Genomic DNA, 142,182 nt, shown 5'->3' with positions numbered 1-142,182 from the left:
CCTGGGGAAGATGAGAGCACAGAGAAGGGACTTTCCTCAGGTCACACAAAAGTCAGCCCTTGTATTAGGAATTGAACCCAGGAGTCCTGGCTGCCCAACACAGAGGGTAGTTGCAGGGGTCTCACCTCATTTCAGAAGGAAAGTCAGCAGCTGCTTTTCCTTTCTTGAGTACCAGTGCTGAAGAGCTCAAGCTGGGAGCCTTACATGCCTTACACGGACCCTCGGGATCAGGGCTGGTGCTGAGACCTCCCCTTGCCTCTCACCTCAGTCAGAGAGCATGATGAGGCTCAGCTGAAATCCTGGTTCTGTTTTCACCAAACCATACCTGGGGAAAATGACATCAGTCCCGGGACACCCGTTGGGGGGTGGAAGAGCCTGAAGGCCATGCGATGAGGCAGACAGGTCGGCGCCGCACTGGTGAAGGGACTGCACAGGGCCATCCCTCCAGCTCATCAGCACCAGCCAGGGACTGAAGAAGCTAAATACCCATCAGACCCATGACACATGGGGGTTTGGGTCATGTGGACCATGCAGATTGAACTGTGCAGAATCTGGATTCAGCCACTGCCCCTGGGCCCAGCGCTACAGATCCCCATGGAGTTTCAAATCATAGAGTCTCCTAATGGTCCCAGATCACCCCCAATGCACCCTCTCAACTCCCTCAGAGACACGCACATGCGTGCACATGCACAAAAACACACACACACACACACACAAACATACATGTTGTCCTCCCCACTCCCTCATGGTATGATCCTTGCACCTTCTCTGGACTTTCCTTCCCCTCAAACCATTGCCTTGTCCATTCCCACAGTGCAGGATTGTTTCCCATAGTGTATTATCCAGGATATTTTGTGATTCAATTTTAAATGTCTCAGGTAATGGGGTGTCCATGCTTTCCCATGGGAGACTATTGCACATCCAGACAGGCCTCACTGTCGGGAAACATTACCTGATGTCCAGCTGACATTTCCCTTTGCTGGAAATCCATCCTTTACCCCCTACATACAATCCTCCTCCCATCTTATTGTTTGTGCTTTTCCAATAATTGCTAATGGCCATTACCCTGCAATTGTTTTTTGGCTAAGGAAAGCCTGATTTTATCCTGCCCTAACATCAAACCTCAGGTAACTGCTTGGAAGGTTGTTTTACAACCACTATCCCTCTAGCACACCTGAAGTATCAGCAGGCAGGTGTGTGGGTCACAGATGACTAATACGGGATCCCAGGCTGGTGTTTCATAGTCTCTCTTTCTCTGCTAAGAAGTCGGGATCTGTACACCCCAATTCGTTACACTCAAGTGCCCAGACCCTCAGCTTCCAGACAGCTGCAATGCACACAGAGTTGCTGCCTCTGTGGAAGCCATGCTCCCAGGGCCGGCTCCAGCTTTTTTGCCACCCCAAGTGGCGAAGAGAAAAAAAAAAAAGATAAAGCCGCGATCAATGGCACTTCGGCAGCTGCTCTATCGTGCAGCTTCCTTCTTCGACAGCAATTCGGCTGCCAGTCCTTCCCTCCAAGAGGTACTGAGGGACCTGCCGCTGAATTGCCGCTGAAGACCCGGACGTGCCGCCCCTTTCCATTGGCAGCCCCAAGCACTTGCTTCCTGCGCTGGTGGCTGGAGCTAGCCCTGCATGCTCCCCAGTTCACTAGTGTTCCCTCAGGCCAACACTTTCCTCAGCACACAGCACTTAGTCATGTCTGTGGTAAAACCAAACAGATATTTAATTGACAAAGCTTAAGATAAGGATTCAGACAGAAGCAAGTATAAGGATTAGAAACATACAGTTACAGCCAAAATAAAAATGTAGAACACAACGTAGAGCCTATACTTATTAACAAGTTCCTTTCCTGTCTGCCAAGGTATTTCTCACCCAATGGTCAGCCTGTAAAGCACTTGTCCAGGCCAGAGAGCTGGGATCCATTTTTCATGATACAGTCATGCTGGCCTTCATAACAGACAAAATCTGGTGCCTTCTTTCTCCTTTTATACAGCTCCAGACCTTTTGTCTCTTCCCATAACCAAAATCTTTCATTAACTTAACTTTGGCCCTGATGGTCCCCCTATTCAAGGTCTTCTTCTTGGCCTCTTTTGGGCTTTATGCAGGCCCAAGCCCACACCTTGTCTAGACTGTGAACACTTGGCTGGGCTCGGCCAAGCTGAAAGATATTAGTTCTTCTCACTCTTGATTGAGTTAGGTCTGAGAACCACCTCACTCCAGGTAGTTCGTTTTACCTCCAGCAGCCTTGGAACACAGTATTCTACATAGTATTAACTCTCAAGGCATTGCCCATACATGCATCCTGAACTAACCATGACGGCCAGCGAGTTCTTAGCTTCTGGCAGGGACTGTACCTGGTCCCCTTCAGTGAAATAGCATGAAGATGGCAATCGCAGGGGAAACATGCCCATATGGGCAGGGCTAGGCAAGTCTCTAAGAATGGACTCATAACTCTGTACCCTCCCCCATCTGTTCCCAACATGGGATGCCTGGATCACAGTTTGATATTCAGGTCTCAACTTTGTGGCTCACGTCTATCTCTGATATAAAGTCATATTGCCCCCTTTCATTCCTGGGATAATGCTGTTACTATGGGGCCCTTTCATTCCACTCATATAGAAGAACAATTATTTTTATAAACAGTTCCCCACAGTCTCTCCCACACTCTTCCTTTTACTGAAAACCATTTTTCTGTCCATCATAAAGTCTGTGTACTCCAGGGCAAGCTGGACTTAAATCTGTAGCAATGTTACCCTCACAATCTAGGGCACCCTTCCTATACCCTACCAAGGGCTCAAGGCATGACCCAGTTAATTTAGGCAACCCCACCCTTTGTCTTCTGAGGCCTCTGGGCATAAGGCACCTACCCTTACCCACAGGGCTCAGGGAGAAACCTGGTCAATTTAAGTACCCAACCTTACCCCGTTTCCCTTGGGGCTCAGGGCTCTATGGGTCCCTGGGACCTTTTCCCAGTGAAAAAACCTTACACAGCTCTGCTCTGAACATCTATTTTTTAGTAACACACACAGAATATATATGCCAGGCTAATCTATTATGCTCACCACGCTCAATATAGACAAATTTCACCTGATGGCCAGCCAGGATGCACTCATCTGGAGGTTCTTGGTACCCTGACATGTCATGGTCATGGAGGGGGAACGATGTCTCGTAGCTTGTTGTTGCACTGCAGTCCAGAGCTGATTTCCAAAGAGCATTGTTTTTCATTTACATTATATAGGTAAAACTAGCTAGCTCCTTTAACTCTACAAAACCTACCACATTGTCCAACATCCCCAGGTAACAAAATTTAGCCAATCACACACTGGTACCTATGTTTCCTTCTCCCTGTCCAAGTGTTTTCCTTTGTAATTCTCATGCCCAAATTGTAACTTATTTATGACCTCTGTTTGTGCAGATGCTCAACATAAATTCACTGGTCAGAACTTATCTTGCAGGGAGGGATAAGTCAGTGGTTTGAGCAGTAGCCTACTAAACCCAGTGTTGTGAGTTCAGTCCTTAAGGGAGCAATATAGGGAGCTGTGGCAAAAAAAGTAGTTGTGGATTGGTTCTGCTTTGAGCAGGGGGTTGGGCTAGATGATCTCCTGAGGTCCTGTCCAACCGTGACATTCTATGATTTTATTACTCTTTGTTGGGTTTCTGTATTCTCCCTAAATCTTTCCAACTACTTTACAACCCTTGGTGGTTATAACTCTTGTTAGGGAGATTCCTGGGATGGGAGTGCTTTATCAGCGGCAGAGCATTCTTTTTTTCAATTTTAGTGGTGAACTCCCTGAGTTTCACCCAAGGCTGGTCAAGGCTAATTTAATACAGGGGTGAGTTAGGGCCCTGACCTACAATTGCCCTTCTTGATAACTCTTTCACCAAAGCAGTCACCACTACCATGAGATACCCACGGTACATTACTTGGATACATTTCCCAGGGATGGTCAGTAACAGTATTAGACGATCTTGCATGTTGGGCATTTGTATCTTCTGGATGGTTCTTCTTACCCACACTGTCAATATCACCATGCTAAAAGCAAAGCCAATTGGATTCCAATTATCACCAAAATGGGGTGAATCATTATATTAAAAGCTCCAGTCACTCTAGGCGACCAGCCCAGTAATGTTTCCCACCAAGAGTGATATCTGGGTTCAGCAATGTTTTTTTCAAACCATTGTCACTTTGTTGATTGTTGTGCTATACTTCAACGTTAAGCTAGTCTTCATGCATTTTATATATCGTAAATGGTCTTGCAGCATATGGTGAATTAACACTTATCTAACCACACTTATGTTCATACCTGCATTAACTAATCTTATATCATTAACCACATGGGCATTATACTGCAATTGTTCTACAATCCAAAGGGGTACATAATATTCAAAATCACAACCCTTAACTTTATTAACAGTACAAAAACATATATCATTTGAAAATTCATAATTTGCTGAACACCATTGTCCTGTTAAGATATGTATAACAACACTGTGAGTAAAGCTATGAGATTTTACTGCATGATTTTTACTGAAACATGTTGTAGTTCTGGGTAATGCCCACAAACCAGAGACAGAGACACCCTAGCATGTCAGCAAAGAGCTAAAGAGCCATTACCGGCTTAATCAGATATTCTCCAGTGCGGGGGAGTGTTTCCAAAACAAGAAATGTACAGTTCATCTGAAGGATAGTTGGAGCTCACATACACAATGGAATTGCCTGCCTGCATGATCCAGCAAGGATTTTTCCAACATAAAGCATTAGGGTGGGGGGGATGTCCCTAGCCACCTCTCTTCTCATTCCACCTCTCTGCTCATGACAACAATGACACTCAAAGAACTTAACAAAGGGCGGGGAAAGGGTCCCATGCTGGAAAGGGACATAGCCTGTGAAATGTATTTCAGCTCATGTTTAGACAAACCTTTTGCTTTTAAGCCTATTATAGGAATTAGTTTGCATGTTTATCCTTTTATTTATTTTGTAACCAATCCAGACTTATATGAATCCATATTTCTACTCACTTATAATCTATCTTTCTTTACGTAATAACTTTGTTTTTATCTAAACCTGTATGTTTTGGTTAAAGTGCTTAGGTCATCAAGCATGGTGCATATTCATTACCCACTGTTGGAATGATTGACTATCTATGAGCTTATACTGTCCAGGAGGGTCCTGAATAGTATAAGACACACTTTTCTGGAGTGTGCAAGGCTGGCCCTGAGGGATATGCAGGTGTCACCCTGTATGCAATTCATGGATGGCTGGGCATATCATTCATGTATTTATCTGGGAGTGACTTTACATGCTGGTGGCTGTGAGTGAGCAGAACCTGGAGGGATTTCTTGTGCACCAGCAAAACAATGTAAAAAGCATCCCAGGCTGGAGAGCTAAGGGGACACAACGGTTCAGATTGCACCCTGGGGAATGTCACAACCACTTTACTTTCTTCTGATGTGGACAAATTAGAGAGAGTTCAACAAAGGGCAACAAAAATGATTAGGGGGCTGGGGCACATGACTTATGAGGAGAGGCTGAGAGAAGTGGCGTTATTTAGTCGGCAGAAGAAAAGAGTGAGGGGGATTTGATAGCAGCCTTCAACTACCTGAAGTGGGGTTCCAAAGAGGATGGAGCTCGGCTGTTCTCAGTGGTGGCAGATAACAGAACAAGGAGCAATGGTCTCAAGTTGCAGTAGGGGAGGTCTAGGTTGGATATTAGGGAACACTGTTTCACTAGGAGGGTGGTGAAGCACTGGAATGGGTTACCTAGGGAGATGGTAGAATCTCCATCCTTAGAGGTTTTTAAAGCCCGGCTTGAGAAAGTCCTGGCTGGGATGATTTAGTTGGTGTTGGTCCTGCTTTGAGCAGGGGGTTGGACTAGATGACCTCCAGAGGTCTCTTCCTAATCTCCTATGATTCTATGATTCTATGATCATCACAGGGACTAATGGAGTGCCAGTCATGGACCAAGCCCCCATTGTGCTAAATCCTACAGACACATAGAACTGTTCACATTTTCAAATTTCTTCACCACCATCAGTGACAGAACTAGCTTTTTTTTTTTCTCCTCAATGTAATCTTAGATTCCAGAGTATAATGAGGTGGGCACAGAATACACAACACCTTGAATACTTCCTTCATGGTTTCTGTTCTTTTGCTTTATGTAGTTTTATTTCTCTTCATCATTCTGGGCCTAATTTTCAAATGGCCATGTACCTATAGGCAAAAAGAAAAGTATTGGCAATTGCACCCCTAATTTGCACACACCAAGAAATACTTTAGTGTCTGCCTAGTTATTTGCATGGACAAATGTCCAATTTTCACATACCACGGGAGTTACCACACATGCAAAGTGAATCAGGAAGTCTATCTGGAATTTTGCACACAGCCCTAAGCACCTGACTGTTGGAGAACTAGGGCCTTGGTCCTAAGAAAAGCTTAAAGTCTTAGCAGGTTAAAACCCCTACCTCCTAGGCAATAGGGATTGGGCTAATAAATCCAGAACCAACGTTAATATTCATAGGATAAGTTTTATTAACAATAAAGTCTAGACATAACCATTTCTTTTTAACAGGAACAGAAGGTTGTGTGCATATCTGGGCATAGCCACAGTGGCAGGAGGGAAAACATCATGAATGAGGAGTTCCTGACACTCAGATTCAGTGGAGTTATTCAAGTACAACTCTTTAATAGAAATAATGGATGGGTTTTGTTCACCAATCCTTTCCTTTAAGAAGGTCATTTCTCACTGCCAGACTCTGGCCTGCCATTGTTTTCATTTGTCTGTTTGTTTTGTCAGTATGAAGTAACACTGTCTCCTTTGGTCAGCTTCAGGAATTGCAAGGGAAATATTCCCGCTGGGTCCCCTATAGTTTTTCTGTGCTGTTTGCGGTATTCTAGAGCTGGTTGGGTCAGGTGCCTCTTCTCCTTTTGCAGAATGTCTGACTGACTGGCAAAGCCCAGAAGCAGAAGGGGAGGCCAACTAGGGGAGGGAATGGATAACTGCTCTGCAAAGTGACCTGCTTTACAAATAGTGTGTGTATGTTTGTGTGTGCGTGTGTGTGTGTATGTGCGCATGCGTGTGTTGCATGTAGGATCTACCTGTATGTGTCTCAACACTGCCCTTCAGGGGCCTGTAGGACAAATGGGAGGGTTTAATCATCAGCGTCAGCTGAGGTGGTCCATAAGGGATCAATCAAAGCCAAATGTCAAGTCTGAGAGGAACTGGCCAGAGATGACAAAAAATGAGTCTCCCAGAAATCCCTTTGGAAAATCTTGGCCAAGGTCAATAATGGCATCTGATGTGAAAAGACTCATATGTCATCCCAATATCCTTGATCTACCTTGTCCTCCAATTTCTATGCAGATCTTACCAGTTGAAAAGCTCTACTTCCATGTGTAGTGGGGCGGCTGCCCCACTCTCGCAAAAAGGGGGTTAAAAGCAGCCCTAGAGAGGGCTGCAGTAGGGAAAGGGATTAAGAACAGCTGGGGAAAGCTGACTGGGTAGCTGACCACAGCTGTGGCTAGCTTAATCAGGGCCCAGCTGGCCCTTATAAGAGGGCTGTGGGCCAGAGGCAGAAGAAACTCTCTCTCTGTCTTTAGGAGAGAGAAGGACCTGGCTGCCTGGGAGCAGAGAAGGGTACCTAGGGTGGAGCGGTGCTGGGGAAGAGCAGAGAGAGCTGGAGAGCTCCAGCCTAGTAAAACCCCAGGCTGCAGACCTTGTTAAAGGCCTGTAAAAGGTACTGGGGCTGCAGAGGCGCAGCCCAGCCCAGGCCAGGCAAAGGCAGTAGGTCCTAAGGCCCCTTGCTGATGATAAATGGCTTACAGACTGCAGTCTGTCCCAGTGAGCAGGGGCTGGATAGTGACTGGGTGTAGCCACTGAGGCAAAGTGGGGATAGAGAGTTGGGGGTTCCCTTGGGTGGGGAGACCCAGATTGGGGGTTACTGCTGGGGGCAGAACCCTGATCTAGAAGGGCACCGGGGTCCAGGAGGGACATGGGGGCAAGAGGCAGGTGAGACACTGGCCTGAAGAGGATGCTCTGGGCTGGAGAACTAATTCCCTGGATGACCAGCAGGAGGCACCGTGCCGGTGAGTCATCGCCTCACCACACCATGTTACAATTTCTAATCATAGGTCCATGCTATACAGTTCAGGGGACCTGTTCCTTAAAGAGTCAAATGGTCTGAGTTTTCGCTGCCACTAAACTGAACCTTAGTTTGGGTCATTTAATTTCTCCAGAGCAATTCTTTCCCTGTATGCCTCATTGTATATGGCTTTGAAGCCAGTCCTGTTAGCTTACCTTTCTTCCTTATTATATTACAGCAGATGTTCAAGGTACAGCAGATGTCCCCAGCAAAGGAGAAACATTATTTTTATTTTTATGGAGACTAATTGGGCATTTTACAAGGATATAAACAAGACAAAAGTCAAGTGGAACCAGGCTGGAAAACAAAGAACAATAAACATTAAAAGAGCGGGAAACTGTGGCAAGCAGCAAGACGAGTTTGCTTTCTACATTAATTTTTCTCACTAGAGATCCTTCTTGGGGCATAGTTGGATACTGGGCACCAGGGGCTGAGATCCCAGACAAAACAGTTCGACCACGTGCCATTTATGACCACCCCTGTCCAGAAACTTGTGTACCAAGTGTAAATAATAAGAAGTTACATGAAGAATATTCTCAGACACCACATCACTGATCTCTCCACCAACAGGAGGCTAACCCGTTGGGCCCCCACTATCTGCTACTGCTTGCCAGAGGTGTGACAATATTGTTCAATGATAACCACTTATTCAACAATACAATACCACTCCCCTGTGCCATGTCGTCCACTCGATCCGCAGGCCCACTGGAACCAGTTATCTGTAAGTATAGTGCTCTATCCCTGTCCCAGTCAACCTAAATTATCTACATTCTGTCTCTGGAGGGGGTGTCATTTACTGATTGATGGCCCAAAGCTGTCACTATCCCTGGGACAGCATTTTCCTTCCCAGCCCTCTGCTCAGGGAATCTTTTAGCTCCTTGTTCCTCATGCTGTAGATCAGTATAGGGGTCACAAAGGTGTAGACTACAGACACCACCCAGCCTTGCTCCAGGGAGTAGCTGGAGCTGGTCTGTAGGTATATGAAGCTGCAGCAGCTGTACTGCAGGAGGACGACTGTCAGGTGGGAGGAGCAGGTGGAGAAGGTGCGGCGCCGGCCTGCTGCAGAGCGGATTTGCAGGATGACAGCCACAATGAAGACATAGGAGAGGCAGATCAGCAGGAAGGGGATGGTCAGGACTGTGACCCACTTACAATGGGAAGGGCAGCCTGGTGGACATGTGTGTTGGTGCAGGCCAGCCTCAGGACAGCAGGGATGTCACAGAAGAAGTGATTGATTTCCTTGGTGCTGCAGAACGGCAGGCGGAAGATCAAGATGGTCAGTTGCAGGGATAATAGGAAGCCCAGCACCAGTGAGCCAGCTACGAGATAGGCACAGACTTTCCAGTTCATAATGAGGGTATAGCGCAGTGGGTGGCAGATAGCCACATATCGGTTGTAGGCCATGACGGCCAGCAGAATGCAATCAGAACCTCCCACAAAGACAAAGAAGAACATCTGGGTGCCACAGCCAGTGAGGGAGATAGTGGCCTTTCTCCTCTACACAAGGTTGACCAGGGCCAATGGGGCAAAGACAGAGGAGTAGCAGATCTCCAGCACTGCCAGATTGGCCAGAAAGACTTACATGGGGGTGTGGAGGGAGCGGTCGGTGCAGACAGTGAGCGCAACGGCCGTGTTCCCACAGAGGCTGAGCAGGTACATGAGCAGGAAAGCCAGGAAAATCAGCAGCTGAATCTCAGGGAGGGTCGAGAGAAGATGGAAGTGAAATTGTATCAGTCCCGTTCGGTTTTCATCCCTCCTGGAACCAAGACACAGGACCTGCAAGAGAAGACAAGAGAAGAGCAGACCCTGTCAGCAGTCATCAAGGGCAGAACAGGAGGAGACAGGATCATACTGCAATCAGGACATTCAGATGCAATATCAGGAAACACTTTCTAACCCTAAGAGAAGCTCTGGGAACAGGACATTTTGCCGAAGTGACTGAAGGAATCATCTTCCCTCTGGACGTTCAAGGCTGATGCTAAGCACCCATCTATCCAGGATAGTAATGGATGCCACGCTCTGGCAGAATGCATTGGAATTTCTGGTAGGAGAGACAGCAGTGAGCCCTGTTCCCTTCTTACCCTCATGGTGATTGATCTGTCTTGATTTTCAAACCAAACTACAGTTTTGATGCTGTGTGGATAACACTGGATCAATTAATAGTATTTTCTTGTGATGCTTCCTCTGACTCTGACCTGAAGGTGCCATAAAAAACCATTGCAGTAGCCACAGGGTGATGAGAGTCTCAGAAAGGATATCTACCTCCAAACCAAAAAAGCAGCAGGAAGGAAAGAAGAAAGCAATATAGTTAAATGGCAAGGCACAAGAGACCCAAGCCCCAAAACAATTCTCTATCTACCCTCTGGCCTTCCATGTTTTTATACTTCCCCCATCACCCTGCTATCTGAGCAACTAAAAATTGAATCCAGCCTAAGTGAAGGCAATTAACTGTTCGGTGTAAAGATAAAACTTCTGTCATGGATCCACAGTTACACCCCAGCTACTAAACAGTTCCTTGGAGGACCCCCTTCACTTGTCTGACCCCCAATGGGGCTCACTTTTCCTCAAGGGCTGGCCACGCAGCCTCAGGACCTCCAAGATGGAGCCTCTGGTCTCCAGCCCTCCTGCTTCATGCTGTGAACTTTGCCCAGTGAGCCCAACTGAACCAAACACCTGGTCAGAGACATGCACTCTGTCCAGGACCATAGTTTTCCCAGACAGTGTCTGCAGTGACACCAGGCAGCCTTTTCCAACCAGAGCAGGGTTCATTAGCCCACTGGCACACAGCATGGGAAAGTCCTTAGGGTAGCTCAGAGAACTAGAGGCCAGTGCACCCAGCGAGCCAAGCTGCTGTGGATCCGCATGTGGCTCAGGCTCCCTGTCTCCGTCAGTCCAAGATGAGAGCTCCATGTCTCTGCAAAGTGCAGCTCGAGCCGGTTTTGCATTGTATTATTGAAATGGAACCCCTAGATACTGAATCTGGCCCTTTTTGCTGCCAACTCAGACCAGCAGAAGGGTTACACTCTAGCCACCTGACACCTGCTCCTTTTGTTCTTGAACTGGGGCAGGGGTAGTGGGGGAGACAGTGCTTCCCTGATGAGAGGCAGGGGGAACCACCTCCCTCTTGGTTGCTGGTGGCTAGGTGTGAATGTCCTGGCCATTGGGGTTCCCAATGTCTTTTTGAATTCTCCACCGATGTGGGTTGGTTTCAGCCAGTTCCTTAACAGCCCATTCCTTCCACTGTAGACAGCTACTTGACACCAACACCTCCTGCCTCTTGCTCTGCTCCAAGAGCAGCTTTAACCCTTTTGCACCCAGTGGGTCATGATGCAAAGTACAGAGGAAACTGAGGCATGCTTGAGATACTTAAAATATTACAAAAAATTCCCACTTTGTCACAATTTCTCTGAATGGCAAATTATTCCATAACTGCCTGCTGCATGGCACCTATACCTTCCTCTAAAGCATCTGATGTCAGCATTCTTGACTAGATGGACCTTGGCTCTGATGAAATCTGGAAATTCTCTATTTTCTGATATAAATGAATATTCACTATGGTAGACAAAATATAAGAAGGAAATTAGGGGAACCGGAAAGGAATTTGAAGAGCAAATAGCCAAAGACAAACCCCAAGAAATTCTTTAAGAATCTCAGAAACAGGAAGCCTATGGCCTTTCTGACAGACCCAGACCAGTGGGGTACAGCAGTCTGGTAGAGGGCAAATATACTGGTCACTAGATGAGTAGTTTTCTGTTCCCTGAGTGACCAGAGCAGGGGCTGCACTAGAGTAATCAGGAACCTGCTAGAACCAGTTAAGGCAGACAGGCTGATCAGATCACCTGCAGCCAATCAAGGCAGGCTAATCAGGGCACCTGGGTTTAAAAAAGAGCTCACTCCAGTCAGGTGGGGAGGAGCCAGAGGAGAGGAAGTGCATGTGAGGAGCTGGGAGCAAGAGGCACAAGGAGCTGAGAGTGAGAGGGTGTGCTGCTGGAGGACTATGGAGTACAAGCGTTGTCAGACACCAGGAGGAAGGTCCTGTGGTGAGGAGAAAGAAGGTGTTTGGAGGAGGCCATGGGGAAGTAGCCCAGGGATTTGTAGCTGTCATGCAGCTGTTAAAAGAGGCACTATAGACAGCTGCAATCCACAGGGCCCTGGGCTGGAACCCAGAGTAAAGGGCGGGCCTGGGTTCCCCCCAAACCTCCCAACTCCTGATCAGACACAGGAGGAGTTGATCCAAACTGTGGGGAAGATCACTGAGGTGAGAAAATCTGCCAATAAGCGCAGGACCCACCAAGGTAGAGGAGGAACTTTGTCACAACTTGTTTACATGGGGAAATTTACCGGCGTAGCTATGCCAGTACAATTATACTTGCATAGCTAAGCTGGTATAATTTCCCATGCAGACACTCTTATCCCAGAATCATTATGCTTGTTTCTGGTTTAGCATCTGTCACTTTGAACTGGTACAAACTAAACCAGAAAACGGCACTCTTATTCTAGGATAAGAGGATTCACATTTGCAGTTATACCTGCATAGCAATGCTGGTAAATTTCCCCATGTAGGCGAGGTATGAAAGAGAATTGGTGGGTCTGCTGGAGGGGTGAAAGGGGGCCATGATGATTAAGACATTACTGTAAAGCTCTCTGGTTGCTTTTCAACAGTGTTTACCACACAGAATTTAGGGAAGACACCTACCCACCCTTTCACAGAAATAAAGATGAGGATCTGTCAGAGATTAAGGTGTCAAGATTGAGGTACCCACAGAAATTAATACATAAAATAGCAACAGATAACTGGGACTGAATTGTCAAAACCCAGGAGTTTGAAGGACCTTAAAAATGAAGTGGATGAGCTGTTAACTGTATATGCAATCTCTCATTACAATCAGCTACTCTACTGGAGAAATGGAAGGCAGTACATATTGTGCCCATCTTTAAAAATAGTCAGTAGGAGTGATCCTGAGAACTACAGATCAGTCAGCTTTACATCTGTGCTAGGAAAACTGGAGGAAACAACGATTAAAGAGAATTATAAAGCATACAGATAAACAAACCAGTTCAGCTTCTCTAAAGACAACCTCGACCTCTTCAAGCTGCTACACTTATACATGCTGGGTGACCATGGACAAGTCGTTTTCCATTTCTGTGCTTCAGTTTCCTCATCTGTAAAATGGGAATAATGACATTGACCTCCTTTGTAAAGTGCTTTGAGATCTACAAGTGAAAAGTGCTATATAAAAACTAAGTATTGTTATTATCGGAGGACGTCAGTCAAATAGCAGATAAAGGAGAACCAGCTGATCTTATTAAAAGCTTTGATAAAGAGGCTACTAAGGAAACTGAGGCTATGTCTACACTGGCAACTGAATGACAAAACTTTTGTCTTTCAGAAGTGTTAAAAAAACACACACACCTGAAAGACAAAAGTTTTGCTGACAACAAGCACCAGTGTGAACAGTGCTTTATTGGCAGGAGCACTCTTCTGCCTACAACGCTAGCGCCGCTCATTGCGAGTGGAAGTTTTTTGTTGTCAGGAGATCCGACAGACAGCAGCTACCCTGTGTACCCTTTAGCGGAATAGCTGTAGCGATACAGCTATGTTGCTAACAACTGTGTAGTGTAGACATTGCCTAAGTAGTTGTGGACCAAGAGGTGAAATTCTCTCACGGCTCAGAAAGCTGCTAACAAGAAAACAAAGTGTAGGAATGAACAGTTTTCATCATGGCAAAAGGTTAACAGTGAGTGCCACAAGGTTCAACACTAGGGCTGCTGTTATTCAATATATTTATTATTGATTTGCAAAAGGAGGTGAGCAGTGAGGAGGCAATGGATTTAGGTGACGTAGAATTAGTTAATTAAGATCAGAGGAGGCTGTGAAAAACTCCAGAAAGGCTGGTCAAAGCTAAGCAATTAGCAACGGTATGTCAGGCGAAATCGGTATGTTAGGCGAAATTCAATGTAAAAAAGCACAGTGTGATACCCATTGGAAGGAACTTACTCATGGACATTGATGTGTCCTAAATTAACTGTACCACTACTGAGAAAAAATCTAAGTGCCACTGTGGATAGCTCAATGAAAATATCTGCTCAATGCACAGAGGTAGTTAAAAGGGCAAACAACTTGTTAGGGTGTATTAAGAAACAGATAGAGAATAATATGGAAAACATTATAATGCTGCTGTACAAAAGAATGGTCCACAGTCATCTTGAGGACCATGTTCAGTTCTGTTCAAATGCTTTCTAAAGGGATAATGCAGAAATAGAAAGGGTTAAATGAAAAGCAATGAAAATCATCAAAGACATGAGAAGACTCCAGATGAGAAGGATTTTAAAATGAAATACTAGAGAGTTTAGAATAAGATGGGACATAAGAGGTGGAAATAATGTAATGAATAGTGCAGAGAAGGTCATTCAAGCACTGCTTTTTAGCCTCTCGTAATTAGGCTTGGCTGAATTTGATTTTTATTTTTTATCATGTCAGGTGATAATAGCTATGTTTACTTTTAAGCATCTGTTTTATTGTTATAGATTTAAACATCCACAAAATCATGGATTTTAAACACTTTTTATTTGATCAATTTAATTGTTCACGGTTATGGGAAACTAAGAGAAAAGCAGTTGTGGGAAACCATATAATGACCGTAGACGTGAGATGCAAAAAGCTATAGTTTTATAACCATTAAAAAACAAATTGGCAACATCACATATCAAAATTTACCAAGCGAATATCCTTAAATCAACAAATCATACCTGTTTTTACTGTTCATTCACCAGTCATTTGTAACAATCCCAGTTCAAAAGGCTAAACCAATGGATTTTTACTCTAACAAGTTCTCAAGCAGCATTTTTCTTATTTTGCCGGTCTGTAAATTTTGATTATTATCGATGGAAGCATTTTTAATCAGTTTGTATATGCACAGTGAAATAGACTTTTACCAATATTTACTGATAAAAATCTAATCCTTCCAAGTCTACTCATAATACTAGAATAGAGGGACAGGACAAGTAATGAAATGAAAAGGCAGTAAATTTAAAACTAATCAAAGGAGCTACTTTTTCCATGCAGTGAGCAACTAAACTGTGAAACTGATGGACACTAGATTAATGGCAAGAGCTTATCTATATTTAAAAAAAGGATTAGATATTTGTATAGATAATAAGGACATCTATGCTCACATCGCTGGGATATAAAAAATTATACAACATTCTCTCATATTTTGTATAGCATTAGCCGACTTTTGGGTGACCAGATGTCCTGATTTTATAGGCACAGTCCCGATTTTTGGGTCTTTTTCTTGTATAGGCTCCTTTTATCCCCCACCCGCATCCTAATTTTTCACACTTGCTGTCTGGTCACCCTAGCCAACTTCTAGGTGAATGAGCTGGAAAGACACTTCCTCTTTTAGGCCTGTTTTTGCATAATTGTTCACTTCCTCCAAGCCACCTGGCACTGGCCTGTGTTTGGCTTAGCCAATAAAGCCACAAATGCCTGAGAAATCTTGTGTCACCAAGGGAAAGGAACACAATATTCACAGAGCACAGCATGTATAATTAGAGTGGCCCTTTCTTCTCATTCTAGGGCTTGATCTTACCTCCATTGCTATCAGTGGTACAGCTCCCAATGAGGCAGGATCAACATCCAAAATAATTTGCTGCTGGCTCAACAAGTATAGGGCAAACTTTACTATCCTCAAAAAGGCATATAACGATCACATATGGATAGAAAATGGGAGATCATCAGATGGGAATATTGTCTGAAATTCCCCCAGTTCAGCCAAGAATTATGCTTTCTGATTGGCGAGAATTCACCTGCGGTGAATAACAACACACTAATGTCTGTTGAATAAGTGACGGCTATAAGGAGAAGAGTGAGAGACAGTACAAGAGAAGCACAACTGAAACAGGAGGAGAAAGAAGCTCCAGAGCAGATTATGTGGCCCTGAGAGAAACCTAAAGAGAGATTTTGGGCTCAGAGTGCTGGCTGGAAAAGCAGGCTTGGGACAGTGAGCAAAGAAATTGTCTGCTGCTGTTTGATTCTCACTGTGTAGGGATTCCACCTGGCTCCCTTCCCTTCAGTATTTTATATATATATATTGTAAATGAACAGGATTGTATCAAAGGTAATACCTGAATCTATCATCAATTTCTCCACTACAATGTGTAACTGGAACTACCTACAAGACTTCAAGATCTTTGGCTAGCCGCTCAGCTCAAATGAGGTAACAATATGACAAGAGATTGAAAAGACTGTGACTATTTTACCATGGGGAGAAAGCTAATAACAGGGCACCTGATAAAGTATAAAGAATAATGCTTGGTGTAGGGAAGACAGATCGGAAAATTGGGTTCTCACTTTCTCATAACACAAGAACAAGGGGCCAGTCAATGAACCTGAAAGGTGGCAAATTCAAAAGGAATTACTTTTTCTACTCAATGCACAATTATCCAGCAGAAATCATTGCCACAAGATTACATTGAAGCTAAGAGCCTATCCAGGCTCAGGAAAGGACTGAGGGTTATATAGAGTCATAATAGTACCTATGGAGGCTGAGATTTTCAAAGGAGTCTAAGAAAGTTAGGCACTGGATTCCAGTGAAATTCAGTGGACATTGGGTTCCTCATGCCAGCCTAAAAAACAAGAGTTTTAAAAGGGATATAAACCCTCCCTCTCGAAATATTGGGGGTGACGATTTAACTTTCCCTTGGGGCAGGATGTTCCATAACTGCTGATTGTGAGGAGTTTAGATATAGTGGAGATGGGGGCCAGATAAGTATCATAGACAAGCTAGATGGAGTCTGTGTGGCAGTCCCTGGGTTCCTATATTGTTAGAACCTCTGCCTAGCTGCTGTTGGAATGTAGCACCAGTTGCTGTATAATTGAGACACCCTCAGGAGTTAACCTCATCCCAAACACAGAGAGAACAAAGGTCTCGAGGAAAAGGTTATGGAGAGACGAAAGGAAATGAGGGAGCACCCACCACAATGACTTCTCACCTGGCTAGCCCCAATTCGTGGCCCCTGGACTCACAACCACAACGCGAAGGCTGCCTTTCCCATCATTCTTTGGCCCCAAAAGCCAGCGGAGATGGTGGCCAGGTGGCTCTCAGCCTTCTGAACCCCGAGGCAGAAGAGCTGGCTGGACTCTCCCTTCCTGCAGCCAGGTTCTGAACATCCCCTTCAAGCCCAGGAGTCTTTACATACCATGCAGAGTCCTTAGGGGACAGAGGTGATGGAGCAGCCCTGGCCTCATAGGAGCACTAGGCTGGTAAATTATCTTGCAGCCTCCAGTCCTATTCCCATGCTGCCCTCCAGTGGTGCTCTTCTTTCTATTCATTTTAAAAGTCCAAGACTGATTTATGAAGCCATCGTCCACTCAGTAATTGCCCTGTTCTGTTCATTCCCTCTGAATCACCTATCACCAGCCACTGTCAGCAGATAAGACACTGGACTAGATGGACAATAGGTCTGACCCAGCATGGTTGTTCATGTGCTCTTAAGTGTTGTCGTTACAAACACCTGTGCATATTGAAAGCTGAAAATGGAGGGATCTGGTCAATTAAAATGAATTTAACATCAGAGTGGATAACACAAATCTCCTTTTTATTTTAAATGGCCTGCCTATGGATTTCAGCCTGCTGCACTGGGAAGTCCCAGAAAGAAGGAGGCCTTGCCACAGATATAAGTCCAGCTTCTGCACAAGAACTTGCCCTTATCTAATAGACAGCAAAACAAGACAGCGGGTGAGACTATGGGGAACAATTTATAAAAATCATTGCTGTTCCAGCTGGGTGGAGATGAAAGGGCCCCCTAACAGCAGCCTTATCCCAGGGATGAGAAGGGGAAATATGATTTTATATCAGAGACATAGATGAGTCAGAAAGTTCAGACGTGGATCTCAAACTGTTACTCAGGCATTCCACGTAGGCAACAGACAGGGAGTACGCAGTTACAAGTCCATACCCAGGGTCTGGGACTTGCCTAACCCTGCTCAGCTGGGCATGTTTCCCTGGTGATCGCCATCTTCGTGCTATTTCCCCAAAGGGGGCTGGGTGAAGTCCCTGCCAAAAGCTAAGAACTCACTGGCCCTCATGGATTAGTGCAGGATGTGTGTGTGATGCTGACAGAACAGCTCAGTCTGGAGCCAAAGGCCATTTCACCTGTGTGTAAATTTCAAAGAAATGTTAAATGTATTAGTATGCACGAACCAATTCACTTGTTAGAATAGCACATACAGGGATGTTATCATATTGCATTTACATAGCATATGCCCTGGTAATTACACTTGCTTTACATTCAGGAAAACTAGGGAATGTTAATGGCATTCTCTTCACCTATCGGTATTCTGTTGTCCACTATCACATTACATGTAGTTACATTATGTATACCCTGTAATTAGATAATCCTAGATCAAAGCTGCATTAGTATTAGGATGAGAATTTACTTAATGTGTAAAACGTCATGAAAATTAATGAGAGATTGTCTGGATTGCTGTAACTAAGTGCATTGTGTATGTATCTGTAATTGGATTGCCCAGTAAACAGAATTGGAGCCTTGGAACTGTGAATGAAGAAGCATGCTAACTTCAAAGCATGGGTAATTATGTTCAGCAATGGAGAATCCACAAATTTGGTCTGCATAGGAAAAGCCTATGCTGTGATGAAGATGCTTGTCACCTTGTCTTCTGTGAATAGGATCTAAAAATACTGAACCCAGAAGCAATCCAGCGTCTCTGGAGTGATGGATTCTGACAGAGAATCCTGAGCGACTGGACAGAGGTCCCCAAACTCATTTTGGGTAACCCTGAGAGACTGATGGAAAACTAGCAGATACTACGTCTCTACTATTATTTGGACTATTTAGACTCACCTGTAATGTATTTTATCTGTTTTAACCTCTCAATAACTATTTCTTTTTCTTAGCTAAAAAGTATTTAGTTAGTTTACTAGAGAAATTGGCTACAGTGTTGTCTTTGATGTAAGATCAAGAGCATCCATTGAACTGGGGTAAGTGACTGGCCCTTTTGATTTTTGGTTTTAAAGACCTTTCCTCACTTAATCCAGCCTGTCTGGGTGGCAAGTTGCACTGGAGAGCCTAACATCACAGTAAAACTAATATGGTAAGCCAGGAGTGCACTGTTGTTACTGGCTTGGTGAAATTTAATTGTAAAATATACAAGCTTGGGGTGTCTTCCCTGTTTTCTGAAAGTCTGACCTGAGATTGGCATTCTCCATTGTCAGCTACTCTGGACAGCATGACAGTATGTATGGGAAACATTTTAAGAGCTGGTAACATGTAGAATATTGTGTTCCAAAGTGGCTGGAGGTGAAACTGGCCACCTGGGGTGAGGTGATTCTCAAAGTTAACTCAATCAAGAATGAGAACAAACAATTCACATCTTGTGGCCCAGCCCAGCCAAGTGTTTACTCTCTAGACAAGGTGTGGGCTTGTACAAAGCACCAAAGAGCCGAAGAACAAAACCTTGAAGACGGGGACCATTGAGGTGAACTGAAGTTATCGAAACTTCCTGGTTATGGGAAGAGAGAAGGTCTGGAGCTGTATAAAAGGAGAAAGAAGAGACAGAAAGAATTTAATCCATTACAGAGACCAGTGTGACTGTCTCAGAAAAGTGGATCCCAGCTCTCTGGACTGGACAAGCACTGTGTAGTCTGACCATTGGGTGAGAAATACCTTGGCCAACTGGAAGGGAACTTATCAATAAGTATAGGCTCTACTTTGTGTTTTATAGTTTTCTTTTCGCTGTGACCATATGTTTCCATTACTTATACTTGCATCTGTTTGAATTCTTATCTTAAGCTTTGTCAAATAAATATCTGTTCGGTTTTACAACAGACATGACTAAGTGCTGTGTGCTGAGGAGAGTGTTGGCCTGAGGGGACACTAGTGAACTGGTGAGCATGGCTTCCACAGAGGCAGCAAACCTGTGTGCATTGCAACTGTCCAGAAGTTGAGAGACTGGGCACTCAAGTGTAATAAACTGGGGTGTACAGACAGGGTGGAAGAGCAGAATCCTGGGTGCCAGCTATTTCCATAGGTTTAGCTACAGGTTATCTCAGCTCAGTGTCCGGTGTACTAAGGACCCACTAAGGCCTGGGATGTGCAAATTGCTGGCCTGCAGGGTTCACAGAGCCCAGAGTGGGGAGCTTGTGTCATAGCCGGTAGTTTGGGATGAGTTTCCCCCACTGGGCACAGACAAGGCTCCCTGGTGCTATCAGCAGATGGTATCGATTCATGTTGTAGTCCTTGGATCACCCTAAAAGTGTCACACAAGCCCCTAATGCTCAGGGACGGATTGGCTGTGGTGCAACCAAATAGTAACCTCATATGGTGATCTAGTGTTGTGGAGCCATAGGGAACCTGAGAATGGGAGCTGCTGTGTACTTAGCACCTTTGAAAATCGGCCCAGTCAAGTGCCTACATATGAATTTAGGAGCCTAACTCTAGGCTCCTATTTTTGAAAGCCTTAGCATAGAGAGATAATTATTTCTCCAGAGAGATTGTTCTGAGGTCAATTGAACGTTCTCTTGAGTGAAACTTCTGAATTCCCTACCCCCATCCCCAGTGTCTCAGCTGTCATGTCCTAGTATGTCACTTGTAGCCAGTTGGGAATAGTGGCTTCATTTGTGTGTGTGTTCTGTGTCCCTTAGGCCACCTGACAATTTTAACAAGGCCCAAAGGCAACTAATCATTAGACTGGGTAATTGCCTACCTGAAAAATTTCAAGCTTCCTGGCAAACCCTCTGGTCTAGAAGAGCCAAAAGTTTTATCACCAGATTGTTTCAGGAAGCTATTGAAATTACTGACCCAGCAGGAAGCTGTCAAGAGGTGGCTAGATAGTGATGCAACAGAAGCACACGGAGATGCTGCCCAAGACACTGACTTCTTAGCAGAGAGAGGGAGAGACTATGAAAAACCAGCATGGACCCTGTGTCAGCCATCTGTGACCCAGACACCTGCCTGCTGATTCTTCAGGTGTGCTGGAGGATTAGTGGTTATATAACAACCTTCCAAGCAGTTACATGAGGTTTGATGCCAGTCAAGGGTCAAATCAGGCTTTCCTTAGCCAAATAACAATTGCCGCGTGATGGCCATTAACAAGTATTGGAAAAGCACAAACATCAAGGTGGGAAGAGAACTGTATGTTGATGGAACAGGATGGACTTCCAGCAAATGGAAATGTCAGCAGGACATCAGATAATGTTTCCTGACAGTGAGTAAGGGTGTGGAATGGGGCATCCATGCTTTCCCATGGGAGGCTATTACCTGAGACATTTAAAACTGGATCACACAAAATCCTGGATAATACACTGTGATGGTCTATACCATTATGTTCACCACTTTTACAACACTATGATAAATTTTGTACAAAGTATGCCTTGTGAGTTATCATTTGAAATGTCATAATCGCTGAACATTATTGTCCTGGTAAAATATGCATATCAACATTATATGTGAAGTTATAAGATTCTACTATGTATCATTGCTATAACAGGCTCCAAGTTTAAGAAAAGCAGGTCCAAACTAGTTTTTCAGGAACAAAAGACAAACCATCACCCAGCCAGGTGTTAATAGACTATCACAGCCTTATCACCTTTCTCTGGTATGGGGAAGGCATGAATAAGAAATGTACATTCCATCACAGGGACAGTTCAGACGGCACATCCACAAGATACTATTTGTCACTTGCACCCCAGCTTGGGGTAATCCTCAAAGAGGAGAGAGTATTATAAGAATGAGGAACAGTGGTCTCCAAATCACCTCTTTCTCCCCCAATCTCTACTGACAGCGTCTACAATGCTTGAAAGACAAAGAGAGCATCATTGAACTGGGGAAGAGGTGGTCCTACCTGGAAAGCTAAGACTGCTATAAACATATATTGAGACAGAAGCTTTTTGCTTTTAAGTTCACTTAGCTTGTTAAGTTCGGTACAGTAACTTCTCACTTAATGTTGTAGTTATGTTCCTGAAAAATGCGACTTTAAATGAAACGATGTTAAGTGAATCCAATTTCCCCATAAGAATTAATGTAAATGAGGGGGTTAGGTTCCAAGGAATTTTTTTTCACCAGTCAAAAGACTATATTATTAGTTTTAAACAAACAATGTAATACTGGTACACAGTGATGATGATTGTGAAGCTTGGTTGAGGTGGGGGAGTCAGAGGGTGGGATATTTACCAGGGAATGCCTTACTGCTAAATGATGAACTAGCAATTGGCTGAGCCCTCAAGGGTTAACTCTCACACTCTACAAGGCAACAGGAATGGAGGGAGGAGAGAGAGAGAGAGATGCGCATTTCCCCTTTAAGTACGCTGCCTTGTTAATTAGATCAGCTTACTGAGACCACAGCTGCTGCCAGCAAAGCCCTGTTGTGTGTCCCCCGTTCTATGGAAGATGGAGTAAGTGGGGTGCAGAAGCAGGGGGAGGGGGACACCCTGACATTAGCCCCTCCTCCTTCTCCCCCCCATCCCCCTGCAGAGCAAGCAGGAGTCTCAGGGAGCAGTTTCAAGGTAGAAGGCAGGAGCAACACATGGCAGTGGGGGGAGGGACAGCTGCAGTTGCTAGCCTGCTGGGCAACTGCTGCACAGGGAACTTAGGGGAGTGGGGAGCTGATAGGGAGGCTGCCGGTCCGCCCTGGTTCCAAGCCCCCACCAGCTAGCTGCAAGGGGCAGCTCTTCCTGCAAGCAGTGGACAAAGCAGGTGGCTGCCAAACAATGTTAGAAGGGAGCATTGCACAACTTTAAACAAGCATGTTCCCTAACTGAGCAGTAACGTAACAATGAAACAATGTTAACCAGGATGACCTTGAGTGAGGAGTTACTGTATTAGCTTGCATTTTACTCTTTTATTTCTTTTGTAACCAGTCCTGACTTTTATGCATCATTACTTGTAATCACTTAATCAATCTTTCTGTAGTTAATAAACTTATCTTGTTGTTTTATCTTAACCACTATGTGTTTGGATTAAAGTGTTGGGAGACTCCATCTGGGATAACAAGGCTGGTGCATATCATTTTCCTTTGATGAATGAAATACTTTATATGGGCTTGCATTGTTCAGTAGTGTACTGGGCAGTACAAGACACACATTTCTGGGGGAAAGTCTGGGACTGGGTGTTTGCTTGTGTTGCTCTACAGTTTAATTCATGAGTGGCTAACTAGTAGCCCTCAATACTATATAGCTAGGTGTGATTTACATGCTAAAGGCTGCGTGTGAACAGGCCAGGACTGGATGTTCTTACAGCAAAGCCCTGTAAGAGGCATCCCAGGTTGGAGAACTGACGGGACACAGCTGTTCCCCAGTCCACATTGTACCCTGCATAATGCCACATACACCATAGGAAACAACCTTGCATGGCTGTGGGAATAGAACAGACCATGGATTAGCAGGGCAGCGTGAGGCGGGAAGGGATGTCCAGAGGAGATGCAAGAAGGTGGTCAGACAGTGAGGAGGATGAGAAGAGCAGGAGGGTATGCTATGATGGATGGGGGGGGTGATTTGGGGCTGTCATGGTATAATCCCCACTCTGAATCTTAGCGTCCAAAAGATGGGGTACCAGCATGAATTCCTCTAAGCTTAACTACCAGCTTAGAACCTGTAGTGCTGTCACCAACCAGGAATTCCAGTGCCTGGTACACTCTGGTCCCCCCAAAACCTTGCCCGGGGACCCCCAAGACCCAGTCCCTCTGGATCTTAACACAAGGGAAGTAAACCCTTTCCCTCACCGTTGCCTCTCCCAGGCTTCCCCTCCCTGGGTTATCCTGGAAGATAACTGTGATTCAAACTCCTTGAATCTTAAAACAGAGAGGAAAATTCACCTTCCCCCCCTCCTTGTCTCTCCCCCTCCCAGACTCTCCCTGAGAGAGATAGTAATCCTAACACAGAGAGAAAATTAACCTTTCTCTCTCCCGTCCCTCCTTTCTCCCCACCAATTCCCTGGTGAATCCAGACCCAGTCCCCTGGGGTCTCACACCAGAAATAAAAAACAATCAGGTTCTTAAAGAAGAAAAGCTTTTAATTAAAGAAAGAAAAACAGTAAAAATTATCTTTGTAAATTTTAAATGGAATAGGTACAGTGTCTTTCAGCTATAGACACTTGGAATACCCTCCCACCCTAAATATTCAAGTACAAATTAAAATCCTTTCAGCAAAATACAAATTTGAACTCCTTCCAGCCAAATACACATTTGCAAATAAAGAAAACAACCATAAGCCTAACTTGCTTTATCCACCTAGTACTTACTATTCTGAACTTATAAGAGTTTGTATCGGAGAGATTGGAGAGAAACCTGGTTGCACGTCTGGTCCCTCTGAGACCCCAGAGTGAACAACAACCAAAAACTAACAGCACACACACAAACTTCCCTCCCTCCGCCGAATTGCCGCCGAATACCTGGACCTGCCGCCCCTCTCCGGAGTGGCCACCCCAAGCACTTGCTTGCTAAGCTGGTGCCTGGAGCCGGCCCTGGTTGCCAGGGGTGGGAAAAATCAGTTGGATCCAGTTATGACTGGGCCATGATAACAGTAAACAACAAGATGGCAGTTCAAACTCCATCTTGGATTGCTGCTATATATTTACAAACTACATATTGGATTTAATATATACATATTTTAACAGACTATAACACTATAACAAAACAAACCCAACATATCCCCTCCTTGGGGCCTTTTTACTTAACCAAGGATAAAAGGTCCCAAACAACCTTGATATAATGTACAACGATAATAACAGTAAGTATGAACAGAACAATGCATATATATAAGACTCACAAGTAATATAATAGGCAAGCATCTACAGGGTATTCAAAACAAGGGATATCAAAGGGAACCTATTTAGATCTCCTTTTAGCTTTTCTGAGCTTACATAAGAAAACATTCAATATAACCACATATATAATTAAAAGAAACTGTATAATCAAGAGCACCATAATTGAGTGAAACATAATAATCCAGGCTGCATGAGCTTCACTGCATTAGTGGTGAAGATACCTTCCCACCAATGTAAAGGAATAGTTTCATCCTTCACCTTCTTAAGGATTCTTTTTATTTTATTCACAGAATGATGGACTGTGAACAAAGTTTTTAAACCTTCCATTTTCAAATGGTTAGTGTAGTAGGTGAGCTATTTGTGATGCAATAGTTTCTTAATAGCTTCCAAATTGGCTCCAATTTGTATGGGCTCTATATGCTGATATAATCGGTATTCTGATTGGTGACTTCTGATTCTATGTCATGCAGTGTTAGGTTTATATCACATCCTGTTAATCTGAATACTTGACATAAACACATATTTGCCATGAAATTACTGGTTATATTATAAAACTTATTTACAATAAACATTGAACATAAACTTGTTATACAAATACCTTTGTCCACCTGTTGTCCAATGAATGGTGGTGTAATTCATAATTACATGTCCCCGATAAACAATTTAAATACATATGGACTTCCTCCCATAAACCCGAGTTTAAACAAGTATACCCAAATCCTTTTTGTTCCATGCACGCTTGTAGATTAATAGGTTTATACTTTTTCTTTTTGTCCTAAAGGTGCTCCCATTTACTTTCCTCTATAGATATTAGCAAAGATCAATTGGCAAAGATTCCTAGAGGAATTAGAGGATGGATATTTTCCTCTACAGAGGACTTTAAGGTAAGCACAAGGGCTATAATGGTTTCATTATGGGGCTAGTAGGCAAAATTAACAAGTTTCCACCATTCAGAATGCCTATTTTCGAAATCATTAGAGTTACTTTCAATTATTCTTTTTAATTCCAGGGGCATATTTCCGTTTAAACTATCTCTTATGATGGATTTTGCCACATTCAATAACCATTGTTGAGCCTCTACACAGGTAAGTGCCTCAGACAGATTTGATTGTAAAATGCTGTGTGCCCCCAATGTTTGTAGGTGGTCTTATTCTTGGATGTTTAGCCAATAAAGTAGGCTATCCACAATATCAAATTCGGTAGTTCCTAACTTCATCAATGCTGATGACAATGGCTCTGATAATATTGATGCATCGTAACCTAGGTCCCCTATTCTTTTAGCGAGAAGGTTCTGATCAATAACATTAATCACTCCAAGTCCAGCTCCTATGCCTCCAAGCACCTTGGCTACTATATCTCTTTTCTTTCTTTGTTGCAGAGGGTGGTAAAATACCCTTTAACCATGCTTTCCATCCCATCAATAAAGGTGTTACAAAGGATGCACATGGAAGATGTAGTGGAATGATAGATATCCAGGAGCAGCTCTAGGTATTTTGCCACCCCAAGCATGGCAGGCAGGCTACCTTTGGCGGCTTGCCTGCGGGAGGCCCCTGGTCTCGCGGATTTGGTGGCACACCTGCAAGAGGTCCGCCGAAGGCAACCTGCCTGCCGCCCTCGCGGCAACTGGCAGAGCACCCTCCGCAGTTTGCTGCCCCAAGCACACGCTTGGTGTGCTGGTGCCTGGAGCCGTCCCTGTGGATATCTGTATTGGCATTATAATTTTCTTTAAAACAAACTGAGACTCTATCATTACAGTTCTCGATACATCCTTTTTAATGACAAAAGGTCCTACATAGCTAATTCTTGGTGGTGGCACAATTCAAATGGGCCCTTGAAAACTCCTAATCCGGAGTGCAAAATATTGGTGTTAATCATGAGAGTTCCAGTACAAGTGGCATTATGCTGTTTTTCTGAATTATCTAATCTACAAAACTTGGATGAAACATAACCACTTGGAGGAAGAGAACATTGATCCTTACACGCTTGACAAGATAGATTCATGATTAGATATTCATTATGATGAGGAGGATGCACATATAATTTGATTGAGGTAGACTGAAGATTATGATACATTTGAATTAATATATTCATTTTTCCAGGCATTACCATAGAGAGAAATGAGACTTTCAATGAAATCCATTTAGTAAAGTCCCTAAAACAGTTTTAAAAAGTTTTTGTGGGGACCTGCCATACACATTCAGGGGGAGTTTTACGGATTGGGCCAAAAACTTGGGTTGAGTTCTGCAGTTGTTTAGTAACAGCTAGATAACAGAATGCTTTCGATTTATATGCAGATAGCATGGCCTATTCTCCTTCCTCATTTCTGATCTCCCTTCCAAACCACATTCCCCTTCTTAGCCCTAGATCCTCTATTTTCCTTGGTCTTGCTGCCCTAAAGAGTGTGGTAGTAAGAGGGAAGTTCATTGTTATTTTTGTAATAGGCTTTGAAGATGCTTCTTTCCTTGGTCTTTCTAGGATTTGGAATTTAACTTTATCATCATTAGTTTGGCATACCCAATCTTCGTTTTCCCTAACTGGAAAGTGCATCTGTTGAAGGCCTATAGTAGAATTGAGAGGAAGCTGAATTGGTGGTAGATTTTGTCTTCCCGGATGCTCAAATCCAAAGGTGCAAACCTTGACCGGTCCTTTAGGTGATGGCTCTGTTCTACTATCCTCCGGGAAAGGCTTTGTAGGGGCAACAAGTGGTACCATTCCCATCATTTGGATTCTGGCTCCTTTGTCATCATATTCCTCATCCTCACTATCTTCTTCATCCTCAAAGCTCTTTGTTATATATTACCTCCTTTTTCTTCAAATCTTCCTCTTGATTATACTCGAAAGGTAGCCTTTCATTTACCTTACAGAATGAATGTTCATTTTCCTTAGCTATTAAACTTTTACAAGTCCATAGGCATAACCATACCATAACTATATACATTAGAGACTTTCCTGAATCGTACGTGCTTTTCCTTTCCAGCATCCTATAAAAGAAAACAAAAACAATTAATTTTATCTATGGTGGTTTCTGATCACTTTTCTTATTCTTTTCCTTAACAGAATTGTCAGGACCAGTGTTCCCTTTCCATGCCTTAAGTGGTGAACTATGTAACTCTTTGGTTATTTGTTTCTTTCCAGATTTCAATTCTAATTGGTAGATAGTGCAACTGGCTTTATTCACAATAGTTACAAGACCAACCCACCTGGGACTAAGGCCTGGTCTACACTATGAGTTTATGTCGAATTTAGTAGCATTAAATCAAATTAACCGTGCACCCATCCACACAACAAAGCCACTTACTTCGACATAAAGGGCTCTTAAAATCTATTTCGGTACTCCTCCCCGCTGAGGGGATTAGCGCTGAAATTGATATCACCAGTTCGAATTAGGGTTAGTGTGGATGCAATTCAACAGTATTGGCCTCCGGGAGCTATCCCACACCATTGTGACCACTCTGGACAGCACTTTCAACTCAGATGCACTGGCCAGGTGTACAGGAAAAGCCCTGTGAAATTTTGAATCTCAGTTCCTGTTTGGCCAGTCGAGCTCATCAGCACAGGTAACCATGCAGTCTGAGAATCAAAAAAGAGCTCCAGCATGGACCATACGGGAGGTACTTGATCTGATCACTGTATGGGGATATGATTCCATGCTAGCAGAACTACGTTCCAAAAGATGAAATGACAATACATTTGAAAAAATCTCCAAGGGCATGATGGAGAGAGGCCACAACAGGGACTCAACATGGTGCCACATGAAACTTAAGGAGCTCAGACAAGCATACCAGAAAACGAAAGAATCAAATGGATGCTCTGGGGCAGAGCCACAGACATGCCACTTCTATGCCGAGCTGTATAAAATTCTAGGGGGAGCCACCAACACTACCCCACCGCTGACTGTGGATTCCGAGGAATGGGTACTCTCAGCCATGCCTGAGGATTTTGCAGATGAGGAGGAAGAGGACGACGAGCTTGAGGAGAGCACACAGCACACCATTCTCTCTGACAGCCAGGATTTTTTTCTCACCCTCCCAAGGTGGTATCCTGGACCATGAAGCGACCTCTGGTGAGTGTACCTTTGTATATATAATACATGGTTTAAAAGCAAGCATTTTTTAATGATTAATTTGGCCTGAGGACTTGGGGTGCATTCATGGCCAGTACAGCTACTGGAAAAGTCTGTTAACGTCTCTGGGGATGGAGCAGAAATCCTCCAGGGATGTCTCCATGAAGCTCTCCTGGAGGTACTCTACAAACCTTTGAAGAAGATTCCTGGGGAGAGCAGCCTTATTCTGTCCTCCATGGTAGGATACTTTACCACGCCATGCTAGTAGCAAGTAATCTGTTATCATTGCATGACAAAGCCTGGCAGCATACGGTCCCAGTGTTTGCTGCCATTCAAACAACATCCATTCTTCATCTCTCTGTGGTATCCTCAGGAGAGTGACATCATTTATGGTAACCTGGTTGAAATACGGGAATTTAATTAAGGGGACATTTAGAGGTGGCTGTTCCTACTGGGCTGTTTAACTGTGGCTGAAAAGAAATCCTCCCTACAGTTAGCCAAGTGGTGGTGGGGGGGGTGCATTAGCTGTTCGTGTTTGGCTAGTAGGGATCTTCCATGATACCAGCCATGCAGTGGGGGGTGGAGTAAAGTGATCATCCCAGAGAATTGGATGGGAGGGGGGTTAGTTTGGTTTCTGCTGCTGCACATTAACATGAAAAGCACAGCACTCAATGGACTTTGCTTGGTATGGGAAAGGAGGGCGCTGCTTTTATGAAGGTTGCAGAAGCTGAAAGACTATGACTTACCATGGCCGCATGCAAGTTGAATTCTGTTGCCCAACCCTGAGTCTGTGATCTCTAACACCAAAGCTGCAGGCACTCGATATAAGATACAAAATGTGACCTTGTGCCAAAATCACTTGTGCTATGTAATGTGAATAGCGTTCACCATACAGAGTATACCCATTGTTCTGTAATATGTATCTTTTTATATACTTCTCTCCCGTTTTTCCCTCCCTCCCACAGCTGCAAATTTTTCAAGCCTCCCTCCTCCGTCCCGAAAGCTATCGCAAATAAGGCGGTGAAAAAAATGCATGCTCGATGAAATGTTCTCTGAGATCATGCAGTCAACCCGCAATGAAAGAGCTCATCTGAATGTGTGGAAGGATACAGTATCACAATACAGGAAAGCGGCCAATGAACTTGAGGACATGACGGACGAACGTGAGGACAGGAGGGACAATCGAGATGAGAGGTGGCAGCAGGAAGATCAGAGGAGGCAGGATGCAACGCTGGGGCTCCTGCGGGATCAAACGGACATGCTCCAGTGTCTGGTGGAGCTTCAGGAACGGCAACAGGATCACAGAGATATGGGTTCCATCTATCGCCCCACCACAGTTAGGGAATCCCATTGCAGCAAAGCCATCTACTATGACCTGCACATTTCCCAGAGTCACTACTTTTGGTAGCAGTAGCTCAGTAATTGCTTTGGCTACTTGCATCACAGCAGCCCCCACAGTAGATTTGCCCCCTCCAAATTGATTCCTAACTGACCGGTAGCTGTCTGACATTGCAAGCTTCCACAGGGCTATCACCACTCGCTTCTCAATTGTGAGGGCTGCTCTCATCTTGGTATTCTGGTGCTTCAGGGCAGGGGAAAGCAAGTCACAAAGTTCCATGAAAGTGCCCTTACACATGCGAAGGTTTTGCAGCCACTGGGAATCATCCCAAAGCTGCAACACTGTGTGGTCCCACCAGTCTGTGCTTGTTTCCCAGGACCAGAATCGGCGTTCCACTGCATGAACCTGCCCCATTAACACCATGATCTCCAAAACGCCGGGGCCCGTGCTTTGAGAGAATTGTGTGTCCACATCCTTATCACTCTTGTCGCCATGCTGCCGTAGCCACCTCCTCGCCTGGTTTTTCAGGTTCTGGTTCTGCATAAACTGCACGATAATGCACGAGGTGTTTACAATGTTCTTGACTGCTGTGTTGAGCTGAGCAGGCTCCATGCTTGCCATGGTATGGCATCTGCACTGAAAAAAGGCGTGAAACGATTGTCTGCCATTGCTCTGATGGAGGGAGGGGCAACTGACGACATGGCTTATAGGGAATTAAAATCAACAAAAGGGATGGCTTTGCATCAGGGAGAAACACAAACGACTGTCACACAGAATGGCCCCCTCAAGGATTGAACTCAAAACCCTGGGTTTAGCAGGCCGTTGATTTCATAGAGGGAGAGGGGAGCAAATGAATACAAAACAATCTGCTCTATTTCTTGTTTTGATCCATTCCATCTATCTTATACATCTTAGGCTGGCAGCAGATGGTGCAGCAGGACTGGTAGCCATCGTCATCTTCTGGCTGCTCGCCAGAAGATGTGAATGACTTGGCTGAGTCACTCCCATGTCTGCCCAGGTGCCCCTGACCGACCTCACCAAGGTCGGCTAAAAGAGCACCCAGGAGTATGATGACAATGGCTACCAGGCGTAATGCACTGTCTGCTGCCAAAAGGCAATGAGCTGCTGCTGTGTAGCAATGCAGTCCCATGTCTGCCAGCACCCAGGGGACATATGATGACGGTCAGCTGAGCAGGCTCCATACTTGCCGTGGTACGGCATCTGCACAGGTAACCCAGGAAAAAAGGCGCGAAACGATTGTCTGCCATTGCTTTCACAGAGGGAGGGAGGGAGAGGAGGGCCTGATGACATGTACACAGAACCATCCGTGACAATGTTTTTTGCCCCATCAGGCACTGGGATCTCAACCCAGAATTCCAATGGGCAAGGGTGACTGCGAGATCTATGGGATACCTACCCACAGTTCAACGCTCCAGAAGTCAATGCTAGTCTGGGTACTATGGACGCACACCGCTGAATTAATGTGCTTAGTGTGAACGCATACACTTTACTTTATACAATCTGTTGCCAAAAATCAAATTCTGTAAAATCGGAGTAATTTCGTAGTGTAGACATAGCCTAAGAGGACAATTCTTTGCAGAATAATACTGAAACAGGACTCGATCACCCACATTCCATTCAACAAACTTCAGATTGTTATTCAACCTTTGATCCATTTTTTCACTGTTGGCCTTCAAGGTGATGGCTACATTAGTGATGAATCCAGTAGAGATTTTATGTACTGATCAGTTACTGCTCACGGCCAATATTCATCAGGGGGTACCTCTCCTGGCATCCACCATAGTTCTGGAGTCACCATTGGTCTTCCAAATAATACCTCATGAGGTGTAAAACCATGAGATCCTAGTGTGGATCTTATTGCCATGAGGGTTAAAGGGAGATGTTTATCCCAGTTTTTGCCCAATGAGTCGATAACCTTTCAGAGTGCCGTTTTTAAAGATCTGTTTGACCTTTCTACGAGGCCCGAAGCCTGAGGGTGACTTGCCACATAATACCTTTGCCTCACCCTTAGGACTATGCAGAGCTCTTTTGTCACTTCTCCTGTGAAGTGAGGACCTTGGTCCCAAATGAGGCTGATACAATGTGTGCCTTGTCGCTGGGTCACTGGTGCTGGGGTTCTTATTTGCTCTTCAATTTGCTGTTCCACCTGCTGTTCTGTGGCACCAATGAAATCAACCACTTCTATTGTGATGTGCTGCCCACCTTGCAGCTGACGTGTGGCAACATGAAGAGCCTTGAAGCCAACATTTTTGCTGTGACTATGGTAACCCTGACCATCCCCTTCCTTCTGATTTGCATCTCTTATGTCTTTATTGTGGCTGCCATCCTGCGGATCCACTCTGTGGCCGGATGGCACCTCGCCTTCTCCACTTGCTCCTCCCACCTGACAGTTGTCCTTCTGCAATATGGCTGCTGCATCTTCATTTACTCCCACAACAGCCCCAGCTACTCCCCGGAGCAAGACCAGGTGGTGTCTATGGTCTACACCTTTGTGACCCCTGTACTGAGCCCCCTAATCTACAGCATGAGGAACAAGGAGCTAAAGGATGCTCTGAGCAGAGTGCTGAGAAGGAAAGTGCTGTCCCAAGAAAGTGATACCTTTGGGCCCTAAATCAGAGAAACAGTGTAGAATTGGATGGCTCAAGGTGCTTGGGAATGGGCCATACAGGATTCCTGATCTAGGGAACCAGTTACGTTCTGGACCCAGGTTGTAGTGGTACAAGGAGCCCACGGTGTTGGAAAGTGAAATTATGAAGGTGCCTTGAACCGTCATGTGGGTTGCATGCTAAATTCTGATTAGACAAATATCATACTGATTGCTAACTTGACAGCAATGGCTGCAATCTCAGACTAGGGTAGATTTGTCAGTATTAAATGTTTCTACATTTTTTCAACAGTTCTAGTTGCTTAGGGGTTTGGACTAGAAACTTCAAATTTGGCAGGCAGATATTTATGCTTTTTCCACAAAATTTTATTCAGATTTGACCGAATTATAAGCAGCGGCATGCTCAGTAGAACTTGCTAGATTCTTGATCCTACTTTTCTGAACCTTCCAATTGGTCATTGAGCTTGCTCCCAGACATCTACAGTGTTTCCACACCAGCACATAGAGTGGCAGAAAGGACACAGATAAAACTGATGCTGCAGGCAATCTTAATGCTAAAATATCCTAGTTTTCAAGTAACTGCTATGTAACCTGAAAAGGAGTCTTTTAACATCATTTTTCTGCATGGAGTTTCTCTATATAGATTCAGAATGTAGTAAGTAGTTACCCTCTCAAAACACACAAGAGATGGAATGTTGGGGGAGCCCAACCAATTGTCACTGAGCTGCTCTGTAATAATTTATGAACACTGTATGTTGACTTGGTTATTGGGATGTTTGCTCTATGAATACATTGGTTTAGTTTAATAAGGGGGATGTAAGGAAAGGCAAGCAGAAGGGAAACAGGATTGTTCAATATAAGCCCTTTCTCTGCAAACACATGTGAGTCATTAAGAGACAATGCCATGATAGAAACGGATTGTGTACACCAGAGAGCAAAAGAACTACAGCAATTTAAAAAGGAACTGTCTTTGAAGAGGTGGAGGGAGCTATTTGGTGAGGAATCACACCTTGGAAATATCTATACTACAAAATTAAATTGACCTAACTTATGTCAGCATACAGCCGCTGCAGTAATTACATTGCTTATGCCTGTCTACATTTTGCTTCTTGTGTCGGTGGTGTGCATCCTGACTAGGACCACTTGTATTGATTGCACTGTTAGTGTGCAGCAGTGTGGGATGGCTTCTGAAAGCCAGTAACAGTCGACATAAGCAACACAGTGTCTGCAGTGACACTGTATCGACCTAACTACATCGACTTTGACTCTACACCATTTGTGGTGGTGCAATTATTAAGTTGGCATAGCAGGGCAGTTACATCAGCCAGAGCAAAATTTAAGTGTAGATACTTCCACAATAAGGTCAATATAAGCTGCCTTGTGTAACTCTGTAGCGTAGACCAGATCCAAGATGCAAAGTGGGAAGGAGCCAGCCCAAGCCCGGAAATCTAGACAGCAATGAAGGAGGCCTGTAGCCTGAGCCCCATGAGCCTGGGCTGACTGGCATGAGCCAGCCGTGGGTTTTTCTTTGCTGTGCAGACATACCCTAGGCTTGACTTCTCGAGCCCTAGTGGTAACACTGAGAATATTGTCTCCTGGTTATTAACTTTTACTCTTAAGTCCATAAAGCAAACTTTCAATGTAAATACATTATTCCTTAAATATTACCTGTGCACACATCTTGCAATGACTATGAATCTTGACAAGTTAAGAGCTCTCTATAGTTACCTTATATACTACACTTTGTTGATAAATACCCTGCAAGACATTGTTTGGCTTAGTAAGTTTGTCAAGTCCGCGACAAGAGTTGTTTGCAAAGAACAAGGAACTCTTTGCCAAGGGGCCTCTGTGTCACAGTCAGTTCTGATGAATGTCCCAACTGGAAAAAACAAACATCGGAAGAAAAGTTTTGTGATGTTTTAACATTTTCAAAATGAAAAGCTTTAGTGTTTCAGTTCAAAAAGATTTTTTATGTAGAAATGTAACTTAATATGTACCCCAAAAAAGTGAAGAAGGAAAAAAAGGGTCAAAATCTAAAACAAAACATTTCCAAGTTATCAAAATGTTTTGATTGACCCAAACCAAGAGGTGCTTGTTTTTTTGTTGGTGGTGGGTTGTTTTGGGGGTTTTTTTGGGGGGACGGAGGGGGACTGCTGTCGGATCACAAAATTTTTCAATATTTTCACTTTTTTGGCCCCAATTCCAAGGGGAAAAAATGTTCAAAATCTCAAAAATTCTTGTAGGATGGAACAAATATTTTCTGCCCAGCCATAGCTTTTAGTCAATTTAGCTGGTGAGAGAGAGGTGCTGAAGTGACTGCTCTGGTGCCTGAACTCCTCTGTTCCCAGAAGAGATGCAGCAGCAATTCAAAGTTCTGTACACTTTTGGCCCTCATCTCCCTGCTAATGTGCCTCATACTGGTCCATCTACAGCAGTGATTCTTAACCTTTACTGCAGCCTGCATCCCTTTGGTTCTCAAAATACGTTCTCGCAGCCCTTATCAAAAATCATTGAAGTAGGTCAGTTCTTTAAACCTAGATATATTTATTTGTTTGTATATTAGAGTAATCATTAAAAATGTATAATGTTAATAAATACATAGGTTTAATGAAACAAAGTAATTGTACTTACGTGCCTGTGCTTAATTTGTGTTTTCGATGATTTACCTTCTAAAAAAATCTGGCATGTCTCACACCCCCAGAAAGGGCATCTCACACCCCCAGGGGGTGTGTGCACCCAGATTAAGAACCACTAGTCTACAGAGTCTGCTAGCAAGGGAGTCACTTAATGCCAGCTATACTGGGCATTTGGGTGACACGAGAACTGGTCTGGGTCCCTCTAGAGACTGAGCTGAGTCCCCAAAGAACCATCAAAACTATTTCTGTGTCAATGAGAGCCAATGTGGCTAGAACACTGAACTGGGTTCTCTAGTCACTGCTGTAATTGTAACAATAGCATCAGTCCTGATTAGCCTAAGCATCAGAACAGAACCAGTGATGTAGAGACTACAGTCTCTATGTTCCACAAGTCTCTGAGTCAGCCATCCCCTTACTGTCTGGAATAAGGGCTCACAGCTAGTAGGACCACCAGCTAGCTTAACTCTAGGCAGTCTAGGCCCCAACTGAGCCTGCCGATTGGCCCAACTGCCCATTGGCTGAGGGAATCGACAGACCTGCTAAGGCAGGGACTGCCAATTATTTTTTGTCAAAGTCCACATTTCTTGATCAAGGTTTAGTCAAGGTCCAGGCTACAGAGAAATATTGTTCACACTACAAGTGCCCCTGTACAAGAAACACATACAATGCTATGCATTATTACTCCTAGGGGGATTCTGCACCACTGTGCATGCACAGAATTCATGTCCCCCTCAGATTTTTTTAATGCAAAAAATACATTCTGCCCAAGAGGTGCTGCAATTATGCCTTTTGTCCACTAGGGGCTGTTATGGCACCAGAACAGAGGGCAGCCAGCAAAATGGCAATAGCAGCAAGCAGCCAATAGGAAGGAGGAGAGGCTGCCCACAAGACCAAATGAGGAGGCATGGGATATAGGGAGGGACAGAGAATGGGTCAGATGGAACTGCTGCAGGGTTACACAAACTAGCAAGAGTTAGTGGGGTGGACAGACTGGAGTGGGGGCTGAATTGGAGTAGGGGTACAGGGACACATGGGACAGGGGAGGGGTGCATGGGGATGAGGGAGGAAGTGCATAGGGACAGGAGGGAGGGGGTGCAGGGATATCTGGGAATGGGAGAGGAGGGGTAGCTGAGTGGGGGTGCAGGGACACATGGGGACAGGGGCAGATGTGTCTGACTGAATGGGAGAGGCTGGGGGTCAGCCAGGGTCTGCATGGAGGAAGAACCCCCACTCCCTAACAACCCCCCCCCAAAACCCCTGTTCCATACTTCTCCCACTCACACCAAACAACCCTCCAGATTCATGCCTAGGCTCCTTCCCTGCAATTACTTCCCTCTCCCTCATCTCCCCTGTTACTTCTGACTCCCCCAAGCTTTTGCACTGCTTCTGAGGGATGTGGTAAATACATTTCTGTATTGAAGTTTAAATGAATTATTACTCAAAGTTATGTATTAATATGCCTAGTAAGGAATCTATTTGTCAAAAAACATTTCCTTAATCTTTGTTGTTTGTATTGTTACAGACATACTTGTTAACACGTATTTTGAAATAAATTACCAAAATAATTTAAACTGATTAAAATGATTATATTGTCTTATTTTGACAAATAAAATATGCAGAATTTTAAAATATTGCATGAAGAGTTTTTAATTTTTTGGTGCAGAGGAGATCCCATTGTTTATATTTTAGTGCATTAAATGAAAAATAAAATCAAACAACTATATAATCTAAAAATAACCTCCAAGAAAGATGTAATAAATTACATCTGAGATTTTGAGAAAGCACATAGATATAATGTCAAATAAATGCAAATATTAGCATTAAAACACTTTCAGACAACTGTTTTAAGTTTTGAATTCATTTTAATTTTACAAAGAGTATTAACTTTCGTTTTGTCAAATAAAATTATTGTAGGCATTATTGTAGGCATATATGTGTATAGATAGAAAAACATTCAAAACTTTCAAGACTTTTGTGATTTAATATTAATATTAGAGTTTGAAAGAAAATACTTATAAACATGAACTCTTTACCTTAGCTTTATGATTCAAGTCTTTCCAATAACAAATACACACACACACACACTGCTAAAACTGTAGTATCACAATTGAAAATGTAATTCTATATGGCAATACAAATTTAAAATAAAATATATGTGAATAATATATAATTATAATACTCACCATCAGTGGGAAAAGTGACAGGTCCTCTGCTGGACAAGGGCCTTCAAATTTGGAGTGAGTTCAATCAAGGCTAGACTGAGGCAATTGCACAGATGATGATCATAAGTCAAAACGGTGCAATTATGCAACTGAATGTTGTTCAATGTTGAGAACGCTGAGTCCCACATATACCTTGAGCCAAACGTAGTCAAGATGTTATATGTTACCTTCTCAAGTGTGGATACTTGAGTCTAGCAGAAGTTTCAGACGTAGTTTCAGTGTGCCACACCTTAAGCATTTCAGCCAGTTGTAAATCAGTACTCCAGTTATAGTTTTGCTTTTTCAACATTTGGAAAGGATACTTTTTCTTGATCACACCAAGTCCCATTTGTTTGTACCATGAATGGGTTCCTTACAAACAGGAACATGTCTTTAACACTTATAAATTCTTGGAACCTCTACTGGAAGTTTTGATGAAGCCTGTCCAGAGAGAACACCATCTGATCAAGGTCTCCGGTGTCCCGGAAGCTTAGCAGAGTCAGGAAATGCAGCATCTCCCCAGTTTCCAAATCACTTTTGAAAAGACTCAGTTTGTTTTGAAATAAAGCAACACTGCTGTGAAGATCTACTACATTGTGATTTCACCGCTGCAGCTTTACACTGAAATCATTTAAGTGGCCTGTCAAATCAACAACAAAGGCCAGGATGTTCATGCTTGCGGCATCCTTCAAAAATGCGTGTAGCTCTTCTGACTTTTTCTCTGGAATTTTATGTAGATATTCTTCCTCATGAACTCTGATTTCCCACAGCCTTCTTAGTACTTGACCTTTGCTCAGCCAGCAGATGTCATTATGAACCAACAAGTCATTGTAATCAGCAGATATTTCTGAAAGAAAGCTTTTGAACTGTCTGTGTGGCAGTACTGACCTAGACTGAAGAATGATGACAAGTTTGATCACCATTGATATTACATTAGCAAACTCAGTGCTAAGGTTTGCACTAAGTGCAGTTTGGTGGATTACACACAGTGATAGGAAATCAAATTGGGGTTCAGATTTTGCAGACATTTCACAAGGTCTTGGGGACTAACAATCATGGCAGGACTACCATCTGTTGTAATTGACACAATCTCAGTCACGTCTAAACCTTTATTAGACACAAAACGTTTGAACAGACAAACAAATCCTCACCAGTTGTATGATTATTATATGGTATAAGGGACAACAAAGCCTCAACAAATTTCTCTCCATCAAAAAAACGGATATACAGTGCTAGCTGAGCTGTGTCCCTGACACCACAGGATTCATCCACTGCCACAGAAAATTTTTCAATTTTCAGTTTCTCACACAACTGCTTGAAAACATCTTGTGCATGTGACAGAGTGCGACTCACCACACTAGCACCTCCTGCTGGCTGTCCCGCGGATTAGCTCTGCTAGCCGGTATGCTTTCTTCTTGTGATGTCTCGTTGCTGTCACTTCTGCTCCTGGACCTGTGTCATTCCAAGGACCATGGCGTCCTCTTCAGGACACAACCTTCCAACTGCCACACTCTATGCTTTTCCTCAGGCCTCTCCAGGGTAATGTACCACAGTTCGACGGTTCAGCCACTTCCTCAGTGGTGAGTGGAGGTGCGGGGGGTCCCAGGCCAGCTCACTACTCCACGTCCCAGCCCAGGGAGGGAATATATGGCAGCCACATGCTGCGTCCCCTCCAACCTCTCAGTCTATTTTCCTGGGCCACATCCCTGCAGCCTCAGCACCTTCTTCACCCTTATCTCAGGGTCTTTGCATGCCAGTCTCAGCAGTCAGCCAGGAGCTTGCTGTCACTTCCCTGAGCCTGCCCAGCATTGTTCTGTCCAAGGTGCAAGGCAGACAGTTGTCCCACCTCGAGCTCCAGAGAGCAACTAAATCTGCTCTGCCCTGCAGCTCTTCTTATATGGGCCTGCCCGGCACTGATTGGCCCTCTCCTATTGGCTGCTTTTTGCACAGCCTCCCCAGGGCTCCATTAACCCCTTACCAGCCAGTGTGGAGTGGATGCCCCATCACACTGCCTAATAGCTGTGTATCTGAGAGCAGCAGTTGTCAAAGGCACCAACGTCTTTCTTCTCTGCAAAAAGGATTTCAGCTGTAGTAATCATACACTGCTTAATAATGTCCATGTAATGAGGGGATGTGGCCTCCCTCTGAGACTGACAGGGAGGAACCCCCACCCAACCCCGGGTGGTCAAAGCAAGGACACGCACCCCGCCAGAAGCAGAGGCACAGGACAGGAAGTATAAAAGGTGGGCTTTGCAGCTCAGTTGAGCTGGAGCTGCCGGAGGAGAGAACTGCCTCCTGCCTATTGCTTGGGCTTGAGTCTGAAGAGGACCCCTGCTGTGGCAAGAACTGATCAGAGCTGCCAGATCCACCAGCCAACCAGGGCGCCGAGGAACTGCTGGGGCTCCCGCTAGCCAGTGTACCCTGGGGAGATGGAGAATGACCTCAAGCCAAAGGTACACCATGAGAGGAGTGCTGGAAGTAGCCCAGAGACACCAAACTGTAGTTTGGTTGTGTTGTTGCCTGAACCCCAGGAACATTCCACCGCTGTTAGGGCCCTGGGCTGGGACTTATTGGAGTAGGTGGGCCTGTGTGCCCCTACACCCTGCTGCCAACCCCACTCCTGGGGTGGCAGCCTCCCCACCTTAGGCCAAGAGGACTGCGTTTGTCTGCCCTATGCCAGAACCAGGATGTAAGACTGTCTTTAGTGCTCTGCCCTGCCTGAGGGCCTGAGCCCCTAGACCGGGGGTGGGCAAACTTTTTGGCCTGAGGGCCACATATGGGTGGGGAAATTGTATGCAGGGCCATGAATGTAGGGCTGGGGCAGGGGGTTGGGGTGCAGGAGGGAGTGCAGGGTGTGGGAGGGGGTGCGGTATGCAGGAAGGGTCTCAGGGCAAGGGGGTTGGAGTCCAGAAGGGGAGTAGGGTGCAGGAGGGGGCTCAGGGTAGGGGGGCTCAGGGTAGGGGGCTGGGGTGCAGGAAGGTTGGGGGTGTGGCAGGGGGCTCAGAGCAGGGGGTTGGGGTGCAGGATGCAAGAGGGGTTCAGGGTGCGGTCTCCAACCCGGCGCCGCTTACCTTAAGTGGCTCCAGGGTGGCAAAGGCACGCAGTGGGGCTAAGGCAGGCTCCCTGCCTGCCCTGGCCCTGCGCCACTCCCTGAAGTGACCAGCATGTCCGTCAATGGCTCCTGGAGGTGGAGTGGGGCAGGCAGCTCTGCCACCTGCTGCCCTTGCCTGTGGGTTCCATCCTTGAAGCTCCCATTGGCCACAGTTCCCTGTTCTCGGCCAATGGGAACCTTGGGGGGATGGTGCCTGCAGGCAAGGGCAGCACACACAGCCCTCTGCCCCGCCTCTCCCCCAAGAGCCACAGAGACATGGTGCTGGCTGCTTCCAGGAGTGGCATGGGGCCAGGGCAGGCAGGGAGCCTGCCTTAACCCTGCTGTGCCACGAGGCTGGCAATCCCATGGACTGGATCAAAAGCTCTGATGGGCCAGATCTGGCCCATAGGCAGTCGTTTGCCCTCCCCTGCCCTAGACAATATGGTGCTCCAGCATGCCTGAGGGTCTGAGCCCCTAGACTGTATGGTACTCCACCCTGCCTGAGGTCCTGAGCTCCTGTTCACTGCTCCACCCTGTCGGAGGGCCCGAGCTTGCTGGACTGTTTGTTGCTCTGCCCTGCTGGGGGCCAGAGCCCTGGACTCGGGGTGAAAGTAAGCCGGTATGGGCCGGTACAGCATACTGGTAAGAAGCTGGAACCAGCCCGTACGCAGCCCACATTAAAGCAGGGCCACCGACGGGGAAGGCAAAAGGAGCTGTGACCAGGCCAGTACCAGTTTCTTACCAGTACACTGTACCAGCCCATACTGGCTCACTTTCACCCGAGTCCAGGGATCCATCCACTGAGCATCCATGCAATGAGTGTTCACAGGGACAGGGGAACGCCCCTGCATTCACAGGGTCTGGGGAATGCCCTTTCACTGTGGCGCGGTTACAAAGCCAGCAGCATATCTCCATACTCCTCCAGTGGCTGCAGGGCGGCTGCAGGAGCAGCCCATGAGAAGTTTGATGTCTTCCTGCTAGCATGTAAGACTCAGGAAAGGAAACTGGCTGTGAACACAAAAGTGAAACTGACAGAGCACAGAGTATCTCTTTTGTCTTTACTAGCTTTCTGCCACAGTCTCCTGGAGCACTGCTAGGAATCAGGGCCGGCTCCAGGCACCAGCTTATCAAGCAGGTGCTTGGGGCAGCAACTCCAGAGAGGGGCAGCACTTTTATGTATTCAGCGGCGGGTCCCTCACTCCTGCTCGGAGCGAAGGACCTCCCGCTGAATTATCACGATCGCGGCTTTTTTTTTTTTTTTTTTGATCTGCTTGAGGCAGCCAACCGCCTGGAGCCGGCCCTGCAAGGAATTCTGCAAGCCAAAGAACATCAGACAGCAGCGAGTCTTTGAGGCGCCTAGCCCAATGGGACTCTAATCTCAGCTGAAGCCTGTAGTCCCTTCTGTAATACAAATGCAACCCAGCCTCATCCATTCTGCCTAGTGCTCTGTCCCTGCTAGTGGTGGTTGGGCCACAGTTAGAGGTTGATAAGAATGCTCCATCCTTGGCTAACAGAGTTGGCCCTTTTAGCTCAGACAGGAGCATCTCATGCTTTAAGATCCAGAGGTCCCAGGGTCAATCACTGCTGCTGACAACACACCCCAAGCGATGCAGCATTCCACAGACGATGAACCATAATTATAATGACAACATCCACCTCAAAGGTGTTGCACTTATATTGCTGTTTCCCTAGCTATCCCGGTACCCTTCCTAAAATAGAGTGTCCTAGTGGTTGTTGGACTAGGGCACTGGACCTTGGAGCCTCTATTTTCAGCTGTGCCTCAGGAAATCCTTAATATTAATGCCTCAGTTTCCCCAAATGAAACATGGAGATAATAATAATGATGCATCCACTAATTAATTAGTTAAATTTTGTAAAACACTTTGAACATCTAAACATGTAAGAAATTGATTATTATTATTGTCCTCCCAATTATGCACTTCTTGTGGTTGGAGGGTGTACATAAAAGGGTAAAGCAGGAAGGGAGTGAATGCGAAAAACACATGAATTATGAATACCTTGTTATTGTGATTGCTATTTGTATAGCACTGGCAGCGTGCATGGCACTTTATAGACAGGTATAGAGAGCAGGTCCTTCTCCTCAAAAGCTGACAATCTAACCAGTCAACTTACAGAGAGAAGAGGACACAACAAAAGCCATGTACATGGCTGGGATGGCCTAGCGCGTGCCTCCAGGGCACCATGACTTAAGAGGGATAGGGGCTGGTGGAGATTTGCTAAAATCCAAGGCCAGAATCTGCCTCTTACAAGGTGCAGTATCACCAAACCCAGGTGCCCAAAAATCATGAGCTGGCATTAAGAAATGCAGAAATCTCAGCAAAGACACCAGAAATGAAACGTACGTTAGTCCTGGCCACAGAGGAGAGACAGGATTTGGCTGTAATCAGTGCTTGAAGTGGTAGGCAAAACAATTAAAAAAAAAGAGGGGGTCTCATCACCAGCAATTAATTCTGCTCTCCAACCCCCAACCCAATTCTGTCTCCTGCAGTTTTACACCTCCCCCATCAATTTTGCCTTCACATCTGTTCTGCCCCCAGCCTCCTGATTGGGGGAGAGCTCTGCTTGCCTCCTGCAGTAACCCTGATACTCTTTCCCAGGATGTGAGAAAGTGAGAAAAGCAGCCAGTCAGCAGGGGATTCTTCCTACCGCCCCAGTGAGCCTGAAAAGTGAGCCCATCTTTGAAATTGTATTTGTTGGATCTGTACCCCATCGGAGCCAGCACTTTACTCACTGGCTGTAACAGATAACAAGGGGATTCCTGCCTGAGATAGGCCTCACTGTTTGATCTGGTGCTTCAGCTCCCAGGCTGACTGACAGCCCATACTTTCTAGTGCCACCAAACATCATCTCCCTAAGCCCTAGCCTGGGGTAGGCAATTGTAGGAGGAATTGAGGACTCCACCTTATAAAAACCCACAGAGAGAGAGAAAGAGAGAGGGTGTGTATGATGATAGGTAGACATAGACGAGAGAGAGAGGGAAAGAGATAGAACTGTATGGTGATATGGATATAGATAGATAGATAGATGGTAGCAGGGATGTAGATAGATAGATCATAGAAGCATAGATTTTAAGGTCAGAAGGGACCATTATGATATCTAGTCTGACCTCCTGCACAATACATGCCACAGAATCTCACCCACTCACTCCTGTATCAAACCTGTGTCTGAGCCACTGAAGTCCTCAAATCAAGGTTTAAAGACTTCAAGGTGCAGAGAACATTCCAGCATGTGAGCCGTGGCCCATGCTGCAGAGGAAGGCGAAACCCCCCCAGGGTTTCTGCCAATCTGCCCTGGAGGAAAATTCCTTCCCAACCCCAAATATGGAGATCAGCTAAACCCTGAGCATGTGGGCAAGACTCACCAGCCAGACACTCAGGAAAGAATTCTCTGTAGTAACTCAGATCCCACTCCATCTAACATCCCATCACAAACCATTGGGCATATTTACTGCTAGTAGTCAAAGACGAATTAATTGCCAAAATTAGGCTATCCCATTATACCATCCCCTCCATAAACTTATCAAGCTTAGTCTTGAAAGCCAGATATGTCTTTTGCCCACGCTACTCCCTTGGAAGGCTGTTCTAGAACTTAAATCCTCTGATGGTTAGAAACCTTCATCTAATTTCAAGTCTAAATTTCCTGATGGCCAGTTTATATCCATTTGTTCTTGTGTCCACATTGGTACTGATCTTAAATAATTCCTCTCCCTCCCTGGTATTTATTTGTGTCTTACTAATCTATTAGAGTTCTTTGAAGGGGTCAACAAACATATGGACAAGGGAGATCCAGTGGACATAGTGTACTTAGATTTCCAGAAAGCCTTTGACAAGGTCCCTCGCCAAAGGCTCTTACGTAAATTAAGCTGTCATGAGATAAAAGGGAAGGTCCTTTCATGGATGGAGAACTGGTTAAAAGACAGGGAACAAAGGGTAGGAATTAATGGTAAATTCTCAGAATGGAGGGGGTAACTAGTGGTGTTCCCCAAGGGTCAGTCCTCAGACCAATCCTATTCAACTTATTCATAAATGATCTGAAGAAAGGGGTAAACCAGGGGTCGGCAGCCTTTCAGAGGTGGTGTGCCAAGTCTCCATTTATTCACTCTAATTTAAGGTTTTGCGTGCCAGTGATACATTTTAACATTTTTAGAAGGTCTCTTTCTATAAGTCTATAATATATAACTAAACTATTGTTGTATGTAAAGTAAATAAGGTTTTAAAAATGTTTAAGAAGCTTCATTTAAAATTAAATTAAAATGCAGAGTCCCCCTGACCGGTGGCCAGAACCCAGGCAGTGTGAGTACAACTGAAAATCAGCTCGCGTGCCACCTTCAGCCCCAGTGCCATAGGTTGCCTACCCCTGGGGTAAAAAGTGAGGTGGCAAAGTTTGCAGATGATACTAAACCAAGACCAAAGCAGACTGTGAAGAACTTCAAAAAGATCTCACAAAAGTAAGTGATTGGGCAACAAAATGGCAAATGAAATTTAATGTGGATAAATGTAAAGTAATGCACATTGGAAAAAATAACCCCAACTATACATACAATATGATGGGGGCTAATTTAGCTACTACGAGTCAGGAAAAAGATCTTGGAGTCATCGTGGACAGTTCTCTGAAGATGTCCACGCAGTGTGCAGAGACGGTCAAAGAAGCAAACAGAATGTTAGGAATCATTAAAAAGGGGATAGAGAATAAGACTGAGAATATACTATTGCCCTTATATAAATTCATGGTACGCCCACATCTCGAATACTGTGTACAGATGTGGTCTCCTCATCTCAAAAAAGATGTCCTGGCACTAGAAAAGGTTCAGAAAAGGGCAACTAAAATGATTAGGGGTTTGGAACGGGTCCCATATGAGGAAAGATTAAAGAGGCTAGGACTCTTCAGCTTGGAAAAGAGGAGACTAAGGGGGGATATAATAGAGGTATATAAAATCATGAGTGATGTGGAGAAAGTGGATAAGGAAAAGTTATTTACTTATTCCCATAATACAAGAACTAGGGGTCACCAAATGAAATTAATAGGCAGCAGGTTTAAAACAAGTGAAAGGAAGTTCTTCTTCACGCAGCGCACAGTCAACTTGTGGAACTCCTTACCTGAGGAGGTTGTGAAGGCTGGGACTATAACAGCGTTTAAAAGAGAACTGGATAAATTCATGGTGGTTAAGTCTATAAATGGCTATTAGCCAGGATGGGTAAGGAATGGTGTCCCTAGCCTCTGTTTGTGACTGGATGGAGATGGATGGCAGGAGAGGGATCACTTGATCATCATCTGTTAGGTTCACTCCCTCTGGGACATCTGGCATTGACTACTGTCGGTAGACAGGATACTGGGCTAGATGGACCTTTGTTCTTACCCGGTACGGCCGTTCTTACGTTCTTATTTATAGAGAGCGATCATATCTCCCCTCAGCCTTCTTTTGGTTAGGCTAAACAAGCCAAGCTCTTTGTGTCTCCTTTATAGATAGATATACAGTAAGATTAGGGGGGCAAGTAGCCCAAGGTTTGCTTAATTCACTTCTTCACAGCAAGAGCCTGGTGAGAATGGAGGAGGATCAGAAAGATGACCCCTGGAAGCTGTGTTGGAAGGCAGATTTGCAGGAGGTGGGGGGTCACCTCAGGACAGGGGGCCCGGAGAAGGGCAGGACAAAGTAACCTTGGGGTGGGGTAACCAAGCAAAGGGTTCAGGGGCAGCGAACTCTGCCCAAGCCACAGCAAAGCTGCAGGGGAGCATGGCACATGGGTAGGGCTGGGTGCCCCCATGTGCAAGGCCTCCTGGCAGTGCCAGCGGCCCCCACCGAGACCCCAGGCCAGGGGTGGAGGATGGGACCCTGGGCCCTTGGCCGGGCGGCTTTGTCCTTCAGGGGAGTGGGGCTTTGGTGCCCGCTCCGGTTTTGTGGAGGCTGCTGAGGCTGCCCACAGAGCTGGGGCAAAAGAGTGGAGGTGTAAAGCTGCGCCTGTCTCTAGGGAGGCCTCCCTCAGCCCTCAGTGCTCTAGCCAATGGGAGAGGAAAGAGACACTGCCCCTTTAAGAGCCCGCAGGCAGGTTATGAGACACTGCCCCTTTAAGACACCCCCTGGCGCTGTTTCTTTAACTGCAAGAGCGCGGCCGCTAGACGTATCGCGCCTGCGCATCGGGTCTTTCTGGACCCGCGGGTGGGGGGGCTGCGTGATGACGTCATGTGCGTCTTCCTTGACGGCGAAGTGTGCGTACCGAGGGGCGGGGGCTCGGAGCCGGAGTGGGGTCCGCGCGGGGCCTCCCTGGCGGTGGGAGTGTCCGCGCAGCTCACCATGTTCCGCTACCAGGTGAGAGGCCGCCCGGGCTGCGACCTTTGACCCCTGACCCAAGTCCCTGGGTTACTTCTCCCCCCCTTCCAGAGCCCCAACTTCCTTCTCGGTCACGGGGGGGCTGGCGGGCACGGGCCGGGGGTGGGCACGAGGTTCTGGCGGGGCTCGGGCCAGGGGTGGGGGATCTGGGGAGGCACGGGCTGGAGGGGAGGGCTTTGTGAGAGGCATGGGGTGGGATATGGCTTTAGGGGAGATGGGGCTGGGGGACACGGAGTTCTGGGGGGATATGGGCCAGGGTGTGTGCCGGGTGGCATAGGGCTCGCGGGGGCACAGGATTTTGGGGGGCATGGGCTGGGGGTCTCTAGGGGGGGGTGTAAGGTTGTGGGGGGCTTGAGCAGGGGGAGTGTGGGGTGATATGGGGTTCTGGGGGGTGTTATGGGGGGATGTGCTGGGGAAGGTACAGGCTGGCAGATGTATGTCGGGGGTAAGAGATTCAGGGTGTGTGTCTGGGGGGTGCATGAACTGGGTGTTTGTGTTTGGGGGCATGGAGTTCTGGGGTGGTCTCGGAGGCATGGGATGGGAGGTGTCTTTTGGAGAGTATGGGCTGGAGGGTCTCTGTGGGGAGGAGTGTGCAGGAGGTATTACTTAGGGAGGAGTTTAGTTGTGGGGGTAGTGGGCTGCAGGTAGAGAGGAGTCTCTGTTGCAGGGTGCATGGTCCAGTGACAGTGTGGGTCGTGTGTGTGTGGAGAGGGTAAAGGGATGCCAAGGGCATGGGTCAGAAAGGGATGTGGGGTAGGGAGTTCTCTCTCTGGGGCTGGGGACTATGGGTCTGTGGGATGCTTGTCCAAGGGGGAGGCCCTCCCCCCTTGGAGTGGGGGTGACTGGCTGAGGAGGTCACACTCAGTGGTTTCCCAGGAGGCCTCTCTGTATGGGAACTGTTTGGTGATGGAGGCTGTTTCAGAAGGGCAGAGCTGGGTATGCACTTAGAAGACTGGTGCTTGGAATCCTTGGCTGAGGGTGACTGCTTAGTATATGGGCTCTGCAGGCTCGGGTGGGGGGCGGGGGGGGGCACACACATGGTACAGATACTCTGGGCTGGAGTAGGGGGCTCTGAAGGTAAATGTATAGGGTGTGGGCTGGGGCATCTCTCAGAAAGGGGCAGCATGTCGGACAGGTTGGGGCTGCTTCTATGAGATGAGGCTGCACAGTGTGGGCTGGAGACTCTCTGATATAGGCTGGGGTTGCCATGTAGGGTATGGGCCAGAGCACATCACGGATTTGGGCTGTGGTGCCTTTCTTAGGAGGTAGATATAGGATATGGGGGGGACATGTCTCTGAACAGGAACTACTGGGTTACAGGCCCAGGGGCAGCCTTTCTGAGTATAGTGCACACATACCCCACATGCACCCCAAAACTAGATTCAGATGGCTGCTCTGGATATGAGTGCACCAGCTGGAATCAGAAGTTGGTTTGGGAGGATGCCCAGGATGTTGGCTCATCAGATTGGGCTTGATGATGATTGCTTCTATTCTGTCACATGCTATGTGTGGGGCATGGGTCACTTGCTGGTGGATTCTCTGCAGCTTGAGGTCTTCAAACCACAATTTGAAGACTTCAATAACTCAGGCATAGGTTAGGGGTTTGTTATAGAAGTGGATGGGTAGGGTTCTGTGGCCTGCTTTATGCAGGGGGTCGGACTAGATGATCACATTGGTCCCTTCTGACCCTAGAATCTATGAATCTATGTTATCTGAAGAGTTATGTGCTTGGCTGGTGGGGCCCTGAGAGTGGAACAGCTTGAGGGAGTATGTGGTTGAATGGAAGGTATGGGGTAGTAAGTTCCTGCTGGCCATTATGTGTTTGGGAACTGGGACTAGGGGCACACTTGATTCTTACCCAGCTGTCTTGGGTGGGGAAGGCATTTGAGTGGACATGCTTGGTCCACACCTGGAGGCATGGGTACGTGTGTCATAGTTGTAGGGTGTATTTGTTGCATGGTATATGTAGAGTGCCATGTTTGAGGGGGGTGCATGGGAGGACTATGGGGGTGTGCTTGGTCTGTCATGGGTGGGTGGGAGAGGAAGGTTCCTTCTATCCCTTGTATTTATGTGGCTCTCATCACTATCACAATCTTTAGTGTATTTATCTTGCATCACCTGTGTGAGGCAGGGCTGTGCTATTATCCCCTTTACACAGAACAGGCCTCGAGAGACTAAGTGACTTGCCCAAGATGTGTCAGTAGCAGAGCAGAGAAATTGATCCCAGACTGGCCCCCTAACCACTGGACTATTGTCTTTCCCCTTGTGCTGTCAGAGGAGGTGTGCTTGAAATGGGATGTTTATCTCTGTGGTGGTATTGCCTCATCTAAGGAGGCATGCTTACTAAAGAGGGTCTGTGTAATGGGTATGTGGGAGGGGAGCGATGCTTTACCCGTGGGGATGCACTTAGTCCATGCTTGGGCAGAGGTACCTTGTCTGATGGTCATGGGTGCAGTTTGGATGTGTGGGGGTGTCTTGGGTTACGCTTGCTGTGGGGAGCCTTGTCTCAGGAGTTAGGTTTTGTGTGCTCCGAAGGGCCACATTTGTGATGTGCTGGTATAGGGAAATGAGATAATCTCCAGGAAAGGATTTAGACAGACAGACTCAGTACCCCAGCTTTGAGCACGAGGCGGCTGAGGGGAGCCCACTTTGGTGATGCTGATAGGACAAATAAAACTGTGGCATATCTGGAGGCCTGCTCATTGTTCTCTCTTTGCTCTTTTCCAAGTCCTTGGAGGACTGTCCTCTGGATGAAGATGAAGATGCCTTTCAGACCCTGGGCGAGGAGGATGAAGATATCGACCAGTTCAATGATGACACGTTTGGAGCTGGTGCTATTGGTGAGAGCTGCATCTCCCATTCACTTCCCCTTCCTCGTCTCTGTCCCCAGCTCTCCTTCAGGGAATGCCATATCTGGATGGAAATCCCCTCAGTCCTGTCCTTAGCCACCCCACCCCTGCAGCTCCAATTCTGGGTTGCTCCACCCATAGCTCTGCTGATGTCCCTCAGTCCTGAGCCCCAGCTTTCCCTGCTGTTCCAGTCCATTGTTGCCTCAGAGGTGTAATTGGCTATGGAATAAATGAGTGGCACTAAGGTGCCAGCCCCGCTTCCTTTCTGTGCTTCCTTTGCAGATGATGACTGGCAGGAGGCACATGAGCGGCTTGCGGAACTGGAAGACAAGCCTGCAACAGCTAGAGAGCTGGAAGATGGGGCAATCAGTGATGAGATGGAGCTGCTGGGGCACCATGAGGAGAACCTGGCTGAGAGGTTGAGCAAGCTGGTCATCGAGAACGAGTTGGAAGATCCAGCCATCATGCAGGCTGTGCAAACCCAGCCTCCAATGCAGGTGAGTGCAGTATTTGTGGGTGGGGGAGGAACCTGGCTGCATAGAATGGATGGAAAAACAGGAGAGCCCTCTCCATGGTAACTCATCATACACTCTTTTACAGCAGCCAGGAGGCCTCAACTCCAGCATCTGGGATGGATCTGCAGTTCTGAGGCGCTTCCGAGGACCACTTCTCACTCAGGTGCTGTGTCCTGTCTCGTTACTAATCCTGCAAAGGGAGCTGAGAGTCTTTCAGGGGAGACATTTGCTTCTCACTTCAGGAATCCCTTTCCTGTGCAGAGCAGAAGCTTTTGCCATCTCCAGGAGCATAAGATTTGCCAGTTCTGTGTCCTACTGCACTGGATCAGGCCACTAGCCCTTTTTGTCTGGTGTCCTGCTCCCTGTTGCTCGGGTGAGGCTGTTGCCCGGGGGTGCTGGTTGCAGATGCATCAGAGAAAGTTTCAGTTTTCCATTATGTCCTTAGTTTATTGTATTGCACCCCATACCAGGTGGGCGATTCTTACTTGACTTCTGTGAAAGCCAGCTTAGACCCTGAAGTATGAAGAGTCTTTTTGCTCTGTAAAGTGACTCTAAGATAGTATTGTGGAGGGTTGGCCAGCACTTACTTTTTGCTGACTCTAGATCAAACATGATCTATTCATGAGAAATAGTCTTTTAGCTGCCAGCTCCGCCAATTTCCTCTTGGATCTGTGAGCCAAGCTGGGTTGTTTCCTACTTGTGTGCTATCCCTAATAACCCTGCCCCATTTGATAGATGTTACAGGAGTAGTTAAGTTGATGTGGACTCCTCGAGATAAAGATTCTGCCATCACATCTTAGCTAAGAATGCTGATCCTTGAACCAGAATAGAGTCGAACTAATTCTCCTGCATCTGGGCTGGTTCTGCAGGGCTAGTAGGGCTAAAAAGTAGCAAAAATGTGTGTACTGCCATGAAAGGGAACAGATGGAACAATAATACCTAGCATGCAGCTCTGCTCTCCCTGAGTCTCTCAACGCTTTGCAGAGCTTGCTAGTGACAGATGTGGTGACAGAGGTTGTGGCTTGTTTTTTGCTTTGCAGTGAATCCATGGCAGAATCCCAGATAGAACTCAGTCACCTGACTTCCAGCCTAGAGTTTCATACTCTAGGCCAGGACACCTGTCCCCTAGATCATAGCTGCAGGTGACACATTAAAGCTCCTCAGAGAGCATTTGCTTTCCTGAATATCCTCTCCCTGTTTCTCATTAGGCAGATTTCCTTGCTCTAGCTGTGCCACGAGTGCCTCTGTTCTCACTGAGCTCCACTGCGTGCTGGGCTGTGCCACTGGCACGCTGGTAAACTACACACCATTCAAAGTAGCTAACCACTAGCTGTGTTTTCCCCTCCTCCCGTGTGCAGGAGATGCCCTCGGTGTCTGTGCTGGAATATGCTATGCCTCAGAGACCCCCGCAGAGCCAGGAGGATGATCGGGACCTCTCGGAGCGGGCGCTGCCCAGGCGCTCGTCCTCCCCCATCATTGGGAGCCCCCCTGTCAGGGCTGTCCCCATCGGCACCCCACCAAAGCAGGCCACCGTGCCCAACTTCAACCAGCAGGTATCCCTGCCCTTCACATTTCTCTGGCAGGAGGTGGATCTGGTCACCATTGTTTCAGGAAAGGGTGGTGTTTCCAGGAAGGAGCAGGGTAGAGATGAGAAAGGGAGGCCCCCAGAAGTTGACGACCCTGAAATTTTTAGGACTGCATAAGGGAGCCTGCCACTAGTTTTTGCCACCACGCAATCTTTAGAACAGCAACACAGCTGAGTGCATACCTGGATGCTGATAGGTGAAGAGAGATTAATGGTAGGATGGGTAGGCTTGTCCTCTTAGCTGCTCTGTCCTTTAGGTGCCACAACTGTGCCCGGAGCCTGCATGATCCTCCTTCTTATGCTGCTTTCACATGCCAGCAATTGGCAGACGGGGAGGGACATGGCATTGCTGCCCGAAACCAGATGCTATCCGGCCAGAGTCTTCTCCGGAAGAAACAGTCTGAGGATGCTGATATTGCTGTGTGTACTGGGGGTTCCCCCTCTACCACAAGATGGGGAATTGGGGAAGGTGGAGGGGCTCTACATATGGTACACTGCAGGCTGGTCTGCGTTCTGCTCTGTGAGTGAGCCCTGGGTGACAACTCTGTGGGAGGAGCTGCCTGGCAGATGTTGACAAGGAAAGGGACTAAGGACTAAGATCAGTTCCCTTGTTTTGGTTTCCCCCTCCTGATAGATCCTATGTCCGAAGCCTGTTCACATCCGGGCCCCGATGCAACAGCGTTATCCTTCCCCCTACGGCGAGAGGATGTCCCCAAACCAGCTCTGTAATGTCCCGGTATGGAGTGTCTCATGCTCTGTGTATTCCCAGCCTGACCCCTTACTCCCTAGGTCCCCTGTCCCCAATAATCGTTCTTTCTGTCATCCCTGAAGTCCATTCTCCATCAATTTCACACCTGGGCCTCTCACTCTGTCTCAGTAATCCTGAAGTCCTTTTCCATAACCATCACACTTGTCCTCTGATCCCTGTGTAATGCCATTCCCTTCCACAGATCCAGGTTTCTGTGTCTATACGAACTTTTTCTTAAAGGGGAATCATCTGGTGTTTAATGTTCTGACTTCCATGTGTCAGCTAGAGATCTCAGCACCTCTTTCCCTTTCCCCGTTCCCCTTAGGCCTGGGTGTATCCCACATGCTGGAAGCTCATGTGCCTATCTCTTGGCCTCTGTTACTTATCTGGGTGTATCTGTGGTCTGTTGTTTTCTCTCTGATCCGAGTGTATCTGGAGCATGCACCTGCTGAATGTCCACGTTGGGTTGATTGGTTCTTTGTTTAGAAGTAGTTTCCTTTTTGCTCTTCCATTTTCTTTCCCCAGAATTCTTCTCTCCTGGGCCACCCGTTCCCTCCCAGCGTCACTCCTGTTCTCACCCACCTTCAGAGAGCGCAGCTTCTAGGAGGAGCACAGGTAAAGCTCTTGACTATTCCCTCTTGTTCTCCTTCTTTCCTCAACAGCACCTTGTGTGCGCTGCGTTGTCCTCCGGTGTCTCTGTCCTCTGTGTTTGCATGGCTGTCTCTGTGCTGCTCCTTCTCATACAGTTGCTGGTGGCTCCCATTGCCTGCTCCCGCAGATGACTAGAGCTGTGCCACTCAGTCTTGTCTGTCCCACTCTCTCTGTCATAGTGGTAATGTTTGTGGTGGTCTTTCTCTTCCCCCCCCCCTCCAACCCCAATCTCTGCAGGCTGGACGAATGTCTCCCAGCCAGTTTGCTCGTGTCTCTGGACTTGTTTGCCGCCCCCTCACCTCCATGAACCCCAAGTTGCTTCAAGGCAGAGTTGGGCAGATGATGCCTCCAGCCAGTAGGTTCCTTGCCTTTTTTGGGGCACCACCGCCTCCCGCGCCACCCCCATCCCAGCAGCAGCACCCCCTATGTCCTGGGTCCCACTTGCAGAACCTAAGGTACGACACTTATCCTCTGTCTCCCATCATTGAGCTCACAGCATCGAGTCTGAGAGTCTCTGTTGACTTTCTCTGGAGATGACAGACCTGAGGTTACAACTCTCTTCTCTAGGCCTCACCCGCAGATGTTCAGACCAGATACAACTCACCTTCACCCACAGCATCGTCGGCTCTTACATCAGAGACAGCAGCAGAACAGGAAGTGAGTTCTGGAATCACCTGCGTGCAGGGGTGGGGTTGGTAATGAACTCCACTGGGGGGTGAGAAGACTCACCTGGGTTTGAGTGCCAGAGAAGGAAGATCTCTCTCGTTCTCTGTCTCACACACCCACACACACACACACGCACCCCTTGGGGGTCTCCTAGGAGTTCATGCTCCCACAATTGGGCATGGCCTCTCAAGAGCCATCCTGCAGTACAGGCCGTTATCCATGTCTCTTCTCCACTGTGCCCTTTCTGTATATCCTGAATTTTTCTGGGTCCTCCCACCAGCCAGCACCGGAGTCTGAATGGCTCAGCAGGGGACCGAGCTGGCCATCGGAGCAGCCATCAGGAGCAGCTGCGGAAGGACCCCTATGCCAATCTCATGTTGCAGCGGGAAAAGGACTGGGTATCAAAGATCCAGATGATGCAGTTGCAAAGCACTGACCCTTACCTGGATGACTTCTACTATCAGGTAAATGCTTTGCACTCACTAACAGAGCCATCCTGACCTAGCTTCCACCTAGGGATGAGCTTGGCTGTCCCAGTGGCTACTAGCCTACTGTGCTAATCCCCTATCTGCAGTACCTGCACCCCCAGATAAGTGACTGCTGGGAGGGTGGCTGCAGCTGAACTCCCAGTATGATGCTGTTAGCTGGCTCTGTAACTGTGCTTCAACACTCGCCCTTCACCACTTACGCCTGTGCCACTACACTGCCTACATCCACTCAGGCTGGCTTGTCAGCCCCAGCAGCTGCGGGACTCTGTGTGTGATGGCCCATTGCTTCTAGAGGCTAAGCTGCCCATGGTTTCTCTGTGCTGGGATCCTCACCACCACCACCTCCTCCTCCTCCTCTTCCCTTTTGTCTCAGAATTACTTCCAGAAGCTGGAAAAAGTGTCAGCGGCAGAGGAGATGCACGGTGATGGCCCCAAGAAAGAACGTACTAAACTCATCACACCCCAAGTGGCCAAGTTAGAGCATGCCTACAAGCCAGGTAAATGTCCCCTCCCTCAAGCAGCATCTTGGGCTGGGGAGAGGTGGGGAGTGCATGGGCCAGCAGGGAATTGACAGACCTGTGGTGATGTATTGGTTGTCAAATAGCATTTCATTCCCTAGTTGTACTGTTCTTTTAATGGTGGAGGATAATTACTCATCGTGGGCATGGGGGCAGAAGAACCGCTGTAGACTCGCTCTGGAGAGGGCTGGCGTTGGGGACAGCTGCAGGGATTCCTTGGGGAGGGCAGGGAGAGATCAGGGTTCTCTGGGGCATTGGTGCAGAGGCATGGTGAAGCTGGAGGAGTTTGTGTGTAAGATTTCTCGGGTGTATAGAGGAGCAGAGGCTTGGGTTGATGACTCCATCCACATTGCTATTCCTTTGTCCTTGCAGTGCAGTTTGAGGGCTCGCTGGGGAAGCTCACAGTCTCCAGTGTAAATAACCCCCGGAAAATGATTGACGCGGTGGTGACCTCCCGCAGTGAGGACGATGTAAGTAGCAGAGGTGGCTGCCGTGCACAGCCTGGACCCTTTCTTTCCACCCAGGGTTCGGTCCTCCTCTCTCTTCGCTCACTCCACTCCCTGTCCTCTCCTTTCTGACACTGCTTTTGTTCCGTGCTCCACCTGGGCCCGCCTTACTCTCTTTCCCTAGGAGACGAAGGAGAAGCAGGTTCGAGACAAGAGACGTCAGACCCTCGTCACCATTGAGAAGGTGAGTGTGAGATGAGACCACCATCTCCACCACCCTTTGCTCCGCAGCAAGAGTGAACCAGGCCAGTGCTCCAGGGGAGCTGCCAAACCCATGTGCAGTAGCTGCCCCTTGGGGATGGGGACATGTGTTCCCAGTAAACCATGGGAAAAGCGATCCCCACACCCCACTTCCCAGACCCCTTTGCTTAATCAGGCATGCTCCTCACTCTCCAGGCACTGCCTTACTTCTTGCTCTAATCAAAGCTCATAATAAACAACTTCCCTCTTCCTTGCCTGCTTCAGCAGCCAGGCCAAGGAGAGAATGATGGCTTCTCTAGGCTGGGGCTGAGGCACACTGACAGCTTGCTGCCGCCCATGCTGTACCCACTCTGGGAATCGACAGCACTCTCTCACAGGGCTTGCTAATCCAGCAGCACTCTCTGCTTCCAAGTCTGCTTGGAAGGCAGTGACTTCCTGTCCTGGGATATGGGGATAGCAGGGGTTCCTGTGGTTGGCTCTGATCTGGCTGCATGTCATGCAGACGTACAGCCTCCTCCTGGATGTGGAGGACTACGAGAGGCGCTACCTCCTGAGCCTGGAGGGGGAGCGGCCGGCCCTGATGGAGGAGAGAAAACAGAAGATCTGTGACATGTATGACAATCTGAGGGGGAAAACACCTGGCCAAGAGAGGTGAGGAACGTGAGTCTGCTACAGCGCTCTTGGCGCTGCAAAGATGTGCCACCCCCAGCCTCATCTCCCCACCCATGTGTAGAGAAGGGAGCAGACTGTGGAATTCCTCCCTCATTTGCTTTGGGATGGGGTGAATGTCTACAGTCCATTCCTCATACCCACATGTGTGGGGCAGCCCCCTTTCTAGTAATGGGCTCACTGAAACAGCAAGGGAACTCTCCTTTGGGTGCTGCCCCCCTTCAGTTGGAAAGGTGGAGTAGGAAGAGGCCGAGGCACTTGAGGGGGCTCGTGCCCAGTCCTGCCTGGAGTGAGGCCTCTTCACCAGTTCATATGCGGGGCAGGGTCTCTTCCAGGAAACATGGGAGAAACCAGGCAGGGAACCGAGGAGGTCCTGGGCTGAGGAGGAAAGCGTGACCAGGGCAGCCCCCAGGGAAGGATTTTATTACCACCCTCATCCCTCACGTTCACAGGCCCTGTGGGGCCTGCACCTTTAGTCCTTGGGGATAGTAAGCAAAGCTTTTGTTGTGCAGAGAAGGTAGATGTGTATTTCATGGGCATGGTGGAGCAATGCTACTCGGGCCCTGGATGCGAGGAGGTGGGGTGGGCGTCGGTGCTGCACGGGCCCTGAGTGCAAGGCTGGGGGCGGTGCCGCACCGGGCCAGAGATGCAGGGTGGAGGTGGTGGTGCCGCCGCACTGGGCCAGAGATGCGGGGTGGAGGTGGTGGTGCCGCACCAGCACTGGATGGGGGGTGGAGGTGGTGGTGCTGCGGGCCAGGAGTGCAGGGAGGTGGGGGCAGTTGCAGTGCTGCACAGGCCTGGGCTGAGTGATTCTCTTCTCATGCCTCCCCCTTCCCTTCCACAAAACAAAAAGTTGACTTCTGCTCAAGCCTGGAAAACTTCAGCCCTGTAAAAGATGAGGAGCTAACACCTGTGGGGAGGGCTCAGCATGGAAACTCTTATGTGACTTTAGGTAGAGCTGTCGTTGCCCCTGTTGTTATAATCTACTAAAAAGAAGCTTGAAAGCGCGAAGCAGCATTGTGTGATTTATTTTTTTTTCCCCCCATGTGCTTCCCTTCAAGCCAGATTGGCGATGCTTTTGGGAAGGTGTTCTTTCTGGCTGGGGAGAGGTCACAATTAAATTCAGGCCTGTGTTACAGGGATGTGGGATCTCCTGTGAGTCCCTTGCATACACCTACTGTGAACTAAAGGGTCATTCCTATATCTGGCTAATGACAGACCGAATGTTCTCCTCTTGGTAGGCCAAGTGACGACCACTTTGTGCAAATCATGTGTATCCGGAAAGGGAAGCGTATGGTTGCCCGGATCCTGCCCTTTCTGTCCACGGAGCAAGCGGCTGACATACTCATGGCAACAGCCAGAAACCTGCCCTTCCTGATAAAGAAGGATGCTCAGGATGAGGTAACCAAGGAGGCTATGGCAAAAAGAACTTCCATTCAGGTTGTTGATACGAGTTGTCTGTTTGCATCTTGGAGGCAGCATTGTCCCATGATCAGAGCAGGGGACTGAGAATCCAAACTCCTGTCTTCACGGGAAGTTGCTTTGCATATCTGCAAATCCATGAATGGCGGGTAATAACTGACTGATCTTTACGTAGTATTCCTGGCTTCTTATGGGTTTGTGAGGATTCAATATTTAATGTTTGGGAAAGTGTTTTATGATCCTTGGACAGGATGGTCCAGTTAGATATGCAAATGTCCATTATGTGCCCATTTTCATCACACACTTAACTCTCCCAGAAATTCTCCCTCTAGATTGAAACTGGCCATGATTGCCCAAAGGTAGAAAGTGAAAGCTTGAGGAAAGTCCCCAGACAGTTAGCCTATTTCTTTCCCTATTTTCATAGGCTATCTCTATACTAGAAACATTACAGCGACATAGCTGTGGTGTTGTCACTATAGTGTAGACGCTTATTATGGCAACAGAAGGGGTTCTTCTGTTGCTGCAGTTAATCAGCGAGAGCTGAGCGGTGGGAACTGGGTTAATGGAAGAGTTCTTCCATTGGCCTACCAGCACCAATGACAGGGCTTAAGTTGGTTTATCAGTGTCACACAGGGCATGACATTTTTCACAGCCCTGAGCAATGTACAGTAACTGCTCACTTAACATTGTCCTGGTTAACGTTGTTTCGTTGTTATGTTGCTGATCTATTAGGGAATAAGCTCTTTAAAGTTGTGCAATGCTCCCTTGTAACCTCATTTGGCAGCTGCCTGCTTTGTCCCCTGCTTGCAGGATTCTCTGGAAGAGCAGCCCCTCCTTGTGGGGATTGGAACTAGCCCCCCTCCCTCCATCAGCTCCCTTAAATTCCCTGTAAGGTATGTGGCTTGGCAGCTGCCCAGCAGCAGTTCAGCTGTCCCTCCCTATACTGCCACGCTGCTCCTGACTTGTCCTCTGCTTTGGAACTGCTCCCAGGAACTTTCTGCTTGCTGGGGGAGGGGAGGAGAGGGGGTGCTGATATCAGGATGTCCCCCTTCTCCTGCCCCTCGTGCTCTGTACTCCCTCTCCACAAAGCAGAGGAGAGGGACAGAAAGGAGGGAGCTGGCTGGAAGCTGTTGCTTCCTGTCTGAACTGGCTGATCTGCTTAAAAGGGCAATGTACTTGAAGTGGTATCAGCATACTTAAAGGGGCAATGCATGTCCATCTTTCTCTCTCTCTCTCATGCACGCACCCCCCCCAGCTCTTTGGAAAGTCAGCATGTGTGCAGCCTTGCATGTGCTGTCAGGAGGAGAGAGTGCTGCGCTCCAGCTGAATAGCATGGGCTCATCATCATGTTCGGTTTTTGCAGAGAAGTGTTTGCAGCTACTGCCCTGCATCTATTGTGTTTCCTCCCTCTTGCCTCAGTACATGCTACATTAACAACAGTGTATTAACCTTTGAAGGCTCAGCCGAGTTCTGGTTAATCATTTAGCAGCAAGGCATTCCCTGGGAAATATCTCACCCTCTTACTCCACTACCTCAACCAAGCTTCACAATCATTCATTGCTGTGTAGAATATTAAACTGTTTAAAATTGTTTAAAAGTTAGATTGTATATGTATATAATGTCTTTTGTCTGGCAAAAAATTTTTCCCTGGAACCTAGCCCCCCCATTTACATTAATTCTTATGGGGAAATTGGATTCGCTTTATATCGTTTTGCATAAAGTCGCATTTTTCAGGAACAGAACAACAGCGTTAAGTGAGGAGTTACTGTAGGTAAACTGATCTAACTTTGAAGTATAGACCAACCCTAAGGAGGTACATAATTATTGCTTTAAAGGAGATTGTGGGGGAAGGAGAAGTGGACTCATTTCGTTCATTGCTGCTTTGTGAAGTATAAAGGCAGCCTGAAAGACTATTACTTGTTTTACACTAGCAATATTAGGTTTGTCTATCCTGTCTCTTCCTGGAAAACTCTATGGACTACTAGAGAACTAGTAAGGTTATTACATAACAGGAAGGTCTTTTGGGCAGCGATCATCCTGTTTTATGTTTGTGTCTCCTAGCACAGGGACCTCTGTGCTACCATGATACAGATGATAATCCTCAGTATCAAGGAAGAGGGAAAGAATTTTTGTTAAACTGAGCATTTTGATTTAATTAATACAAACACTTGCCAAATAATTGAGAAAGAGAAGTTTGTAGAAGACTCAACACTTGCGTTCCTTCAACTGAGGAATGAGAGCACTCCCACTTAAGTTTTTTCTCTAAGGAGACATCTAGCAGAAACAGGAAAGACCAGTATTTCTAAGGTAAAAAGATGAGTTGGAAAAAAAATTAAAAGAAAACGAGAAGTCTTTCAGACCTTTCTCAGACTTTTTTTAAAATAAGTGGGGAAAAAGGCATTATTATTTAAAATACAGTTTAAAATAGAGAAATTTGCAAAGAGCTGAACTTAAAAGGTCAAAGCTTTTTCCACCCTTTGAAGAAGTCAGCTGTTTTATGGGACACATGGAAAGTAATGGAATTGAGAGACTGAAAATTCACTTCTGCTTATGCAAAGTTCACAGTTTGATCTCGGAGTTGTTGTTTATGTGGCTGTGAAGGAGAGTAAATACATAATATCACTTGATACGCTTCCTGAGGTGTTAGAGGGAATCTCTATTTCCAGGTACCTGACTGAAAACCTATGGAATTAATAACAGTACAGGGCTTTTAATAAAGCAGTAGAGACCAGAGTGAAATCACTAGTGAGGCCATTTGTTCGTTTTTTGCTGATTTTTTTTTTTAAAAGGGAAATGAAATGCAAAGACCTCAGAGTTTAACCTCGATGTATTTACAATACTCAAACATCAAGAACTGTCAAAAAAATAGGTCTTGGAGTAATGGTAGCCACGCTGAACATGAGGTGCATTTCAGAATGCTAACGGGATCAGGTATTGAGGGTGCGTGCTGTGCTGTGCTGTAACCTGCTGAAAGATTGAGGCCAGTCTTCAGTGCAAAGAACAGAGTTCAGGAAATAAATCCGGTTCAGATAAAATAAGAATCCTCCCTGGACATTCACCCAACCCCATGCTGAACCAGTCCTTTTTTCTGAGGCTGCCTCAGAAAAAAACGTCAGCAACGAGTGAAATGAAGGAATATTAGTAGCATGATTCTGTTTGTATTGCAGCAGCACATAGAAGCCTTTGGTGTGATTGAGGTCCTGTTGTTCTGGGTGCTGCACAAACACATAGACAGTCCCTGGCTTCAAATGGTGACAATCTACATGAGGGGTCGGCAACCTTTCAGAAGTGGTGTGCCGTGTCTTCATTTATTCGCTTTAATTTAAGGTTTCATGTGCCAGTAATACATTTTAACATTTTTAGAAGGTCTATTTCTATAAGTCTGTAATATATAACTAAATGATTGTTGTATGTAAAGTAAATAAGGTTTTTTAAATGTTTAAGAAGCTTCATTTTAAAATTAAATTAAAATGCAGAGCCCCCTGGACCGGTGGCCAGGACCTGGGCAATGCGAGTGTCACTGAAAACCAGCTCGCGTGCCGCCTTCGGCACCCGTGCAATAGGTTGCCTACCCCTGATCTACATAGACAAGATCGTGTAGGAGAACTTAATAATGTGTAGCCACTCCTGTCTCATCCTGGAGGTGATGCTGTCACTTCATTCCACACAGGCAAACATCCCATTACTACTTTCCTTTCAGTTCCTGCTCATCATCTTTTCTCTCTCCTGTTTTGTTAACCATCTCCACTCTGTGTCACCTGGATAACTGGATTTACTCAAAAAGGGAATGCTCTTGAGAGCCCTTGCCCTGCTCACCAATAGGAAATGATACCTGGATTTAGTCCTGTGGTCCCTCCTGGAGCCTGGGGAGCTCCCTGCCTAGTCAGCTGTCTATGACTGATGTTGCTCTTCTCTCCCTCAGGTGCTGCTGTGCCTGTTGAGGCCCTTCTCTCTCGTTCTCTATCATCTTCCGTCGGGGACGGTCACCAGCTTTCTGCAGCAGCTAGCGAACCTACCTCAGAGCGCCACGGTGCCAGCACCTGCCAACCTGCATCTTGCAGCTGTGCTCCAGAACAAGGTGCCTACGCCTGAGCTATTGCTGAGCCCTATGAGAGGCTGCAGCATCTGCATGCCCATTCTCTTCGCTGCTGGGAACTGATTTGAGTATAGACATATCTGGTACCCTCTGAGTGTGGGAGATGCTAGAGACACTTCCCCTTCCTTGATTCTCTCCTTTCTATTTTTAACTGGAAGGTGCCCTCATTAGTCCAGATACCCTCCACCCAATAGGAGGGTGAGAGAGCTGGTCCCCTTCTCCACTTGGGAGGTGTGGAAACTCCCTAAATGTGATTCTTGAACCTAGAGACAGGCCATCAACTCATTGAGGGGCTGCCCTTTCTGACCAGCAGTTTCCTTGGCAGGAGAGATAGCGCTGAGCTAACTGGCACTGGAGTCTCCTGCATTGAATTGCAGCAACGGGTGGAAGAGCAAGGAGCTAAAGGAATGGGAAAGGGAGTAAAATCTTCCTGCAGAGCACTTCCACTATCTCCCCTCTCCTTGTACTGCACAGCCAGCTGCAGGATGGGTAGCTTTAAATGCATATCAGAGTGAAAGACAGCTTAGAAGTACCACCAGTTGGATGTGCAGATGATAGGAGTCTTTCTCCTAGTGCATCTTTTCCTCATTGTAGGGTCTGTTTCCCTGGTCTTCACTGCTTTTGCTTTAATGGTAGATAAGGCTGTATAATGCTCCTGGGGCCTGCGACATATCAGTTACTTTCTCCAAGATTCATTTGGATCCAGAGGAGAATTAATGTAAAGCATGAATCCTAGAATTATATAAGCTTGCCATCTCCAAAAGCTTGCTGAACAGATCCTAGTGGCTCTCCAACCAAGGCAATTAATGTGCTAAAGCACAATGGTGCTGGCTGTAATTCAGTGCAGGGGCTGCACAGTTCCCATAGCGCTCTTCACCTTTGCAGTTTACTGCCCCAGAACAGCATGCTGCTCCCAAGCCTGCCCAGCACCCTTTGTGCTTTGACCGGCTTGGGAGCAGCGTGCTGTTCTGGGCAGTACGCTGCAAAGGTGGAACAGCGCTATGGGAATTGTGCAGCCCCTGCACTGAATTACAAACTTCGTGATGAATCTGGGAACAGGCTGCTTCTGGGCAGGGGGAGTGTCTCCTTTGATTAAACCCGGCACAGCAGAGGAACCAGAAAAGTATAACGAGGCTATTACAGACAGACGGGAAACCAAGAAGCACATGTTCAGAAAGCTGAAGGGAAAGAGAAGACAGTTGTAGCAAGGCAACACTCACATTTCCAATTCTGCCCAGTGTCACTCTTTCACAGTCTCTCGGGCTAAGCATGTTAGGTAGATGGTTTGTGTCTTAATCTGACTTCTTTCCTCTTTTTTTATTGTTACTAAATCTTGTATCTATGACTAGGGCTCCCAGGTGCTGTGGTAATACAAATAATAAATGAGACTGTTGGCCTCTGAAAACAGTGCCTGTGCTGGAGTAGGCCTCACAGATACTGGCTGCAGTCAGAACGGGCACGGAGAAAGGCAGAGGCCAGAAAAGGGGAAGTGAAGGCTCCAAACTCAGGAGCAGGAAATGTGGTGGTACAGCAGCACCAGGAAGAGAGAAGAGCTTGCCTGCTGTGGGTCAGGCTCAGAGTCGTCCCCTCCTCCATGCACATGCTGTCTTACTTATCTCTCTGCAGTTTGGCCTGTCCCTGCTGTACTTGGTCCTGAGTCGTGGGGAGGAATTGCAGAATTCCAGTGCTGCTATGGAGCTAATGCAGGACAACCAGTGGTGAGTCCCAGCTGCATCCCTTAGCTGTGTCCCCCCCCTTTGAGGGCAATGCATGTTGACCAGTGGTGAGTAGAGCATACCCTGGATCAGGGTAGATGCTGAGTAGTATGGCCTCCTGACAGCAGATGGGGCTTGGTCTAGTAGTCAGAGCATAGGATTAGGATTTGGAACAGAACCAAAAACTCCCCAACCAGATGATTCCAGGCTTCTTATTGGTGTCTCGCTGATGGGGGGGTCTGTTACTTACAAAGCTTCTGTGCATCCAGGAACTGATATTCAGTGGTTCTCTCTGGGCCTGCTTTGGAGTTACAGTTGTGGAGGAGGTGAACCCCACTGAAGGAGTCTAACTTCCTTCTAGGAAGGGGGACACTTCCTGGCTCCCAGGGGAACATTCTGCGTTGGAGTCCAGAGAGCCACAGAGGCACCACAGTGACAGTGCATAGTTTTGCTCAGTGCAGTCTCTGGCTGAATCATGGGACTCCAATGGCTGAAAAGGATTTAAGATCATAGAGGGAAAACAACTGAACATGAGCTTATAGTATGATGAAGGATCAAAACGGGGTAATATGATTCTTGGATATAGAAACAGCAAGGAGGTGATTTTTCCATCTGTATATGGCATTGGTCAGACAGATAGTGGAACACTTTCTGCTCTTCTGATATCCACATTTGTAAAAAGGATGTTGAAAAATTGGAGAGTGCTGAGAAGAACCACGAAGGGCTGGAGAAAATGCCTGATAGTGAGACACTTGAGGAGTTCAATCTGCTTACTTCAATCCAAAAAAGTTCAAGAGGTGACTTGATTACAGCATATCCGCACCTTCATGGAGAGAAGATACGGGGTGCTACAGGAGTCTGTCATCTAAGGCAGAACAAGAACCTGTGGCTGGAAGTTAAAGCCAGAAAAATTCAACTTAAGGCACAATTTTTAACAGTGCAGATAATTAACGATTGGAACAGACGATCCAGGGAAGTGGTAGATTCTCCATCACTTGATGTCTGTCTTCAAATCAAGACAGGAGGCCTTTCTGGAAGTTGCTTTAGTCAAACACCGGTTACTGAGCTCAGCACAGGAGTAACTGGGTGACATTCTTTGGTTTTTGTTATGTGGGAGGTCAGACTAGATGATCTCCTGGTCCCTTCTGGCTGGTCAATTGTTAAGGCACTGGGTGTGGCCAAAGTGGTGATGAATCTGGACTCAGATGATTCCCAGAGTTCTTCAGAGTCTGACTGTTGAGCCATTATTAATTAGCTGACTTCTTATAGGCCATCTCAGCTGTCTCTGGGAACTGAACCGTGGCCTGCATACCCTATTGCAGGGATGGCCAACCTGTGGCTCTGAAACCACATGAGGCTCTTCAGAAGTTAATGTGCGGCTCCTTGTAGAGGCACCGACTCTGGGGCTGGAGCTACAGGCACCAATTTTCCAATGTACCAGGAGGCTCTGCCACAGGCCCTGCCCCCACTCCACCCCTTCCTGACCCCTCCCTGAGTCTGCCTTGCCCTCGCTCCCTCCCCGCCCCCCCGTGCCTCCTGCACACCACAAAACAGCTGATTGGGAGGCGCTGAGAGTATTGGGGTGGAGCTGATGGGGGGGCTGCTGATGTATTACTGTGGCTCTTTGTCAATGTACAGTGGTAAATTCTGGCTCCTTCTCAGGCTCAGGTTGGCCACGCCTGCCCTATTGGATCCTCACATGGAGCCTGACTGAGTGATTCTTACCTCTCAAAGTGGCATTTCAGCTAAGCTGTTGGAGGCTTTTTGAGCCTTTTCCAGTAGGAACCATTGCTTAGGGTTTCACTAGCACATGATGGTGCTTCTTGACACTTACCCTCTTTCACTTTTTGTTTGGCTTTGGTTTCATTAGTGACTGCATGGGGAAAAGTTTCCTAGGACTGGCTGCAGCTCTGCCCCTTTCTGGTCTCTGAGTGCACCCCTCAGCTGTCAGGCCTTGAGCCTTTACCTGTCTCGGGGTGGAATTTCACCCTTCTCCCATGCTTAGACCAGGCCCTGGACTATAGCACACTGTGTATCCACTGTGCTTACCCAGCAGGTCCAGCTGATTTGAACAGCTGCGTTTTTTTGTCTTGGGGGCATCTGACCAGAGGTGAATAAACTGACCATAGAGCCTTCTTAAGCCAAAGTTAACAGGAGGAAATTTTAACAGGAGGAACAAAGTTTGCAGTAATTAAATCGCTTATGTGCGTCTATGCTTTGCTACTTGTGTCGGCGGTGCACATCCTCACCAGGAGTGCTTGCATCAATTGAACTGTGGGGTGGCTCCTGAAAGCCAGCAATAGTCAATGTAAGCAAGGCAGTGTCTACACTGATGCTGTGTCAACCTAGCTACATTCATATTGACCCTATGCTGCTCATGGAGGTGGAATTAAGTTGTTACAGCGGGCAAGTTATGTTCACGGGAGCAAAATTTTAGTGTGGATGCTTAGAGTTAGGTCAACATAAGCTGCCTTGTGTCAACCTTGCTCTGTAGTGTAGAGCATGGCTTAGTCTGGTTCCCCTGAGCAATTTTCCCTCCTTCCCTCTTACCCTTCTTGAGAGAATCCCCTTCTAAATAGCTACAGTCCTTTTGATCTCCCATGTGCATGGGCCACTTCCTGGTCATGATATTGTCTCTTAATGACCCTCAATTGTTTGCAGAGGAATGGCTTATCTGGAGCCATTCTGTTTCTTTCCCGCTTGTTTTGCCTTCTATTCTCTATTAAACTAAACCAATACAGTCATGTAGCAAACACCCAATAACCAGGCCACATACAGAATTCATAAATTATTACAGAGCATCTTCAATTTGGTCACAGCCAGATTCTTCAGTGAAACAGACCCTATATACCATCAAAACCTTGTTGAAACTGCCTGTCTCCATCTTCTGATAGGAGGTCATCTCACAGAATCTAGCTGGGTTTAGGAGAACCCAGTTAGGCTATCAGTAGAACTCCCGTTCCTGTGTCTCTTGTCATCCACCTTGACCACCAAATCCTGTTTGGGGCTGATGCAGGGAAATTCTGTCATGTCGCCACCTGCTCACACCTTCAACTGTGTCCTTCTGCTTGGCAGGACGGAGCTGATGTCCATGGCAACCCGAGAGCTTCTGCGGATCCCTGAAGCAGCGCTGGCAAAGCCAGTATCCACCCCCTCTAACCTGCTATCCCTTTTTTCTCGCTATGTTGATCAGCAGAAGCTGAACGTATTGGAGACAAAGTTGCAGTAAGTCCGTATTTCTCACCTGGTTTAGTGCTATGTTTGCTGTCCTGCTTCCCTTGTGTAATAACAGGGAGGGAGGCAGGGAGTTGTGCCATGGTAGTGAGGATTTGAGTGACGCTCAGCAAGTGAGGAACGGGGAGTCAGGGTCTGTTGTCAGGAGCGGGGTGGGGAGGAAGAAGTATGGCTGGGGAAGAGGTGGCCAGGAGATACGTAGAGTTAAGAGTGTGGAGGGGGAGATTCAGGTGTTCAGCCCCGCTCTCTACAGTTAAACCATCAGGGTTTTTAGGAGAGCAGAAAAGCGGGAATTGTCAGCGCTGAACAGGCAGTGAAGACAGGTGAAGGTGGCGGGGATCTCAGTGGTATTAGATGAGGTTTGAATGTCTGCTTGTGTTCCAGCCAAGGAGGGGACACTGATCTCCATTACACCCTAATACTGCAGCTATTTAACTCTCTTGTTCTTGTTTCTTCTGCCTTGCCAGGTTAGTGCAGGGGATACGGTAGGAGGTCTTGATGGGTCCTCAATGCCGGCTGCCATCCTTGCCGCCACCACCACCACCAGAGGATTGCAGTGGAGGAGGGGAGGCAGTTGCTCCCCTGAAGCAAAGCCTTGTGGGATTTTTCTCTTGGATATCTGGCACAGGAGACCTCTCTTTTGCTCTGTGAACTTGGTTGGGTGTGTGTTTGGTTTCTCCTGCCACCCTTCGCTGCTAGGTTGCAATTCGGCATGTCCTTGCTGTGTTCCCATTTCCCTCTGCATCTTCACAACAGCTGCTGCTTTCTCTCGACACAACCCCTCCCCCCCCCACCACATTCAGGCTACTGAGGGACTGGTGAGGAACCCACCCTTTTCTCCTTCCTGTCCCCTTTCAATGCAGAATCCAGATAGCCAGGGAGACAACTAGTTGTGGGGAGAATCCCCATGCACTCTGGAAGGTGGAGTTGGGGGCCTAGAGAGACATCTGTTGCCCAATGTCTCCTACATGTTTAGGAGGGTATGACTTTTAGATGATTGGGCTTCTGACCCTTTTTTCTTTCTTCAGTCTTTACTCATTGGCTAAAGCTGGCTCCCACCTCTCATATCCAAGCACTGAGTTTTGGTCCGACCCCTCATATTGCACCGGGTGGGCTTTTCTGTTCCAGCCCGGCATGAGCTTCTCGTTCTTTCTGAAGTTGTACAAGCTGGGCTCCCCTCTGTCACCTGTCCTAGTCCCATGATACAGTGAACACACATCTTTGCACACTTGCCTCGTCTTCCTGAGAATCGTTTTGCACACCTCTCTCTCACACCTGCCCCTTGGTTCAGGCTGTCAAGAGCCCTCCAAGACAATAACCAAGAGTCTTGGCTTTGATCCCTAGTGGATAGAGCCGCTAATCTGAATGAATTTTCCATACCCAACCATTGCTAGATCCTGCTGTTTTGCTCCTTTTGGAATGTGGTGGGTTTTTAATCTTCTTTTGCTTTTAATGACAAAAAAATATTTGCACATGTAGGTATTCTACAACCAGTAAACTCCTCCCTATTATTAACCAGCTGCCCCTCCTCCTAAATCAGCTGCTTTCTCCTAATCCCTCTCTCCCCAAAGTATTCTCCCCTCCAACCAAAACCACTTCTCCATAACTCCTCTCCCTACACCCCCACCCCCCCCGCTGTACCCTCCATTTCCTCACAACTGATCAAGTGGACCGTTCCTTTATTATATTATTCCTTTTTTGTGCTTCCCCCTCCCTCCCTCCCTCCCCCCCCGTTTTTGGTTCTGATGAAAATAAAAGTTTCTAAATTTACATTTTTATAGGGTATTGTAAATAAAAATGAATTGTATACTTGGGGGAGAGTAGAGTGCTTCCTTCCACTTGGTGGTCTTGTGCCTCTTCGAGCTCTCTCCATCATTGAAAAGTGCCTTCCAAACAGGCTATCAGCAGATATCTTACCTCTAAAGCCTGAGGTGCAGAAAAGATTTTGATAGAGGGTTCTTTAATTTAGTGATCAAAAGTATAGCAGTAGCCAAGATCTGGCACTTGAAGCTAGATATTTTCTGACTGGAAATAAAAACTTGTGCCTCAAAAATGAGGGTAATCAGCCATTGGAATCACTAGCCAAGGGCTGTGGGGGAATTCTCTATCTCTTTGTTGAATCAGAATTGGACATTTTCCTAAAACAATATGCTGTACTTCAACCAAACATTGGCTCAGTGCAGGAATTGCCAGGTGCTATTCTCTGGCCAAACCATGCAGGAGGGCAGACTAGATGATCATAATGGTCCTTTGTTATGCTCTGTCTTAATCATAGTCTAGGCAGTGGAGTTGGGGAGCTGCTTAACAGGGTATGGCACCACTACTGAAAGTTACGGCAGGATGTTAAGAACATCTGCACTGGAAATTGCGGGACCTGTGAAATCAGTGTGAATCCAAGGTGGAACCTGGCCAGGACCCCACTGTTACCATCTTGTGAACTTGCCAACTTTTGTGAAAAGTGCCAGGGAGGGTTTAACAACCAAGAACTCTGCACTTCTGTTTCATGTCTCATTTGAAAAAGGGGATGTGTGGGCTCTTGCTACTGATTCAGAGGGAAGAACATATCCTGAATCATCAGCGCTGCTACCCTTAATAGCAGCCAGCTTAACCTTTGAGGTCTCCCATCTGTGTGCTGACAGTCCTGCTTAGCAGGTGCAGTTAGGCACTCTCCTCCCTCCCTGTAGCTGAAGTGGAATGTCTGGACGATGAAGTCGTTCCTAATGGAATCTCAGTGCAAGCATCAATTACCTACCAAAGGAGCAGCCTGAGAAAGTGCCAGGGCTGATATGTTCAGCACCCAGAGCTACATGTAAAATCAGATCAATGTCAGCTAAGCTGCCATTTGTACATGATACAGGTACATACTGGCATAGCAAGCGCTGAAAAGATGACATCACTGGGGACAGGTGGCCCTGCCACCCTGCATTGTTAAGTATGTCACCCGCTGGGTTCTGAACCAATTGGAGTGGTTTCGTTCCAGGAGTGTGCAGTCTCCTGGGCAGCTGTAGACGGAAGCAGCCTTTTCTTAAGGCCAGGGTTAGCCGCAAGGACTCCAGGTGAATGAGGCAATGGCTCATTTTAGCAATCCAGCAGCAAGCTGCCTTCAATGGAGAATGATGCTATGGAAATAGAGAGTCCTTCAGTGTGCTTCCATTGCCAACCACCATCTCCTCAGTCAGACCTTGATTTGGCCTCAACAGCTGCTCTTCAGTTAGGGGGGCTCATCTCAACCAGAGTCGTGTGGGGTGCAAAGATGATGTAAAGCTGGTTGGTGTGTCCGTAGTGCTGGCATTTTAGTCCATGTTCTTTCACCTAGCTCTTTAATAGGGTCAGAGAGAGGCTGGAGGGAGAGGATCAAGTAGTCTTAGTGACACAACTGAAGCCATCTAAGTGCAATTCCACTGGCCTTTGCTGCTGCTGAGGCAGAACAGCAGGATTTCACGGTTACCGTAGAGAGCTCCAGCAATGGGAGAATGTGTATCTAGTAGGAGTGGGTAGGAAAAGGATTTCCTGTCCGGTGAGAATTGGAGGTTTCAAAGAATTTTAGAAATCATACTGATTTGGGAGGGGAAAATGTATGTGAACCGACAAACAGAAAAGTCAGTTTGAGTTAAGCAAAAAAGTTTTGGTTTTGTTAACTTTTTTTTGTCTAAATTTCCTAAGATTGCAAAATGAACAGTCATGTTTGACTTGGAAAACCCAAAACTTTTTCATTTTGAAAATATTGAAATGGGATTTTGAAATTTTTACCACATTTTTTGTGTCAGATTTGTCAAAATTGACCCTACTTGGAAACAGTTTAGGGTCTGATAAATGGGCATTTTTTTAAAATTAAAAACAAAACAGTTTTTAAAAAAATTCCTGACCATCTCTTATATCTGGATTATCTGTCAATACCACCAGCACTATCTGTTCCGTGACACATAGGATTGGGTGGTGGTGGTTGGTGACTCTGAAGGGGATGGAGGCACCCAGGAAGTACGCTGTCTGCCAGGGGCCCGTATCCAAGACATTACGGAGGGATTGTTGAGGCTCATCCAGCCTTCTGACTCCTACCCCATGCTAGTCATTCATGTGTGCACTAATGATACGCAAGGTATGGCCCTGAGCAGATCAGGGCTCCGGGAGTAAGGGTGAAGGAGCTGGGGGCGCAGGTGGTGTTCTCTTTGATCCTTCCTATCAAGGGTAGGGGCCCAGATAGAGGCAGATGCATCCTGGAAATGAATGCCTGGCTGTGAGGATGGTGTTGCCAGGGAAGAAGGATTGCTAAGCAGAGATGGAAGCTACCGACCAAGGCAGGGGAAGAACATATTTGGATACAGACTGGCTAGCCTACTGAGGAGGTCTTTAAACTGTGTTTGACAGCAGCAGGTGACAAAAGCCCACAGGTAATTCCAAAACATGAAGACTTGGGAGAAGGGTTGGAATTGCAGGGGGGGGGGGAGGAGTATGGGCCGTTATAGTAGGGGTAAGAGAGAACGGGGAAAATCAAATCAGTATCCTAGATGTCTGTATACTAATGCAAGAAGTATGGCGAATAAGAAGGAAGAACTAATGCTAGTTAATAAACACAACTATTACACTTGGCATCACAAAGATGTGGGATAATACACATAACTAATATTGGTATCGAAGGATACAGCTTCCTCAGGAAGGACAAGCAGAGATAAAAGGGAGGAGGTGTTGCCTTATCTATTAAAAATTGTACACACTTGGGCCTAGGTTAAGATGGAAATAGGAGACAGACTTGTTGAAAATCTCTCGGTAAGATTAAAGGGTGAAAAATAAGGGTGATGTCATGGTGAGGTCTACTACAGACCACCTAGAAGAGGTGGATGAGACTATTTTTTAAACAGCTAACAATCATCCAAAACACTTGGTGGTGATGTGGGACTTCAACTACCCAGACATACTTTGGGAAAAATAACACGGCAAGGCACAGATTATCAAACAAGTTCTTGGAATGTACTGGAGACAGTTTATTTCATAAGGTGGAGTAAGCCACTAGGGGAGACTTGATTTTGACAAATGAGGAGGAACTGGTTGAGAATTTGAATGTGGAGGGCAGCTTAGGTGAAAGTGATCATGAAATGGTAGACTTTGTGATTCTAAGGAATGGTAGGAGGGGAAAAAAGCACAATAAAGATAATGGATTTTAAGAAGGTAGACTTTAGCAAAGTGAGGGAGTTGGTAGGATCCCATGGGAAGCAAGTCTAAGGGGAAAAACTATTCAAGAGAGTTGTCAGTTTTTCAGAGAGACATTATTACGGGCAGAAGAGCAAACTATCTCTCTGTGTAGAAAACATGGGAAGTATGACGAGAGACCACCTTGGCTTAAGATCTGAAACTCAAAAAGTGTTCTACAAAATGTGGAAGCTAGGTCAAATTACAAAGAATGAATAACACAAGTATGTAGGGACAAAATTTGAAAGGCCAAGGCACAAAACAAGATTAAACTAACTAGAGACATAAAGGGTAATAAGAAAACATTCTACACGTACATTAGAAGTACAAGGAAGACTAAGGACCAGGTAGACCCATTACTTGATTGGGGCGGGGAACAATAACAGAAAATGTGGAAATGGCAGAAGTGTTAAATAACTTCTTTGTTTCGGTTTTCACCAAGAAGGTTGGTGATGACTGGACATCTAACCCAGTGAATGCCGGTGTAAATAAGGTAGGATCAGAAGCTCAAATAGGGAAAAGTTAAAAATTACTAAAAAATTAGATGTCTTCAAGTCACAAGTGCTTGATGAAATACAGCCTAGTATTCTCTAAGGAGCTGACTGAGGAGGTATCTGAGCCATTAGCAATTATCTTCAAAAAGTCATGGAAGACAGAAAAGATTCCAGAGGACTGTAAAAGCACAAATATAGTGCCCATGTATAAAAAGGGAAATCAGAACAACCTGGGGAATTACAGACCGGTCATCTTAATGTCAGTACCTGGAAAGATAATGGAGCAAATAATTATTTTGCAAACACCTAGAAGATGATAAGGTGATAAGTAACAGCATGGATTTGTCAAGAACAAATCATGTCAAACTAACCTAATATCTTTCCTTGACAGGGTAACAAGCCTTGTGGATAGGGGAAAAGTGGTAGATGTGGTATATCTTGACTTTAGTAATGCTTTTGATACTGTCTCACATGATTTTCTCGTAAACTAGGGGAAATGCAACCTAGATGGAGCTACTATAAGGTGTGTGCATAACTGCTAAGAAAACCATTCCCAGAGATTAGTTATCAGTGGCTTGCAGTCAACCTGGAAGGGCATATTGAGGGGGGTCTTGCAGGGATTAGTTCTGGGTCTGGTTCTATTCAATATCTTCATCAACGATTTAGATAATGGCACAGAGAGTACACTTATAAAGTTTTCAGATTATATCAAGCTGGGAGGGATTGCAAGTGCTTTGGAGCAGGGTTCTCAACCTTTTCCTTCGAGACCCCCCCCCACACACACACACAACATGCTATAAAAACTCCACAGCCCACCTGTACCAGCACAACTGTTTTTCTGCATATAAAAGGTCAGATATTAGGGGAAATTATTTCACTAGGAGGGTGGTGAAGCACTGGAATGAGTTACCTAGGGAGGTGGTGGAATTTCCATCCTTAGAGGTTTTTAAGGTTAGGCTTCACAAAGCCCTGGCTGAGATGATTTAGTTGGGGTTGATCCTACTTTGAGCAGGGGGTTGGATTAGATGACCTTCTGAGATCTCTTTCAACCCTAATCTTCTATGATTCTAAAAGCCAGGACTGGCATTAGGGGAAAGCAAACAGAGCAATTGCATGAGGCACCAAACCACGAGGTACCCCACAAAGCTAAACTGCTCAGGCTTTCGCTTCAGCCCCAGGTGGTGGAGCTCAGGGCACTGTGGGCTTTCTGCTCTGGGCCCCAATGAGTCTAATGCCAGCCCTGTTTGGCGGACCCCCTGAAACCTGCTTGCAGCCCCCCCAGGGGCCCTCGGACCTCTGGTTGAGAACTGCTGCTTTGGATGGTAGGATTAAAATTCAAAATGATCTGGACAAATTGGAGAAATGGTCTGAAGTAAATAGTATGAAATGCAAAGTAGTCCACTTAGGAGAGAACAAATCAGTTGCACACATACAAAATGAATGCCTTGGGAGGAGTACTTCAAAAAGGTATCTGGGTTCATAGTGGATCACAAGCTAAATATGAGTGAACAGTGTAACACTGTTGCACAAAAAGCAAACATTCTGGGATGTATTAGCAGGAGTGTTGTAAGCAAGACACAAGAAGTAATTCTTCAGGTCTACTGCATGCTAATTAGACTTCACCTGGAGTATTGTGTCCAGTTCTGGGTGCCACATTTCAAGAAAGATATGGAGCAACAGAAATGATTAGAGGTCTAGAAAACATGACCTATAAGAGAAGATTGGAAAAAATGGGTTTATTTAGTTTGCAGAAGACTGAGGTGGGACATAACAGTTTTCAAGTACATAAAAGGTTGTTACAAGGAGGAGGGAGAAAAATTGTTCTCCTTAACCTGTAAGGATAGGAAAATAAACAATGGATTTAAATTGCAGCAAGAGTGGTTTAGGTGATCATTAGGAAAAACTTCCTGTAAGGGTGGTTAAGCACTGAAATTGCCCAGGGAGGTTGTGGAATTTCCATCATTGGAGATTTTTAAGAGCAGGTTAGAGAAACACCTGTTAGGGATGCGCTAAATAATTCCTAGTCCTGCCTTGAGTGCAGGGGACTGGACTAGATGACTTCTTGAGGTCTCTTCCAGTCCTACAGTTCTATGATTCTATGACCAGGCCCTGAAGCCTGACAGAGGAGACTAGGGTAGATGGGGTCTTCTATTCACAGGCCCTCTCTGATCTAGGAGCCTCATTATAGAATAGATATGTTGAGCTGGAAGGAACCTGGAGAAGTCATCAAGTCCAGCACCCTGAGCTGAGGCAGGACCAAGTAAACCTAGGCCATCCCTGACAGGTGTTTATCCCACCTGTTCTTAAAAATCTCCATGATGGGGATTCCACAACCTCCCCTGGAAGCCTATTCCAAAGCTGAACTACTTCTATAGTTGGATAGTTTTTCCTAATATCTTATCTAAATTTCCCTTGCTGCAGTTTAAGTCCATTATGTCTTGTCCTACCTTTAGTGGACATGGAGAACAATTGATCGCTGTCCTCTTTATAACAGCCCTTAATGTATTTGAAGACTGTTATCTGGTCCACCCTCAGTCTTCTTTTCTCAAGAGTACATGTGCCCAGTATTTTTAGCCTTCCTTTGTAGGTCAGATTTTCTAAACTTTTTATCATTTTTGTTCTCTGGACTCTCTCCAGCTTGTCCACATCTTTCCTAAATGTGGCACCAACTGTAACTGATGCAATGCTATTGGCCTGAACTTGCAAAATGTCTGAAACAATAGCTGTGAAGTGTCCCATTCATTTCAGTGGGTGCTCACTAAGAGGATACTACTTCAAAGTTACCATTATTAACTATTGTACTGCTTGTTACAGTAGGTAAGAAAGAAGAGAATATAAGGGCAGCTGTCATAAACAGATAGTTAAGGGTTACTAGAACAGGAGTACTTCATGTCTCTTTTGACTGTAAAGGGTTAACAAGTTCAGTAAGCCTGGCTGTCACCTGACCAGAGGACCAATCAGGGGACAGGATACTTTCAAATCTTGAGGGAGGGAAGATTTTGTGTGTGCTGTCAGTTTTTGGTGGTTGTTCACTCTGGCGTCTCAGAGGGACCAGATATGAAACCAGGTTTCTCTCCAATCTCTTTGATACAGTCTCTTATATGTCCAGAATAGTGAGTACTAGGTAGATAAGGCGAGTTAGGCTTATGTTTGTTTTCTTTATTTGCAAATATGTATTTGGCTGGAAGGAGTTCAAATTTATATTTTGCTGAAAGGATTTTAATTTGTACTTGTATACTTAGGCTGGGAGGGTATTCCCACTGTCTATAGCTGAAAGACCCTGTAACATATTCCATCTTAAATTTACAAAGATAATTTTTACTGTTTTTTCTTTCTTTAATTAAAAGCTTTTCTTGTTTAAGAACCTGATATATTTTTTTTATTCTGGTGAGACCCAGGGGACTTGAGTCTGGATTCACAAGGGAATTGGTGGGGAGAAAGGAGGGAAGGGGGAGAGAGGAGGAGGGGGGAAGGTGAATTTTCCTCTCTGTTTTAAGCTTCAAAGAGTTTGAATCACAGTAATCTTCCAGGGTAACCCAGGGAGGGGAAGCCTGGGAGAGGCAATGGTGAGGGAAAGAGTTTACTTTCCTTGTGTTAAGATCCAGAGGGACTGGGTCTTGGGGGTCCCCGAGCAAGGTTTTTGGGGGACCAGAGTGTACCAGGCACTGGAATTCCTGGTTGGTGGCAGCGCTACAGGTTCTAAGCTGGTAATTGAGCTTAGAGGAATTCATGCTGGTACCCCATCTTTTGGACGCTAAGGTTCAGAGTGGGGAATTATACCATGACAAACTGTTACTAGCAAAAGGAGCCAGAAAGAAGGATGGCTATTTGTTTCTAGAGGAGATGAGAACCAGTTATTTGAACCCAGATGGGATGGCTTTCAATCAAAAATGGTATCAGTGGCAGTGGTGTTACTGCAGCCTTGGAAAGCAGGATCCAGGCTTCAGATAGTGCCACCAAAGAAGGATCGTTCCTCCTCTGGACCTTACCCCAATTCACATTAAGGCTGGTCAAGCCTTGACAATGGGTCTAGTCTGGCTGAGAACCCAATGCAACCTCAAGATGGAGCTAACTGGAGGTGGGATGTCTAGCCTCATCTGGGCCTAGCCTATCAAGCTAAGGGGGATTCAAACTTAACCAGGGAGCTTGCCCTAGCAGCAACAATTTCCATCTCCACTCCAGTGGGGCAGGATACACCTGAATAAATGCTACATGAACAAATAATACCTGGAGTAAAGCATAATATCAAATGTGCACAGATGGGAAGATGCTTTAAATAAATACTTATGCTATACACATAATTAAAATGAGGCAATGCAGCCTTTGAGAGTATCTGCTGCTACCCCAGCAGCTCACAAAGAAAAGCACAATTCTAAAAGTGAGCAAGGTAGTGAGAGCATCCAGTATATGTAATTAATTAGGCAACCACCTAGTTATTGACTTGGGCTAAGATGCTCAAAGGTACTGAGGTGCCTAACTCCCACTGATTTCAGTGGATGTGAGATGCCTAAATACTTGTCAGGATCTAGGCCTCTCTTACTCAGTAACAACTCCTCACAGTTGCTGTAAATCAAGTGGTGATTGTCTGAAGAAATCAAGGTGCACTTTAAAGATGCAATGCCAATATGTACAATACACCAAATTCTTCATTATTTGTGTTAACAATGCTGTGATCTGGTATCAGCATTGTCTAACCACACACAATTCTCTTCTGCTGTTTCTTATCCCGTCTTCTCAGTTGAGTGTGTGTGATGTCAGAGCCTGCATGACATCTGACTGGGAGGGGGCTTCATGGTGTATTTGGGGTTTGATTTTAAAGGAGGCTTGGAAAGATAAGATTTTTATCAGGAAATGTCAGTAAACATTGATTTAACTGTTACACAGACAAACTGATGAAACATATTACCATCAATAATAATCAAAATGTACAGATGGGCAAAGTAAGCAAAATGCTGCTTGAGAACTTCTTAGAGTGTGATTTAAGGATATTTACTTTGTATATGTTGACATGTGATGCTGACGTCCTCTGTGATCTTGGGGAAGTCTCTGTGCCTCAGTTCCCAATATGCAAAAAAACAGACATAATAGCACTGTCCTGCCTCTCAGGGCTGTTTGCAGGAGAAATACATTAAAGATTTTGAGGTGCTTTGACATCTATTGATAAAAAGCCCTATGTTATTATTTTCTGCATCCATTAGTCATTGTGCAATCCTGACTGGGCGGTAAGGTGAAGCGTTACATGACAGTGGTGCATTTGCCATCTTTTCCACACAATTATGCTTTTTTCCCTTTCATTGCTCTTCAGGGGACAGTCTTTTCTCACTGCTGATATGGAAATCCTTATCTTGAACTTCCTCATATTTTGGTTGTGACAAGCAGAATATACCCTCCTGTCACGCTCTCTTTTCCTGGCCCTGCATGTCTCCTACTTTCCGCCTCTAATTTATAGTCAACCGTTGGGCCAGGGTCTGTGTGGATTTCTCGTGATGTGAAACAGCTTGGTGGGACAAATCCATGCAGGGGTGGAGGAGCAGCCTAGCTTCAATCCACTCCTATGCTATCCTTTTCAGATGGCAGTTTAGGAGCCTTGGTGTCTGGGGATTTGACTGGGACAGTGGGGATCTGTTCCCGGCTCTGCCACAGGCACCCATGTGACATTGGCTGAGTCTGTTGCCATCCTGGGCCCATTTGCCCAGCTCTGACTTGGGGCGTCAAAGGGTCCAGTCCTAGCAGGTGGGGACACCAGTGGGGCGTCCTGGGGCCCCGGTCCTCGGGACAGGTCAAGGATCACAGATTGGCATCCCAGGGTGACAATGGCTCAGGGGGTCATAGGTCAGAGGTTACTAATAGCCGGGCTTGGACACGTCCATGAGTCCCGCTCCTTCCTTTGTAGTCAGCCAATCCTGATATTAAGTTGATGGAGACCCCGCCCACTAGAGCCTACCTCAGACGCAGAATGAATCACCTCTCTGCGTGTGGCGTTGCCTCATCATCATCGCCCGCAACCAATAACCGTCTCGGTTCTACGGTGACGATAGCTTATCCCCGCCCATATCTCCCCATTGGGTGCAGATGGCGACAAACAGGCTAAACAGCCAATAACAAAGGGGAACGACGAGGCCAATGGGATGGCAGTGACTGCTAATACCAGCCAATAGACTGCCAGGACCCGCCCAGCAGAGGCCATTAGGCCAATGGGAGAGCACGGGCGGGGCCGCGGCGCTGGAGGGCGGGACTCCTGCCCCCAGAGAGGGGAGGCGCCGCCAATGGACAGCTTGCGGGGCGGGTGACGGCGCAGCGCACGGAGGGAGGCGGGGGCAGGGCACTTGGGCTCCGGGCGGCGGCGCGACGAGCTCTCGGACGCGGCGCGAGATGTCGGAGGTGCGGGCTGCGGGGCCGGGGCCCGGGCCAGGCCCAGCTGCAGCGCCCGGACCCTCGGCACCAGCCGCAGGAGGAAGCGGAGGCTCCGGGCCCGGACCGAGCACCTCGCTCCCCTCGCCGGGACCGGGCGGCGGCGGCGGGCCCGGGTGCCCCGTTGGAGCGGGCCCGGGCGGGGTGACATCCACTTCCGGGTCGGGCAGCTCCGCTTCCGGGTCGGCCCGCGAGGGCTGGCTCTTCAAATGGACCAATTACATCAAAGGGTATCAGCGGCGCTGGTTCGTGCTGAGCAACGGGCTGCTGAGCTACTACAGGTGAGCCCCGCCCCCCGCCTGAGCCCCTCCCCCTAGCTCTCCTGCCCCATAGTAATGGGTTGCGGTGCTACTACAGGTGAGACCCGGCCTGGGCCCCGCCCCCCCGCTCTCCTGCCCTATAGCAATGGGCTGCTGAGCTGCTACAGTTGAGACCTGTCCCCCGGGCTGGGCCCAGCCCTCCTGCCCCACAGGAATGGGCTGTGGTGCTCCTACAGGTGAGACACTGCCCCCGAACCTGAGATCATTCATGCTTTGTGAGCTGATTTTCCCTAGAGCAGTGGGTGCTGATCTCCTACATCCCCCTGGAAATAGGAGCCTATTGTGTCTCTGCCACACCCCCAGTGGTAGATCCCAACCCCTGAGCTATGGGTGAGACCCTTCCCCCTAGAGTAGTGGGATCCTAAACTTCTTTATGGAAGTCCCTCTTTCCCCTTCTGAGCAAGACAGCTTCCTCCCCACTGTGTCATGCTCCCTTCTCCTCCCCCCCCAAGCTACTACAGGTCATGGCACCCACTGTGCTAGGGACTGCCTCCCATTGGGACCCCACCCTAGGATGGGTGATTTAGCCCTGCAGGGATTATAGATCACATCCTTTCCCTCACACTGACACATCTCTGGGCCTGGGATGTCCCAACAAAGAGGCTCCTTTTCCCACCCAGAGCAATGGGTTCCTTGAGTACTGTAACTCTTGGTCTGTAACCCTCTTCCTGTTTGGAACCTGCCGGGAAGAGCCCATTTCACATTCTCCCAAAGCAGCATTGGGGGGCTCAGCTCCTGTCCTTGCATTGAAAGGTTTATACATTAACTCAGATAGTGATTATTCTCCTTCTGCCTCTCACAAGGAAGGATGTTCTTGTAGTTAAAGGACTGGATTGGGTCATTCAGTTCCCTGCTGTGCTACAGACTGTGTGTGTGACCTTGGGGGAGCCAAATGTTCTGTGTCTCATCTGTAAACTGCAAATATTACCCTGCCTTGCAAGGGTGTGGTGAAGATGGGCCAGATAAGCATGTAGACCAACAGACTCCTTCAGGTAGCAGGGTCTCTGCCCCCACGTGATGAAGATTCAAAACCCCTAGGGAAAAAGAGAAAACCCCCTTGCTTATGCCCTGAATAGTGGGCTTCTCAGCTGCTACAGGTAACTTTCCTTAGGAAGAGCCACCAGTCATGTCCCGCCCCCATCCCCCTCCGGCCCCATCTTTGCAATGAGCTCCTCAGTTACAGTTGCTGGTGGCCACCCCTTCAGAGAGTGTTTCCCAAGACCAACAGGTTCCATGGTTGTTGTAAATATCAGGGATCTTCCTGTACAGCAAGACCCCTGTAGAGAGAGAGAAAATAGCAGAACTAGAGGGAATTCAGAGAAAGGTGATGAAAATGATCAAAGGCCTGGATAACTCTCCCAGGCAGAGAGATTAAAAAGACTGGGATTGCTACTTTAGAAAGAAGATGAATGAGAAGGGTCATGGTAAAAGTCTATAAAATGATGACTGGTTTTGAGAAAGGGAGACTGGGAGCTTCTGCTCTCCCTGTCTCCTAACCCTAGACCAAGAGACATTCAAAGGCCATACTTTTTTTGCACCAGTGTGGTATTAGCCTGTGGAACTCACTGCCACATGAAGTCATCGAGGTTCAGACTTTAGCAAAATTCAAAAAAGAGATTTGGACAGCTGTATGGAGGTTAAGAATATCCAGATTAATTAAAGGTTTTTTGGAAGGGCTTAAAGATTGGCTTAAGCCTGAAATTTATTAGGACGAAAGGAGGCCTAAAGTAAGAGACAGATTATCCCTCTCCTGCCATGGCAGCGTTCTTACATCTTACTGTGTGCTAGCCACTGGCTGAGACAGAGTATGGGACTGGATGGACCTTGGAGCTGATCCAGTCCGACAATTCCTATTCTTACCCACCAGAGCAGTGGGCTCATCAGTTACTGGGATACCTGACCTGAAACCCCCTCTATCCTTGGTACAAATACCAGCAAATAGATCCTCTTCCAGGAGATTCCATCCCATCCCCATTCCTTGGTAGCTGCGGGCTTTTCAGCTAACACTGGCACTGGAAAACCTCACTGAGGCTCCTGTGGGGGAGGTCTACTCCCATCCCCTCTTCTAGGCAAATAGCTTCTAGCTAATAGAGATACCATGACCCTATCTCCTGAGCATCTGTGGAAGGAGAGACCCATCCAGACCAGTGGGTTCCTTAGCTATTACAAACACAGGAGCAAGCAGAGCAGCAGACTTCTCATCTACTATAGGTATTTGGACATGGGAAGTCCCTCCCCTGCCCTCCTCCTCCTCCCCCCCAAGGGAGAGGCAAACCCTTCCATATCTCCACCCAGCACAATGGGCTGCTGGTCTGTTATAGATATGGGTGCGATCAGGACCAATTATCACTCCAGTAATTCCCTGGAACTGCCACCCTCCCCCATCCAAACCCAGAGTAACAGGTTGCTGAGCTATTCCAGCTACAAGCAGAGCAGTGTTGCTTAGTGGATAAAGCACTGGACTAGGACTCAGGAGACCTAGGTTCTATACCCAACTCTGCTGGGCCACCTTGGGCAAATCACTTCCCATCTGTTTCCTCCATCAGTAAAATGTGGGTAATGATACTGACCACCTTTGTAAAGCACTTTGAGATCTACTGATGAAATGGCTAGATAACTGGCTCAGTCCTGTCCCAGGGAGAGACCCTTCTGGGCTTCTCAGCTGCTAAAGATACCCCCAGCAAGAGAGATGTCTTTTTGTCCTGGGGATGTTCTTTTCCATGAAAAGCAATGAGCATGCAGAGTGCTGGGATTCTTAGGTAGAGAGACCTCTGCCCAAACTCTTGCTGGATAAAGATCTCCCCGTCCTCCCCCACCCCCAGCCAGGGCCACTGAGTATGGGGCTGCCGTACTCGCTCACCCTAACTGGGCTTGCTGAACAAAAGGTTCCTTAGTTATTTCAGAGACTGGGGTTCCCTCTTGCTCGGAGTCACCTCCCTCCTCCTCACTGAGCTGTTGGCAGGGCCAGAATTTCCCCTCACTTAGCAGAGAGATTCCCCCATGTTATCCCTTCTTTGGAACAATGCTGCTACAGATGCCCCATCTGAACTCTTCTCCTCTCTCACTCAGTAATAACCCCTATGTACTGAGGCCGTCTCTTCCTGATATTCCCTCTGAGGCCCAGCTGGCTGAGCAGAGCCCCAAGAATTTGGTAAAGTAGCAGGAGGGGGACTCCTTTGTTCTTTTGGTTGGTGGCTGGTGCCCGTCAGGAAACTGCAGGCGCAGGAGGCCAACTCTGAGTCTCGGTGCTTGCTCAGCATCGCTCCGCTGTTTGGCAGGTAGAGCACTGAGCGGACATCATTCACGTTCCCTTGTTCAGCTCAGTTTTGGGGCATCTTGAGCTGCTGGCAAACCCTCCTGCTGCCAGTCCCTAATTCCCCTTCCCCAAACTGGGAGATGGAACCGTGTTTCCTTACCTAAACTGGGTTACACATACACTGAGCTAGTGACCTATAAGTAGCGCTGGCAGCTGCTAACTGTAAGCCCCTTGCAGCCCATCGTACATTGCCTTGCATGCCCTTGGTTAACACACTACCCAGAATCACAGGCTACACGCAGCAGCCCCCTGAATAGCGGTTGGTCCATAACATGTCTCCTGGGTTCCTTCCCCCTTCAGGGACTAATCTGAGCTTTAACAAAATATTTATTGTTCTGAGTGCATGGATCAGTGAGGTGTAAGCTCAGGGGATGTGTGGTCAGTACAGCCCTGCAGTGACTTGCACCAGGAGGGATTTGGAAAGCAACCTCTCTGTCCTCCCTAGTTTGGGTGAATGGGGCATCAAGGGCATTGCCCACACAGCCAGAGGGGCCATGTGCACCTCCTGCCCCATCTGAGTTTTGGACAGTGCAGGAGTGTTGGAGCTCTGAGGCAGCTCCAGCCTGCTCCTTGTGTAACAGTGCTGCTCAGTCTGGCTGATTGTGGGTACCAAAGTGCCACTGTGTGTGATGGAGGGATTCTGTGCCCTGGGCTCTCCAAGGTGCTGGGGTGGAAATAAGGACTGCTCTCCTCTACCAGGGTGGGCACGTTAGAGCCTTCTATAAAAATCCACTAAAATCTTTCTCCAGCCCCATCTGCCCTCAAGGATCTCAAAGTGATGTTTAGACTGGATTCAGGCATCACTTTACCCACTCCTGTGAATTGGAATTGGCCAACATGCCCAGGTTGGGGTGAGGAGTGTGATAAGATTTTAATCACCAGGGCTGCTTACATCAGCACCTTGTGCAGCCTGGTATCCACCACCCCACTGGGGCCTTAAGTCACTACTGCCCCCGAGGGCATTCCTTCCTGAATTGTTTGCATTACTGCTTGTAGCACCTCAGAGTTCGCTGGACATCTCCCATTTGACCTGGCTTTGCGTGCTTAGCGTTGGGCAGCCAGGAAGTAATTTCATTCCCACCTGCATGGTAAATATCTGCAGGTAGAGCAAAACTATTTTGCACACCCTGCCTGTAGCTGACATCTGAGCCCCAGAGCCTGCACAAAGGTTAAAAGCTTTACCAGAGGCCTGGATTGAAGATTGGAGAGAGAGGGAGGGGATGGTTCCTCCTGCCAAGCCCAGCCCCACCCCCATGCTTGATGGGGGCTCCTTCATATCTGTCCCTTGCAAGTAGATGTCTGACAACCTTGAAGCCCCACCTCTGCTCCTCTTCCTACTGGGAAGGCGAAGGGTTTTTTTCCTGCCATCTCCTGACTGTTGGGCTCTCAGCGAATGTAAAACTGTCCCTACCCCAGCCTCCTAGCTGCTGTGAGTGTGGGTGTATGGGGCTATGGGTACACTACACATGCTCCAGCTGTGGCTACCCCACTGTAGCACTGTACTGTAGAGGGGGCTTTGCAGCTGTAGCTACCCCATTGTATAGAGTGACCATATGTCCCATTTTGGCCGGGGCAGTCCTCTTTTTCAACTCTGTCCCAGCCGTCCCTACTTTTTCACCAACACTGGGCATTTGTCCCAGCTGCAAGGTAGAGCAGAGAGTGGCAGCTGCTGCCTGGGGGTCAGCTGAAGGCAGTGTAACCCACCAGCAGCAGTGGAGAAATTTGCTGCTGGTGGGCAGCGCTGCCTTCAGAGCTGACCTCCCAGGCTGCACAGAGCTCAGCAGGTCAGCCCTAGCTGCAGGTGGCACTGAGCTCAGCCCGGCAGCTGGCTGCACAGGGCTTGGCAGGTCAGCCCCTGGTGGCGTGGGGAGGGCGGCTCTGGGGAGGGGGACTGGAGACCGCTCGGGCGAGTCCTGTGCATGGGAGAAGGGCGGGAGCAGTTCTGGCGAGCACTGGCTGTCGTGTTTTTACTTTAAGAAATATGGCCACCCTACCGCTGTAGCACTGGACTCTAGAGCTGGGGTTTCATTTGAGGTAGGTAATTCACATCCCCTAGAGGTGGCAACTAGGTCCATGGAAGAATTCTTCTATTAGCCTAGCTGCATCTACCCCAGAAGGTTAGGGCGACCTAACTACAGCACTCGGCATGAAACTTCACAGCACTGAGTGACATAGCTAGATCGATGTAATATTTAGGTGTGGACCAGTCTGCTTCTTCTGCATTGGATCCTTTTGAGTGCCTGCCACAGGGCCTGGCTTCTGCTCATATCTTCCCCAGCAGCAGCATAAGGGAGAAGGATAGTCCAGTGGTCCGAGTACTAGCCTGACACTTGAGAGTTGTAGGTTCAAATCCTGGGTCTACCACAGGCTCCCTGTGTGACCTGGAGCAAGTCACCTAGGCTTTGTGTGTCCCTATTTTACAGATGTCACAGTGGAACTGCCCAGTTTCTCCGGGGTATAGTGGGGATGTTAGATTGTGAGGTGCTCAGATGATGATGTAAGTGCAAGTAGCTGAGCGAGATTCTTGAGACCCTCACTGTGTTCCAGAGGGCTCGAAATGGCAGCTATGAAACTGACCAGTGTCTTGTTAATGTCACTCTGCTGATGCTCAGGAAAGCCATCAGCAGAGAAGCTGCAGCTTCAGGAAGGCAGCCCTGCATTTGGTCGTGTTGGGAGGATTTTCTTCCCAACCTTAAGGGCTAGAAACTTCATGTCATAAATAAATGAAAGCTTAAATCTTCAGAAGGCAGTGACTTTCCTCCCCACCCTTGACACTAGGCCTGTGGCATCTCAGAAAAGTCCCAGACAAATGGTTCAGGAGTTGTCAGGCAGGCGTCTTGATTATAAACTGTTTAAAGTGACAACACAGAGGAAGGACGCCCAGCCTGGCTGAACCTGGGGTGGGGCGGCTGCTTGTTAGCTGTTCTCCTCTAGCTAGCCCTGTATTATTCATGGAGTAACTAGAACCTGGAGGGTAAGAATAGCTGGCAATGCAAGCTCATGTTACACAGCTGGGAGTGTGGAAGGGGAGAATGCATAGTTCCCCTCCCCCAGCCTCCTTGTCTGATACTCTCCAGCAAAAACTTCCAGGGTTTAGGGAGTACTCAGAAAAAGTGGCAGCCCCTGAGATAAAGCAGCTCACCCCCATGTTGTCTTTTCCCCCCTCTCCAAGAGGGTGACCTACAACAGCTTCCTTGGTATGCCAGCCCCAAGCTGCCAAAGCCAGGGGAAGGTGTGGGTGTGCGCCAGCCCTTGGCTGCCTAGGTGTTGCTTGGTTATGCAGACAGGGAGATGGCCCTGCATTGTACCACAGCGATACAGTGGGAACTTCGAACTCATGCTGAGCTGGGGTGGGGGAGGGAAAGGTTGCAGCCTGAATAGCTAGATTGGCTGGTGAAGAGCTCACCTGACTGTCAGGGCAGGGAGGCTGTGTGTACTTGCCAAAAGTGATGTCCCCTGCTGGCTCAACGTGTCTGTGGGGGGGTGGGGGGAGAAGAGACTCCTTGACCTTAAGGGGCAGCAAGAGAGGACCCACCCTTCCAGCCATGCTAATTCTGCCATGGCTATTTGGGGGCCTTTCTCTTCCCATCACTATTGCCCAATAAGTGAGATCAAAGGACAGGATCTAGCAGGGACATCTCCTCTGGCCAGCTCTGGAATTTCCTGCTGGGTGGTGGGTGTTCTGTGCGTGCTCCGCTCCGTGCATTACTGGGCACGTTGACAGCAGAGTGTGAGGTGGCTAGCCAGGAAACTCACTAGTCCGCTTGGTTAATATTTACTTTGGGAACAAAGGCTGTCGGTGTGAACTCTGTGAAGCCACATCCACCTGGGGGTTAACACCCCCAAAAGCTCGCCAGTCTGGCCAAGTCCCGGCAGCGAATATAAAATCCCCAGCCATCTGGCCTGCCTAGTGTGCGGCTGGCTGGGCTAAATTACCAGGCAGTTCTATGAAGTTCAAGATGTTGCCCTATTAATAGAAATGCCTGCCAGTCTAGAGATCACATGAGCATAGAAAATGCTCCCCACCTAGACCCTTAAAAGGGGATTGGTCTGATCCATTAATAGAACAAACTGGGAGCCACTGCCGATGTGCAGGGTGGCATGAGAGGCGGAGAGAAATGCCTCTGCAGCTTGCCATATGCTAGTGAAAGCTAGCAAGGAAGAGATCTGGCTAATAATGTCCACATAGCAAGCAGCTCAAAACAGAATAAACAGCCAGTATATGGGGTGCCTGGCACTCCACAACCACCCCTCTGGCTGATTACAGAGTTCTGTCTGGGAAGAAGGATGGGATGCTAGGGGAACAGGGAGATGCTGCGATGATGCCATGCCATAAGAACAGGTATATTGGGTTAGACCAATGATCCAGCTAGACCACTATCCTATCTGCCACTAGTGGCTGGCACCAGATGCTTCAGATGGGATGAACAGAACAATGCAATTATCAAGTGAACCATACAGTTCCAGCTGCTGGCAGTCAGAGGCTTGAGACACCCACACCACGGGGTTGTGTCCTTGACTATCTCAGCTAGTAGCCATTGGTGGACCTATCCTCTAGGAACTTTTTTAATTCTTCTTGAACCAAGTTATACTTTTGGCCATCACAATGTCCCTTAGCAAAGAGTTCCACAGGTTGACTGTGCGTTGTGTGAAGAAGTACATCCTTTTGTTTGTTTTAAATCTGCTGCCTATTTATTTCATTGGGTGACCCCGGTTCTTGAGTTATGTGAAGGAATAAATAATACTTCCTTATTCGCTTTCTCCACACCATTCATGATTTTATAGACCTCTATCATCTCTCCTCTTAGTCATCTCTTTCCCAAGCTGAACAGCCCATGTCCTTTTAATTTCTCCTCATATGAAGTTGTTCCAGACCCTTAGTCATTTTTGTTGCCCTTCTCTGTACTTTTTCCAATTCTAATCTATCTATTTTGAGAAGAGGCGACCAGACCCGTACGCTTTATTCAAGGCGTGGACATATCCTAATGTCACTATATAAATCCATAGTATTTTCTGTCTTGCTAGCCAGACTTTTCCTAATAGTTCCTAAAATTGTTAGCTTTTTTGACTGCTGGTGCACTTTGAATGGATGGTTTCAGAGAACTACCCACAATAAATCCAAGATCTCTCTTTTTTTTTTTTTTTTTTTTTTTTTTTAAAGTGGGAACAGCTAATCTAGACCCCATTGTTTTGTATGTATAGTTGGGATTATATTTTTCCAGTGTGCATTAATTTGATTTACCTACACTATAATTCATTTGCCATTTTGTTACCCACCCAGTTTTGTGAGATCCCTTTGTAACTCTTCACAGTCAGCTTTGTACGTAACCATCTTGAATAATTTGTTGTTGTCTGCAAACTTTGCCATCTCACTGTTTACCCTTTTTTCCCCAGATCACTTATGAATATGTTGAACAGCTCTGGTCCCAGTACAAATCCCTGGGAGAACCCACTGTTTTCCTCTCTCCAGTGTGAAAACTGATGATTTATTCCTACCCTTTGTTTCCTATCTTTTAACCAGTTACTGATCCATGAGAGGACCTTCCCTCTTATCTCATGACTGCTTGGTTTGCTTAGGAGTCTTTGGCAAGGGACCTTGTCAATGACTCTGTGAAAATCCAAATACACTGTATCCAATAGATCACCCTTGTTCACATGTTTGACCTCCATCAAAGAAGTTTAATAGATTGGTGAGGCATGATTTCCTTTACAGAAGCCATGTTGATTCTTCCCCAACATATTGTGTTCGTCTGTGTCTAATAATTTTGTTCTTTACTATAGTTTCAACACATTTGCCTCGTACTGAAGTTCAGGCTTGGTGACCTATAATTGCCAGGACTGTTTCTGAAGCTTTTTAAAAATCAGTATTATATTAGCTATCTTTCAGTCATCTGGAACAGAGGCTGATTTAAGTGATTTTAAGTTACATACCGCAGTTATGGCTTAGGTGTGGGAATCTCCTTCACGTACTCTCCAGGGAAGACTGATGCAAATTATTCCTTTAGCTTCTCTGCAACAGCCTTGTCTTCTTTGAGTGGTTCTTTAGCACCTTGATCATCCAGTGGCCAGAAAGATTGACAGGATTCCTGCTTCTGATGTACTTTATTTAAAAAAAAAAAAAAAAAAAAAGTTGCTGTTTTTGAATCTTCTGCTGATTGTTCTTCAAATTCTTTGTTTAGCCTGTCTAATTATACTTTTACACTGGACTTGCCAGAGATTGTTCCTTCCTGTTTTTCCTCAGAAGGATTTGACTTCCAATTTTTAAAAGGTGTCTTATTGTCTCTGACTCTTTTACTGTTGTTTAGCCAAGTGGCATTTTTTTGTTTGGTTCTCTCACTGTTTCTATTGTTTGGGGTATACATATAGTTTGAGCCTCTATTATGGTGTTTTTAAGAAGTTCCATGCAGTGTGCAGGCATTTCACTCTTGTGACTGTTCCTTTTAATACCCATGTAACTATCTTCTTTATTTTTGTGTACTTCTCTTTTTGAAGTGAAATGCTACCGTGGTTTGTCTTTTTTGGTATTTTTCCCCCTAAGGAGGTTAAATTTAATTGCATATGTTGCTATACCTAGTAGTTCAGCTATGTTCACCTCTTGAACCAGATCCTGTGCTCCATTTAGGACTAAATCAAGAATTTGCCTTTCCCCCTGACCACCACCACCCCGCCCCCTGTGGGTTCCAGGACTAGCTGCTCCAAGAAGCAGTCATTTATAGTGTTTAGAAATTTTATCTCTGCATCCCATCCTGGGGTGACATGTTCCCAGTCAATACAGGGATAGTTGAAATCCCCCATTATTATTGGGTTTTCTGTTTTTTTGCAGCCTCTCTAATTTCCCTGAGCATTTCACAAGCACTGTCACCATCCTGGTCACATGGTCAGTAGTTTATTCCTACTGCTATACTCTGATTAATCAAACATGGAATTTCTATCCATAGAGATTCTATAGTACAGTTTGATTCATTTAGGATTTTTACTGTATTTCAGTCTATGCTTTCTTTCACATATAGAACCACACCCCCACCAGCACACCTGTCGGCTTTCCCCGAGCCCTTAGTTTAAAAACTCCTCTATGACCATCTTAATTTTACATGACAGCAATCTGGTTCTGTGATGCCCCTCTCAGTGTTGACTTGGGTTACCCATTGTTTTCCTTTGTTCCCCACCCTTCTCCACCATAATTGCAGATCAAAAGCGGAGATGCGTCACACCTGTCGTGGGACCATTAACCTAGCCACAGCCAACATCACTGTGGAGGACTCCTGCAACTTCATCATCTCCAACGGTGGGGCACAGACCTACCACTTGAAGGCCAGCTCGGAGGTGGAGCGGCAGCGCTGGGTCACAGCCCTGGAGCTGGCCAAGGCCAGGGCTGTCAAGATGCTCGCTGAATCGGGTAAGGGGTGCCATGCGCAGCTTCGCCGAGGGAGCTCCATGGAAGAGAAGGGAGGGACCCATTGGTGGTGCAGTACAGAGGACACAGGGGAAACTAGGAATGAGTGAACACAAAGACTGAATTCCCTTCCTCTCAGGGCTGGGAGTGCTCACCTAAATGGGGTTTGGGGTCTCAGGGTGGAGTGCTGTGTGTCAGGAGCGGGGATCTGAGCCCCTTAAGTAATTGTATCTCCCCACTTCTGTGGCTCCCAGCTCAGAGCTCTCTTGGATGGGTGGGGTTCTGTGGCCTGCCTTGTGCAGGAGGTCAGACTAGATGATCATATTGGTCCCTTCTGACCTATGAGTCTGAGTCTGAGAGCTGCAGGTGATTAGAACCTCGCACCTGAAAGCAGCACCACATGCTTCACCCCGAGATACCAATCACCTTTCCATTTTAGAGATGTGACGTGTAGCCTGGGGATCAATAAAGTTTTACTCTTCGCCCAGTTGGGATTCCTGGCATTTTTCGTTCCATCCTATATAGAGTCTCAGCTCCTCGGGGCAAGGACCACGCATCTTCAGCCTTGCCCGGAACCAAGCCTATGATTCTCCAGTCACTGCTTAGGGCCTGCTGAACTGCGTACCCAATGCCCCATGGCAACACATGGCCTGGGGGCTTGTTGCCTTCCAGCTTGCTTTAGTATAAAGGGCAGATGGACTCTGCTTTACCCAGTAGGCTGTTCAATCTCTGGTAGATCTGTAGCTCCAAAACTACACCCTGTTTGTCTGTGTCACAAATCTGCCTGGTTCCCAATCTCATGTCTAAGCTGCTGTGTTCTGCAGCAAGAGGCTTTTGAGGCCGTTCTTCCCGCTGGACTGATGTGTTTAGCTCCACTGAATTTTATTTCCCATGGGAACACAGGGGTCTGACTGTGGCTCAGCTACCGCCTTGTGCTGTCTGAGGCTGTGGCATGAATGCGCATATAAAGATCTCTCCACACTCAGGCAGCCGCAGTTGGAATGTTCAGGAAAGTGAAATCAGCGCCATTGGAAGGTGTCCAGCCATCCCAGGGACTGAATTTTGTGTTTGACAATCTCAGTTCTTCGCCTTTCTGCTTAGAAATAGACACTAGCCCCAAGCGTATTGGTTTTCTACCTTTATTGTTGGGAGTGAGATCTGCATTTTTCAGTGAGCAGTACTTCAGGTCCAATGTGAGAATTCCTTGATGGTCTCTGAACCTTTCTAATAGTGTCAGCTGTTACCTCCTTTAATAAAAAAATGCCAGGTCTCCTCTGACCGTTGCTTGAACAGCAGCTGTCACTTTTACACCATGTAATATAGAATAAATGATGGAACAGGTCTGGAAAATGAAAGGTTTCTTGCAGTTTTGAGATGGGGGGAGAATATTCCAATTTTTCTAGACCTGGTGTGGCCAAGGTGTGGTTCCAGAACCACATGTGGCTCTTCAGAAGTTAATATGTGGCTCCTTGTATAGGCACCAACCCCAGGATTGGAGCTACAGGCACCAACTTTCCAATGCACCTGGAAAGTGCTCACTGCTCTGCCACAGGCCCTGCCCCCACTCCACCCCTTCCTGCCCCCTCCCCTTAGCCTGCCTTGACTTTGCTCCTTCCCCCCCCCCCGTCTCCTGCACACCATGCCACGCAACAGCTGATGGGGAGGGAGGGAGAGGTGCTGGTGCTGATCAATGGAGCTGCCAGTGGGTGGGAGGTGCTGGGGGTGGGGGGGGGCAGGGGAGCTGCTGTGGGGCTGCTGACATATTACTGGGGCTCTTTGGCAATGTATGTTACTAAACTCTGGCTCCTTCTTAGGCTCAGGTTGGCCACCCCTGCTCTAGACCTTTTCCAGATTAATCTGTATGAACATAGCAAGTGATTAGCTATATCTGGTTGGGACAGTATGTACAGCTGCCAGGACAATGAGGTGTCACTCCTGAGTGATGCCTTTGGGAGCCACCCCAATAAAATTTAATGTAGCTCTGCGTTGGCCTGCTTGGGATTTCTGGACCTCGGTTTTTTTGGGTTTTTTTTTTCTCAGGACAACGTAGACCACTAAAAGATCAGCTGTCAGGTGTTTATTGACTCTGACAGTAATCAGGACTTAGCAATATCTCTGCCTTCTCTATCCGTGAATTCCAGGATTTGGGGCTCTGGTATTCTTGAGTTCTAATATATACCGTAGTGTTGGCTCTCTTGCTGTTGAACACACACCTCATATGCCAGGACTCCCAGCCACATGGTCAGATCAGAGCTTTCTCTTAAGATTTCCTGGCTTGATCTGTTCTGATAGTGTCTTCACATAGACTTCTTGGAGCCGCTTATGCAGTGAACAGCCCTGCCCATTTAATTTTATCCTGGCTTTAGAATAATCCCTTTCAGATTCTGTTTTGAGAGAGAGGGGGGCGCAATAAATAGCCTCTCTGGAGTAAAAATGCCCTCTCTCTTTAATTCCAATCCATGCTCCTTCTCAGCTGCCTGGGGTCAGCAGACATATGCTGTTCGGCCAAGGAAGAAAGCTCAAAAGCCCCTGTTTGCTAAAGCTGTGCCCTAACAGTTCAACCAGGGCTCCAGCACTTCAGCTGCTGAGATGTCACCTGGGTGGAAAAGGCAGCGCCCAGTCCTGTCCAAGGGTAGAACCAGGAACTGAGACACATTGGTAGCTGGCACGGAGCATAAGTGTAATAATTCTTGCCAAGCGATTGGGCTGCTCCCTTGAGCACTAGCTGGAGTTTTGTGATGTGGCTTATGTAGATTGCAGTGCGGGAGCCCTGCTGCCAGCACGAGTCACTAGCAGTGGTTCTGTAACTCACAGCCACTCTGTGCCGGCCAGTGCTGGCCGGGCCACAGATGGAGCCGTGGCTAACAGAGCTGGCTCTTTTAGTCCAGGCAGGAGCGGCTTATGTTTTGAGAACCAGAGGTCCTAGGTCAGTCCCACAGCTGACCCCAGCCAGGGGTTGGGTGGTACAATTCCAACCTGAGCAGCCATTGGATGACAGCTGCTGTCAATCATTACTGACCTCCAGCTGGATTGGATAGGATGAGGCACCGTTTCCCCTTAGCTGTCCAATCCACTACCATCACTTTGTGGAGACAGAATGTAGGAAGTGCTGACAGTGTCTGAGGAGCAGGGGAGGGTTTGATCTCAGCAGAAGCAGCTCCAGGCACCAGCGCGCCATGCCGCAGGGGGTACTCTGCCGGTCGCCGCAAGGGCGGCAGGCAGGTTGCCTTCAGCGGCATGCCTGTGGAGGGTCCGCTGGTCCCGCGGCTTCGGTGGACCTCCGGCAGGCGTGCCGCTGAATCCGCGGGACCGGGGACCTCCCACAGGCAAGCCGCCAAAGGCAGCCTGCCTGCCGTGCTTGGGGCGGCAAAATACCTAGAGCCGCCTCTGGGTCTCAGGGGAGGGTTTGGTACCACACATGACCAGTTGGTGCTGAGCATCCCTTCTTGGCTGGATGTGACATGGCTTGTCCTTGATACCCCTCGCACCCCCCAGATGAGTCGGATAATGAAGAGTCTGTGTCACAGACGGACAAGACAGAGCTGCAGAACACACTGCGCACCCTGTCCAGCAAAGTGGAGGACCTGAGCACGTGCAACGACCTGATTGCCAAGCACGGCACGGCACTGCAGCGCTCCCTCAGTGAGCTGGAGACCCTCAAGCTGCCCGCAGAGAGCAACGAGAAGATCAAGCAGGTCAACGAGCGAGCCACGCTTTTCCGCATCACCTCCAACGCCATGATAAATGTGAGTGTGGCCAGCGGCAGGGGATGGAGCTGCAGGGATTACATGCCCCGGCATGCGCTGCTCCAGATCGGAGAGGCCTCTTGGATCTGTGCGGAACGTTGCATGCTAGATCATATGCTGTGTGGGGCAAGCAGCTGTGGCCTGTGTCTGTGTGACACAATAAGGCCCTGATCACTATTGCAATGAAGGCGAACTCTGGAGCAGAGGGCAGATGTATTGTCCTATGTAAGTCAGTATAGGCAACCTACAGGTTCCAGCTCAGCACAATGATTTTTCTGAGGCCTGTGTGGGCGTTGTTCAGCAATCGCTCATCTGGCCATCGAGGGTTGAGGTATCATCCCCCTGGTGCCAGAGGGAGATGGGGAACCTGATTACAGGATGTATCTCTGGGGGTGGGGGAGGTTCCCAGTGTGCGCTGGTCCCCAAAAGGGAGCTGGGGCTGTGAGGAAAATGAGGATCTATGCTCACTCAAATGACTGGGCCGACAGGGCCTTCAGCTGGGAGCCCGCTCCACTTCTCTGCTTGCTGGCTCAGCTTTGTAAACTGCCATGCACTTGTCAGGGAGTCACTGGCCTCAGAGCTGCCTCTAGTCCTCAGAACCTCAGCACAGAGGGGATCACAAGGAAGATGTCTTGACAGGCCAAAAGACTTATTGTCTGAGTGGCTGTTGGACGCTTGAGCTGGGGTGATGGCTGGGACACTGCCAGTGGCTTGAAAATTCCCCTGCAGCTCTTGTTTGTCCACAAGAGGGCAGCATTGCCCCTAGTGGGATAAGAGGCATCTGGAGACTACGTACGCATGCTGAACAGACCCCGCTAAGCCTAACACAGCGCTCCAGGGGCAGGGTGGAGTGCAGAGCTGTGGCATTGACCAGTGCTCTTCCTTGCAGGCCTGCCGAGACTTCTTGATGCTGGCGCAGACACACAGCAAGAAGTGGCAGAAGTCCCTTCAGTATGAGCGAGACCAGCGCATCAGACTGGAGGAGACCCTGGAGCAGCTGGCCAAGCAGCACAATCATCTAGAGAGAGCCTTCCGAGGGGCCACCGTGCTGCCAGCCGGCGCCCCCCGAGGCGGGGGCTCTGCTAAAGGTCAGAGGGCAGAGCTCCTTCCCTGAGGCTACATTGCAGCAGTCTGCAGTTGCTCTTGCTGGGTGATGCAAGGAGCTCTGCCTCCGCTCTCCATTGTTATGCACTATTCCCTTCTAGAGCTCCCCCTACTGAGAGAGGCTGGGACTGGAGTAGCCAGGAGCCTCTGCTACAGCAAGCGCTCCTGCCTTTCTCCTGTTGGAAGAGATCAGAACTGAAGTAGCTGGGAGCTCACTCCAGGGCAGCATTGCTTCCCCGCTCCCGACAGTGCCCTCTGGTCTGGTGGGAGAGGCTGCAGCTGGAATAGCTGGGAGCTTCTGCAACAGCCAACACTCCTTCCTTGCTCCATACAGCTCCCCGTGCTGGGAAGGGTCTGGACTCAAATAGCCAGGAACTCTCCTATAGCCAGCACTCGTGCCCTGCTCCTTGTAGCACCCTCTGCTTGGAGAAGCTAGGACTGAAATAGCCAGGAGTTCCCCACACAGCCAGCACTGCTGCCCTGCTTCCCATGATGCCTCCTGCTGGGCTCCAGGCAGATGGAGACTGAAGACTCTTATGTATAGCTTGCCACCATTCCCTCTTGCAGATGAATGCTGCCCAGGGAAAGGAGACCTGAGTGATGAAGATGACGATAATGAGTTCTTCGATGCACCGGAGATAATCACCATGCCGGAGAGCATGGGCCACAAGTGAGTGATCGCGGGCTGAGTCTCGGGCATCGTTCTCCTTGTTCCTCTGCCTAGCAGGGAGGATGCCCCTTCCCTGCGCGTACGCCTGTGGATGATCATATAGATCTGCTTCTGCTGGTAAGCACCATATTCTAGGTTCCTGTGATGAAGAGGGGTAGCTATCAGCGTGGCATGGGCCTCTCCACCTCCCTGCCATGTCCTGTACCATTCCTCTGCTCTCCAATGCACCTCAGATTGAGAGAACCTCTGATGGCTTGGGGGAGGGAGGGCACTGAGGGGTGCAACATGCTGACTTGTGTTTTCTCTACTTCCTGCAGACGCACCGGCAGCAACATCAGTGGCGCCAGCAGTGACATCAGCCTTGATGAGCAGGTAGTTCTGTGCCCGGGGCAGGCACAGTCTTTTTGCTGATGGAAGCCCCCAGAGAGAGAGAGAGAGGGGCTGTCTGGGGGCATGGGCAGCTATCCCAAGGAATGTTGCTGGCACTGGTGACTTGAGCTTGCTGGGTGCTTTAAGCAGGCATGAAGCCAAGGGCCTGACAAGCTTAGCCTAAACAGGCAGGCCCATGGGTATGGGAGTGCATGAGAGCTAAGTGGGGAAGAACTCAGCCTTCTGGAAGCGGAGTGGGAGGAGATCTGGTGGGCTGGGTCAAGGATTGTGTCCCAGGCATAGGAAGCTGCATGGAGGGAGGCTGGAGATAGAGAAGGAGATGAAGGGAGGGAGGGAGTCAAGATTGAGAGGTCTGCAGACTGGCTTTCCCTTGGTCATCCCAGCATGGTCTTGCCCTCAGTACAAACATCAGCCGGAGGACACCAAAAAGGAGAAGAGAACTCGGATTCCCAACAAGCCAAACTACAGCCTCAACCTGTGGAGCATCATGAAGAACTGCATTGGGAAGGAGCTCTCCAAGATCCCCATGCCGGTGAGTCGCCCAGCCTGCTGGGGGCGCTCGGGGGCTAGCTCTTTGAAAGAGAGTGACCTCCAGATTTCTGAGGAACAGCTGGAAATGAGGCTGCAGGTTGATGAGCCCCATTGATCTAAGGTTGTTGGGTTCCCAGTGCCAGGGCTGCCTGAGCAGCCATGGTTCTGGGCTCATCCCTTGTCTCTGACTCCTCTCTCCTGCTCCCAGGTGAACTTCAACGAGCCTCTGTCCATGCTGCAGCGCCTTACCGAGGACCTGGAGTACCATGAGCTGCTGGACCGAGCAGCCAAGTGCGAGAGCTCCCTGGAGCAGCTCTGCTACGTGGCCGCCTTCACCGTCTCCTCTTATTCCACCACCGTCTTCCGCACCAGCAAGCCATTCAACCCTCTCCTGGGGGAGACCTTCGAGCTGGACCGGCTGGAGGAAAACGGCTACCGCTCCCTCTGCGAGCAGGTGTGAACTGCCTCTGCCCTAGAGGGCAAGCCAGGCTGCCCTGCCGTCTGTGAGCGGGCTCCTTAAAGATCTCCTCCAGCTGAAGCTCCTAGTGCTGCCATCCCTGCCTATCGCACCCCAGATCCCCACACTCCTCTCTTAGGGAAAATGAGGGGCTGGGCTTGGGAGTGACAAATGATGGCACAGGTCCCTTGGTGACTGTCTCATCCTCCCCCTTATCTCTCCCAGGTAAGCCACCACCCTCCTGCTGCCGCCCACCATGCTCACTCCAGGCACGGCTGGACGCTTCGCCAGGAGATCAAAATCACCAGCAAGTTTCGTGGCAAATACATCTCCATCATGCCCCTTGGTGAGTCCTGGCCACTAGCACCCCCGCTGCTGGGCAGTAGGGAGGGATGAGGGTTACCATCTCTGCTCCCCTTGCAGTACCCTCTATGCCAGCTAGAGTCTCCAGCCCCTCCTGTAGTGTTGTCAGCTGCCCAGGAAGGAGGATGGTAGAGTGCGGTGAAGATACTGCCCCAGCCCATCACAGGAACATGCACTGAAGAGACAGATTCCTGGGATCCATTCCCACTCCGTCACTGCCTTGCAGAGTGATCTTGGGTGAGCCACCCTGCTGCTGTGCCTCAGTTTCTATAGTGGAAATGGCCTGAGCTGGTGGGGAGCTTGGAAAGCGCGAAGCAAGTGCTACTGCAGCAGACCAACCCCAGCCCCACAGCTAAGGTGACGTTTATAACCCCTAGCTCTGACCTAGAGTTTTTCAGCCATAGAGATCAGGGTCATGACCCCTATTTTACAGAGTGGAAACTGAGGTACAGAGAGGGAACATAACTTGTCCAAGGTCACCCAGCTGGCTGGGGCACAGCTGGGAGCTAAGTTTGCTCTAAGCTGCACAGCCGGCAATAAAAGGGCTGTGTAGATGGGGAGAGGCGCCCCTCCCTCAGCCCAGCCCTGCTGCAGCTGCTGGGCCAGGGAGAAGCACCCCTCTCCCAGCCCTAAGCTGCTGCAGCGAGAGGCTGGGGGAAGTCCTCTCTCTCCCTGCCGCAGCCCCAGGGCAGCCTGCACCCCAAACCCCTTATCCCCGGCCTCACCACCAGCCAGAGCCCTCACCCCCCCCTGCACCCCAGCCCTGAGCCTGCACCCTGAACCCCTCATCCCCGGCCCCACCCTGGGGCCTGCTGCCCGAGCCAGAGCCCTCACTTCCCTGCACCCCAACCCTCTGCCCCAGCCCTGAGCCCCCTCCCATGCTCCAAACCCCTCAGCCCCACCCCTGCCACATATCGCCTTCATGTTGGTGCACAGAACAAACTTCATTCTGCACATGGACGTAAAAAATTAGAGGGAACATTGGCTGAGAGTAGAACCCAGGTCCCCTGACTCTCAGCCATATCCACTAGGCCATGTTGTCTGAGTTTCTTTGCTAGTGGAAGGAACAGTGAATATCCTGGGTCTGAGGGAGTTGTAGTCAATTGGACAGTAACTCCAGAGTAGTGGGGAATTGGTTGCACAATTGGAAGTCTGGAAAGCTTATAAGCTGTTGAGAAATAGGCATCTGCAGTATTTGCTGGAGAGCGTCTTGCTCTTTTGTACCCCTTGTGCAAGAAATCGGACATGCTCTGGGACCATCCTTCAGTCCCCTGGCTGCTCCTTGTGTGCTGCTTCTGGAATTGGTACATGGCACGAGTGTCTGTCCAGAAACCGTGTTCGCCATAACGGCAAATACACACATCCGGCGGAAACCACCAAAATAAAGATGTTCTGCTGCGTGAACGCAGTCGGTCACCTCCGAAGAGATTGGAAAACGAATGAACCCAGCAGTGTTTTGGCTCCTGCAGGGACATCCTCAAATCCAGTGTGCCCCCACCCCCCTGCCTCGGTCCCTACAGCGCCCTCTGCTGGGAGGGGCTGGGGCTGGAGTAGCCAGGAGCTCCCTTCACAGCAAGCACTCCTGCCCTGCTCCCTACAGCATCCCCTGCTGGGAGAGGCTGGGGCTGGAGCTGGAGTAGCCGGTAGCTCCCCGTACAGCCAGCTCAGTACTTCCTAATTGCTTGGTGCGTGTGACTGTCAGATAAAAGCAGATTGGGTTGCTGTTAAGTGTTGGGCTGGGTGAAGTTGGGTTCATGTTGTGTTGGGGCTCTCCTGGAGATGGGCGGGAGGCCTGGATGGGCGCAGGTGTGTGTCGTCTGCAGCATTGTAAGGCAGCCATTGGGGTTAGACTGGCCATTCCCTTCCCCCCATATTTTAGTGCTTCTGTGGCATGGCTGGGTGGAGTTCTGTCCTGTCCCAGCACAGAGGGGAAGTCTGCTAATGGCTGTTCCACCTTCCATCTCCCCATCTCTAGGTACCATCCACTGCATCTTCCACTCCTCCGGCAATCACTACACATGGAAGAAGGTGACCACCACGGTACACAATATCATAGTGGGCAAGCTGTGGATAGACCAGGTGAGCAGGCGGGTTTGGGAATGTGTTCACAGGGCAGCTGTAGGAGGCAGGACTCCAGGGTTCTGTTCCCAGCCCTGCAGTGGCCCCAAGGCCAAGCACGACCAGGAGCGGGTCATACAGCAGCAGTGGGAGCCAGGACCCCTGGGTTTTATTCCCAGTCATGTGACTTGGGCTAGGCATCTAACAGCCGTGGCTCAGTTTCCTCATCACTACCATGGGAGTGGGGGCTTGGAAAGTGCATTGTGAGTGCCACTGAGCCTAGCTAACTCAAACCTTTCTCCCCCACAGTCCGGCGAGATCGAAATCATCAATCACAAGACAGGCGACAAGTGCAATCTCAAGTTTGTTCCTTACAGCTACTTCTCCCGGGACGTGGCCAGAAAGGTAAGGGGGACTCATGGCTCATCCTCATCCCAAGTCTCCTTCCCCACCCCTGAGCAGGGTGCAGTGCTCACCAGGGCAGTGCAGTACAGGGGCTTGGGGGATAGAGGAGTGGAGAGAATAAAAGGGCCAGGTGCTGTGGGACAGAGGAGGAGACAGGATGGGAAAGGACCTGTGTAAGTTGCTGCCCCATGGCAGCTGAGGGAGAAGACAGCACATCATGTATGACATGGCAGCCACCTCTGCGGAGTGACCTGCCCAGCCAGCCCTGGTGTTGAGGCTCAGCTCGGATCCCAGCTTGCTGTTGCTCTGGGATCATGGGAGTGCTGAGATAACAGGGCCGGGGGTGGATGGGCTCTGGGGAATTTGTGGAGGGAGCAGTGGGTCTGGGGCAAGGAATCTGGTCAACTCCTGAGTGGAATGATGGGTTAATGAGGAGGAGGGAGGTGGAATATGGTGAATGCTGGTTCCTGCAGCTGGCTGCTTCCTTTGGCTACTGGGAGTGGCACTAGAGCAGGGGCAGGCAAACTTTTTGGCCTGAGGGTCTCATCTGGTTTCAGAAATTGTATGGAGGGCCAGTTAGGGGAGGCTGTGCCGCCCCAAATAGCCAGGCATGGCCTGGCCCCTGCCCCTGCTTCTTGCCACCTGATCTTCCCCCCCCCCGCCCCTGACTCCCGCCCCATCAAACCTCCCCGCTCCCTGTCCCCTGACCGCCCCTGGAACCCCCACCCCTGACTGCCTCCTGATGCCCCATCCAACCCTTCCTCTCATTCCTGAATGCCCCCCATGGGACCCCTGCCCCCATCCAACCACCTCTTCTCCCTAACTGCCCCTGAAACCCCTGCCCTGATTGCCTCCTGTTGCCCCCAAAAAAACCCCTCCTCCTTCCTGTCTGACCCCTGGAACCCCTGCACCCATTCAGCCCCGCCGTCTGACCGCCCTGACCCCTATCCACACCCCTGCCCCCTGACCATCACCTCAAACTTCCCTGCCCTCTATCCAACCCCCCACCCCTTTTACTGTGCTGCCCGGAGCATCGGTGGCTGGTGATAGTGGCTGGAGCCAGCCACGCCACCATGCAGCACAGAGAACCGGGTCAGGCCATGGTTCTTCAGCTGCACCTCCCGGCTGCCCAGAGCATTGCACCGGTGGTGTGGCATGTTGATGCTGTGGGGGAAGGAGAATGCGGGGGAAGGGCTGGGAGCTAGCCTCCCGGGGCAGGAGCTCAGGGGCCAGGCAGGAGGGTCCCGTGGGCCGTAGTTTGCCCACCTCTGCACTAGAGGCTCACAGGGGAGCTCCCTCATCTCTGCTGCTGTGCTGGGTGGCTGGGGAGACAGCTGCACCCAGTGTCCCACTTTGTACTCTCCATCTTGGCAGGTGACGGGAGAGGTGACAGACCCCTCTGGGAAAGTGCACTTTATCCTGCTGGGCACCTGGGATGAGAAGATGGACTGCTTCAAGGTGCTGCCAGGCAGTGGGGAGAACGGTGCTGAGGGGCGGCAGAGAGCTGAGGAGAGTCAGGTTCTGCTGTGGAAAAGGAACCCCCTCCCGTAAGTGATAGCTGCTGGGCTGGGGGTGTGGCTGAGCCACAGTGGGGGGGCTAGATGGTCCAGCATACCCCCAGCTTTCTTCTGGGCTGTCTCATACACAGGTGCTGGCTCACGCCTTGCCATCTCTGCCCTCCATAGCAGCTATGGAGCTCCCCTCACTTGCGGCCACTTCTCCTTTGCTGGGAGGACTGGCAACCAATGCAGAGATCGGGGATTCCCATGGGATGGGGAAACGCTTCCCCACTGGCGGAGCAGGCAGCAGTGCTGGAGGGAGGATGCCATGGTGGCAGGATCTCCATGGATCCCACCCCACTGCCATGTCTCACCCTCGGCACAGGAAGAACGCTGAGAACATGTACTACTTCTCCGAGCTGGCGCTGACACTCAATGCCCCGGAGAGCGGCACCGCCCCCACTGATAGCCGGCTGCGGCCCGACCAGAGGCTGATGGAGAACGGGCGCTGGGATGAGGCCAACGCCGAGAAGCAGCGGCTGGAGGAGAAGCAGCGCATCTCCCGCAAGAAGCGCGAGGCTGAGGCCATGAAGGCCACAGAGGATGGTAAGGAGACTCTTTGCTCCCGGCCCCTGCCCCTCTCCTCCCCCACAAGCAATGCTCATGTGTCTGAGACCCCGCTCGCAAATCTTCCTTCCACCTCCAGGCACTCCCTATGACCCCTACAAGGCTCTGTGGTTCGAGCGGAAGAAGGACCCTGTCACAAAGGAGTTGGCACACGTGTACCGAGGAGGCTACTGGGAGAGCAAAGAGAAGCAGGACTGGAGCTTGTGTCCGGACATTTTCTGAGCTGGAAGTGGCAGGATCAGCAGTAGGAGGAAGAGAAGGAAAGAGGATGAAGGTTGAAGGGAAGCAGCCGATCATGTGACTTCCTTGCCTAGTGCTTTCCTGGAGTGTCTGTCTGTCTTAACCAATCGCTTGTTCCAAATCAATCACCCCAAGCAAAAGCCAGTGGCGGTGATTGGCTGGGTTGCCTTAGCTGATTGACACTGATGTTGATGATGTTTAGATCCCCAGGGCTGGCGCTCTGTGCCCCAGATGGCTGTGTCCTCCAGCTCCCTTACACGGCCATCTGTCTGTCCAGCTCGGCCCAACCCCTCCGGGAGCTGTGGGGGGAAGAGCTTGCGAGCTGTTAACAAGGGCCAGTCCTTTTCTAACACCCTCACACAAGGGGATGCACACAATGGGGATGTGGGTAAGAACAGAAGCCCCCCAATGTATTTCCCATGGAGGGGGCTGTTTGGGGGGAGCTGGGGATATCCTGTATCTCGTATCTTGGTGGGGAGGGGTCAGTCCCCCCCTCCCTTAGGTGGGAGCTAGGGGCACCCAAGTGGTTGGGGGAGCCTGGTGAGTGCCCATGGAGACAGAGGAATGTTGCAGGAAGCAATGCAGAGCCGCAGCTCGCCTTCCACATCCTGGAGCAGGGGCGGAGGCTGTGACGTGAGTTGCCTTGCTCTCTGAGAACCCTTCTTTGGGGCAGTCTGCTGAACTTTCCGTCTGATTTCAGAGAGGGCCATGGGCAATGAGACCCCCACCCCCTCTGGTCTCCCCTCTTCTTCTGCCAAGAGGAACGCACCCCACTGTCTTCCCCCTCCCCATGTGCACTCTGGAAGGCGGGGAGCTGCTGTGGGGGTGGAGCATCCCTCTGGCCAAGCGAGCACCTGTTATATATCTGTATATTATATATATGTAGAGAGAGCTAATATTTTGTTTGATTTCTGCCCCCTTCTTTCCCTCCCTCTCCCCCCCACAAGTGGGTCCCAGTTTTGTAACACCCCCATCTCATGTCTCCAGCACAGTGAGTACCTAAGCTCTGCAGAGGTCCCGCCCAGCCCTTCAGGCACAGCACTGACCTGGGGGAGAGCGGGAGGAGGTGCTTGGACCCAGAGCCATACTTGGCTTTGGACTAGGCCCGTGCCCACTTAAGCTAGCATCCCTCCTGCTCCACTTGGCCACTCCCTTCCTTGTTAAAGTCACCTGCCCCTTCCAGCAGGGAGGACAGAGGCACTGACAGCGGCCAGAGCTGGATCCTGAGGTTCAGAGGTGCTGCCATAGCGGGAGAGGATCAGGCAGGGCCAGGAATCAGGCCAGCCCCAAAATCAGAGGGGTGTGTCTCTGCAGCCCTGGCTGAGAATCACACACTGAGGTGCCTTCCTTGTATGTTTCATTCTGGGTTCTCTCCCCCCCCCCCCAACTCCACCGCCTCTGCCAACAGGGTAAGGGGGCAGTGCTTGTGCTGCCTGTGCCTAGACTGCTGGCTGGATGGGGCGGGTCCCCTCTCGCCAGCTTGGTGAGATGAGGCCAAGCCCAGTGCTAGCCAATCCCTGCTTGTTGGGACAGGAGAAGGCACAGAGGGGGCATGGGCCCTTTATTTCCATGGGAGGGACACTGGTAGATTTAAATTTAAAAAAAGAAGAAAAAATCCCTCCACTTCTAGTTTTGGGTTTTTTGCCTTACTGTTTTTTCTTTTCTCTTTTTTCCAAGAAAACTAAATTAAAAAAACCTGAAAGCCCCAGCCTTGTGCACGTGTCACTGTCAGCTGATTTACTGTGGAGCATAGTGGAGACTGGCTGGGTTGGTATGTGGACCTGCCCTCCTGGGGCTGAACTGGTCCCTGGCATGGGACTGTCTCTCTGGCTGGCTGCTCCTGCAGAGGGCTGGCAATTGAGATGTTGGTACCAAAGTCCTCTTCCCCTGTGGTTATGGTAGGTTCATCTGTGCACCTGGAGTGAGAGGTCATAGAATGAGTGAAGACATCTAGCCCTCTGCTTTTCCTTCTCAACTTGTGTAGGTGTCTCTCCTCCTCTTCAGCATACAGGCCTTCAGGTGGGCTGTATATGGTGACAGAAGCCTGCAGGGCTAGGACATGCTCCCTTCATGCCACTGCCCAGCAGAGTGGGCTTAAGTTCTGTGGAAAGATTGAGGGTGGGGGTATGATTTTGCAAGGGGGTGTCACAGGCAGAGGGCAAACCCTCCCCCATTCCCATCTCCATCATCACTTGGCTTCCCTAGGACCCCACTTCCTGGCTTCTGCCAATTCTTCCTCTGCCGGTTGGTGGTAGGCCGAGAGTGCTAGGCGCAGTCCATACCCCTTGTCTCCCCCTACTCTCAACAGCGGTGGACAGTTGTCCCCTGGTTCAAACAGGGCCACATAGTGTTGCGGTGAGAGGGATATTAACTGCTGGGCTGGCAATGTTTTTACAGAGGCCTCCTTTCAAAAAATGTTCTGCCACTGGCACATGGACTACTCCATTTGGGGAGGGGGGGAAATTATTCCCTGTTCCTCTGCCCACAGAATGCCCTGTTGTTCTCTCTCCCACACATCCCCCTTGTTATGCTCTGGCCCTGCTCATGTTAGCATTATGCACACAGCCATGGTTGGAAGCTGTTCCTTGAAGCACTGGTGGGGATGGGCAGGTGGGCCTGTGGTAATCAGTTGTGGGGGTTATGGACTCTCTCTGGGCTAGGGTGTTAGCTGGGGAATCAGTGGGGGAAACTCCTCTCTTCTTCTCTTCCTCCCCCCCCCACCATATCCTCACCAGCATAGGAGAGGAATACAGCTTCTTGGGTGGGTGGGGCATAGCTTCAAGCGCCTGTCCTGGTTTCAGCTCTTCTGCTCTGCAGCTGGACAGGTGCTGGTGCAGAGGGGCGTGCAGCACCCTAAGTCCCCAAGTCCTCTTCCGCTGGTGGAAGGCAGCATTGTGTCCTCTAGGGGCCCTGCAGAAGGGTAGAAGTAGGAAGCTCCCCGATGATAACAGGAGGGGGGGCTCTCTGAAGTGTGTGCTGCTTACCAAGCTGAGCTAGCCCTAGCCCTAGGGTTTACAAACTATTATTTGCTGCTTCCCCTCCTGCCACTAACCTATTTTACTCCATGCTGCACCCATAGGTGCCCCCTAGAGTCAGTTTCAGATCATAATACTACATGCCTCCCCTGCCCACCCTGGGTGGGGGACTGGGAGGGGTAGGTGCGGGCTGGGATCTGCCAGGATAATCACCAAAATAAACTGACTCATATAATGCATTAAGGGGAGCTGGGGGAGGATTTGCACGCCAGCCTCCCGCTGCAGAAGCAGCACACAAGGGGGCTATCCTTCCTGGCTTAGCCCTCCCTTTGCACCAACTTATAGTGTAAGGAAAGAGTGAGATTCATCCTGCTACTCACCTCCTCAACCTACTCCTGCAAGCTGAAAGTTTAGGGGCAAAGCTGCCTTCAGAAATAATGACACCTAGTATTAGAGCAGGGTTGTTATCCTCATTCTATAGAGGGGGAAACTGAGGCACAGAGCATGGTAGGAATTAACCACTAGCCTGCAGAGTGACCTTGGGTGACCTGGGACTAGAACCCAGCTACGTGAGTGCCTATCTACCAAGTAATTAATTAAACACATGCAGCGCGGGGTGAATGCAAGTAGTGCTGCTGCACAAACAGGGAACTCACAGCAGGACACTCCTCTCCAGCCTGGTCCGATTGTAGTATTGTCAAGTCTCAAGGGAAGAAAACGCAGCACTGCCTTTCAAGCACACCTAACCCATTTCAGAGGCAGGGGAGTGGGGTCAGTGCTTAATTTGTAATGAAAAAGCTCCCCCAGCACAAATTTAAGCCCTGCACATATCAAAGGGGGCAAGATCAGTGGGAGATTTTCCTTCTCCGGCTTGGAAAGGAAAAACTCAAATGTTTGCAACAGGGTTTACCCAGAGCAAAACGTGGGGGCTTCCCTCCCCCCACCTCATCCTGGTTGAGGATGAGTGGGGTGACATGGAGGGAGAGGCAGACAGCGAGCGAGGGGCAGGGGATGGCCAGAGCCGTGGAACTGCAGGCGGCAGCCGGGGGAGAGACCAGCTCCATCCCCTGCTCCCCCAGACCACATGCAGAACAGAGCCGCCTGCCTCCCTCCCTGCAGCAGCTTCCCCCAGCGCCCATCCTGCCCCCCGTCTCCCCTGAAAGCCCCTCCTGACCCTCCAATATTGTCCCACCCGCTCTCCGGAGACAGCCCCTGTTTGCGTCTTCCCAACCAGGCCCGGCTCTAGGATTTTTGCTGCCCCAAGCAAAAAAATTTTTGGCCGTCCCCCCTTTTTTTCGTGCCCCTCATCAACTCCACCCCTTCCCCAAATCCTCAGCCCCGCCTCCTCCCCCAGGCGTGCAGCATTTCCCTCCCCATTGCTCCCTGGGGGCCCCCACGACCTCCCACCCTAGCTCACCTCAGCTGCGCATGCTCCCCCCCCCGTGTGCTTCCGCTCCGCTTCTCTCCCCTCCCTCTCAGGCGAGGGAGGGGAGAGAAGCGGTGCAGCGGCGCGGAGCTGAGCGAGGGTGGTGGGGCGCAGGAAGTAACGGGGGTCAGAGGAAGCGCTCCCCGCTCCAGCTCACCTCCGCTCCACCGCTCCGCTTCTCCTCCCTCCCAGACTTGCTGCGCAAAACAGCTGTTTCCGGACAGCAAGCCTGGGAGGGAGCGAGAAGAAAAGAAGTGGCGGCTGGGCGCTCAGGGGAACTGGGGTGGTAAGTGGGGGCGGCGGGAGCACTTTTTCCCCATGCCCCTGAGTCGACGCTTATTACGGCACCTGCTTGTTTTGCTGGTGCCTGGAGCCGGCCCTGCCCCCAACACCCCATTACTTAGCCCCCACCTAACATCCCAGACAACCATCCACTCCCCTTTGAGCCAGCCTCCCCTCCCATACCTGAAACCTTCACCAACCTACCACTGACCCCCCCCTTATCCACCCCTCCCCCAGATCCCTTCCAGCACTCCCCAAGTTCTGTGCAGCACTGTCTCCTAGCCCTGGTGCTGCCTGGGAGCAGGGAGCATTGTTCACACAGGCAGGGTGCTGGAGGTGTTGGCCTAGTGGGTGGAGCACTGGGCTGGGATTCAGCCCTGCCTACCAGTCTCAGCCTGGCTGGGTGACTGTCAGTGAGTACCCTTGTCTCCCGGCACCTCAGTTTCCCCGTCTGTGAAATGGAAGCAGTGACCTTGCCATCCCCTGCAAAGCTATGTGAGAGCTACCGATTAAAGAGTGCTAGCTAAAAGTGGGGCATTATTATATGCCAGTTATTTTAGGTCACTCTATAACTGGTGCAAATTGGAGCAGCGACAGAGGGGGAGCATTTCTCTGCATGACTGTTTTTTCCAGGGTTGGTGCACTCAGCTGACTGGCCATACACCATTGCTCTGGGGTCCTTCCCAGCCCCTCTTCCCCGGCCCCATGCATGCAGACTTTGCATCTTCCTTGGGGAAGCACCCGGTCATAGCAAGCAATCTGCAAGTAACCACCATGCTGACCCTAGTTGTGTGGCTTCCCACAGGCAGGAAAGTACTCTGAGCACTGGGCAAAGTGAACTCCCAGCATTTCCTGGACTTGTCCACAGCAGCTGTATGTCCCCTGGCCTGACAAAAGGGGGGAGGTGGACATATTTTCTATTAGATGGTTCCATAGTGTAGTGGTTATCACATCTGCTTTACACGCAGAAGGTTCTGGGTTCAAATCCCAGTGGAATCAGTAAGGAGTGATTTTATGGGCAGCTATGAATAATGCCAGGGAGCCTGGTGTACCTCTCATCAGGAGTTGATTTTTATCCCCCAGCAGGGGAGAGGCGCTGCCAGCCATTACTTCTGCCACTTGCCCCAGCTTGCAGCATTCTGTGCTGCCTCCATGTGACCATTGCAAGTACTACATCCAGCCCCCATTTCTCTGATACAACCTGGGGGTTTTGGGCCCTGTCTCTTCACTAGGGACTGGCAGGGGTACCAGCACCAGACCCGCCCCTCCAAGCAAGGCAAAAGTGGTCAGTGGCATCCCCCCACCACTCCCAGGGGGTGATCAGAGGGCTGAGCCTCTTGCCGCCTCACAGGTGTCTGCCCCTGAGCCCTGTCCCTGCTGGAGATAATCCCTCCAGGGGGATGAATGTAACTGCCTGTGAGAGAGGAAGAGACAGAAGGGTTTCCCAGCAGTGCCAGAGGACTGGGGTAGGTGGGTGAGGGCCAGAAGGTGATTGGGGTAGTGGTCAAGGGGTCATTTGGCCCTCGCCTTTTCCCAGAGCCAACAACGAACAACGGTCCGCAGCCTCTGTACACCCAGGGAGAAGGATCCAGCCTGTCCATCCGCCTGGTAATGCTGCAGGGCTCAGCTGGGCCATGTTCATGGGGTACAGAACCCTAGGAAGGGAGAAGCTGTGCTGCCAGGGTGCTCAGCTCAGCTATTTCCCAAACTTCTCACTGGCAGTTTCCCAATGGCAGGCACTCTGCTGATAAGCTAAGAGCCACTGGCGATGATAGGGCAGGCACAGGGCATGGTAAGGAAAGGGGCATTAACACATGTGGGGATCGGGGGAAAAAAGTCATTGGCATCACCCGAACAGGGGCTTGAATCCTGGACCCTCAGATTAAAAAAAATCTGATGTTCTACCAACTAAGTTATTCAGTCAAAAATTTTTCCTACAGCTTCAAATCACTAATCCAAGCAATTGTATTGGCTGTAGTTTCAATACTTTTGTAGCTATATCTACATGTTCATTTAAACAGCATCAGATGCCTGAAACCTGGGGAGAAAACATACAAGAGACCAAAAAAAAAAAGAAGCAGCAGCTCTTAGGTATAATTTAGTTTAACAGCAGCAGGAGCTTGAACCTGGCTACCCATCCTCCCTGTATAGGCTCCTTCTTTCCCAAAAGGTTCCCCAGTTCCTAATAATCCAAACCGCTCCTTCCTACACCATCCTCTCAGCTATTCCTTGAGACCCTGCAGTTCTGCCTATCTAACTGGCCCTGCACATGGAACTTTAAGCATTTCAGAGACTGCTACCATGGAGGACCTAGATTTTAATCACTTACCTAGCAGCCTAAATTTGGTCTCCAGGACCTCTATCCTACCTTTCCCCATGTCACTGGTACCCATGTGTACCACAGCCACTGGCTCCTCCCCAGCACTGCACATAGCCTGGCTAGATGTCTCGAGACATTGGCAACTTTCGCACCTTGCAGGTAATTCCCCATGTGCTTCTGCCAGTCATCACAAACCCAGCTATCTATATTTCTAACGATCAAATACTCCATTACTATTAGGAACAGACATGTAATAAATGGGATTCCCTCCCACAAAGAGGTATCCTCAGTGTGAGAAGATACCATGACATCATCTGGAAGGAGGTTCCTAAATATGGAATCATTTCCCTCCACTCCACTTTGATGTTCTCCTTCGCCGAGACATTCATCCTCCTCAACAACTCAGAGGCTGTCAGATTGTGGGTAGGACCACTCTACCATGTCCTGGAAAGTCTCATCTGTGTATCTCTGTCTCCTTTAGCTCCTCCAGTTCAGCCTCTCTGATCTCCAGAGCCTGTACTTGGTTTCTGAGGGCCAGGAGCTCCTTGCACTGAATGCACATGTACACCACCTGCCCCCAAGGGTGGCAATCAGACATTCTGCATTCAGCACAATAAACTCTGCCACTGGACTTCTACTTGTATTCTCTTTTTTACTCCTGCAGCCATTTTTGTTGGGTTTTGTTTTTGTTTTTGTTTTGTGGGACAGTCTTTATTGGCCTAAGTCTAGGTAATGTTCATCTGGTGTATCTGGCTTTCCCACTCCCTTGCAAAATTCCCATGTTCACTAGCTCCTCTGGTCACTTAGAAGGGGGCTTTTCAAAGCTCTGTTCTCCCTGAGTAGCCCCACCCCTGGTTAAGGGTTGATGGGTACTAAATGGTTTAGGGATCAAAGCCTTGTTAAGAAGCTCTCAGCCTTGCCTAGCAGGCTGGTAGGCTCAGCACATGGCCCCCCGAACAAACAGAGCATGCTATATACTTCAGTCAAGCTGCAAGCACACAACAAACAAACTGACAACAAACTCACCCCCCAAGATTCACACAGTCACTCCTCCTTCCGCTGGAGAACTCCCTCGCAAAACTCCGTTAGCTGCTCCTGTTCGCTGGCTGGGATCTGGTCACTTCAAAGACATAGGACACAGTGAACTCCACTAGAGAGTTCACTAACCATTTAAAGACACACTACCCTATTCACTATATTCCACCACTCCTCAACCCACTATGGCGGGTAACATTCATCCCCTCCCCCTCACTGACTCTCCACCCCTAGTCTAACCATCACCCCCATTGTCTGGGGAGTTAATGTTGTGACCAACCCATCGCCACAGCCTCCCTCTTCTTCAACAAACATCACACCCCAGCTGCCCCAGACCTGCATCAAGCATCATTTCCCCTAAGGTTGGGGAGCTGGTCCCTTTGCACTGTGCTACAATAGAGAAGTAGCCAGCAGGTGTCACTGTGAGATCAAGGAAGAAAATGAAAATGTTCTTTCATTTGCTCATGGCATGTGGCTCAGAAACCCACAAAGTCAAGGATGGTATTAGCCAATCATCTCTGTTAAGTGTCGTATAAATCACATTAATAAGTTTTATGTGGACGGTATTATTATAATATGCATTTTATACACACACACACGTGACTGTTGGGAAGTTTTGTTAACCAACTGTATTGCGCTTTCCCCACAATTCTGGCACCTATGTCAAGTATCCCACAACACTTTGCAAAGCTTAATTCAGCTTTGACATTAGACAATAGGAAATGTATCAAAGGCAAAATACTTTAATGTGTTACCAGGGTACAAGCTGATACCTTCTTGAACCAGTACCTGGAATGCTAATATCCAGAACAAAGATAAGGAAAGTGTAGAACAAGAAGTTAAGGAACTGGGACAAACTGATGGGTTGGATTTTAGTGACTTTAGAAAGCTTTGTAACTTGTAAAATCATCTGATAAATACTGCTATCTGGAATGTGTTTCTTTGAAGTACATGTTCTGTGTAAGGTGAATATGCAGCGAGAATTTGCTTCTGAGAAATAGCTATGTATGTCTCCTTTACATATTGTACTGATTTGTCTTTAGACAATACATTTGGCTATGTTCAATTATTTGGTCTCTCGAACATTTTAAGAGCAAACCACGAATGTAGTTGGACAATTGGCTACACCTTTTAGTCAATAAATGAGAAACAGGAGGGCAAAAATAAAAATCAGTAGGTAATTAAAGCAGAAAGAGTCATTATATTTCATGGATGTTTCAAGGAAATTTGGTGTGAATCACATCAGTTGTTTTTGGATGGAAAAGAAATGCTGGGAAGAAAATTGCCACGTTTAGCAACATTCTGGGGATTTTCATCATCCAAATAAAAGTCATTTTTCAGTGACAACCTCAAATAAAAAACTGTAACCAACAGATCTGAGCGTGGTTGTTATAGTGATGTTATAGGTTATAATTTCATATATATAGTTATGAGGCTGAAAATGTATCCTCATGGCTTAAAGCAAGCCCAGGCAAAAACTCTCCAAGAACTGTCTCTCATCCACTCACGCCCCTTCTCTACCTACGCTACATTGATGACATCTTCCTCATCGGGACCCATGGGAAGGAGACTCTGGAAAAATTCCAACACGATTTCAACAGCTTCCACCCCACCATCAACCTCAGCCTGGACCAATCTACACGGGAGGTCCACTTCCTAGACACCATGGTGCAAATAAGTGATGGTCACATTAACACCACCCTATACCGAAAACCTACCGACCACTATGCCTACCTTCATGCCTCCAACTTCCATCCCGGGTGCATCACACGATCCATTGTCTACAGCCAAGCACTGAGGTACAACCGCATCTGCTCTAACCCCTTAGACAGAGACCAACACCTACAAAATCTCTACCAAGCATTCTCAAAACTACAATACCCGCACGAGGAAATAAGGAAACAGATCAACAGAGCCAGACATATACCCAGAAGTCTCCTACTACAAGACAAACTCAAGAAAGAAACCAACAGGACTCCACTGGCCATCACATACAGTTCCCAGCTAAAACCCCTCCAACGCATCATCAGGGATCTACAATCCATCCTGGACAATGACCCCACACTTTCACAGGCCTTGGGTGGCAGGCCAGTCCTCGCCCACAGACAACCTGCAACATATCCTCACCAGTAACTGCACACTGCACCATAGTAACTCTAGCTCAGGAACCAATCCATGCAACAAACCTCGATGCCAACTCTGCCCACTTATCTACACCAGCGACACCATCACAGGACCTAACCAGATCAGCCACACCATCACCGGTTCATTCACCTGCACGTCCACCAATGTAATATACGCCATCATATGCCAGCAATGCCCCTCTGCTATGTACATCAGCCAAACTGGACAGTCTCTACGGAAAAGGATAAATGGACACAAATCAGATATTAGGAATGGCAATATACAAAAACCTGTAGGAGAACACTTCAACCTCCCTGGCCACACCATAGCAGACCTTAAGGTGGCCATCCTGCAGCATAAAAACTTCAGAACCAGACTTCAAAGAGAAACTGCTGAGCTTAAGTTCATCTGCAAATTTGACACCATCAGCTCAGGATTAAACAAAGACTGTGAATAGCTTGCCAACTACAGAACCAGTTTCTCCTCCCTTGGTTTTCACACTGCAACTGCGAGAACAGGGCCTCATCCTCCCTGATTGAACTAACCTTATTATCTCTAGCTTGCTTGCATATATATACCTGCCCCTGGAAATTTCCACTACATGCATCTGACAAAGACGGATGTGGTTTTGTGGGGTATTGGATGGGGAAATGCCACTTCGTCCTCTCTGGCTCTTACAAATGACACCTCTCCTATGCTGTGACCCAACTACATTGTCACGTCGGTGGGAGCAGGGAAAGGCTGGCAAGGGCTGGGCCAAGCCTTGTTCCCAGAATGTCCAGTATTCCAGGAACATGGAGTGGCTTCTTTCGTACCACTGCAAAATACTGGAAAAGCTGATACAGGATTAAATCAGTAAAGACTGGGAATATAATTAATGCCAATCAACCCGGTTTTATGGAAAGTCAGCCTTATCAAACCAACCTGATATTTTTGGATGAGATGACAAAGTTTTGTTGATAAAGGTGACTGCGTACGTCATATATTTGGAGGTTTGGAGACTTAGCACCACACAGCATTCTGATTAAAAAATTAGCCCTGCTCCACATTAAGAGGAACCATCTGATCCCTCAGGACCAATGGGATCAGCTCTCTCCTTTTTCTGTGACACAAGCTTCATCCAGACACCAGCTCCTAGGCATTTTGTGATGCGTGACTTTGGGTGCTCGTCATGTGAGCAACTTTGTTGTGTGATGAGGTAGCATGCCAGCCTCAGGCCTGGAGAAGAATTCAGGGGCGTAGTGATATGAAGTAGCTCCTTCAGCAGTGCCCCCCAAGTCCCATCCAATCCAGATCAAGGGATTCAAGGGAAATCATAAAATATTATGACAAGGTCTATAGAAAAAGCTTAATCAGGGCTAGGAAGGGCCTAAGTTAATCATTTACTTTAGAATTGTTCAGTGTGATGACTGAATGTCAAGTGGAGTCAAGAACTGTGGAAAGAAAATGGTTTTATTTATTGTTAAATGGAGATATTGAGTGGGGGAAAAACACTTCTACCAGAAGTGGGGCTCGAACCCACGTGGACATATGTCCATTGGATCTTAAGTCCAACGCCTTAACCACTCGGCCATTCTGGTGCTTGACAGTTTGGTGCTTTTGCCATAGTGAGTTTTGCTCCCTGAATCCATGACTCATTCACCCCAAGGTTCCCTGACTCTTTAGCAAGTCAGGGGAAAGCTGTGAGGACAGGTATTTCCTGTTCTCCCTGTCTTGCACTTTCAGCTCAGTCCATACCTCTCTGAGCTCCAACTCTTCCTTCCTGACTGTAATTTACAGAGATCCTGCCTACCACAGCTGCAAGGATCACAGTTAAATGGAGCCCTGAGGGACCCTTATCCACTAACATAGTGTAGTGGTGTGCTTGGCTCTTTTCAGACAGAACTGAGTTTGAGGCCCACTCCAGTAAAACCAGCAGCTCTTCTTTGAAGCAGCAGTGTTTAAACAGGACCTCTTTGCTCCGCATTTCCTTATCTTTCCCCACTTCTCCTTCTCCCCAGTCCCCTGTGGATCACAGCAGGGAGATGAAGGCAGTTGTGGAAATGAGATTTGATCATCAGGCAAGGAGAAGTAGGGTGTGTGGTGACAGTGTAAACTGCTTGGTGGCTTGCCTGCCAGGTGTCATTGTAGGGGACACCTAGACAGACCTCTGATGAGCAGTGAGGAGGAGCTTGCAGTTGTGGTCCATTTTGGTACCAGTGACCTGGAGAGAGATCCTGAAAGCTAAATGTTAGGGTGACCATATGTTCTGTTTTGGCTGGGACAGTCCCCTTTTTAAGCCCTGTTGGCAAAAGCAATGGGACAGATGCACAGTTGTGCCATAAAAGTGGGATGCAACCCCTAGCAGGGAGTGGAGGAACGTGCGCAGGGGGCAGGGAGTGACAACACCAGCCCCGCACGGAAGTGCTCAGGAGAGCAGCTTGGGCCAGGCCAGCCCTGCGTGGGAGGGAGGCAGAGGGTCTCAGGCCATTCCACGGGGGCCTCAGGCTGGCCCTGTGCAGGCAGGAGGCAGGGAGGGCTCAGGCCAGCCCCACGCGGAGCGGGGCCTTGGACCTCTCATGGTGTGTCCCATTTTCCCTTTGGGAAAATATGATCACCCTACTAAATGTAGACTCCTAGGTCAAAGGCTCAGGGACAGGGCCTCAGCGGTAGCATTCTGTGAAATGCTTTGCTTCCTGGGCAAGTCCGGCTAGGCATGGGAAATGCCAGGGTCTCCATGTGTGGTTGAAAAGATGGTGCCAAGAAGGAAAGTTTCAGTTGATTAGACACTGGGGAACATTTTTGCTGGCCGGCTTCACTTGAGTCAAAATGGAAACAGATGGCTGCCAAATGAATAAATAAGATACTGGAGGAATGTTTAAAGCGAGAGCTGGAGGAGAGGCTGCAGGAGCTGAGGAGCCCCTAAATCAGCCAGGGACATCTGTTAAAGACATTGGTACTACAGTGGTGTGTGTGCACGCACCCAGGAAATGGGATGCTGCATATTACAAGTGTATAGGCGATGGGGACAGGGAATTTACACAGGTAAGTTCTGCAAAAGGTGGAACCATATGGGGCTCCCAGCAAAGACAGGCACATTTCACCACCTATCACAGAGGCCCATGGGAGGCTGCTCAGGAATTTGGAGTGCTGGGCAGAGAGGCTTAGCTAGGCATTGTTTTAGTAGAGGGTATGTGTCATAGTAGAGACTTTAACCCTTAGCTATCTGTTTATGACAGTGTGTGTATGTTCTTGTTCTGCTCGGCTGTAGGAAAGGATAAGGAAGTCCACAGATGCCATGCTTGTAATACACTAAGAGATAAAGAAGCAGCTAGAGCACCAACAGAGTAGCTTTTATAGGAAAGGCATCCAGTAAAGTAGGCAGTGCTAAGGAAAGATGGAGTGCCTGAGGACTGACCAACTATGGTGAATGCCCTACACAGATCACATAAAAAACAGATCTAAGCATGTTCTTGAATGATGAGTCCTTTTGAAATGAAAGGCCAACTACGCTAAGTGTCAGCCCACCATCCACTGCTGTTTATCAGATTGGTGGACTATGTCAGTGGGACGATCCCAATAGGACAGGGGTTCTCAAACTGGGGGTCGGGACCCCTCAGGGGGGTCTCGAGGTTATTACATGGGGGTGTCACGAGCTGTCAGCCTCCACCTCAAACCCTGCTTTGCATCCAGCATTTATATTAGTGTTAAATATATAAAAAAGTGTTTTTAATGTATAAGGGGGGGTTGCACTCAGAGGCTCGGTATGTGAAAGGGGTCACCAGTACAAAAGTTTGAGAACCACTGCAATAGGAAAAGGCGAGAAGCTGCTCTTTGCAGACAATATAGCAATAAAAGCATCCTCAAAAGAAGGATGGTAGAAGAAATGGTAAACCAATGATATGACGAGTAAGCAGGAATGGGATGAAAATAAGCATGACTAAACCTGAGGTCAGGTGGGTCAGTAGAGGTGTAACAGAGATTAATGGTGTGCCTTTAAACCAGGCTGAGCAGTTCAAGTACCTTGGCAGCAGGGTCACAGAAGTTGGCAAGTTTGAATGGGAGACCCAGTCTAGACTAGGGAGTGCTGGAAGAGTGTGCAATAACATTTCAGGTGATGTCTATGAGAAAAGTATGCCACCAAGACTGAAAGTACAACTGTACAGAACAATGATGCATCCTCCAATGCTGTCTGGTGCAGAAGCTTGAGTGGGAAAGAGACAGCAGGTTCAACACCTACAATTGTTTGAGATTAGATGTCTTCATGCCAGAAGAGGAGTTCACAAACACAATGAAAGCACTGCAGGGGAAGTCAAAGTTCATGATGTGGCTGACAAATCCAGAAAGTGCAATTTTGCTAGTAGCAACCTATACAGAGGATGAATGAAGGAGACCTGGTGAAGAGAGCATGGAAGGAGAAGGTAGAAGGAAAGAGATGCCAAGGAAAGTTGAGGAAGCGATGGATGGATGGCATCAAAGAAGATGGGAAGCAGGTGGACCTTAGTGCCATCTAGGACAGAGGTGGGAAAACTACGGCCCTGCAGGCCACTTCCAGCCCGTGGGACCATCCTGCCCGGCCCTTGAGCTCCTGACTGGGGAGGCTAGACCCTGGTCCTTCCCCTGCTGTCCCGCCTCCCCCACAGCCGCACAGGCAGCGTGGCTGGCTCTGGCTAGGTGGCGTGGTTGCCAGTCCTGCCGCTCTGAGTGGTATGGTAAGGGAGCAGGGAGTGGGGGTGTTGGATAAGGGGCAAGGTGTCCCGGGAGGCAGTCAGGAGACAGGGAGCGGTTGGATGGGGGGGGAGGTTCTGGGGGGTGGGGGAGCGGTCAGGGGATGGGGAACAGGGGGTTGGATGGAGTGAAGATTTTAGGAGGGCGGTCAGGGGACGGGGGCAGTTGGATGGGGCAGAGGTTCACGGAAGGGCTGTCAGGGGACGGGAACAGGGGCAGTTGGATAGTTGTGGAAGTCCCAGGGTGCCTGTCAGGGGCCGGGGGTGTAGATAGGGGTTGGGGCAGTCAGGGGACAGGGAGCAGAGGGCGGTTGGATGGGGTGGAGGTTCCGGGGGAGGATGGGGATGGTCAGGGAACAGGGGGAGGTTTTGGGACCAATCTTATTTAACCTTTTCATTACTGATCTTGGCACAAAAAGCGGGAATGTGCTAATAAACTTTGCAAATGTCACAAAGCTGGGCAGTATTGCTAACACAGAGAAGGACCGGGATATCATACAGGAAGATCTGGATGACCTTGTAAACTGGAGTAATAGTAATAGGATGAAATTTAATAGTGAAAAGTGCAAGGTCATGCATTTAGGGATTAATAACAAGAATTTTAGTCATAAATTGGGGACACATCAGTTGGAAGTAACAGAGGAGGAGAAGGACCTCGGAGTATTGGTTGATCACAGGATGACTATGAGCTGCCAATATGATATGGCCGTTAAAAAAGCTAATGCAGTTTTAGGATGCATCAGGCGAGGTATTTCCAGCAAAGATAAGGAGGTGTTAGTACCGTTATATAAGGCACTAGCAAGACCTCATCTGGAATACTGTGTGCAGTTCTGGTCTCCCATGTTTAAGAAGGATGAATTCAAACTGGAACAGGTTCAGAGATGGGCTACTAGAATGATCCAGGGAATGGTAAACTGTCGTATGAAAGGAAACTCAAAGAGCTTGGCTTGTTTAGCTTAACCAAAAGAAGGCTGAGGGGGGATATGCTTGTTCTTTATAAATATATCAGAGGGATTAATATCAGGGAGGGAGAGGAATTATTTAAGCTTAATACCAGTGTGGACACAAGAACAAATGAATATAAACTGGACACTAGGAAGTTTAGACTTGAAATTAGACGAAGGTGTCTAGCCATTAGAGGAGTGAAGTTCTGGAACAGCCTTCCAAGGGGAGTAGTGGGGACAAAAGACATATCTGGCTTTAAAGCTAAGCTTGATAAGTTTATGGAGGAGATGGTATGATGCGATAGCCTAATTTTGGCAATTAATTTAGCAATTGATCTTTGATTATCAGCAGGTAAGTATACCCAGTGGTCTGTGACAGGATGTTAGATGGGTTGGGATCTAAGTTACTATAGAGAATTCTTTCCTGGGTGCTGGCTGGTGAGTCTTGCCCACATGCTCAGGGTTTAACTGATTGCCCTATTTGGGGTCGGGTAGGAATTTTCCTCCAGGGCAGATTGGCAGAGGCCCTGGAGGTTTTTCACCTTCCCCTGCAGTGTGGGGGCATGGGTCACTTGCTGAAGGATTCTCTGCAGCTTGAGGTCTTCAAACCACAATTTGACGACTTCAGTAACTCAGATGTAGTTTAGGGGTTTGTTATAGAAGTGGATGGGTGAGATTCCGTGGCCTGCATTGTGCAGGAGGTCAGACTAGATGATCATAATGGTCCCTTCTGACCTTAAAGTCTATGATCCTATGAGGTTGGATATGCATGGGAGTCCTGGGGGGACAGCTAGGAGGTGGGGGTGTGGATAGGAATCGGGGCAGACAGGGGACAGAGACCATGAGGTTGGATAGCGAGTTGGGTCCCGGGGTGGCTGTTTGGGGCAGGGGGTCACAGGAGGGGCTGTCAGGGGACAAGGAACAGGGGGGTTGGATGAGTCAGAGGTTCTGAGGGGGACAGTCAGGTGACAGGAAGTGGGAGGGAGTGGGTGGGGGCAGGGGCCAGGCTGTTTAGGGGAGCAGTTTTGCAACCTTGATGTGGCCCTCGGGCCAAAAATTTTGCCCATCCCTGACCTAGGACAAAAGATGGTAGATGATGGTGTTACAACCCGACCACAGATGATGGAGTAATGGAAAGAAGAAGTATGTGTACGAGTGACAGAAGCAGCAAGAAACCACAGAAACAGAAACAGACACGGAGAAGGAGCAGAAAAACCAAAGACACAGTCAAGACAAGCACTGGGACATGGCCCTGAGCAAAGCTAGGAGAGAGCTTTGGAGCTAAGTGCTGCTTGGAATGGTGCTGGGAACCATAAGCAATGACATTGTCTCTCATTGTTTGATTCCTACTGTGTTCAGGGGAACAGGACTTTGTACATTCTTTGTGACTGCCTCCCACACACCCCCTCAAGGCCAGAGGTAGCCTCAGTTTCTCTTGTTCCTGGGCTCCTCAGACTTCACACACATCCCTCCTTAGGGTCTGGGTTTATTAATAGTTCAGTTACAAACAAAACTCAAAGTCTCAAAATAAAGTCCACACCATCCACCTCAGTTCCCTGCTTTTCGCTGACCACTCCCAGCTCTACTTGGCTGGAGTCTTGTTGTCCTGGTATCTCAAGCTCTTCTGTAGCCATCTGCTCTCTGCAACCTGCTGGAGTCTAATTCTCTGCAGCTCCCTCTGCCACAGCTGCCCTCTCTCAGGCCCCATGGCAAGGCTGCTAATGAGGCACAGATGTGCTGGATCTGCTCCCTCTTAAAGGAACCCCATCCACCCTGTGGTAATAAGCAAACAAGACTGCATTAAAGAAATGCTTAATTCCGTCATCAATTTCTCCTAATTAGAACAATCCACCAGACCTCAAATTTTTGGATAGCCACCCAGGTTGAAAGGGGGAACTATTGAAAAATACAGCAAACAATCCAAGATAAGTTTTCTGTAAAATGTTTTCTGGCTGAATTCACATCCTTGGTGTGGCTAGCTCTGGTGATTTTACCACAAGGCTCGTGATATTTGATGTTCTTCTTAAACACCCACAGCTTTAATTTAAGAAAACAAAAGTGCATTGTCAGTCTTTGTGGTGGTAGAAAAAAGCTGGAAAATGTGAACCCCAAAGGCTCCAAACCCAGGATATACATAAAAGAACCTAATATAAGTTTGGTTGATTTTACTCTTGATTGAAAACAATCCCAGGAGTTCTTGAGACCCTACTCACATCTGATGACTGTTTGGAGCTGGCATTACCTCATTCTGTTCATAGGCCTGGTCTACACTAAGAGTTTATGTCGAATTTAGCAGCATTAAATCGAAGTAACCCTGCACCTGTCCACACAACTAAGCCACTTACTTCGACATCAAGGGCTCTTAACATTGATTTCTGTACTCCTCCTCGACAAGGGGAGTAGCACTGAAATCAACATTGCCGGTTCGAATTCGGGTTAGTGTGGACGCCATTCAGTGGTATTGGCCTCCAGGAACTATCCCAGAATACACTATTGTGACCACTCTGGACAGCAATCTGAACTTGGATACTCTGGCCAGGTAGACAGGAAAAGCCCCACGAACTTTTAAATTTCATTTCCTGTTTGCCCAGAGTGGAGCGCTGATCAGCACAGGTAACCATGCAGTCCAAAAATTGAAAAAGAGCTCCAGCATGGACCGTACAGGAGGTACTTGATCTGATCGCTGTATGGGGAGAGGATTCCGTGCTAGCAGAACTCCGTTCCAAAAGACGAAATGCCAAAACATTTGAAAAAATCTCCCAGGGCATGATGGAGAGAGGCCACAACAGAGACTCACTACAGTGCCACATGAAAGTTAAGGAGCTCAGAGAAGCGTATCAGAAAGCCAAAGAAGCAAACGGATGCTTCGGAGCAGAGCTGCAGACATGCTGCTTCGATGATGAGCTGCATGCAATTCTAGGGGGGGTGCCACCACTACCCACCCCGACTGTGGATTCTGAGGAGGGGGTACTCTCAGCCATGCTTGAGGATTTTGCAGATGGGGAAGATGAGGAGGAGGAGGAGGAGGACAAGCTTGCGAAGAGCATACAGCACACCGTTCTCCCCAACAGCCTGACTGAAATAGCCTCCCAACCCTCCCAAGGCAATACCCTGGACTATGAAGACGTAGAAGGGACCTCTGGTGAGTGTACATTTGTAAATATAAAACATGGTTTAAAAGCAAGCATTTTTTAATGATTAATTTGCCCTTAGGACTTGGGATGCATTCGCAGCCAGTACAGATACTGGAAAAGTCTGTTAACATGTCTGGGGATGGAGCGGAAATCCTCCAGGGACATCTCCATGAAGCTCTCCTGGAGGTACTCTAAAAGCGTTTGCAGAAGGTTTCTGGGCAGGGCAGCCCTATTCTGTCCTCCATGGTAGCACATTCTACCACTCCATGCTAGTAGCAAGTAATCTGGTATCATTGTATGACAAAGCCTGGCAGTGTGTGGTCCCGGTGTTTGCTGGCATTCAAGCAACATCTGTTCTTTATCTCGCTGTGTTATCCTCAGGACAGAGATATCGTTCATGGTAACCTGGTTGAAATATGGGAGTTTAATTAAGGGGACATTCAGAGGTGGCCATTCCTGCTGGACTGTTTGCCTGTGGCTGAAAAGAAATCCTCCCCGCAGTTAGCCAGCTGGTGGAGGGGGAGGCATTGGCGCTGAACTGTTCGCGTTTGGCTAGCAGGGACCTTCCCTGATATCAGCCACGCAGTGGGGGGAGGAGTAAAGTGATTATCCCAGAGAATGGGGGGGAGAGGTTAGTTTGGTTGCTGCTGCTGCACGTTAACAGGAAAACCGCAGCACTCAAGGGGCTTTGCTTGGTATGGGAAAGGAGGGCACTGCTTTTATGAAGGTTGCAGAAGCCAAAAGACAATGGCATACCATGGCCGCATGCAAGCCAAATTCTGTTGCCCAGTCCTGTGTCTGTGATCTCTAACACCAGAGCCACAGGCACTCAATATTAAGATGCAAAATGCGACCTTGTACCAAAATCACGTGTGCTATGTAATGTGAATAGTGTTGTTCACTATGAAAAAGTATACCCATTGTTCTGTAAAATGTATCTTTTTAAATACTTCTCTCCTGTTTTTCCCTCTCGCAGCTTCAAATTTTTCAAGCCTCCCTCCTCCTTCCCGAAGGCTATCTCAGATAAGGCATCAAAAAAAGAAAAACTCATGTGAGATGAAATGTTCACTGAGATCATGCAGTTGACCCACAATGAAAGAGCTCATCTGAATGAGTGGAAGGACACAGTATCACAGTACAGGAAAGTGGCCAGTGAACATGAGGACAGGAGGGATGAATGTGAGGACAGGAGGGACGTTCGAGATGAGAGGTGGCAGCAGGAAGATCAGGGGAGGCAGGATGCAATGCTGGGGTTACTGCGGGATCAAATGGACATGCTCAGGCGTCTGGTGGAGCTTCAGGAACGGCAGCAGTGCCACTGCAGCCCCTGTTTAACCCACCTTCCCCCCTCCCCAAGTTCCATAGCCTCCTCACCCAGATGCCCAAGAATGCTGGAGGGGGAGGTTCCATGCACCCTGACACTCCACCCCAGTGGACAGCCCAAGCAACAGAAGGCTGTCATTCAACAAGTTCTGAAGTGGCCTTTTGCTTCCCTCCTCCCCTCCTCCCACACTCCACCTGGGCTACCTTGTCAGTTATCTCTCTATTTTTATAATCAATAAATAAAGAATACATGGTTTTTAAATAATAGTGACTTTATTTCCTTTGCAAGCAAGCTGTGATTGAAGAGGAGAAGGGCAGGTGGCTTACAGGGAATGAGTCAATCAAGGGGCAGGGTTTCATCAAGAAGAAACAAACAGACCTCTCACACTGTAGCCTGGCCAGTCATGAAACTGGTTTTCAAAGCTTCTCTGGTGCGCAGCACTTCCTGGTGTGCTCTTCTAATCATCCTGGTGTCTGGCTGCACATAATCAGCAGCCAGGTGATTTGCCTCAACCTCCCACCCCACCATAAATGTCTCCCCCTTACTCTCACAGTGATTGTGGAGCACACAGCAAGCAGCAATAACAATGGGAATATTGGTTTGACTGAGGTCTGAGCGAGTCAGTAAAGTGCGCCAGCAACCCTTTAAATGTCCAACTGCACATTCTACCCCCATTCTGCACTTGCTCAGCCTGTAGTTGAACAGCTCCTGACTACTGTCCAGGCTGCCTGTGTATGGCTTCATGAGCCATGGCATTAAGGGGTAATCTGGGTCCCCAGTAGGGTGACCAGACAGCAAGTATGAAAATTCAGGACAGGGGGTCGAGGGTGTCAAGGTTCCTTCCCCACTCTGAACTCTAGGGACAGATATGGGGACCTGCTTGAAAGCCCCCTAAGCTTATTTACTAGCTTAGGTTAACAGTAAGCTGCCGCCACCAAGCGTGTTCCAAATCCTAGGGGAGAGCCACTTGGAACTCTGCCTTCCCCCAAAGATTTCCCAAGTCCTTACATCCCTTTTCCTGTGTAGGCTTGAGAGTATACCCTCACCAATTAGTCCTGGTGAACACAGATCCAAAACCTTTCGATCTTAAAACAATGAAAAATCAATCAGGTTATTAAAAGAATAATTTTAATTAAAGAAAAAGATAAAAATCATTTCTGTAAAATCAGGATGGAAAATAACGTTACAGGGTAATCAGATTCATAGAGCCCAGAGGAACCCCCTCTAGCCTTAGGTTCAAAGTTACAGCAAACAGCGGTAAACCCTCTAGCAAAAGGAACATTTACAAGTTGAGAAAACAAAGATAAAACTAACACACCTTGCCTGGCTGTTATTTACAAGTTTGAAATATGAGAGACTTGTTCAGAAAGATTTGGAGAACATGGATTGATGTCCGGTCTCTCTTGGTTCCAAGAGCAAACAACCCCCAAAACAAAGAGCACAAACAAAAGCCTTCCCCCTCCCCAAGATTTGAAAGTATCTTGTTTCCTTATTGGTCCTTTGGGTCTGATGTCAGCCAGGTTACCTGAGCTTCTTAACCCATTACAGGTGAAAGGATTTTGGTGTCTCTGGCCAGGAGGGATTTTATTGTATTGTACACAGGAGGGGTGTTACCCTTCCCTTTATATTTATGACAGGGGATAATATAAGAAAAAGCCCCAAATATCGGGACTGCCCCTATAAAATAGGGACATCTGGTCACCCTAGTCCCCAAGGATAACTATAGGTATGTCAACATCCCCAAAAGTTATTTTCTGCTCTGAGAAGTAAATCCCTTGCTGCAGCCGTTTAAAAACAGGCTAGTGTTCCTGAAGACGCAAGCATCATGAACCCTTCCTGATCATCCCAAGCTGATGTTGGTGAAACATCCCTTGTGAGCCACCAATGCTTGCAGCACCATTGAAAAGTACCCTTTAAGATTTATGTACTGGCTGCCCTGGTGCTCCAGTGCCAAGACAGGGATATGGGTTCAATCTATCGTCCCACCATAGTTCGGGAATCCCATTGCAGCAAAGCCATCTACTATGACCTGCACATTTCCCAGAGTCACAACCTTTGGTAGCAGCAGCTCAGTGATTGCTTTGGCTACTTGGATCACAGCAGCCCCCACAGTAGATTTGCCCACTTCAAATTGATTCCCTGTCTGGCGTTGCAAGCTTCCAGAGGCTATCGCCACTCGCTTCTCAACTGTGAGGGCTGCTCTCATCTTGGTATTCTGGTGCTTCAGGGCAGGGGAAAGCAAGTCACAAAGTTCCATGGAAGTGCCCCTATGCATGTGAAAGTTTCACAGCCACTGGGAATCATCCCATATCTGCAATACAATGTGGTCCCACCAGTCTGTGCCTGTTTCCTGGGCCAGAATCAGCGTTCCACAGCATGAACTTTCCCCATTAACACCATGATCTCCAAAGCACTGGGGCCCGCAGTTTGAGAGAATTCTGTGTCCATGTCCTCATCAGTCTTGTCGCCACATGGCCTTCGCCTCCTCCTCGCCTGGTTTTCCAGGTTCTGGTTTAGCAAAAAATGCACGATAATCCGTGAGGTGTTTACAATGTTCTTGACTGCTGCGTTGAGCTGAGCGGGCTCCATGCTTGCCGTGGTATGGTGTCTGCACTGAAAAAAGGCACAAAACGATTGTCTGCCATTGCTCTGACAGAGAAAGGGGAGACTGATGACATGGCTTATAGGGAATTAAAATCCACAAAGGGGGAGGCTTTGTATCAAGGAGAAACACAAACAACTGTGTCATAAACAGATAGTAGGGGTTAATAGAACAGATGTACTTCATATCTCTTTTGCCTGGAAAGGGTTAACAAGATCAGTGAGCCTGGCTGTCACCTGACCAGAGGACCAATCAGGGGACAGGATACTTTCAAATCTTGAGGGAGGGAAGTTTTTGTGTGTGCTGTTAGTGTTTGGTTGTTGTTCTCTCTGGGTTCTGAGAGTGACCAGATGTGCAACCAGGTTTTTCTCCAATCTCCCCAGTACAGATTCTTATAGATTCAAAATAGTAAGTACTAGGTAGATAAGGCGAGTTAGGCTTATGTTTGTTTTCTTTATTTGCAAATGTGTATTTGGCTGGAAGGAGTTCAAATTTGTATTTTGCTGAAAGGATTTTACTTGTACTTGTGTACTTAGGCTGGGAGGGTATTCCCAGTGTCTATAGCTGAAAGACCCTGTAACATATTCCATCTTAAATTTACAAAGATAATTTTTTACTGTTTTTTCTTTCTTTAATTAAAAGCTTTTCTTGTTTAAGAACCTGATTGTTTTTTTATTCTGGTGTGAGATCCCACGGGACGGGGTCTGGATTCACCAGGGAATTGGTGGGGAGAAAGGAGGGAAGGGGGAGAGAAAGGCTAATTTCTCTCTGTGTTAGGATTACTTTCTCTCTCAGGGAGAGTCTGGGAGGGAGAGAAAGAAGGAGGGGGAAAGGAGAATTTTCCTCTCTGTTTTAAGATTCAAGGAGTTTGAATCACAGTAATCTTCCAGGGTAACCCAGGGAGGGGAAGCCTGGGAGAGGCAACGGTGAGGGAAAGGGTTTACTTTCCTTGTGTTAAGATCCAGAGGGTCTGGGTCTCGGGGGTCCCCGGGCAAGGTTTTGGGGGGGACTAGAGTGTACCAGGCACTGGAATTCCTAGTTGGTGGCAGCACTACAAGTACTAAGCTGGAAATTGAGCTTAGAGGAATTCATGCTGGTACCCCATCTTTTGGACACTAAGGATCAGAGTGGGGAATTATACCATGACAAACTATCACACAGAATAGCCCCCTCAAGGATTGAACTCAAATACCTGGGTTTAGCAGTCTTTTGATTTCACAGAGGGAGCGGGGAAGCAAATGAATACAAAGCAAATCTGGTCTATTTCTTATTTTGATCCACTCTATCTATCTTTTACATCTTAGGCTAGCAGCAGATGGTGCAGTATGACTGCAAGCCATCATCATCTCCTGGACACTTGGCGGAAAATGGGAAATGGCCTGGCTGAGTCACTCCCATCTCTGTATGATAACAATGGCATTCAGTCCTAATGCACCATCTGCTGCCAAAAGGCAATGAGCTATTGCTGTGTAGCAATGCAGTCCCACATCTGCCAGCACCTAGGAGACATACGGTGACCGTCAGCTGTGCGTGCTCCATGCTTTCGTCTGCAGAGGTAACCCAGGAAAAAAGGTGCTAAATTGTTATTTGCCATTGCTTTCACGGAGGGAGGGAAAGAGGGAGGGAAAGGGAGGCCTGATGACATGTACCCAGAACCACCTGCGACAATATTTTTTGCCCCATCAGGCATTGGGATCTCAACTCAGAATTCCAATGGGTGGGGGAGGCTGCGGGAACTATGGGATAGCTACCCACAGTTCAACACTCCGGAAGTCGACGCTAAGTTCAGTACTATGACGCACACTGCTGAATTAGTGTGCTTAATGTGGCCGCATGCAGTCGACTTTAGACAATGCGTTGCCAAAAATTCAATTCTGTAAAATCGGAGTCATCCCATAGTGTAGACATACCCATAGAGTGCTGACATACTACAGCATTATGTAATAACCTAATTAGAGCAGAGCAGCAGCTCTGCCACCATAGGTAAGAATTGCTTTCTGTTCCAAGTTCTTCTAAGTGCTCTAAAATTCACCTGGTTAATTGGATTGCCTTGAATCTTCATGTTCCTCCAGGGAACATGGGGTAGAATGAGTGTCCCCAATTTGGGGTGATTTGACTAATGGGTCCCTGAAATACATCCCCCTCCAAAAAAGAGCTTTTCTTAAGACTGACAAATTCTTTGAATGTTTTTTCCCCTAGACCTGGGATCAAACCACAGTTCAGATTGTGGCCCAAATGATCTCAATCTGCTAGTATTTACTCCAGCCATTGTGTGCCATGCACACCTCCTATGGAAGAAGCAAAAGTGACAATGGTATTCAGAAAGAATTTCGCTCTCCAGCTAAGCACTGACACTCATGCACCAAATGGATTACATTGTGCATGTTATCTAACTAACTTGGTAACTTTTTTGGATGAGATTACAAGTTTGGGTGACAAAGGTAATAGTGTTTGATTGCAATGGTCTCTTCCGGCTGGAGTCTACGATCTTTAAAAGTTCACATTGTTTGAAATAATCCTTTGAAGGTCATAACACATCCCAGAGTTTACATGGGTCCTGTCTCCACCCCCCTGGAGACGTTCCGTACCAAACCACAATAACACATAAACATCTGCAGGCTTTATACAATGAACTCTACCGTATCTGTCACACGCATACACCTCCCATATCTCTTTTCATAATCGCAACACTGTGGTGTGCTTCAGCTTACTCCCCAGATCACATATGGCCATCAGATCACACCGCTGTCAAGGCGCTCCAGCTAATGCCACGACCATTCAATGCACCTCCACCTAAGAGCCACAATCTGAACTGTGGTTTGATCCCAGGGGGCAGATAGGCACCTGCATCTTGAACCATGCCCTTAGAGCCCCTCAGGAGTCAGCGAGATGTTCTGGTTTGGCAGATGCCCCTTGTCCAGGAACTCCCAGATTGCAGAGCATCCCATATTCATTAACACACATCCCTCAGTGCCATGGGAATCTGCATGGCGGTGGGCAGAGCCATCAGGGAATGCAAAGGTTAAAGCCGGACTCTCATCCTTTAGTCAGTGTCCGACCGCCCCCACCCGCACTGGGTTATCTGCCATGCCGAAGCCTGCTCCAGAGGCAGTGCAGTGTAGGAGCTGACCCCACCCCCCACCCCAGGATATGCTCCTTTAGTGCATCCCAAGGCATTTTGGGTGCCTACCATGATGAAGGCCTTGGGCCTTCTCCCATCTCTGCTAGTAGCTCAAATATTTCCAGCACCCCGTTCAGAGGGAGCTGGGTGAGCAAAGGTGCAGAGAGGGGCCCTCTTATTCTGTCCATCCTCCTCACCCTATAGCACAAGGGTTAGTGAATGTTTGCCCTCAGGATCTGCTCTGGCAGAGATCCTGAGTTCCAATTCATCTCGTGTGCTGAACCTCTTCCATATGCCACAGAGTCCCACGTCCAGGAAATGGGGCGTCCACGAGGGAGCCACTCACATGTCAGGAGATGCAGAAGTTGAGCTGAATGTTCAACCTCCTCTCAGCCCCGAGACAATCCTATGGGGGGAGGGGCCCTGTGCAACCATCCCAATGGCATGGGCTGGCAGCCCAGGGTCACTCCTCAGGGGGATTGGTAAATGAAGGGTTCGTTACCCTTCTCACTGTCCGCCCTGCCAAACAAACACCCCTAGCAGGCGTGGCGCTTCTCGGTGTGTAAAGAACTGGCTTGTCTGCTGACGCCCAACGAACAAAGCAGAGTCTCTGGCCACAGAACCCTGATCCCAGCAATGTTAACATCCTGGCATTTGATAAAGTAGCAGGTTAAACACTCCCATCCTACCCACCTGTGCAGTCCCCACAGCACTTCCTCTCCCCTGTTGGCTACTGCAGAACAGGGTCCCATAGTTGGGCTGCTGCTGCTGCCAGACTCATCCTTGCCCTTGTCTAAGGGCCTGATCTAAATCTAGTGATACTCAGTGGAAAGGCTCTCATTGACTTGAATGGGCTTTGGATTAGGTCCTCAGTGAACATGTCCATCCCTTTATCGCTTTCTCTCTGAGCCTGGGATGGATCCCCGTGTGAGCCTGGGCCCTTTCTAATCAGTGTGCGGAGCCATGCTTGGGGCAGCCGTCGCTGTGTTTGGATCAGCCAATGAGTTCCTGGTGGGTGAGGGACTTAGCTTGCACCTGCTGAGTGAGCTGTGCCTTGAACTCTATAAAGAAGCAGAACCTGGCTGGATACCTGGGAGAGGGGCTGGACACCCAGCCTCTCAGCCATGCCCATAGTCTATCCCTTTATCCTGTCCACGCCCTCCAGCAATCAGGATCCATTGGCCCCACCAGAAGAACCTCTCTGGAAACACCATGGGCACCCAAGGGAATGAAACACCCCTTTGGGCTGATCCTTCTGGAGATCAGGACCTTCATGAGCAGCTCCTGTTCAGGGCAAGAGACAAGGAGCAATCACAGGCAGAGCAAAGTAACTGTGACACGGTGTTTATTCACGTGGTCCCACCCAGGCCTGGTCAAGCTCCTCTGACTGCACACTCATCAGGCTGCTGGGTTTGGGTCCCACCCCACTGGTCCCTAGTGCTCTGAAGTGTCCCTTGGTCTGAGTAGGCTGCAACATTTCCCTCCCCTTGGCCTGTCTGGCACATTTCCAGGGCTCAGGCTCTCTTTCACAGAAATGGGACCAGACAGCCCATCAGCCCTCATCCCTAGGAACGGTGCTGACCCCCCCAGACTCCCCAGTAGCTTAGAAACCCTTTCCCAGACTGCCAAACTTGTGAACACTCTGGGTTTACAGTTCATCTATTCAGGGGGTGGTGATAGTGAAGCAAAGAGACAGATGGGCTTTACAAAAGGGTTTCAATCAAACCAATCACTCTTTACTGTAGCTAGTGCAAGAAATATACATATCTATACAAAGCAATAAGAAATCGTCCTCACTTTCCTCACCATACTGATGTATGCTTTGGGTGAAGGTCAGAGTCCCTCACGTGGTCCCCGGTCCCCAATCCTGGACATGGCGTCTCTTCTGAACCAGGCAAAATCTCTCTCTCTCTCTCTCTCTCTTCTGCAGTCAGTGCCCTCATCTCTCTATCTCTAAAATGGCCACTGACAAACCCTCTCTTTTTCAACCTCTCATCCCCTTTGACAGGTGAAACCCTGGCAACCTCATCAGGTGCTCAGAGTCCCTCACCAGGTGATCTATTGCTTAGTGACGTCCTCACAGAAGTCACACTTGAATCATGGGTGTGCCCTGGGCAGCAGCCATCTCTGGGTCCAGGGGGATTCCATTTGAATGGACGACCATCAAAGCTAGACAATCTCAGGTAGTATCCCTGGGCCACCAACTCTATGACTTTAGTCCAAAATGGAGGTACAGAGGCAGCAGGAAGGCAATAAAACAGCTGTAGAATCAAAATGATGTTTGCAGCCAGATACCGATACATGCAGAGAGTTCATCTCACAGCAAATTCATAACCTGGAAATCGATTCCCCAGATTGTCACACATTCCCCAAATTGTCAAGGCCGGGGTGAGTACCGAGGAAGAGGAGTTAGAGACAAAACCTGGCAGTTAGCCTGGTCATTTTGGAGCACAGATGCCTGGCAATATTAGTGGAGGAGTTTGAATTTGGTTAGTCGATAGTTAATTTGTCTTATTTCCATTGGAATAAAGGTGAATGATTTAAATATCAGCTGGGATCAGTGGGAGTCCAGAGCTGCATGGAACAATTCCCTGTCTTCCATGGGAGTGTCTCTGCACAGGGAACTGGCTGGGGACTGAGTTACACAGGGATAGTCCTACATTCGTGCTACTATTATTTCCCCCCCACCCCCGCACCATTTCTCCAGGCCATTGAATTTTTACTCAGCATATATACAGGGGAAGTGGGAGCAGTGCAGCGTGTAAAGTGCCTCCTTATCCCCTATGAACTCTGGGGCTGCACTGGCCAAGGACAGCAACTGTGAGTGAGGTACAGAAAAGGAATGGGCAAGTCAAAGGGACTTCTGGGTTGCTGGACTTAAGACCCTGAGGTGAAAAGGACGCTGATCAGCTTACTTGGGGGTGGGTCTTTTCTCATGGTTTGTGAGGTAGGGTTTTGTAGGGTTTTATGAACCCTAGTTGCAGTGTTTTCCCAAATGAATGTTGGGTTATTTCCCTCCTTTTATTAAAGGTCTTTGCTACACTCAGACTCTGTGCTTGCAAGAGGGGAAGTATTGCCTCTTAGAGACACCCCAGAGATGTCGTGTTCTTGTCCCAGGTCACTGGGTGGGGCTCGAGCTGCTTTTGTGTTGTATTGTTGAAAAAGAACCTCTAGATACTTAACTCGACCCTTGTTGTTGCCCACTCCAACTAGCAGAAGGGTTACACTAGTTTGGATCGTACCCAAAATACCATGCTGCCAGCCAATCCTTTCGTATCTAAAACCAAAGGAAAGAATGAGAAGAGAGTTGTTAAATGGTCAAAGCAATCAGATACAGACATATGACTTCAGAGTCCATATATCAGGTTTTTAGCAGCATTGGTGAGTTTGCTGGCTTGTGAAGTCCCTCTGGAACACATCCAAAGCTTGGATGGGTCTATCAGTCCTTTGTCCAAAACTTCAGTTTGTAGAGAAGTTGCTCCAGAGGTGAGACGCAGGATTGAAGACAAAATGGATGTGATGCAGCTACCTTTTTATTTCCTTTGTCATGTGGCTTGTGCGTGCTTTGTCCCAAACACAAGCTCACAGCATATGGGCATGGAAAAGTGTTGGCAGTGCCCTGTCCACAGACATGTCCCTACATGTCCTGCTGACTCATAGGCTTGATAGGCCATCAAGCGGGCTGGATAGTGCTGATGCTAATGTGTCTGGGAGTGTCACCCAGATACACAGCACAAGTTTGAGATATCACATATTTGCACTCACGATACAGAGATGATACCTACATATAAACAAGTTTATCATATTTTACAAATTGTATCTTTTCCACTGATCACTTACATTGCCTATCTGGTATAAGATTCATTGCAATTTTGTGATATTGGTATCGATAATATTATAAATGGTCACCCATATTCCATACAGTGTCACACAGACATTTCACAATTATATTAACCAGGGCGTCCCCGGCTTCCCTAAAAGACCTTACTCACTACACTTTTATAAGTACAGTGATATTGTAGACAACCAGTTGAATCAATTGTTTATTCTTTGGGGTTTAGATCCCCGCTGGGGTGCCTCGCCCCGATTGCCACTTAGCCTTTTATGTTGTGATAGCTGGAGACAAGAGAAGCCAACACCCAGTTAAACTATGTGGTTGGAAGGGTTTCCCTTGCTGGGATTGACAACAAATGCAGGGGCTAGGGGATTGCTTGGCAAATTGTGTGAGGCAGGAAGGCATCAGACAGCAAGGGCAGGAGTTGTGAGCATGGATGTGAGGAGCTGAGCTCCTTGGGGCACAGGACTGGCTGGAGATGCAGGTTTCGGGATTTCTGAGCAAGGAAACAGACAGCTGCTGATTGTTCCTGTTGGTGCAGGGGCACAGGACTGTGTGGAAGAATTCAGTAAATAAACAGGACTGCACCAGGGAAATACAGTTGGAAATAACCCGGCAAGGCCCCAAATACTGGGAGGTGGAACAAACTCTGGAATAAACCTGGTCTCATTGCACTGCTGTCCCCCCACCTGCAGCCACAGTTTCTAACAGGCACTAATCAAGGATCCTGGGGGCCGAGCTTCCCTTTGATTGCTCAATTAACAAACCCACCTGCTCCCCCCGGGATCTGATTCTCAGAAATGGTCCTTCTTCCTTTAACCCAAACCCACATTTTCCTCCCCCAAATGATCCCATCTCGACCTGCCTCTCTCCATCACTGGTTGCTGAGCACAGGGCCGGTGAAAGGAAGTTTCCCGCCCTAGGCGAAACTTCCACCTTGAGCCCCCCCAGCCCTGCAGCAGCTCACCTCTGCCCTGAGGCACCTCCCCCGTGTCAGCTCCCCACCCCCCACGGCAGCTCCCCACCCGCAGGTCCGGGGAACTCTGAGGTACCTCCCCACCCTAGCTCACCTCTGCTCCGCATCCTCTCCGAACATGCTGTCCTGCTCTAATTCTCAAACAGCTGATTGGCACCGCAAGCCTGGGAGGCGGGAGAAGCGAAGCAGCGAATGCGTGGTGGAACCCCCGGGCTGCCAGCGGCGCACTGACCCAGGGGAACCCCTAGGCTGCCGGTTGCCGGCGGCGGCGCGCTGTCCCATGGAAACCCCTGGGCTGGCCGCTTGCTGACTCAGGGGAACCCCCTGGATGTCGGCAGCGGCACGCTGACCCAGGGGAATCTCTGGGCTGCCGGTGGCAGCTCAGACTCCCTCTCCCTCCCAGAGCAGCGGCCGCTCAAACACTTAAAAAAAATTGGAGGGCGCCACTTTTTGGTGCCCCCAAATCCTGGCGCCCTAGGCAACTGCCTAGTCCACCTAAATGGTAGCACCAGCCGCGGCCGAGCAACACATGTTTTTTCTCCTCCTTTTCTCCCTCTGCTCTCAGCCCGCAGCTCAGATCACTGTGCCCCCCCCCGGGTCAGGGACGGCTCCTTTGTTTAACCAGCACTGATCACCTGAAGCCAATCCCTGGCACCTGATCAAAACCTCCTGCCATTTCCCAGTCTCGCTGGTCAGCAGTTTTGTCTAACCACATGCCTGCTGCATGATACGGACAGAATCAGGTGGCAAATTTTAACTCACTTCTTCAGGACTCCCAAAGGAGAGGAGAGGAGCAGGCGGCAGACCAGCAGCACCTCCAGGACCCATCTGAGATCAGTCCCATCCCCCCTTCCCCCATGCTGGGTGCTGTACAACCATCCTGTGAGACAGCCACTGCCCCAAAGAGCTTACAGTCTAAACAGACCAGCCAGAAACAGGGTGGGAGAGGAAAATGAGGTGCAGGGCAGTCTTGTTCCTGGTTACTCAGTAGGCCATGGGCAGAGCAGGTCTCCTAGTTGCCAGTCCAGTGCTCTATCCACTAGGATACACTGCCTCTTAACTCATGTTATTCCCCAATTCTCCCACCCAAGGCACTTGGTCCCAACAGCCTGTCCCTGCAGACACGCACTCCTGTCCGTGTCCACAGGGGCCACTTAGACTCATAGACTTTAGGGTCAGAAGGGACCAATATGATCATCCAGTCTGACCTCCTGCACAAAGCAGGCCACAGAGTCCTACCCAGACAGAGTCTGCAGCCATGGGTGAAGCTAGCTGAACAGCTGAGCACAGGATCCCAGGCTGGATGTCAGCTCTTCCCAGCCTGAGTGGGCTCAAGGGGCCTGAGACTTGGGGGTGGGGCCTGGAGGTGGACTTGGGTAAGTGTTAGCTGGACTGCCCCTGGTTAAATGGTATCTGCCTCCCCGGGTCCCTGCCACACTGGCTCACACCATGTGCCTCCACCCCCCACCCCCTCCCCTGCTTCTTCCTCCCTTGCCACCGATATAAATCAGCGTCCTGCTCCTGCTGGCTTTCCTCCTTCTCCACAGACCGGGCAGCAATTGGACACCAGGTGGGGGCTCACTCCATCCTAACCCCTGCCTGACTCATGCTGCAGATACTTTATGTAGGTCCTACATTATCCCTCCTTCCCATTGGTGACCTCTCAGCCTTTGGTGGCAGGTTGCAGGGGGATTGAGACTAACACTTCATGAATGGCACTAACTAGCTTGCACCAGACCCTGCCTGGCTGGTTGTGCAGCCTGGTCCTGCGCTGATGGACTGGTCACGACCAGGGATCCTGTGACTGATGCCCAGGTGGCCTTGCCCATGGTCTCCATCTCAGGGCCAGACAGTGCATTTAGGCATTGGTGGGCACTTGGGCTTTGTGCCAATATGGGAGTGTGTGCGGAATATCTTCTCCTAGCCTTTTGGAGAGAGCCCTAACCCAGGAAACAAATTCTGCTGGGTCTCAGCCCATTGGTATCAGTCTGGGCAGAGGGGCACTGGGGGCAGAGTGCAAGCCCCAGTGCCATGAGCTGCATGTCATGGCAATGTCCAGGCCCACCAGGCTGTGGCTGTGTGCTGTGGTGGTCAGAGGGAGCCATCCCTTCCCTCCCTGGCTCTAGGCAAAATCACTCTCTCCCTGACACTCTTAACTCTGGGGCTACACTGGCCAAGGACAGCAACTGCAAGGGGAGGTACAGAGAAGGGACGGGCACGTTAAAAGGACTTTTGGGTTGCTGGACTGTCAATGAGCATGTCAGGCAAATCATAGCTTGCGCATCCAGTCCTATTATTTTTGCCCCGCAGTCCAGGCTGGGATCTGTTGGGTACATTGTGCTCAGTTCAGTTGTCAAGAAACCTCCATTATGGGATATTGGTCTCTCCCTGTCATCCTCTCTCACGCACACCTGTTAGCAGAGAGCAGGTGACTTGGACATCGCCAGTGCTGTGTTTTACAGATCACTCCAGCCTCTCCCCAGCCTCATGGAATCATAGAACCATAGAGGGAGAAGGGAACACGAGGGTCATCTAGTCTAACCCCCGCCAAGGAATTTGGCCTGGAACAGACAGATCCCAATGAGTGGGAGTGAAAAATATCCAGAGATAGTGCACATGAGAATTGCTAGAGACAGAGAGAGCCACAGAGAAAGGTTGATGGGTATGGACCAGCTTGGACAGAGAAAGAGAGAATTAAACACAAAGGGAAAGATGAATAGACAGAGAAGGAAGAAACAGAAATGGGAGGGGCTGTTGGCCATGTCTGGGCAGAGGATGGCAGGTGGGATAGATGTGGCAGGGGAAGTGGAGAGTGAGAACAGTTATGTTTGATTAATGAGGGCAAACAGCACAGAATCGATCCAGCAGTCTCTTACCATCCTTCCTCTAGCCCCCAGGGACTGAACCACATGTTTGTGGGAGCAGGACTGGAACAGATCCTCTTTAGAATCTCAGTGCCTCTCTATCAGTACCTTCTGCGGGATCTTTCTGGGAAAGTTTCAGACCATTTCCCTGACAGTCCCGGTACAGTAGCCAACACTCAGTTCCCACCAGGCCTTGCAGAGAAATGTCTGTCTCCCCTGCCCCCTCCCCCTGCGCTGGGGAGAGCTGGACACACAGTTCACAGCATCAGGAGGTCTAGTGATCACTGGGTGGTTGATAACATCAGGCAGTAACAGGGCTCTGCACATGGCTTCTGAGATTCTAAACATAAAGGAAATGGCTTGCCCAAGATTAGGCCTCCTGGGACAGATATCATAGAAAGCTACACTTATCATTTAAAGGTTCCTAATGTATTTAGGCTGTAACGTAGCAGTGTTAACTAGCCTGGAACTTAGCACCTTCATAATAACTCCATTTTCTTCTCATTTTCCAATTAATATATTTTTATGATGTTTCAATCATGTGACTCCTACATTGGTCATCAGCACAGCTGGAACCTTTAGTACCATCACTCCGACATCTGCCCCTTGAGCTAAAGCAATAACTGATAGCAGTAGTAGGTTGTTATACTCTATGTGGACCAATAGTAGAAGGGAACAAGACAAGCACTTTGCCAGGGGGCTTCACAGCTGTTTGCTGACAGCAGAAGAACAGCAAGACTCAGGAATGGTGGGTTCCATTCCAGGCTCTGTAGGGGAGTGTGCTCTAGTGGGAGCAGACTCTCCTGCCTCTGTCTCCTCCCTCAGCAAGTTGTCCCAAGTTCCTTGTCGCATCCTCCTTGCTCAGGGGCTAGAGCACCCCTGAAAGAAAAAATAGTGGGTGCTTAGCACCCACCAGCCACCTGTTGATCAGCTGTTCGGCCGGCCCTGCCAATCAGCTTCCCCCTCAGCATCTCCACAGTGGAAAGAAGTTAAATAGTGGGAAAAGTGTGTGTAAGACAGGCTGTTCTCCCTCACCCAATTTTTTTGGGGGGGGGAGGGATTAAAAATAGGAAAAAGCAGGATATTTCCTGCCAAAATGAAATGTGAGGCTGAAACTGCTGTGTTTCTAGGAAATTAATGGCTTCCCTGCCCAAAAAGTTGATGTCTTCTAATTCAGATTTCACTGTACATATTGTGTAGGACAGTGAATGCTGGCCTGGAAAACAGTAGCACACCAAGGAAGAGAAGGAGATTCCAGACTCAGGGCTTTTTCCTAAATTCACACTTCGATCCCACACAAACATCCTTCTTCTAGTGAACTGAGGTTTGCAGGTGTCTTACAGTTCAGCCTCTAGATTGGGGTGCCAAACATATGGCCCATAGGCCTGAACCACCCGTTCCCCCCACCATGGAACAGTTTCATCCATCTTACAGACTCCTGTGAATTGTCAGGCTTGTCTACATGACCCCGCACTCCATGCTATGGGGGTGTTATTTGCAGAGTGCACCAGTGGGTTGAACTCTAACACCCCTGTGTGTGTCCTGCTAGTGTGCATTGATGAAGTCCTATTTCAAATGCACACTAATAAACATTTAATGCACCTGAGCAGGGTCCCCCTGGGGGAGTTAGGGTGCAACACAAATCACTGCTGTAGTCCAAACTCCAGGGCCATGTACATACGCCATTCATTTCTTTATTAGTATGATGGTGGTCAGCTTATTGTTGGACCCTCATGTCTACCTGAGGGTGGGTTCAAATCCTGGGGAGTAGCATTAGTTTGTACTTTAAGATCAACCAGGATGGCTGCGCAACAATCCAGCAAAACCTCACAAACGGGTATGGAACCACACAGAATCATAGAATATCAGGATTGGAAGGGACTTCAGGAGGTCATCTAGTCCAACCCCCTGCTCAAAGCAGGACCAATTCCCAAATAAATCATCCTAGCCAGGACTTGTCAAGCCTGACCGTAAAAACCTTGAAGGAAGGAGATTCCACCACCTCCCTAGGTAACCCATTCCAATGCTTCACCACCCTCCTAATATCCAACCTAAACCTCCCCCACTGCAACCTGAGACCATTACTCCTTGTTCTGTCAACTGCTACCACTGAGAACAGTCTAGATGGAACCCCCTTTCAGTTAGTTGAAAGCAGCTATCAAATCCCCTATCATTCTTCTCTTCTGAAGACTAAACAATTCTAGTTTTCTCATCCTCTCCTCATAAGTCATGTGCTCCAGCTCCCTAATCACTTTTGCTGCCCTTCACTGGACTCTTTCCAATTTTTCCACATCCTTCTTGTAGTGTGGGGCCCAAAACTGGACACAGTACTCCAGATGAGGCCTCACCAATGTTGAATAGAGGGGAATGATTACGTCCCTCGATCTGATGGCAATGCCCCTACTTATACAGCCCAAAATGTCTTTAGCCTTCTTGGCAACAAGGGCACACTGTTGACTCATACCCAGCTTCTCGTCCACTGTAACCCCTAGGTCCTTTTCTGCAGAACTGCCGCCTAGCCATTCGGTCCCTAGTCTGTAGCAGTGCATGGGATTCTTCCATCCTAAGTGCAGGACTCTGCACTTGTCCTTGTGGAACATCATCAGATTTCTTTTGGCCAAATCCTCTAATTTGTCTAGGTCCCTCTGTATCCTATCCCTACCCTCCAATGTATCTACCACTCCTCCCAGTTTAGTGTCATCTGCAAACTTGCTTAGAGTGCAGTCCACGCCATCCTCCAGATCATTAATGAATGAATGATATTGAACAAAACCAGCCCCAGGACTGACCCTTAGGGCAATTCGCTTGATACCGGCTGCCAACTAGATATGGAGGTATTGATCGCTGCCCATTGAACCCGACTATCTAGGCAACTTTCTAACCACCTTATAGTCCACTCATCCAGCCCATACTTCCTTAACAAGAATACTGTGGGAGACCATATCAAAAGCTTTGCTGAAATCAAGGAATAACACATCCACTGCTTTCCCCTCATCCACAGAGCCAGTTCTCTCTTCATAGAAGATTGAAGAGTCATAAGTCTAGTGGAAGCTGGTATGTGTCCAGAAATGGCACTGAAAAGTGTTACCTGCTGGCTGGAGAGTAGATACCCCAGTGCCAAATCAAAGAAAAGAAAGCTTCAGCTAAGTCAAAGGGTGGATGCCTCTTGCCAGTGGTAAACTGGCACACTCCCAGTTTACACTTTTTAAATAAAAAGAAAAAATCTACCTTTACCTGTCCTCATTTCTTTATTTAGCCAAGAAGAGAAAGGTAGATCAAGAATGTTGCGCATTTCAAGAGAAATTGTATTTCTTTGTGGGCATGAATGGAAATGTGGGCTAAGGGAAATGAGGTGGTGAAGCAGTGGAATGGGTTACCTAGGGAGGTGGTGGAATCTTCTTCTTTTGAGGTTTTTAAGGTCAGGCTTGACAAAGCCTTGGCTGGGATGATTTAGTTGGGGATTGGTCCTGCTTTGAGCAGGGGGTTGGAGTAGATGACCTCCTGAGTTCCCATCCAACAAAAGAATACCACATTCGAAGACCCTGTGAAGCAAACCCTGGTGGAAAATGTAATAAGTCATGGTTCCTGAATCAGAGAATCATTCAGCAATTTTGCCCATGTACCTTTCTTTGGCCTCACCACACTGAGTCCCTACAGTGTCAGGTAGCGATTTCGAGGCAGGAATAAATGTTCCACATTATGATGCTGAAACTTAATTTCAAAGGCGTGAATGATAGTGTAGAATTCTGTCCTTACTTGGTTGCACCCCTGCATTTTTGTATTGAGTGAGTTCAGGTGCCGTGTAATATCTGACATGAAAACAACGTCTTGAAGCCTTTCATTGTCCTCTAATTCAGTGACACCTTTCACTTCCTGATCCATGAAAAATTGGATCTCACCATGCAGTTCAAAAAAATTACTTCAACGCAGTGTACCGGCTTAGCCAATGATTTCAGTGAGATACAGGAGTCCATGATGAATGTCCCGTTCTTCCAAAAGCTGGTGGCTGAGACCTGAAGCTTGAATAAATGTTCAGTTCTAACAATCACATCTATCACATGATTCTATTTCAGTATTTTACTACAGAAAGCTTGTTGATGTGAAATGCAGTGAAAAACTGTTGGTTATGGTTGATTTGCAATTTGGCCTTCAATTTTCTCACAACTCCAGCTTTCCTGTCCACCACTGAGGGTGCTGTCTGTGTCCGGACTCACAGCTCTTGTCCAGTCCTCATGCAGTTTGTTCAGACTTCCACCAAGTTGCTGAAAAGGTAATTTGTTGTTACTGGGTCTCTCATCGGAATCAATTTTGAGATACAATAGAATCCCACAGTAAAGCTGTTAAAGAAGAAAGATTTTTTTCCCTGGATGATTGGACAAATAAATTTTTTTTCTGAATACATTTTTCCATTGAAAGATTCAAGTTTTGAGTGAAAAATTAAAAACCAAAATATTTCAGTTCTGAAATGTCACCATTGCTGCTCATGGGAGATATAGTTCAAGTGCAACTAATTCCCATTTTCCTCTATAGATTGTGCTCCCGGGTTGGACTGTATCTCTCATGATGCATCACAATCTTCCCTCTTGGTAAGAGGAGGCTGTTCATTATGGTAGTCATATGGACGCAGTACGTAGTGGGAGATTTCGTTCAGCAGGATAGCCTGGGCCATAGAGAATGGGAGCATGAGGTAACTCAAACTATAGCTCCTATGAGGCACCACAGAGGATAAAAATATTGTTGTTTTGTCTAAAATATTTCCATCTGTGGTGTTTAGTTTTCTAACAAACAATAAAAAATGCAAGGAAATTGGACATTTTTTGCAAAAATATTGATTGATACAAAAACCTAATTTCTCCACAACAAAGAATATAGATTGGAAATTTTTGACCCTTTCCCCATCCCATATTTCTCTTCACCATAAACGCAGCTTTCTACCAGATCTAACTCATGCAATTTAATCTTAAGCAAGTCATTTCCTTTACATTTAGAAGAGCAAGAGCAATATGCAGAGCCCTTTCGCTACTTGATGTTATCAAACCACCCAGTGCTCACGAGACCTCCAGATGTTGTGATCTCTGTGTCCCACCACACAGCATGGGCAAGATATTTCTCTTTCTACACCTTGGGAGGTGCTGGGTGTCAGATACTCTGCAGGGACTGGCAGGGACATTCTCCACATCTCGATAACAGATTATTACTTGGAAAAGTTTCCCAAGAAGATCCAATATGAAGAATTGCAGTTAGTGACTGGGAGATACCGAGATTCTGAAGTGGATCCAGCCAAGCCCAGCTCCTGTAACTAGTCGGTTCAGACCCCAGGAAGGAAAGAAGGTAGGGAACTGCTGGATGGATTCAAAGCTCTTTGCTACCATTAATTAGACATGGTTGTTCTCTCTCTCTCACACTATCCACTTCCCCAGCCCCACCCCATTCCCAGTGCTGTTCCTTGTCCCTACATGGGCAACATCCTGTCCAATTTCTGTTTCTCTGTCTTTGTCTGTCTGCCCAGCTCAGCCCTTATGTTTAATTCAGTCTCTGTCACTTGCTGTCAGTCCAGGATGCTCACCACTCATCAATCTTTCTCCAGGTCTGTCCCTGTCCCTAGCATCCCCCATGGCCATTATCTCTCTGGATATTTCTCACTCCCACTCATTGGGATCTGGTTCTACCTGGCTAGGGGGCTGAGGAGGGACTGGAACAATCGGTGAAACCCAGCGCTGGGGATGTCCAAGTCACTGATTCCCCTCTGTCTGCTCTCTGCTAACAGGTGTATGTGAGAGAGGGGGAGAGGGAGAGACCGGCATCCGGCAGCAGAGGTTTCATGATGGCCGAGCTGAGCACAGTGTCTCTTCCCCCAACACCATTTGGCCTAGATCTTGGAGAAGAAATCAAGACTGGATGCGTAATGTTTTATGCACCACCAGTGACCATCTACGGCATCACTTGGCTCATCTGTCTGTTCGGGCTGGTGGGGAACGGGATTGTGCTCTGGTTCCTCAGCTTCCACGTTAAGAGGAACCCCTTCACTGTCTACATTCTCAACCTGGCCGTCTCTGACACTTTCTTCCTCCTCTACTCAACTGCTTATCTCATAATTTGTGTGGTGGAACATCCATTTTGTGTGAATATTGTTTTTATTTACATATTCATGCTTTTTGACGTGCTGTCTCTGTTGACGTACAACACCAGCCTGTACCTCCTGACAGCCATCAGCACTGAGAG

General features: G+C 48.3%; 3 protein-coding genes, 2 long non-coding RNA genes, 2 other non-coding genes and 1 pseudogene across 16 annotated transcripts in view; 5 read left to right on the top strand and 3 right to left on the bottom strand.

Annotated features, from left to right (window-relative positions):
• Nucleotides 1-8,957: 8,957 nt before the first annotated feature.
• On the bottom strand, nt 8,958-10,224 carry LOC127051481 (olfactory receptor 10V1-like; annotated as a pseudogene).
• A 36,858-nt stretch (nt 10,225-47,082) lies between these two features.
• Nucleotides 47,083-68,896, top strand: PATL1 (PAT1 homolog 1, processing body mRNA decay factor). Of its 9 annotated transcripts, none has more exons than XM_050956132.1 (19): nt 47,083-47,200; nt 49,950-50,061; nt 50,353-50,567; nt 50,671-50,748; nt 51,944-52,138; nt 52,805-52,906; nt 53,444-53,533; nt 53,807-54,024; nt 54,137-54,226; nt 54,516-54,699; nt 55,097-55,220; nt 55,614-55,711; nt 55,872-55,931; nt 56,451-56,599; nt 57,859-58,018; nt 61,962-62,117; nt 63,762-63,853; nt 66,926-67,075; nt 67,552-68,896. In XM_050956132.1, the coding sequence occupies exons 1-19, from the start codon at nt 47,186-47,188 to the stop codon at nt 67,571-67,573; spliced, it is 2,310 nt and encodes a 769-aa protein (XP_050812089.1). In that variant the 5' UTR covers nt 47,083-47,185; the 3' UTR covers nt 67,574-68,896. The 9 variants fall into 9 exon arrangements, with proteins under 9 accessions (XP_050812089.1, XP_050812090.1, XP_050812088.1 ...); XM_050956131.1 differs by lacking the exon at nt 47,083-47,200 and adding an exon at nt 47,642-48,157 and having other exon boundaries at nt 50,674-50,748; XM_050956130.1 differs by lacking the exon at nt 47,083-47,200 and adding an exon at nt 47,644-48,157.
• Nucleotides 68,897-73,279: 4,383 nt separating this feature from the next.
• Nucleotides 73,280-125,823, top strand: LOC127052683 (uncharacterized). The gene is made up of 2 exons (XR_007774863.1): nt 73,280-75,886; nt 125,584-125,823. It is a non-coding gene; the product is annotated as an uncharacterized LOC127052683 (long non-coding RNA).
• Nucleotides 79,088-104,000, top strand: OSBP (oxysterol binding protein). Of its 2 annotated transcripts, XM_050956147.1 has the most exons (14): nt 79,090-79,454; nt 89,997-90,205; nt 93,698-93,948; nt 94,838-95,036; nt 95,620-95,722; nt 96,040-96,094; nt 96,513-96,644; nt 96,852-97,097; nt 97,326-97,446; nt 99,439-99,542; nt 99,831-99,926; nt 101,301-101,473; nt 101,811-102,031; nt 102,132-104,000. In XM_050956147.1, exons 1-14 carry the CDS (start codon nt 79,135-79,137, stop codon nt 102,272-102,274), a joined length of 2,373 nt encoding a protein of 790 aa, XP_050812104.1. In that variant the 5' UTR covers nt 79,090-79,134; the 3' UTR covers nt 102,275-104,000. The 2 variants fall into 2 exon arrangements, with proteins under 2 accessions (XP_050812105.1, XP_050812104.1); XM_050956148.1 differs by lacking the exons at nt 101,811-102,031; nt 102,132-104,000 and adding an exon at nt 101,575-101,804 and having other exon boundaries at nt 79,088-79,454.
• Nucleotides 103,837-106,208, bottom strand: LOC127052665 (uncharacterized). Its single transcript, XR_007774843.1, has 3 exons — nt 105,924-106,208; nt 105,025-105,202; nt 103,837-104,393 (listed from the first exon to the last, which is right to left on the bottom strand). It is a non-coding gene; the product is annotated as an uncharacterized LOC127052665 (long non-coding RNA).
• On the top strand, nt 107,902-107,974 carry TRNAV-UAC (transfer RNA valine (anticodon UAC)). Its single transcript has one exon. It is a non-coding gene; the product is annotated as a tRNA-Val (tRNA).
• On the bottom strand, nt 113,952-114,034 carry TRNAL-UAA (transfer RNA leucine (anticodon UAA)). Its single transcript has one exon. It is a non-coding gene; the product is annotated as a tRNA-Leu (tRNA).
• Nucleotides 125,824-141,002: 15,179 nt separating the features above from the next.
• Nucleotides 141,003-142,182, top strand: part of LOC127052553 (mas-related G-protein coupled receptor member H-like) — a 3,159-nt gene continuing 1,979 nt past the window's right edge. The window contains exons 1-2 of the mRNA XM_050956384.1: nt 141,003-141,291; nt 141,728-142,182. The exon at nt 141,728-142,182 is cut by the window's right edge and continues 1,979 nt beyond it. Coding sequence (XP_050812341.1) covers nt 141,782-142,182 — 401 coding nt within the window. The 5' untranslated portion in view covers nt 141,003-141,291; nt 141,728-141,781. The remainder of the gene's footprint in view (nt 141,292-141,727) is intronic.

The sequence above is a fragment of the Gopherus flavomarginatus genome, chromosome 5, assembly GCF_025201925.1.
Source record: "Gopherus flavomarginatus isolate rGopFla2 chromosome 5, rGopFla2.mat.asm, whole genome shotgun sequence".
NCBI classification, from domain to species: Eukaryota; Metazoa; Chordata; order Testudines; family Testudinidae; genus Gopherus; species Gopherus flavomarginatus.
The sequence above is the reverse complement of the archived record's forward strand: the minus strand, read 5'-3'. Positions and strand labels throughout refer to the sequence as shown.

Bases quoted from the DNA above. Each gene is read 5' to 3' on its own strand.
- PATL1 (XM_050956130.1), top strand. From the start codon at position 47,942: ATGCCAAGGGCATGGGTCAGAAAGGGATGTGGGGTAGGGAGTTCTCTC. The intron at 54,025-54,136 runs GTACGACACTTA...TCTCTTCTCTAG, and splicing joins TCCCACTTGCAGAACCTAAG to GCCTCACCCGCAGATGTTCA. The intron at 62,118-63,761 runs GTGCCTACGCCT...ATCTCTCTGCAG, and splicing joins CAGCTGTGCTCCAGAACAAG to TTTGGCCTGTCCCTGCTGTA.
- OSBP (XM_050956147.1), top strand. From the start codon at position 79,135: ATGTCGGAGGTGCGGGCTGCGGGGCCGGGGCCCGGGCCAGGCCCAGCT. The intron at 93,949-94,837 runs GTGAGTGTGGCC...TCTTCCTTGCAG, and splicing joins CCTCCAACGCCATGATAAAT to GCCTGCCGAGACTTCTTGAT. The intron at 101,474-101,810 runs GTAAGTGATAGC...CCCTCGGCACAG, and splicing joins TGGAAAAGGAACCCCCTCCC to GAAGAACGCTGAGAACATGT.